Source organism: Culex pipiens, chromosome 1 (genome assembly GCF_016801865.2).
Source record: "Culex pipiens pallens isolate TS chromosome 1, TS_CPP_V2, whole genome shotgun sequence".
Taxonomy (NCBI): Eukaryota; Metazoa; Arthropoda; class Insecta; order Diptera; family Culicidae; genus Culex; species Culex pipiens.
Genome location: NC_068937.1, coordinates 128621875 through 128759445, shown reverse-complemented (window position 1 = coordinate 128759445; position 137571 = coordinate 128621875). Strand labels below are relative to the sequence as shown.

At 41.2% G+C, this 137571-nt stretch overlaps 23 protein-coding genes and 4 pseudogenes across 23 annotated transcripts; 16 read left to right on the top strand and 11 right to left on the bottom strand.

Annotated features, from left to right (window-relative positions):
• Positions 1–36903: 36903 nt before the first annotated feature.
• On the bottom strand, positions 36904–46489 carry LOC120423527 (zinc finger protein 354A). The gene is made up of 3 exons (XM_039587373.2): positions 44776–46489; positions 37346–37795; positions 36904–37276 (listed from the first exon to the last, which is right to left on the bottom strand). The coding sequence occupies exons 1-3, from the start codon at positions 46050–46052 to the stop codon at positions 37240–37242; spliced, it is 1764 nt and encodes a 587-aa protein (XP_039443307.1). The 5' UTR covers positions 46053–46489; the 3' UTR covers positions 36904–37239.
• LOC120423528 (protein trunk) lies at positions 38078–61515 on the top strand. Its single transcript, XM_039587375.2, has 2 exons — positions 38078–38368; positions 60322–61515. Exon 2 carries the CDS (start codon positions 60639–60641, stop codon positions 61380–61382), a length of 744 nt encoding a protein of 247 aa, XP_039443309.1. The 5' UTR covers positions 38078–38368; positions 60322–60638; the 3' UTR covers positions 61383–61515.
• A 3743-nt stretch (positions 61516–65258) lies between these two features.
• On the bottom strand, positions 65259–65878 carry LOC120423539 (uncharacterized). Its single transcript, XM_039587386.2, has 2 exons — positions 65750–65878; positions 65259–65696 (listed from the first exon to the last, which is right to left on the bottom strand). The coding sequence occupies exons 1-2, from the start codon at positions 65820–65822 to the stop codon at positions 65296–65298; spliced, it is 474 nt and encodes a 157-aa protein (XP_039443320.1). The 5' UTR covers positions 65823–65878; the 3' UTR covers positions 65259–65295.
• Positions 65879–66388: 510 nt separating this feature from the next.
• Positions 66389–69174, top strand: LOC120423549 (uncharacterized; annotated as a pseudogene).
• Positions 69175–69304: 130 nt separating this feature from the next.
• LOC120423547 (40S ribosomal protein S20-like) lies at positions 69305–70376 on the bottom strand (annotated as a pseudogene).
• A 131-nt stretch (positions 70377–70507) lies between these two features.
• LOC120423544 (uncharacterized) lies at positions 70508–71162 on the top strand. Its single transcript, XM_039587392.2, has 2 exons — positions 70508–70666; positions 70729–71162. The coding sequence occupies exons 1-2, from the start codon at positions 70600–70602 to the stop codon at positions 71112–71114; spliced, it is 453 nt and encodes a 150-aa protein (XP_039443326.1). The 5' UTR covers positions 70508–70599; the 3' UTR covers positions 71115–71162.
• A 36-nt stretch (positions 71163–71198) lies between these two features.
• LOC120423546 (uncharacterized) lies at positions 71199–71886 on the top strand. Its single transcript, XM_039587394.2, has 2 exons — positions 71199–71350; positions 71414–71886. Exons 1-2 carry the CDS (start codon positions 71287–71289, stop codon positions 71788–71790), a joined length of 441 nt encoding a protein of 146 aa, XP_039443328.1. The 5' UTR covers positions 71199–71286; the 3' UTR covers positions 71791–71886.
• Positions 71887–74466: 2580 nt separating this feature from the next.
• On the top strand, positions 74467–74957 carry LOC120423550 (NPC intracellular cholesterol transporter 2-like). Its single transcript, XM_039587395.2, has one exon. The coding sequence runs from the start codon at positions 74508–74510 to the stop codon at positions 74940–74942; it is 435 nt and encodes a 144-aa protein (XP_039443329.2). The 5' UTR covers positions 74467–74507; the 3' UTR covers positions 74943–74957.
• Positions 74958–79573: 4616 nt separating this feature from the next.
• LOC120423537 (NPC intracellular cholesterol transporter 2-like) lies at positions 79574–80216 on the top strand. Its single transcript, XM_039587383.2, has 2 exons — positions 79574–79730; positions 79789–80216. The coding sequence occupies exons 1-2, from the start codon at positions 79637–79639 to the stop codon at positions 80178–80180; spliced, it is 486 nt and encodes a 161-aa protein (XP_039443317.1). The 5' UTR covers positions 79574–79636; the 3' UTR covers positions 80181–80216.
• Positions 80217–80357: 141 nt separating this feature from the next.
• LOC120423538 (uncharacterized) lies at positions 80358–80896 on the top strand. Its single transcript, XM_039587385.2, has one exon. It carries the CDS (start codon positions 80368–80370, stop codon positions 80848–80850), a length of 483 nt encoding a protein of 160 aa, XP_039443319.1. The 5' UTR covers positions 80358–80367; the 3' UTR covers positions 80851–80896.
• A 4130-nt stretch (positions 80897–85026) lies between these two features.
• On the top strand, positions 85027–85647 carry LOC120423545 (mite group 2 allergen Lep d 2-like). Its single transcript, XM_039587393.2, has 2 exons — positions 85027–85183; positions 85244–85647. Exons 1-2 carry the CDS (start codon positions 85111–85113, stop codon positions 85621–85623), a joined length of 453 nt encoding a protein of 150 aa, XP_039443327.1. The 5' UTR covers positions 85027–85110; the 3' UTR covers positions 85624–85647.
• A 404-nt stretch (positions 85648–86051) lies between these two features.
• LOC120423543 (NPC intracellular cholesterol transporter 2-like) lies at positions 86052–86671 on the top strand. The gene is made up of 2 exons (XM_039587390.2): positions 86052–86206; positions 86269–86671. The coding sequence occupies exons 1-2, from the start codon at positions 86134–86136 to the stop codon at positions 86646–86648; spliced, it is 453 nt and encodes a 150-aa protein (XP_039443324.1). The 5' UTR covers positions 86052–86133; the 3' UTR covers positions 86649–86671.
• Positions 86672–87851: 1180 nt separating this feature from the next.
• Positions 87852–88512, bottom strand: LOC120423542 (uncharacterized). The gene is made up of 2 exons (XM_039587389.2): positions 88353–88512; positions 87852–88294 (listed from the first exon to the last, which is right to left on the bottom strand). The coding sequence occupies exons 1-2, from the start codon at positions 88420–88422 to the stop codon at positions 87909–87911; spliced, it is 456 nt and encodes a 151-aa protein (XP_039443323.1). The 5' UTR covers positions 88423–88512; the 3' UTR covers positions 87852–87908.
• Positions 88513–90754: 2242 nt separating this feature from the next.
• On the top strand, positions 90755–92239 carry LOC120423551 (40S ribosomal protein S8-like; annotated as a pseudogene).
• A 2553-nt stretch (positions 92240–94792) lies between these two features.
• Positions 94793–95467, bottom strand: LOC120423541 (mite group 2 allergen Gly d 2.02-like). The gene is made up of 2 exons (XM_039587388.1): positions 95308–95467; positions 94793–95238 (listed from the first exon to the last, which is right to left on the bottom strand). The coding sequence occupies exons 1-2, from the start codon at positions 95375–95377 to the stop codon at positions 94853–94855; spliced, it is 456 nt and encodes a 151-aa protein (XP_039443322.1). The 5' UTR covers positions 95378–95467; the 3' UTR covers positions 94793–94852.
• A 315-nt stretch (positions 95468–95782) lies between these two features.
• LOC120423540 (NPC intracellular cholesterol transporter 2 homolog a-like) lies at positions 95783–96419 on the bottom strand. Its single transcript, XM_039587387.2, has 2 exons — positions 96262–96419; positions 95783–96188 (listed from the first exon to the last, which is right to left on the bottom strand). Exons 1-2 carry the CDS (start codon positions 96335–96337, stop codon positions 95809–95811), a joined length of 456 nt encoding a protein of 151 aa, XP_039443321.1. The 5' UTR covers positions 96338–96419; the 3' UTR covers positions 95783–95808.
• Positions 96420–96608: 189 nt separating this feature from the next.
• LOC120423533 (NPC intracellular cholesterol transporter 2) lies at positions 96609–98189 on the bottom strand. Its single transcript, XM_039587380.2, has 4 exons — positions 97915–98189; positions 97400–97507; positions 97034–97203; positions 96609–96960 (listed from the first exon to the last, which is right to left on the bottom strand). Exons 1-4 carry the CDS (start codon positions 98078–98080, stop codon positions 96877–96879), a joined length of 528 nt encoding a protein of 175 aa, XP_039443314.1. The 5' UTR covers positions 98081–98189; the 3' UTR covers positions 96609–96876.
• Positions 98190–98339: 150 nt separating this feature from the next.
• On the top strand, positions 98340–99092 carry LOC120423532 (uncharacterized). The gene is made up of 2 exons (XM_039587379.1): positions 98340–98500; positions 98552–99092. The coding sequence occupies exons 1-2, from the start codon at positions 98435–98437 to the stop codon at positions 99032–99034; spliced, it is 549 nt and encodes a 182-aa protein (XP_039443313.1). The 5' UTR covers positions 98340–98434; the 3' UTR covers positions 99035–99092.
• A 614-nt stretch (positions 99093–99706) lies between these two features.
• On the bottom strand, positions 99707–100895 carry LOC120423529 (uncharacterized). The gene is made up of 2 exons (XM_039587376.2): positions 100428–100895; positions 99707–100365 (listed from the first exon to the last, which is right to left on the bottom strand). Exons 1-2 carry the CDS (start codon positions 100650–100652, stop codon positions 100021–100023), a joined length of 570 nt encoding a protein of 189 aa, XP_039443310.1. The 5' UTR covers positions 100653–100895; the 3' UTR covers positions 99707–100020.
• Positions 100896–101307: 412 nt separating this feature from the next.
• Positions 101308–102119, top strand: LOC120423531 (uncharacterized). The gene is made up of 2 exons (XM_039587378.2): positions 101308–101538; positions 101600–102119. The coding sequence occupies exons 1-2, from the start codon at positions 101332–101334 to the stop codon at positions 101942–101944; spliced, it is 552 nt and encodes a 183-aa protein (XP_039443312.1). The 5' UTR covers positions 101308–101331; the 3' UTR covers positions 101945–102119.
• Positions 102120–102260: 141 nt separating this feature from the next.
• On the bottom strand, positions 102261–103145 carry LOC120423530 (uncharacterized). The gene has a single exon (XM_039587377.1). It carries the CDS (start codon positions 102838–102840, stop codon positions 102283–102285), a length of 558 nt encoding a protein of 185 aa, XP_039443311.1. The 5' UTR covers positions 102841–103145; the 3' UTR covers positions 102261–102282.
• Positions 103146–104294: 1149 nt separating this feature from the next.
• On the top strand, positions 104295–107588 carry LOC120423535 (26S proteasome regulatory subunit 6A-A-like). The gene is made up of 2 exons (XM_039587381.2): positions 104295–104319; positions 107140–107588. The coding sequence occupies exons 1-2, from the start codon at positions 104295–104297 to the stop codon at positions 107586–107588; spliced, it is 474 nt and encodes a 157-aa protein (XP_039443315.2).
• Positions 107135–108731, bottom strand: LOC120423536 (uncharacterized; annotated as a pseudogene).
• Positions 108732–110649: 1918 nt separating this feature from the next.
• LOC120423591 (uncharacterized) lies at positions 110650–111783 on the top strand. Its single transcript, XM_039587452.2, has 2 exons — positions 110650–110922; positions 110981–111783. The coding sequence occupies exons 1-2, from the start codon at positions 110698–110700 to the stop codon at positions 111314–111316; spliced, it is 561 nt and encodes a 186-aa protein (XP_039443386.1). The 5' UTR covers positions 110650–110697; the 3' UTR covers positions 111317–111783.
• Positions 111784–112520: 737 nt separating this feature from the next.
• On the top strand, positions 112521–113549 carry LOC120423562 (uncharacterized). The gene is made up of 2 exons (XM_039587412.2): positions 112521–112804; positions 112858–113549. The coding sequence occupies exons 1-2, from the start codon at positions 112592–112594 to the stop codon at positions 113209–113211; spliced, it is 567 nt and encodes a 188-aa protein (XP_039443346.1). The 5' UTR covers positions 112521–112591; the 3' UTR covers positions 113212–113549.
• A 127-nt stretch (positions 113550–113676) lies between these two features.
• LOC120423590 (uncharacterized) lies at positions 113677–116334 on the top strand. The gene has a single exon (XM_039587451.2). The coding sequence runs from the start codon at positions 114946–114948 to the stop codon at positions 115492–115494; it is 549 nt and encodes a 182-aa protein (XP_039443385.1). The 5' UTR covers positions 113677–114945; the 3' UTR covers positions 115495–116334.
• Positions 116335–117413: 1079 nt separating this feature from the next.
• On the bottom strand, positions 117414–118832 carry LOC120423574 (uncharacterized). Its single transcript, XM_039587431.2, has 2 exons — positions 117868–118832; positions 117414–117809 (listed from the first exon to the last, which is right to left on the bottom strand). The coding sequence occupies exons 1-2, from the start codon at positions 118075–118077 to the stop codon at positions 117462–117464; spliced, it is 558 nt and encodes a 185-aa protein (XP_039443365.1). The 5' UTR covers positions 118078–118832; the 3' UTR covers positions 117414–117461.
• Positions 118833–137571: the final 18739 nt, after the last annotated feature.

The window sequence follows — 137571 nt, the reverse complement described above, 5'->3', positions numbered from 1 at the left end:
ATGTTTATTTTGCAGATCTTTTGAAGCAGTATCTTCTTTTCCGGTAACCATGGAATTCTGGCCATACCCCTCGAAAGTATTCCCAGGCGCAACTCTGCGATTTGGTCCGTCGGAATGACATTCATGGTCGAAGCTACCGTGGAGCGCGAGGCCACCGGAAATGTCACGAACATGGCCAACGGGTCGTCGACCTTTTTCTAGTGTGCCCCGGAGAAGTTCGAGTACGGATTACACAACTCGTTTCAGGTCATAGAGCTAGTGTCCGGCCTCGGTCCGAGCATCCACTCCGGGTTTTTTTGTGGCCACCCTCTCATCGTCCGACTAGTTTCGCTACAACCGTAAGTTAAATTCGGGTTAAAGAGATTTTAACGATGATTTTAAGAAACATTATTTCTTTATTTATCAGGGAAAAATTCAAATCACGGTGACAGTACCAACGAGGACAAAACGGCAACGACGGGGCCTAGACGGGGCCAATCTTGTATGCCATCACTCGTAACAAAGATGACCAGTTAGACCAGCTGTCAGGTCACTCCGTCGGAACGATCGCCCTGTGGCCAACTTCGATTCGTCAAGCGGAAGTCAAAACGGATGCCCAACTTCGACACGGAACACTACAAAATCGTGAATTTGAATTATTTACAAAATGTTATTAAAAGAAAAGTTCAATAAACCATTAAATTAGAATTGAAAATTGCATTATTTTGTTATTTTAAACAGAAAAAATAATCTGAAATAAGATTACATAAGTACTAGAAGGTTCCTATAAAAATCACTAAAACGTTCATGTAGAATTCATCAGCTGATACATTTAGCTTTCACGTGTGAAACACGTAAAATCAACGTGAAATGATCTGGCCAAGCATATTCCGCTTCCACTAGAACCACCTCGTAGAAGTTACGTGAAAAGTCTAGTGGAAAAATACCACATAGCTTTTCACGTAACTTCGACGTGAATATTTTTTTGAGTGCTGCTCACAGCTTACTTGATTGGTTCTTCTTCGCCACCCTTTCTCGTTATTGCAGGGTGACTACACAAATCCCCATTTTTGATATTTCGTTTTGACACTTTTTACTTTTGCTGTCCTTCTTGAGTGACAACGTACAAACGTAAAATAACAGTGCGGAAAAGTTCATTTTAGAGCTCAAAAATTAAACTTTTCCGCACTTTGTGTCAAAAAGATATCCTTTTTCAACCTCAGTTTGAAAACTTATGCCACGGAACATTCTACATTTTTCTATTTTTTTTTAATTTGTTTTTTAATGATTGGAAATCTTCAAAACTATTTATTGAAAATAACTAAAAGTTAATCGAAATACATCAAACTTTTGACACTTTTGTTAAAAGTTAGAAAGTGAACAAATATTCAAAAAAAAATCATCAAAACGAAAAGCACTCATAATTTTGATTCATAGAACTAACATAAACAATGAAGCCGTTAAAAAATAATGAAAAATTTGCTTCAAGGTAAATTTCAGAATAATTTAATGTAAAAAAAATAAATTTTAAAAATTTTGCAAGCGTAAAGTACACTGCAAAAAAAAACAAGAAAAAAAATAATAAAAACTTGAAATATCGGTATCAAACGACGCAAAGTTGTGTACAGATTACTTATTTAAATGCTTAAATTTACATTTAGCACACCCAAAGGAAAAATATATCTCAAAATATGCAACAGTGGATTTGCTGCAGAAAATGCCACATTTTTGCAGCAAGCCCGTTGATCATTTTTGCCCGCGTGTAAACATTTCAGCGATCTGCAGTTCTCACCAACACATATAACGCTGGCCCGTCCCCGAACAACACTCCAAAGAGAAGCATATGTTTGTGCTCTTTCACTCACTTTTCATCAAGCGTCCATGGTGCGGTGGTAGCGTGTCGGATCAATAACCAAGAAGTTAGTGGTTCAATCCTCGTTCTGTTAAGGTTTTTTTTTTTGTGAAATACAACCAAAAAGCCGTTTGTAATGTCGATAATTGTCGGTAACGGGCAAAAATGTCATACCCCTGTAACGCAAAATATGCATGAGGACAGTTTTCATGCAGATTCTGATATACTTTCATGCCGCCATGCATCACAATCATGCGACCGCCGGTTGGGTGTATGCAGGATTGCAAAAGCTCTAACAGGAACGCAAAAATTACAAAGTGTTAATTTAATTTAACTCACCAATAAAACTGTATTGAATTAAATGCTACGATTTACATAGTATTTGCATAAAATACGGTATTTTGTGATTTTTTTTAGTAATCAACTTAACAAATTCTAATAAAGTGAAAATTAGTTCTAAATTTCCCTTCATTTGATTCGTATATCACTAACATGGATTATTTGAAGCTTTTTTTTCTTCAAGAATATGATATTTTGTGATATATTTTTTTAAAAGAAATGTTTTGTCTTGAGTATAAGTATACTTTAAACTCAATTTTTTTTTTTTTAAACTCAAATGTTCCGAATATCTATTCATAAATTCACTTCGTTGGATATGACAAATTATCAAAATTTGCTTAAATTTGTTTTATTTTGATTAGGCACAAGATATAAAAATATATGTAATATTCTAAATGTAAATTTATTTTAAAAATACCTTTTTTGTGTTTCCAAGTCACCCCAATGCAAAATTTTATTTTAAGTTTTTTTATTCCCCCCCTCCAAATTGTTACCAAAAATAAGAAGGCAACTAACATTACATTCTAATAAAATAGGATACTTTTTGATTTTAATAAATTATTAATTTGAGATCACAGATCGGAAAAAAGACTTAACCACTTAGGATTTTTCTTCATCTTTTTTTTATTTTAAAATTTTTCGTCTGAGGCATAACTTTTTAAAAGCTTAAAGCATTTTGTGATATTCTTTGTTCCATTCCTAAACAATTTTAAATAAATAATTTTCTAGTGAAAGAAACCTGAAGTAGCAGGTTGAGTTCTAGAGACGAATTGAGTAGAATTGAGGTTTTGCAGCGCGACTGTGTTTCAAATGTAGGTGGCGCCAAAATGAGGTTACTTGCCAAAAATCGTATTCCTTTCTGCTGGATTGAAGAACAAAATCGCTTATTTCTCATTATATCCTGCATCAATCTTAATGAAACTGGTTGCAAAAGACGAGAAAATTTTTTTGCTTTGAAGTAATGAACATCATTTTTTGGGCGCGCAAAAATTTGTGAGCTTTTTCTTTAAAAAACATGTTTTGGAACACGATAAAATGAGTTTTCCGGTATATATCAACGAAATAAACATTTATATAGTTGATATCAGATGTGTTAACGTATATTCAACAATTTCTATTGATTTTTGACAGACTTTGTTGCCAAATAGTCCAAATAACTATCTTTTACTAAATTTACTATTTTCTCATAGAAAAATCAAACAAATATTGGAAAGTTATACATCAAATTGTTGGAAATAATTTTTCTCATCCGAATCCGGCATAAGTTTTATAAAACTGTTGATTTTGAAGGTAAAAACATATTTTTTCGAAAAATCATAGGTTTACGCTACTTGTTCATAGGTGGCGACATGTGTTTTTTAGCTTTGCTGCAAATTCTCTATTGATTTAATTAAAAAAATATATTTTTTTTTATTTGAAGAATGTTCTGAATAATGCTTTGAAAACATATTGTGAATTCCCGACCTTTTCTCGAAATTCGGCGGTCTTTTTATTTTCGACTTTTCCCAACTTGGGTGACCACCCTGTTATTATATTGTCAGTTTCTGTGGCGTGCGGTAGTTCCTTTCCACTCTTGCCAGCGACGATGATCAATTGCGACAACGAAGGAAAGGAAAGAAGCTTGTAGGTATTTGCTGGAATTTTAATGCGTTCCAGAATGGCTTGCAGAATTGTTGCAACATTGTTGCACAAAAGGAACATAGCAACCCTTTTCCAACAAGATTCAACGACATCAAGTGTGATCAAACATGTTGCACAATCGATAGATAACCAAGCATTTCTGTGGTTTGCAATACAAATTCCAGCAATTGTAACGTTTGAATCTAAGTAAGCTGTTTAGTGTAATCCGAGAACCCTACAACAGCTAATCCCTTCAGTTTCATCACCTGATTTGAATGTCACACACACACACACAGGAGCGCGCTCCCAACCTAACCTCCAACCGCCTCCAGGTTAAATAAGGTGGTAATTAAATTATTCGCGTTCCGCAATGTTATTGTTGTTCTTGTCGTTTGTTGCGTTTGTCAGATGCAGCCATGTGTGTGTCTGACAGTTCGACTTCGGTGGAGTGACTAATCTCCAACGTGCGCGGGCACAGTTACATCATGAATAATATAATTATCCGCAGCAGGCCAGGTTGTTTCTGGAACAATGTTTGCAACAAAGAAGAAGGTTGCGACACCGCGCGTCCCCATTTGAATGCGCTTTGCGATCCAAGATGGCGGATGTGCAACGCGAGCTCGACGCTTTTTACGGGATAAATTTAGCCATTACTGGCGTCGTTACGTCAGTGGCGATTGAGCAAACAAATAAACAAACGAAAATTTCGACGCTTGTTTGTTTTTGCCTAGAAGGTTGCACAATTCTTCAAACCCACCGCCTACCCTTCCGATTCGTTCTATTTCGTCATCAAAGATGGCGAACTTGTCCGTCTCCACTATTTTCAATAAAAGCGCGGCCATCTTGGAAAACAAAGCAACTCGACTTCCCATTTTATCGACCACCAAGTCGCTGGTCGTTTGCTTTGATCAGCTGACGGTTTGTGTGTTTTTTTTCCTCATTTTTCAAAACATTCAAATTCCGTCGCAAAAATGTTGCACGTTTGTCAAAACGTGCCTCCGCGCGTTCGCATTTTTGTTATTGTTTTTGTTTTTCCTAACCTCTTGAGACGACGGGGTGGGCGTGTGTGAGTGAGTCATGAAGAATGAAAATATTTTTTTATGGCTTACTTGATGTCACGTTCAATGATATCTTTTTCCTTCAACAAATTTAAATTAGTTTTGCTAACAAATTTTCCAAAATGTCAAACTTGCACCAAACAAACAAACACTTCCGTCCGCGACGGCGGACGGCACCAGAGTTTTCCAAAAGGTTCGGGTTGACTCTCCGGGCGCGCAGCGGATTCTTTTTTCCTCCTCAATGAATCCAACCAGAAAAAAAGCAACAACAACAATGAACTTGAACTTGGAAAATTTTCACGAACACGACGGCCACTCACCAAAGCAGTCACCGCGTTTGCTTGTGTTGGTGCGAGAGAGTGAGTGACCACACCATCGTAAACAGAGAGGGAGCCGTTAGATTGGGAAGAGGGGGGAAAGGGGGGCCGGCTTAGCCGGCGCCGGTAATGGGAACTCACTTACCTTTTTGGGGGGGTAGGAACTCACCAATACTGGCGAATCCTGGACTCGCGTGTGACACACTATTGCACAATGATTGATGATAATCAAAACACTCGCGCACACACACACACTTGATGACGATGATGACGCGATGGTACACCACATTGAAAGTTTTGTTTTTTGTTTTTATTTTCGGCAGGAAGTGGATCGAAAAATCAATATGTCAACCCATCCCACTGCACTTGCGAGTCTTCATTCCAGAATTTTTAGAATTAATTTTCACTTTTTTTGACAGCTACTGTCACTTGCGAAAAATATACTGCGCATTATCTTTGAGAAACGTCACTTTTTACTAAAATTAAAAAATTTCACCCCCAGCACACCTCTAGCATTCCAAGACCTTGCACCTTTTGTACGGCTCAATCCAGCTGTCAAACGCGAAAAACCACGATTTTTAAATTTTATTTTCCTAAAACGCAATAACTTGACTTCTGGACACTCGCGGGGGGCACTCACACCAACGCAGGATTATCCAACGGGAACCGATCACGCAGTAGGTTAGAATTTCCAATACAAAACGACCAAGGTGGTGTAGCACACGCAGGTGAGCTCAAAAATTTCCTCCACACTGGACACACCTTCACCGAATTTGTTTAAATTTTTAATTTTTTTTTTCTCTTCTCTCATTTTTGGAGGTTGATTTGCCTGAAGGGATGACCCTGGCCACTACGCGCTCCCTGGAAGAAAACAGGACCGTTCCGTTGGACTCTCCGACTGGTAATGACCCAGAGCATGGCAGTGGGTCGGCCAAGACCACGACACAACGACGTTGCGAAATATTCTTCCTGCGAATGTGTCTGTGTTTTCATGTGTTATTATTATTGTGGTTGTTGCAGGTTGTTGTTGGAATTCAATTTGCGAGTGTTCTCCAAGCTCTCCAAGTCCAAGTAGGCTCCGCCGTTTTCGGCTGTCAGAGCGAGATGGGCTGACGCGCGGTCTCACACACCATCACATGGAGGAGGATCAAGGTCAAGGGAGATGGAGCTCGCACACACTCACATGGTTCCAGAATGGGGAGCCAAAAGAGGGGGGGCTCGGATGACAGGTGCGGTGCGGGACCTGGAACAGTTGTGTAAGCATCCCACCACACACTCACACATCGCCAACTGCAGCAGGCATGTGTGTGACACATTTGGCCTGCTGCGATGGGAACACCTTTTTTCATTGTTTTCCTCCTGGTGCTATGCCCCCCCTCTCCCGCTCACTCTCTTGCTTCCAGCAATCGGGCAAAGCTATCGCGCTCTCTCTCCTGGAACCTGAAGGGATGCTTTCAGAAGAGAAGGGGGGCCATGGGGGCAGAGCCCCGCGAAAGGGAAAAGGGCGCAAGTTGGGGCCGGAAAAATCGATACCGGAATTATTATCTCTGCGAGGTGTGATGAAATAGCGCATTGCCAACATCATTCAACTAGATTCTTCTGTTTTGAGCAGACTTGAAAAATCGCAGTAGGCTTATTTTAAAGAAACATTGGCAACACTGTCAATAATTTCAGTTTTATTTAAATCTTCGAGAACAAAACTTCCAGTTCACAAATGCAACGATTGTCGATCGCTTTCCGGGAAATCGCGAATCGAACGATGTCCGACTGGGTGATGATGATGATGATCTAACAAACAAGTTCCTTCACCACACCAGCTGGTGCGGGATATTTAATTGCAAACTTTAATCCCATCCATGCAAACAAAATTCGCGCAAAGGGGTTAAGTGGCGAGGGGTGAGTCGAAGAACGAAAAACAACCTGTAATTAGATCTACCCGCATACACAGTCTTTGCCACACCTGTGGCGTAATGATCACCTTGCTCCTGGAGGTTGAACAGGATGTTCTAGTTTGGCGAATTTGCATTTTTTTTTAATTTCACTTGCAAAAAAAGCTTAAGAAAGTTGGCAGCACTGCCTTTAAGGGGAAATTTGGAAAATAATTTTGAAATCCCGTTCGTCCGGTCTATAACAAACCCGGACCGATTCGTCATGCGGCTGACACAATGGAAGTGTCCGCGGATCGCGCAGAGGGTCACACCAAAACTTCCCATCATTAGCGGGGACAGACGGGTATTAGTCGGCTCGTTACACCAGAAAATTACCGCAAAAATCCGGGACCGGTATCGTAGTGTTTGTAATAATCCATTTTGTCTCAATATTTATTTGATTTATATTGATTTATAGTTGAATAACTTGCTAAGTACTACGCCAATGGTCGCAATGCTTGCTTAGAGCGTATCCTAGACCTTACCGTGGAGATTTTCCCTTTTCCCTTTAAAAAAGTGGTGAAATTGAACAATGATCAGTTTTTTTTTAAATTTCAAAAAAATTCTTGCGGTGGCAGCACCGTTGCAATACATATTTCCGAAGAACTGAAAAACTTCAAGTAATTTTCATTTTTCAACATTTCAACTTTTCTAAAAAAATGTGTTCGAAATTTAATATTCTAGCCCAACAATTGAAAATGTCCTAAATCGGTGTTTGAAGGATACACTTAATTCTTATAATCGTATTTTTTCTGGAGAAGAGCAGAAAATTCCCCAAAGTTTCATTTTCTTATATTTAAAATCAAACCAATCGTTTCTGAGATAACGCAAATTGAAAAATTAGGGGGTTAGTTAGATCATACTGAGAAATACCCATATAAAAAAATTAATAGGCTGTACCTCAGAAAACAAACAGCTGTCCGATCAACAAGGTCCAAAGCTAAGAGGGGTGATTTTTCTTGATGGAGTTTTTACAAATAAATGAAACTATTGTTTAAAAAAAATTAAAATTGTAAATTAGATTTTTTAGATTAGATTTAGATTTTTTTTCTGCAACTGATTTTTTGAATTTTATTTGAGATTATTTTATTACTTTTTTTCCAAAATTACTTATTTTGATTAAATTAGATTTCCGGTACCATCATCTGGGGCGAATCGGGAAAACAGTCTGAATAGGGATAGCAGTTTTAAAAGCACATCGATAGCGGTGTGCTCTAATGTTCTAACTGAAAATTGGGCCAAAATGAGTTAATGATGCCATCTATTAGCTAATTAAATTCCCTACAAAACGCTTCTAACAGATCTGAAAAATTCGTTTCCTACGCGGAGATATCGCCTTGCAACCATTTGTACTAACTGACATTTTCGAACGCATCATGGATGTGCTCTCTTATTTTCCATCATGGCTTGACCTTTTGAAAACACGCAAATCCATAAAAATACGATTACACTATAATATTATGGTAAATTGCCAGGTGTCCTTACTAGTTTGAGCAATATTATGGAGCACTATTTTGGAAGGCAAATAGCACAAGTGTGCACATTTGGAAGCGAGAAGGAATTATCAGTTAGGTGTAGTGTGTTAAAATGGTTTAGTGGAGTAGTTTTTTTTTGTTTGGACGACCCATTGATTAGGATTAGTGTATTTAGGTTCTGTAGGTTAGTTTAAAATGTTGTTACGTAGTTTTCTTTGCATGGACGACCCCTGCAGTTGTACTAAGAGTGCACAACGACTTGAAGAATGTTTAAATTTGACTTTTAGGTTGGGCTAAGTGGGTAATGGGTTGGGGAAAAATGTTGTTACGTCGTTTTTTTTTGCATGGACGACCCCTTCAGTTGTGCTAGGAGTGCACAACGACTTGAAGAATGTTTCAAACTGGACTTTTGGGTTGGGCTAAGTGGGCAAAGGGTTGGGGAAAAATGTTGTTACGTCGTTTTTTTTTTTGCATGGACGACCCCTACAGTTGAGCTAAGCGTGCACAACGACATGAATAATGTTTCAAATTGGACTTTTGAGTTGGGCTAAGTGGGTAATGGGTTGGGGAAAAATGTTGTTACGTCGTTTTTTTTTGCATGGACGACCCCTTCAGTTGTGCTAGGAGTGCACAACGACTTGAAGAATGTTTCAAACTGGACTTTTGGGTTGGGCTAAGTGGGTAATGGGTTGGGGAAAAATGTTGTTACGTCGTTTTTTTTCATGGACGACCCCTTCAGTTGTGCTAAGAGTGCACAATGACTTGAAGAATGTTTCAAACTGGACTTTTGGGTTGGGCTAAGTGGGCATTGGGTTGGGGAAAATTATTGTTACGTCGTTTTTTTTTGCATGGACGACCCCTACAGTTGAGCTAAGCGTGCACAACGACATGAATAATGTTTCAAATTGGACTTTTGAGTTGGGCTAAGTGGGTAATGGGTTGGGGAAAAATGTTGTTACGTCGTTTTTTTTTGCATGGACGACCCCTTCAGTTGTGCTAGGAGTGCACAACGACTTGAAGAATGTTTCAAATTGGACTTTTGAGTTGGGTTCAGTGGGCATTGGGTTGGGGAAAAATGTTGTTACGTCGTTTTTTTTTCATGGACGACCCCTAACTGCCCATGATCGCATAAATGTCTCATATGCATTTTCATTGTTTTTGAGTTAATGATGCAGTTTGGTTCAAAATCGTTTGCTCTTTCAGAAAAGCCTATAACATCTAGTACTTTGTTCTAGAAATCAGGAGTAAATCCAGTTTTTTCACGAAAACTTAACACGTAGCCTTATGTGTGGGACAAACTTCAAATGCGTTTTTCTCAGCTTGCTGTTTTTGCATATGGGAAATTTATGCGAACATGGGCAGTACAGTTGTGCTAAGAGTGCACAACGACTTGAAGAATGTTTAAATTTGACTTTTAGGTTGGGCTAAGTGAGTAATGGGTTGGGGAGAAATGTTGTTACGTCGTTTTTTTTTTGCATGGACGACCCCTACAGTTGCGCTAAGCGTGCACAACGACATGAATAATGTTTCAAATTGGACTTTTGAGTTGGGCTACTATACAATATTATACCATTTTAACAGAATTTAGAGTCATAGAGACGCACCTGAGAAATGGTAAAATCCGTAAAAAAAATACTTTGACTCAACCTCACCCCCCAGACCCAGTGTCACCCCCACTAACGGTACGTAGTATTTTTTGCATAAACGAACCCTGCAGTTAAGCTGAGAGTGGATAACGACTTAAAGAATGTTTTCAATTTGGTCTTTTGGGTTGGAACCCACTTGTAAAATGTTGTTACGTAGCTGAAACTTTGCTTACATGTTTCCTGCACAATAAAGCTCATATAAAATCCCATACAAAGTACTTAAAAAGATTAAAAAAAACTCACGACCCACTTAGCCCAACCCAAAATCCAATTTAATATTCTTCAAGTCGTTGTGCACTCTTAGCTCAACAGAAGGGGTCATCCATGCAAAAAAAAAACAACGTAACAACAATTTTCCCCAACCCATTACCCACTTAGCCCAACCTAAAAGTCAAATTTTAACATTCTTCAAGTCGTTGTGCACTCCTAGCTCAACTGCAGGGGTCGTCCATGCAAAAAAAAGACGTAACAACATTTTTCCCCAACCCATTACCCACTTAGCCCAACCTAAAAGGCAAATTTTAACATTCTTCAAGTCGTTGTGCACTCCTAGCACAACTGCAGGGGTCGTCCATGCAAAAAAACGACGTAACAACATTTTCCCCCAACCCATTACCCACTGAACCCAACCCAAAAGTCAAATTTTAACATTCTTCAAGTCGTTGTGCACTCCTAGCTCAACTGCAGGGGTCGTCCATGCTAAAAACTATGCAACAACATTTTTCCCCAACCCATTACCCACTTAGCCCAACCTAAAAGGCAAATTTTAACATTCTTCAAGTCGTTGTGCACTCCTAGCTCAACCGCAGGGGTCGTCCATGCAAAAAAAAACGACGTAACAACATTTTTCCCCAACCATTACCATTACCATTACCCACTTAGCCCAACCTAAAAGGCCAATTTAATATTCTTCAAGTCGTTGTGCACTCCTAGCTCAACTGTAGGGGTCATCCATGCAAAAAAAACGACGTAACAACATTTTTCCCCAGCCCATTACCCACTTAGCCCAACCTAAAAGGCAAATTTTAACATTCTTCAAGTCGTTGTGCACTCCTAGCTCAACTGCAGGGGTCGTCCATGCAAAAAACGACGTAACAACATTTTTCCCCAACCCATTACCCACTTAGCCCAACCCAAAAGTCCAATTTAATATTCTTCAAGTCGTTGTGCACTCCTAGCTCAACTGCAGGGGTCATCCATGCAAAAAAAAACGACGTAACAACATTTTTCCCCAACCCATTACCCACTTAGCCCAACCCAAAAGTCCAATTTAATATTCTTCAAGTCGTTGTGCACTCCTAGCTCAACTGCAGGGGTCATCCATGCAAAAAAAACGACGTAACAACATTTTTCCCCAACCCATTACCCACTTAGCCCAACCCAAAAGTCCAATTTAATATTTTTCAAGTCGTTGTGCACTCTTAGCTCAACTGTAGGGGTCGTCCATGCAAAAAAAACGACGTAACAACATTTTTCCCCAACCCTTTGCCCACTTAGCCCAACCCAAAAGTCCAGTTTGAAACATTCTTCAAGTCGTTGTGCACTCCTAGCACAACTGAAGGGGTCGTCCATGCAAAAAAAAACGACGTAACAACATTTTTCCCCAACCCATTACCCACTTAGCCCAACCTAAAAGGCAAATTTTAACATTCTTCAAGTCGTTGTGCACTCTTAGCTCAACTGCAGGGGTCGTCCATGCAAAAAACTACGTAACAATATCTTTCATAGTTGATTTGCACACTTGGCACAACTGTATGGGTCGTCCATACTTTAAAATATTACGTATTTAATTTGTTTGAGGCACATTTGTTCTATTCAATACATTCATCGATTCCATTGCATGAGACACACTTGTTCCAACTGCAATTCACCATAAATCTAAATAACGGTTTGTGCCTTGGATACCATTCGTTTTTGAAAGGTCGTATGATGTAATTGAAATAGAATAAACAAGCTAAAAGTTTTTACAACATCATTTTCTTATGTTTTTAGGAATACATCAACCTAGTATTCGTCATAGTTGATGTATTATGGATGGTTTTACAATTATATTCATAAAAAATATAATTTCGCTAATTTTTTCATACAAAAAATTTGATTTAAATGCAAATTTTTCCAAAAGGTTAATTTTCCTACCAAATTCAAACTAAAATAAGTGTTTGAAAAAAGTTTTGATATAAAATGTTTTTCTTACGCTTAAATTAACCAACTCGTGAAAAAATAACATTGAAACAACTAATTTGAACTATTTTAACAATAAATTTACTTTGCACGCTTTTGTACCAAAGCCCTGTGCACGTTTGTGCTAACTCATACAAATTACCTCCCAAAACACACTTGTGCCAATTGCAAGCATGATTTTTTTTCGTATTTTCTCTGCCAAAATTTTTTAAGCATTTCAAAAGTTTTTATATTTCACAATGTCTTTAAGTAATGTCAGGTGCATACTTTAAAATTGTTAGAACAATTGTTTGTCGAATAGTTTTCCAGAAACAGTAATTCAAAGTTTAAAAATCGATTTTCTCGCAACTACCAAAATGTCAGTTAGTATAAGAGAGCACACCGCTATCGACATAAAGCTTGAATCTCTTATGTTTACAAATGACGATATCTCGGCAAGATTCGATCTGATTTTAAATCATAAAAAATGAAATCTAGGTCAAATTTTCCAACCTGTCTTACCCCTTTTTTACGCTCTATGGAAAAATGATTACGGGTTTCAAAATGTAAAGATCAAACTCGTTACTTCTAACCTATTTCCTCAAATGGAAAATTATTCCATTCTATCAAAAAAGTGTAAATAACTTTTATATTTTGGTTAGTTTTTTTCAATGATTTTTGAACAATTTTTTTTAGAAACTTGAAATTATGTATGAAAATATGTAGAAGTCTAATCATCTGCAAACAATCTGGAATGCATTTTTATGTGTGTGTGTGTGTGTGTGTGTGTGTGGTCCAATCCAATACCCGCTAACCGGTAGCGAAATTATGGGAAAGTATAATTTGTATCAGACTGTGTATATGCCGAATACTGATACAGCTTATCTCAGTCCCGGGTATTAGGTGGTGATAGCCCTCGCGCTGCTTCCAACGACCCGTTTCAGAATGACAGAGCTCCTTGCGGTCCAATTCCGAGGTCGCTGGGCATTGTTCGGCCCCGCCTAAACATAGAAGCAAGCATCTGAAGGAAACTCGATCTATATTTAGACTTCCAATCCCCTCAGGCAAATCAGGGATCAACGCGTATTTAATAATATAAGAAGAAAAGATAACATGTTTCAACACTACGGATCAATTCACTGCTAGAGTCTGATGGCCGACTGCTTAGCGTCCCAGACCACCACCAATCCAAAGGTGTGAGTTCGAATCCCACCTAATTCATTTTAGTTTTTATTCATATTCAAATTCCTGATTCCAAATTTCAAAGGTACCGACCAGGATTTGATCCCTGAACCTTCTGCTTGGGAGACAGAAGCCGTAACCATTAAGCCACGGAACCGGTTGAATGGGACGTGGTTCTCTGTATGGCTTTTTGCGAGATGAGAGCAGAGGACAACAATCATCTCAAAGTTTACACTTTACCCGGGCTAACGACCGGCAGTTCCAGTTCACGATGATTTCCCTTCATATGTTAAAAACCACTTATGATTTTGGCACATATTCCGTTTGTCAACGTTTCCTGTCATTACTGGCGGGAAAAATCTACGTGGAATCAGCTGTGCAGACCTCATGTGTGACAGGAATGCAGGTTGAGCGACTCCCACGGGCACAATCTGGAATGCATTTTTATGCACTTTTTAAAAAATTCATGAACATCATTTTCATAGTTTTGAAAAAAAATGTTTTATGTAATATAAGTAATATAGTCCAGACTCGATTTCCCGAAGGCTTTGGCAAAATTTCACTTCGGATAATTGAAACATCGGATAATCGAATCAATTTTTTTTCATTGGCCTTTTTTTGATCATCGAGCTTAAGTATGTCCTCCAAACTACTCTAAAGCGATGTAAGCGGATAATCGAGGCTTTAGGTACAGTTCAGACTCGATTATCCGAAGCCTCGATTATCCGAAGTTTCGATTATCCGAAGTTCGATTATCCGAATGTTTCTATGGGACTTCGGATAATCGAATATATTTTTTTGCGTTTTATTTCTTTCTCTTGTTTTAAACATCATTTTAGTCAAATTTGAATAGTTGATTGTCTTTTAAAAAATAAAATGCATTTTTTTTCCATATTTTGCTACCGCCATATTGGCCGCCACCTTGGATTTAAAAATTTTAAATCATATAAGCGTATTTATGTGTCAGACCTGGGTGCTGAAAAGACAGAATGCGTAACAGGATTTTCGAATGCTCCCTACTAATACATTTGCACTACAGCTGTAAACATAAATAAAGTAGAAGGCTATGTTCAAGCTCAAGCGTGACATATTTTTTGCTGCTCTAACGACTTGTTTAGAAATGTTTTGGATATGTTTTTTTTTTCACTGAAGTGCTTCTCGCTTTTCCTTCGTAGACTAAACGATGGTCGGCCAAAAGAGGCTTTTTTGTTTTCCACGTGACACAAAATTGCGTCAGAAGGGGGTGAACTCAAATCACTCAAAGTTCATTTTGTGAGTGACTTTAACATTTTGGCCTAGTTTGACAGCTACCTCGTTCCCAGGTTTTCTGTGGGAGAGAAAAGGAGGCGAATACTTTATGAAAATCATACCTGTCAAAATTCCTAGCCTCAAAATTTTGTCGCGAGTTGCTTTTCTCCTCTATAGGCGAAGACTGGATAGGCGATGAGTGAGTGGTTTCTGTTCATTGAACCGAAAATCAGGACCTTTGCTTGCCACTACTCGGTATAATTTTGCAAACAGTAAATTGGTTCCGCTTTGACAGTTCTAAATTGAGGCCGCTTTGCGAACCACTATTCTGCACCCAGGGTCAGACTTAAGCTCGACAATCAAAAATAAGGTAACGAAACAATTGTTTTTCTTTCGTGATTCGATTATCCGAAGTGAAATTTTTCCAAGGCTTTCGGATAATCGAGCCTGGACTGTAATGTACAAAGTTGCATGAATATGCATGTCCAACATAAAAAGAAAAAAAAAAGGGGTTTTCACATTTTTTCAACGAGTTTTGCGACCTTATAACGTCATGATTCGAAATCCGGACACTTAGTAGCATATCACTTTCGTTATAGCTGACAAAAGATAATGTAATAAGTTGGAAATGAAGAAATTTCATCAGGATATAGTATTAACAGTCAGTTTTATGAGAATGCATGCAAAATATGTCTTTTCTAACAATTTTTCATCAGAATTTGAAAATTAAAATGACTTGTTTTGCTTCGAATCCCGGACACTGATAAAAGCTGATTCGAAATCCGGACACTTTTGCTTCGAATTCCGGACACTCGTTTTAGCTAATGAATCGCACAAATTTGAACTGAAATGTTAGTGAATGGCATTCTTTAGGTCTCAAATAAGCTGTTAACATCAAAACAATCGATATTTTATATAAAAATTTGCTAGAATTTAAGGAAATCAAAACCATAAATTTTGCTTTGCCTTCCCGGTGCTTCGGACGCCTATGAAATATTTCACGTGAAATGTTTCGCATTTTCGGTTGTCTTATAATTTTATTTTATTTAATTGTTTTGACATTAACTACAGCGTTCAAACAAACTATAAATAAAAGTTGATTTTAAAATTCATCAAATAACACAGTTTTGACATTCATAATGCGAATATATCCAAATAATCGATAAAACAAGATGAAGTGTCCGGGTTTCGAAGCGTCCGGGAATTCGAATCATGACGTTACAGTCCAGACTCGATTATCCGAGGGACTTGGAAAAATTTCCCTTCGGATAATCGAATCACCGTTTTTTTTCTTTGGCCTATTTTTAATCGTTTAGCTTAAGTATGACCTTTAAAATACTCTATCTAAAGTGATTTAGAATTTTTAAATCCAATATGGCCATTTTGGTCGGTGTTGAAATACCGAAAAAATGCATTATTTAAGTTTATATGCCTTCAACTATTCGAATTTGACTAAAATGTGGTCGCAGAATTCGAATTGGATATTAGAGAAAAGAAAATTATAAAATATGAAAAAATATGATTTTGTTCATGATTCGATTATCCAACGTCCCATACAAACCTTTGGATAATGGAATTTAATCTGGATTTTTTTTATTTGGCAAAGAGAAAATTGTTGATAGAGATCCCTATTCTTAATCGAATGCTGATTTTTATTAGGAATGGTTGATTTTCAACTGTGGTTTATATTTTTATTGTAAGTTGTATAACTTGCCAAAAACACCAAGCTCGTAGGCATTTTACTGTTTTGTTGTTTCTTTTCGTGTGTGGAAAACCACAAATGCCGTCGAAAAATTATGATCACAAGCCCAGCAGTCGTCGAAACCCCCCCGAAAAGTACAGCAACGTTTTGCTTCGAGAGTTATCTTTTCAACTGGAGCCAAACCGCCCCTCTCCCCGCTTATCACCACTGCCCCCCTTCTCCCCACCCCAAAGCTCTTTCCATGGTGGTGTTGGTGGAAGTGAGCTCGCCGAGGAGACACGGAGTGGAGAAGGAAGGGGGATGGATGGGAGCGCGCAAAAAAAACGTGACATCCAAGTTGGCTGCGGTAAGAGAGAGGAGGGAGGCAGAGGAGCAGCAATGGGAGCAGAAGAGAATCGACGAGAGGCCGCTCAATAAAACAAGCAGCAGCCAAGTCGCCGCTTGCTACGCGATGTCAGTGTGTTAGTGTGTGTGCGCGCTGACACACAGAGGAGGAGGAAAATTCAAGTTCACTGTCAAGGTCGTAATCAGTACGCAAGCGCTGTGGCTCTGCATTGCAGGAACGGAGCGCGCGAACAGGGCGACCAACACATGAGCAAGTTGGGGAGCTCGGTTTTGTGTGAGTGTGTGTGTGTGTGTGTGTGTGCGAGGGGGATTTCTGTTTTTTTTTTTCTGTTCCTGATTGAGCCGAAATACACGCGATCGGGTGGATTTTGTTTAATTTTTTTGCGAGTTTCGTTTTTACTTGTTTTGTTTGGTTTACTTATGCATAATTTTTCGACCTTGTATGGATTTAATTTGATTTTGTTTTTATTTTTATTAAGCATTTTGTACACATTCAGGTTCGGGTACTGTCGTTGCAATTAGTTAGTCAATCCAAACATCAAAAAATGCTAATTTTTTGACTTGATGCACTCGACTAAATGTCATTCTAGTTTGAATCAGAAATTTTATTAGAAAGCAAAAAGAAATCCAAGAACCCCGATTTTAAATCAAAGTAATATTTTGAAAGCTCCTTCGCTGCCATATTGGGCGCAATCTTGGATTTAAAAATCAAATCATGAACAAAAAAAAATTGTTTTCGTTGTTTTTTTGTTATTTTCTTGTTTTTAACATCAACATCGAGTTCCTATTTTAGGCAAATTTTAATAGTTGATTGCCCATTTAAAAGTTTTTGTAGATTTTAATACCGCCATTTTGGCAGCCAGCCGGTTAATAACAAACATATGACCTCGAAAATGCTCTAATGTTGTCTAGAAATTTGGAATCCAAGATGGCGGCCAATATTACGGTGATGGAATATTGAAAAATAAATTTGGAAATGCAACAGCAAATCAATCACTCAATTGTGTCGTAGTTTATGTAAAAATAATAATATATAATAATATGAAATAAAAAAAAACTATTTAATTATCCGAACTTAGGGACTTTGGGTAATCGAGTCTAAGATTATTTGGGGATGACGAACTTAAATTTGATCTTTTGGATAATAGAAACTTTGAAAAATCGAGTCTAGACTGTACCACAAAAAGCCTTTTTGAAAAAAATGGGTGACAAAAATCGTTGATAATTTTGCTGGATCAACCTGGAGTGCTTTGCGCTCTTGGACAAAATTGAATAGCGTTAAATTTCAAATAAAAACCTTCCTCTTGACAAAAAAAAATCACAAGTAACACAAATTTTCGGGAAAAAAAAAGAAAATTTTGCATTTCTCCAAACATTTTTTCAAATATTCCCATACAATTGTAACCCTCAACAGCAACCATAACCGATTTGGCTCAAAATTTTCACAGAAGCTTAAAGTTGCCTAGGGAATTGAACCAGGGGATATGATTTTTCAAAATTTGCCATTTTCCTTGTCACCCTAATGTGCCCTTACCACGTGATTTATGAAATCAACAAAGGCAAATCAAAAGATTTCTCAAAAAAGTAAACTAATTTGCAAGATTCCGAACAATGTTTTTACAAAAAGAAATATTAGTTTTTCATTTTTTTTTTTTCAAATTATTCAACTCAAAAAAGATCAAACGCAAATCAATCACCTTCAAAATCCATCACTAAGCTAGAAACCAGCAGCCTACTACGATGAAATGCGTTTCCATTACTTTCAACTTACAGCTTTTATTAAGGAGAAATGCGTGTGGTTTCCGGAAGCCGACCACATTATGCGCACACACCCACACACCCAGCTCTGCCCAAATGGACGGTTTATCTGGAGCAACATTTGAAAAGGGCGCGTAAGCATTTCGATTGCTGCAACTATTTTGTAATTTCTCAACAATACTCACAGTGCTGTTATTTTACACTGCAAATTTTGCGAAAAGAATCACCCAAAGTTAAAAAAAAAGCAAAACAGTGCCTGCTGTCAAAAAAGCTTATCCGCCTTTTTCTCTTGTTTTGTTCCAGTTTCTCCCCTCCCAGTAAAGCTGGAACATTCCAAAGTCCGTTTCCTCCCCCTCGAAGCTGAAAAGCGCATCATCCACCCAGAATCCAGCCGCCAACGTGGCAACGTTGCAATTTTCCGCGGTGGAAAGCTCCAGGATGTTGTTACAACACACTCTCTGACGTAAGCAGTTACTGCCGCCCACGTCCAATGTAGCTCTCACAGTTGTATTGGTGCAAGGTTGATTCGATTTTGCATTGTATTGAAAAAAAATCGGAAAATTTTCCAATTTCCACAAAATTCTTTGTTAGCCCGACAAATAAGAGAAAAGTTTGGTTTGCCTCCTTTGAAGGCCATTCGGTGCCGGCACGAGAGCGCTGCATAACCCGAAGGGCCAGTTTGACAGCAAAGTTTTCCCTTGCGAAAAAAAGGGGGAGGTTTGTGGTGGTAGGGTCGGTGCAATGCCGGGAAAAATCGATTGAACTTGAGCTTGAAAATTTTCCATTTACCACACACAAACTCAAGCATTCGTGATATCCAAGATGGCCATGATTTTGGAGAGTGTCTCTGTGTGGGTTCATAAATTTGCCTTCGTCATGGTCACCAACACCAAGCACGAAGTGAGGAGAATGGGTTGCTGCGATTTGGTGGCGTGAGCGGAATACGAAATGATATGAGTTCCGGAAGGGAGCGCGGTGAGTGCCCCCGAGGGTTCTCATTCTCTCCGTGAGTCTCGATGTTGAGAGGTTGCGTGAACTTTGAACTATTCGGGCGAGTAATGGACGGGTTCGAAGGTGAAAGGATTTGCCAAGCAAAGTAAAAGAAAGTAAGGGAACTATTTAGTTTTTAACCATGAATAAGAAGAAAAACTAATTGAAAAAAATACATTCATTTGTAATAACAGTTTTGTACTACCAAAACTATAATTTGGGTACTAACATTGCTAAATATATAAATCCGAAAAATGTCCTAAGTTTTTTTAAATGTATTAACTTTTTTGTCATTTTAAATTAAAATTCGAATTCAGTGACACTAAATTCTTCGAATTTAAATTCTCATTTTTTTTTAAGCTCTTTAAATTCTTTAAGTTCTTTAAATTCTTTCAATTCTTGAAATTCTTCAAATTCTTTAAATTCTTTGAATTCTTTAAATTCTTTAAATTCTTTAAATTCTTTAAATTCTTTAAATTCTTTAAATTCTTTAAATTCTTTAAATTCTTTAAATTCTTTAAATTCTTTAAATTCTTTAAATTCTTTAAATTCTTTAAATTCTTTAAATTCTTTAAATTCTTTAAATTCTTTAAATTCTTCAAATTCTTTAAATTGTTTTAATTCTTTAAATTCTTTAAGTTATTTTAATTCTTTGCATTCTTTTAATTCTTTTAAATCTTTTAATTCTTTTAATTATTTTAATTCTTTTAATTCTTTTAATTCTTTTAATTCTTTTAATTCTTTTAATTCTTTTAATTCTTTTAATTCTTTTAATTCTTTTAATTCTTTTAATTCTTTTTATTCTTTTTATTCTTTTTATTCTTTAAATTCTTTAAATTCTTTAAATTATTTAAATTCTATAAATTTTTTAAATAACATAATTTAACAAATTGCGCTTGATTTTTTTTTTCGCATGATATGAAATAATTTATGTACAAAAGAACAAAACTTTTCTAGAAAACCCTCCGTTTTTTCATAAAATCAATTACATTTTAAAATAGAACTATCTTGTTTTTAAGGCACTTGTTTTTGAACAACATTTCAAACCATAAAGGCACATGATTTTAAACAATCCAAAATGCTTGTGGTTATTTTTGATTGGTTTTAGAAAAAAAAATGAATTCGTGTTCCATGGCCACAATTTTATATCGTCCCTACGTAGTAAATTTAGAGCAGGCCTGCCCAACGTCCGGCCCGCGGGCCGGATCCGGCCCGTGAAGCCATTTTATCCGGCCCTCGACGGCTTTTCAAAATAGTTCTATGACCGACCCTTAAGGCTGTTCATGAAATATTAAATAAATAAATTGATTGTCTGAAATAAACAAAATAAGCTTGAGATCAAATTTTAACATATTTATACAACATTCTTCATGTTTGAATTTAATTCTTATAATTTCTTTATTGATATTTTTAAACTGAAAACTTGTCCATTTCGTAAAATTGTGAAATTTATGAAAAAACTTGGATTGTTGTCTAAAAATGTACAAAAAGACACTAAATTTAAATATTTTTCAGTTTTAACTGTGTTTTTTTCAAATTGAAGTTGTTTTCTATTTTCTATTTTTTAAATAAATATGTAAGCAAAAACTAATGTATTTTCCAGAACAACTTTTCAGTTTGAGAAAAGCTTTAAAATGCAAATTATTCATACTGAATATTAAAAAATGTCTCGAAATGAGTCAAGCAACTAGGGAGCAAAAAACATATTTTTAATAAGCTTTGAATTTCGAAGAACAGCGAAAAAAAAATATTTAAGATGATTAAAAAAAAACACAAATTTAAAAAAGTAAAAAAAATCATTTATTTTTTTACTTTTTTTAAATTTGTGTTTTTTAAATCATTAATTTTTTTTTATTTGAACTAAGGTGCACAACAACGCGAAAAGTTTTTTTTTTGTAAAGGATATTCGAATCCAAATTTCGTTTGAATAAATTTTACCATGTCTCATTATGTTTTTTATATTGTAGTGTTGAGGAAATTAAACTAACAAAAATTGCAACGACCATAAAAATTAGAATGTTTTTTTTAATATTATATCAAGGTATTTCATTGTACTATACAATTTTAAACAAACAAAAATTGAAATAAGTCAAATAAAAACATTTTTTAAAGTTACCTTTGTTTTTCATTCTTTAAATCAAGATATATGAATCCTATTTGCAACACAATCATAAAAAAAGTTATTTTTTCAACTTTTATCAAATATTAGTTCCGGCCCGCCACTGTTTTAGAAAAATCAGATCTGGCGCGCAAGGCTAAAAGGTTGGGCACCCCCGATTTAGAGTATTTGCCTATAGGCAAATGGTTTAGTCACAGACAACTAGACGTAATTTATTAATATTTTTGCCAACAATCCAAACTCTCCAGAGCCGTCTGGTTGTGAACACGTGTGGTGAGTTTTCGAACATTCGAATTTAACGTTAAATTGCTGATTGATGATTTTTTTAAGAGATTTAGGTCTGTTTGCCTTATGGAATATCCCTAAATCTTCTCTCGTAAATTCATTTAAAAATAATGTTGATAATAAATATTAATTTTTTTTTGCCAAATTTATTTATTATTATTTTTAAGACATTCCTAATTGCTCATTTTCAACAAATAAAAAAATATATAAAGCTATAAATTTTATAGAAGTTACATTCTACAGAACATCTTGATAAACTCGAATGAACAACTAATCATATCATCAATCAACCGACCGCCTCGCACCAATCCATCACAAGTTTAATGAGTAACGACGCAGTTTGACATTCGCACAATAAAATAAAACTCCAGATTCGAACGCTCATCACCACAACACGCGAGCACGAGCACTTTGATGCGGTTTTCTGTGATCTAACCAATTCTGCGCTTGATTTAGTCCTACTTTGTCAAGTGTAATAATTTGCATCTTAGTCACAATTTTGCTTGACTCGTCCATAAATGCGAACTTTTTTATTCAATTCAGATTGAAAGGGGGGTGGGGGAATGGAATCATTAAAAATTAAAAAGAGACAAGCTGGGGCAGTGTTGGCAGCCAGAGGGGGATATTTTATTTAATGACTTAAATGATATAGTATATGCAAAACCCGGCTGATGACGACGAACGCGCTTACATAATCAGATTGCAGTCGTTTGTGTTTTTTTCAGCGTTGCAGTTCCGTAGAGGGTGATTTGCGGAAGCAAGGGATGCTCAAAATAAACTTTTTTAAATATACGTTTTTCAAGTATTGAAAAAAATATATGTTAGATAAAATTGGTTTTAAGGTCAAGGATACATATAATTCGGTATGAAAATCGTTCGAATATTTATATTTTCAAGCGTTTTCAACATAGTTAAAAAGTTAGCCTAACTCGTAAAACGATTGTAACTTACCAAAATCAATACCTAAATAATTATATTTCGCATTCTATCGATTCAGAATCGCATTTGCTCTCATATTTTCGCTCATCTAAGTGATAGCAACCCCTCTAACAAGCTGTAAATGCTGATGATGACCATATACGAGTGTAATGATAAATTGCAACCAACTGGGCTCGAGGGGGGCCACAACTATGGCTACAAGGTCAATTAGATTAATCAAATTACTGACGTGCTACCGCGTTCTTTTGTCAATACTCCCACCCACACACACACACAGTCAAGCTAAACGGAACAGTGACAGCTGCTTTACATTTCGCGTGTGATGCGACTAGAGTTTTAGTTCCAATCAGTCGTAATGCGACCATTTTGTGGATTAAACACACGACACTCGCCCGATTTGCAAAGTAATGATGATGATGATGAGTCATTTCCGTGCTTCGCTTGTTTTACTCCCTTTTTTAGTTGCACCCACTGTTCGATGACATTGTGGGTTGGAAATTGCACACACACGATTCACGGTTCAATTAGTTTGTAGCGTGATGATTAAGGGGAGGGGAAATATTTTCGAGAGTTGGGAAGGGGTTGGAATTTTCTCACGTCCCGTGAAAAGCGTGAAGGAATGTGAAAAATGTGGCGTTTGTGGCAAAGCAAAGAGGTTTACTTATTTTTTAAAGGTTTAAAAAAATATAAAAATTCAATCTCGTTTTATTTTTATTTACAACATTCACAAAAATTTAAAAAGAAAATTTTCTTTCAAGTAATAAATGTTCTTTAACTAGTTTAGAAAAAATAAAAATAAAAACCTTCAACTAATTTATATACAAATACAGTCCATACTCGATTATCCGAAGCCTCGATTATCCGAAGGATTATATGTAATTTTTTTGTTTTATTTCTTTTTCTAATATCAAATTTGAGTTCTGCAACCCCATTTTAGTCAAATTTGAATAGTTGATTGCCTATTAAAAATAAAATATATTTTTTCAATATTTCGCTAGCGCCATATTGGCCGCCATCTTAGATTTAAAAAAAATTAATCACTTTAGCGTAGTTAAGAAGTCATACTTAAGCTCGACAATCAAAAATAAGGCAACGAGAAAAAAAAAACATTTTTTTCGTGACTCGATTATCCGAAGTGGAAATTTTTCCGAGGCCTTCGGATGTATACCAAATTACTGAATAAAACAAATCTGCAAATAATTTCAACTAATTGACCCTTTTTTCGCCCACATTTTTCACATCACAATTCTAAAGCATTTCGTTATTATGGCAAAACCCCGGTCAGAAAACGCATTCCTGCACGCCAAGGCCGTCCGGTGAGGGATCATTCGAAAAAAACGTTACACTTTCAAAATAATAAAAATTTTACAATTATGTTTGCAACACATTTTGAAATACTCGTTCCGCTCATTATCAAACTGGACATTTACTAGAAAGAGTGAGATGAACTGTTTGTTTACATTCAAGGTTACGTTTTTTAGCTAGAGGTGGGCAAAACCGCTCTTTTTTAGGAGCCGCTCATTTTCGTTCGCTCATTAAAAAGAGCCGCTCTTTTGAACGGCTCTTTCGCTCTTTTTCAAAATTTGGATGCAAAGGTTTTTTTTTAAGAATCGTATGATTCTATAAGTCATTGGACTTTTATAAATTATTTGATAAAAAAAACTGAAAATGAGAAGGTGCCCTTGAAAACCATAGGTCTTAGCGGTTTCTATGTCAAGATTTCTACTCGAACCTAAACATTCGAGTAATTGAATGGCATCCAAACTTAAATCTGGGATGCTAGAAAAATTGCTATTAATTTTAAAATTTCGTTTATTTCTGCAAGAATTGAACTTATGCTGATATTTTATTTGGAGAAAATATTCTGTGAACTCCTTTCTACATTTTGATTTAATCGATAAAGTCTATAAACGCTAAAGTTTAATCGGACAAAAGGATTTATTCTGTAATCTGTAAACCATTCAGTAGATTTTTGGTAATATTTTACAAATTATGCATTATGCTCAAATTTGTATTTCCGGTAATACTTTAATGTACAATCAGGTGTACAGTAAAAAGTTTTTTCATGTTGTTTAAAAATTTATTTACTTTTTGGATTAATCTTTATAAGCATTGAAATATTTGAAATTGCATTTCCAATTATCAAAAACAAAGTTTTTGACAAAGTTTTTACTATTTATTTTTTTTTAATTGAAGAAATTATATTTATAACAAAAATCATGCCATCTTGAAACAGTTCTTTCAGAAGACCGGAGTTTAAAAAAGAACCGTGGTTCTTTTTTTGTGAGCCACGGTTCGCTCTCTCTTTTCAGTGAACCGGCTCTTTGAGCGGCTCGCTCTTTTTTTGCCCACCTCTATTTTTTACAGTTAGCAAAGAGTAAATAAATAAATAAATCCTAACCTCTTCACTTGTTTACTTTCTCTAAGAAATTACGTAATTTTTGAACGACCCCTCGGGTATTTGTTATGTAATTATGGTTTGTTTATCCCACCCGCAAAACCATCCAGTGCATTCCATTCACCACCGAATCGGACATGCACTCGAACTCGAAATTTTCATTTATTATGACTATTTTGCTCCCAACTTGATTATAAACATTCGATCAATAAACTTCTCTGTGCAGCCTGGTCGGTCTGTGTGTGTTGTGGCATTTACTGATGCCACATCAGCTAAAACGACTAACATACGAAGGTTTGTTTATACAGCTTGGGGTTGGGGAGAAACTCATGGCCTCCTGTTCGGGATCAACCCAAAGATAGGTAGGGTTAGATTTAGGTACATAGCCAACTTTGATTTTCCGGTGGAAACTTTTCGAATGTCTAATGAAAACAACTAAACTACTGGTACTTACCGATGTTCTGGAAGCTTCCTCCACCCTCACCGTCCCACGTTCGTTCGTCACTGGCCTGGAGAAAAAAAGAGCAGGATAAAGATTAGGAGCAAATTTTCCATTTCAGTCGCACTCACCCACGCTTCTGCTCCCAATCTAGTAGGCGGTAGTGTGACAAGACAACGGTGAAGACCTGATGAAAACAAACAAAAAAAAAACAGATCGATAATGAGAATTTCAATGAGCACTTTAGAGCCAACTTACGCCATGTTTTTGACAGCTTCCCGAGGGATCTGGCAAAATGTTGATGCGACATTGAATATTGTTCGATTCCGGAACTCATTCCGGCACGCGCACTTGTTCGGGGCACTCACGCTGGTTGCAACGCATTTTGGAGTTTTTCCACACCCTTACCAAAAATCATGATTTTTTGAGTTCCAAATCCCACTTTTCATACGAATTTTTCAGTTCAACCCATATAACCATTTTTATGGTTGTAGTACCTGAACTCAAAAAATCGTATGAAAAGTGGGATTTGGAACTCAAAAAATCATGATTTTTGGTAAGGGTGCATCAAACAAACTTTTTCAACCCTAACAAATTATAGTCAGTGATGACAGTTTCCCTCGGGCACTTTTTCAAACCCCAATCCACGACCAAACAACGACCTAAAAGACCAATTTCCGTGAGAAAAATAATGAGTGGCCCCGTCACCAACACGACGAAAATCGGGAATCGGTCACTCATCACCCCCACACTTGAAAGTGAGAGAGCGGGCGCGCGCTGAGTTCGGATTTGTTTATGTTTTGTAAAAGTGTGTCACAGAGAGTGAGAGAGAGTGCGCGCGAGTGCCCTGGAACTCACCACCATGACAAGGGCGCCCGCGCATGCCCCAAAATGTCTCCACCCGGCTTCCCGACCTTGGCCTACTGCCACTTCCTCCGCCGTGGCCGGTTCCCGGGGCTCGCGATGTTGTGAAATGTTTAACAAAGTTGGTCTTTGTTTGTTTTTTTTTTCTGTTTACATATAGATTTTTCGATAAATTTCAAAATATTTTCTATTTGAATTGATAAAAATAACAGTATTTTTGATATCTAGGTTGGCAATAATTTGCCTGAGAAAAATAAAAAATAAGCGGAAGGAAGGGACAAAAATTCGATTTTTCCAATTTCCAATGCCAACGTGATGATGATGAGAAAAACTTACTCATACACGCGCAAAAATCTTCCAAGAAACAAATCCATACACAAAACACACAATACACATATGAAAAGCTAAGTAGCGACAAATGCGCTGGAATTTTTCGCAGGATGCAATAGTAGTGGTGACCTTGGCCTTCTAGAATTTCAATCAAAACAATCAAACAATGATGAAAAATGATGTTTAGCTTCGAGGTGTGGGTTGCGGGGATGGCATATAGGTTTGTTTTTCTTTTCAAACTAGAATTCCAAGGGCAGATTACATCTACAGTCAACTGGATCAAAGAGTTCATGAGTTGGTTGGGATTTTTTTATTCAATTAGAACAACACTGGATTAAATTATAAGCTGAATTTACCACTGAGGACAACCACTGATAATACAACTAAACTTACGTTTGGCATTGAACTTGAAAAAAGTGTTATTTCTATATCGTGTTGGTACAAGACACGGAAGAAAAAAGAAAACAAATCCGGTTGTTTATTTTCAATCGATTTTCCCCTCTTTCCACCATCGGCTGCTCGTTTCTTCCCACCTCTCAAATATAGTCCCCTGTTTGGACCATCAAATTTACACTTTGACAGCCTGTCTCAACACAAAATTTGACAAGTTTGATTTTCGCCCAACAAATTTGTATACGTATTCCAGCTTTCTCCCCCTACATAACCATAGAAAATGTTACCGAAAGTAGCTATTACTTTCTCTATGTTTTAATACAACTACTGTGAGCCCAAAACAGAAACAACAACAAAAACAAGAAATTAAACTGACAGCCACGCAAAAAAAAAACAGGGCGAATAATAAATGTGCAGTTGGACTTGACATTGAAAAAGGAGTGGTTTGGGGTGTGGTGAAAATGACGGAGGCCTATTTTTGGCCGTTTTCCAACAAACTGGAAAAGCAACAAAAAAAATAAGAAGAAAACCAGATTGAGTCCGGTTCTGGTCGGTTCAACGAGTGTACTTTTTGTTGCATTGAAATTATCAGTTATCAAAATATTATGAAAACTGCCTTTCCATATAAAAATTTAGATGGGTTGGAGAGTTTCCAAAAAAACTTCAATAAGTAACTCGTCAAAGGGGCGTAAGCTTGGGTGTAAACAAACAGTCTACACTCAAAATCAGAAGTATCCCTCAAAAGGATACTTTTTATCCTTTTTTCAAGTTCACCCGGCGTCACCCTTTCAAAAGGGTATGTCAAAATCAGTACATTTCGATCCCTTCAAACCTTCAAAATATTTATAAGACAAATCATGTCAAAAAAAAATATGAGGGCGTATTGGAACTCACCAAAGTAAGCGAAGGGGTAAAAGAAACCGATGCTGAGTGACAGTTTGTTGGACTCAGTAAAGTGGGTCGTGAAAGTGAGCGATGCATGAAAATGTAAAAACGTAGAACAGTTAGCATGCTATAAAAGTAGCGTTCAGTGGATTCGCTATGGATAATCTTGCGAAATTGGCGAACCATAATAAAATGGTAGAGAAAAGAAGCTTTTTCTAAAGTTTATTTTATGGCATGAATGTGTTGGGTTTTGAGATGTGCATTTTTTTTTATTTCAATTTTTTTTGGTTGTTAAATTAAAAATTAAATTTCAAGCGAAACAAAAATTTGAGTGTAAACAAAACCATTAAAACTCAAAATGGGTGGTTTTTGTTCACTGTGTGTAATGAACGTTTCGGACAAAATGAACGCTAGATTCATGATTATAAGATAAATAGGGTTCCAAATGAGAAATGTGTCTTTAACATCATTATGAAACAATAATAATAAATCTGGAGTTTTTGTTTCTGGAGTTTTTTTGAAAAGGTCCAATAAACCAAATTTTCAGTTTTTGCTTTTTGGGTGTTTTTCAATACCCCTGACTCAAGGCGGTTTCAAAAACACCCAGAAAGCAAAAACTGGAAATTTGGTTTATTGGACCTTTTAAAAAAACTCCGCAAATGTTATCTTTATTGTCAATAACTTATTTTTAAATTCAATTTAATAAAGTTTTTATAAATATACACGACTGAACAATTTAAAAATCATTATCCAAAAAAAACAAGACCTTAGGAAAGTAAGGATTTCTGTAAATATCACCACAATTTGTGTCATGAAAACACTTACTTATTTAACTAATAATTTTAATTTGAAAGGTTAACAAGATTTTAATGATTTTCAACAGTTTTTCAGTTTTTGGTTCAGAAAAAATATCAATTGCGGCGAAATTGAACTGAAATTCGTTTTTTATCAAGTTCATCATGGAAAAGCATGTAAACATTAGGTGCTCGAATGCACCTAATGTTGGCATATTTCCATTACATATACAATGTGAATCTTTAATATTTATTACATTTTAAACAAAATGTGTGCTTTATTCAAAACAAAAATCGCAAAAACTATTTTTTTAAATGGTTTTACCATCAAACATTTGGTCTGTTGCTGATTTGTTCGTATTTTTTAAAGGGAAATATGATGTTTGGTGAGTTTCACGAGCTTTAGTCTTTTCAAAATAGCTTCATATCAAACGGTTACAGCAGTTTAATTTAAACTGTAAATATAGATGACTAGATTTCCAAATACATTGATGCACATCCAACATGATAAAATTTTATTCAATTGCAATTCTTCCATCGCCATAAATAATTAAATCAATCACAAAGCAAATACTGTCGGCGCAAAAATGATAAATCAGATCCTTTTTGTTTCATTCATTATTCCTAAGCTACATGTCACCATCGAACCAATTTCCTCAAAGCCTTCGAGTACAAATTGTCGTTCCTTCTCTTTGGACTTCAACTTCTTTCCTCTCTGTTACTCTACCCAACCCCGTTCCACACTTTCCCACTATATGCACTCCGGAACGTTGGCGCAAACAAAAAGGTGTAATTTTCCAACCTCCGACCTGACGAATTGTGAATGTGAATTTTCAAGTTATTGTCGAACTGTTTGATTAAATTAGTCTCCACCACTCTGCTCGCAGACGACGACAGTTTCGACGAGTCTTTTGATTAGTGTGACGGTTTGGTTTTTATGACGATGCAACATGCAATTTTTGCTGGGTAGAATTGCGGAACTGAGTTGGAGTTTATTAGGGAAAGGCAAAAAGAAAGAAAAAATGGTCCGGAAAATTAAATTATAATGAATCTTTGCTTAGGGAGATGGGGAAAGGAAAGGGCAAACTTTTTCCTCAGCCGTGGATCTTTTTATTAGTTTTTAATGGCGAAAGATGAGGGGAAAGTTGGTCAACTATTTGCTTTTTGAACTGCGACCTCACCTTGGACGATAATACTTGACTACAAGAGGAACAATTTTAATAGAGTTGTTTTAAGTATACGGTAATTGACTCGTCCTTTAATTGTTTTGACAGGTGCTGCAATTACTTGGGCTCGAGAAATTCGCAGTTGTCGGCTGCCCCGGAAAGGCTTCAATTTATAGACGTGGCTTCCGGCTTTGCGATAAAAGGACTCATATTCATTCGGTGAAATCATTGATCCTGTGGCCCATGGGAAAACTTGTTATTAAGACTGCTGCTGCTAATTAGAAACACCGATAATCGGTTTGTCTTAATCACTCAATTTGCTTTTTTGTAGGGCTTTTACAATCAAAAGAAAAACGTTATCTTAGGACAACTTTGTTAAGAACAAAGACATAAGTAGGCGTCGTTTTATCCTTGCAACAATTATTCAATTAGTGTTCTCAATTTGAATTAAAGCAAACACATTATTTGAAAAAAAAAACAAAAATCGTTACATAAAAACAACACCTATTACCAGAAGTGCATTACATCAGAACAAATCTCATATTTTATTCACACACAAAAAAAAAACAAGGATGCAGAAAAAACCAACAAACGCCACCTTCGATTTTGTCATTACCGAGCCTTCACCTCATGTCAAGTCAGCAATCAATGGCCTGCTCCTCCTCACAGGGACATTGTTTCATTGTGCATCATGTTGCATGGGAATTGGGCTGACAGTTGTCATTTGGCGACTCGTCATCGTGTTCCGCGCGGCGAAATTGGTTCTGATGGAACGAGCATGAATTAATAATTGTTCGAAAGTGGACGATGCGGCGGTTTTTTTTTTTGTTTTCTGCGTGAGCTGTTTTGATGGCTGCCGAAGGGCAGTTGAGGTTTTGTTATTTGTTTGGTTATGGACAGTTTAAAGCCGTTTGGTGGGAGAGGATAATGACACGTTACTATTTAATAACTTTATTTGTGAAAAGGTAGAGGCCATCAATTTTCCTTGGAATTTTTATGAAATATTTGTGAAACTTCCAAAAGTCCAAATAACATTTGACACAGCGAATTTATGGGTACTTTACCTGTGACCAAAATAAACATTTTCTTTTATTGGTTCGTCCATGCAGGTTTCTATACAATTTTTTAAGTTGATCACATTAAAAAGTATCAAACATTCTTGAAGACCTGTATTTTGTTTAATGTTTCTGTTCGATTTGTTAAACAGTCAAAACTGGAATACATATTCAAAGTCCTCGAAAAAGTTTCGTATTTTTTTTATAAATTTGATTGGAAGAAAAACATCTTTTAATAATTAGATTATCAAATGTTTACGGATAATCTAGTTTAAATTGTTTCAGATCTGTTGCAGGCAACAAAAAATCTTAAAACTAGTTATTTTTGAAATTCTGAAGCAAAATAAACTTAAACCCCGATGGTTTGACACCAACTGCTGTCAAACGAACGGGGTCACGTTTTAGTGTGACACCTCTTTACACGGAGTTCACACACACTACCAAACGTTTGTTTTGATATCCTGCGTGGGTGCCGTGTAACAAGTGACATTTCTGCACTTTTTAGTTTGATTTGGACCAACCAGCGGGGGAAAACTAAAACAAGTGTCAAACGAAAAAGTGACCATCTACCGGGGTTTGAGTGTATCAAAAAAACAAACAAAAATAATAATTCTACCTTTAAGGATTTTTTTTATTTAAAAAAGCTGTTTATTATTTTCAGATCAGTTACCAAAATAAATATTTCATACCGGTTTGTGTTCTGAAAACATATCTCTTACCTTTTGTAACGAAGCTTTTCTGCAAACACTTTTAACACAGAAGAAAAAATTAAGAGCCCCATTAAGTGAACACGGAATGAACTATTGAAGTTTTAGAAAGAGAAAAATGCTGTATTTTGAATCACTTGACAACCTCTCACAATTCACAATTCTTTACAAATTCAATTCCACGCACTTTGCTGAAGTATTTAAATTCAAAATGTAAGTCCCGAAATTCAACAATCTTTTTATAAATTTAAACAGAAATTTCGATGAAACAAATTCCAAACTTACGATACGCCAAATGAACTGACGGCTGAACCTGGATGAACGTTTGACAGTTCAGGGGTGGATTTACGATGATCATTCTGGTTTTGTGGTGTTTTCAAGCCAAACAAAGTAAAGGGGCGAAAGATGGAGTGATAACAAACAGCACATTTGGAGCCTGACATTTCAAAAGGGCACATAACTTTTGTAAGCAATAGTGTATCCCTTTCACTCAAATGACAATTCCGTAGTAACAGTTCAATAGGGCGAATCTGCGTTTGTAAACAAGCAGTCTATCCCCCTCTTACTTGACGTGAACTGTCACATGAGCGAAAGGGATAGACTGCTTGTTTACAAATGCAGATTCGCCCTTTTGAAATGTTACTACGGAGTTTACATAAGGTGTGAAAGGGACACACTCTTGGTTAAAAAAATTATGTGCCCTAATGAAATGGCAAGCACGATTTATTTGATGAACGTTGATGTTTATATAACAACGAGAAGGATTTACTGCAGGGGTGCACAAAGTTTTTGGAGGCCGGGCCAAATTTGAAGCTCAAATGAGCTTGCGGACCAAATTTACAAAAAAGGTTGTTAAAAAAAATAAATTACGTTGTTTTAATGTAAAAGATGACATTTCTGTTATTTAAAAAAAAATTCTTTTCAAAATAATAGAAACCACAAAATAACGAGTTTCTATGGGTATTGTTGACTTTGTTGTTTCTGGTATTTGAAAAAAAAAGTTCTTAGCTGAATATACTTGTGTTTTCAAAAAAAAAAAGTTTTGTTTTTATATTTCGAAAATGGTGGTGATATTACATGTTGAACAATTCTTCTATAATTTAAGTGTGGCTAATGAAAAATTGTTGAGATCCAGAATTTCAACATTTCAATGAAAAACAACTTTTAGAAAATGTTTTAAACTTCCGTATAGTTAACCTGCAATCATTATTTTCAACAAAAAAAGCGAAACAACATTTATTTATTTCATCGAAAATTCACTAAAATTCAAATTATTTTTAATAAACCCAAACATGCTCAAATGATTTTAAATGCAGAGGAATGCATATTTAATTAATTTCAGCTGAATGCACTTAAATTTTAATTTTTTAAAGGTTTTTTAAAATATATTTTTGCTCGCGGTTTTTCGAGTTAATTTTTTAATAATGGTGGAGGGGTGGGTTGGTCGACGAAAGCTTTGTAAAATATTTGCTGCAAACTTGATCCTCCGATTTCCACATTTTGTCTGCCTGAATCAGTTGATAGTCAATCAGATTCGTAATCTAACTGTAATGAGTTTGAATGCCTAAGAAAGTGCTATGTAAGTTTGAGGGTCAGTTCATAAAAGGGCAATATGACTTGCTAATTTATAAAGAAAACTTTTATTTTTGCAACTTTTACAGAATTCCACCTAAGTTTTTTTTATATTTCTAAAAATGTTTGATGGAAGTTTTGACTATATTTGCTAGTTTCACTCACATTGAAAAGTGTGAAATTGTTTTAATTATAAAATATTTTAAACAAATTATTTGTATCCTAAAGTGGGGATCAAAACATTGATAAATCATAAGTTTCTTTTTATTAACAAAAAAATAAAAATGATTAGCATATAAAAGCTTAAAATAAACCATAATTTTGAAAAAGTATAAAATCACTTTACGAGTGGTCAACGGGCCATTTTACATGATCATTCAAAATGGGTCCGCGGGCCACAAAATATCACCTCGCGGGCCACGTTTGGCCCGCGGGCCATACTTTGGGCACCCCTGATTTACTGTATGTTTACATTGGGGAGCGTTCTTTTATTACGTAACGCAAAAAATTGGATTATTAGACCCCCTCCCCCCTCTTAACAAAAATTCCATATAAATTTGAAAAAAAAAAATGTATGGAGCGTAACATGGCCTCAAACCCCCCCCCCCTCCCCCTTCCCCTCCTCACAACTGCGTTAGGTAACAAAAAAACGCTCCCTTGCGAGTGTGAGTGTGGGTTTGTTAATTAAAAGTGCATTTCGTAAACTGTTTGTTTACAACAACTTTTAGGTCATTTTGGAGTATGTTAGCAGAATATTTGAATATATAAAATTAGACAGGTTTCAAGAAAAAGCCATTTCTACACTGGAACTGTTCAATGGTAAGACCTATACTATAATTATATAATAATACAACCTTTACATTTTTGGCAGTTCTAATTTTGGAACTTGGTGGGAAACCACTAAGGCGTCATCCATAAAGTATGTCACGTTCTAGGGGGACAAGGGTCTGAGCAAGTGTGACATTGCATGTTATAAGTTTTAAGTTTAGGGGGCGGTGGAGATGGTAAATTTTGGCTGTTTTTGGCCTGACGCACTTTCTGGATAAAGCATAAAAAGTCAGAACAAAAGAGCCAAAAAATTATTTGTTAGTTAAGTTCATGAAGCATTCTTCTCACAAACAATATAACAATCTAGGTAACTCCGATACTCGATATGGGACCATCCATAAACCACGTGGACACTTTTTTTGAAATCTCAACCCTGTGGACAATTGTCCACACAAAAAACCTTTTTGTATGGAGCATGCACAGTCACCAAAACACCCCCCCCCCCCCTTCCTTAATTGTCCACGTGGTTTACGGATGGTCCCTACCACTACAGAAATATCGATTCAAAATCAATTCGCCAAAACTGCCACTCCCAGCCGGACGCTATCCAACTCCTCATCAAATAGCCGGACGCTTTTCACAGCCATTACTAAATATTTGATAGATTTCCCGGCGGTGACATTACCAAAACCATCGTCAACGAATGTCACATCAACCGCAGACAATACACAACTCACCGAAATCACGCCACATTCTTACCTGTGCGACTTACAAACTGGACATGAAAGGAGGGGTGGAAAAATTTGTTTGTTTTCCAATTTCCCTCCGGCGAAACCGGAAATTGGGCGACCCTTCGCTTTCTGGCTGTGTTTGTCCAGCGATTAGCCGCTACCTGTTGACGTGCTGGGAATTTTCTTTCAAGATTTTCAAGGGACGAAAGCAATCCCACCGAGGAAATAAAACAAGCCCGTAAACTGATTATATTGCTACTATAATGCGCTATCAAAAGGTCGTTTATTGATGTTATTTGATTCCTTCTCACTTCTTTTTACCGAGAGGGGGGTTCTACGGTTCACCCTATGTACATAGTCTGTCACGGAGATTCGATTTCGATTGAAACAAAAGGGGACTTACCAAATAGTCATACACTGAAATAAATATCATGATGAATGCTATTAGTTTCGCATATAGATTTTTGCAGAATGCCTTTGCATTTGATCGGTATATGCGCTGCACATGACATGTGTGAGCACTGCATATAAATGGGTTATACATTGAAATAAGCTAACGCATATAAAACGTATGTTCACGGCACATGAATGATATATGCAATGCTCACAGATTGAATGATAGGCACATATAGCATGTAAGTGCAGCACTCATGATTTTTAATAAGTTTTTAATTGATTTTTAAGTGCTTTTTATTTTTTACTATGTATGACTTCTAATGTTGAATAAATGTTTTGTTTTCTTTCTTAATTATTGAAACAAACAAAAAAAACTTATTTTTAATCTTTTATTAATCCACGATGGCAGAACTTGGAGCGCTTGCGGCAGTTTCTGGTACGGGAGCGGTTCCGTTTCTTTCTTGGAGGAGATCGTTTTGAGTAGCACCGAGAGAAGTCAACCGGCTGCCTCGTTGCTCTTTGTTTCCTGCACTCGCAGGACTCCGAACATTGCATGCCTTGAGTTTCGGAACAGCGAGCGTCCTTTACCTCACCGGTCGCGTGAAGTGGTCCATCAGATTCTCCAAACACATGGCCGAGATCACATCCAGCTCCAACAAAGTGCGACGCGTCTTCCAGAACTTTTTCGCATCGTGGTTGCCCGGCAGCGGCGGATACACCGAATCTATAAAAGGAAGAAACGATTGGTTTCACACCACACATACACACACATCTCTTCTACAAACCTGGTTCGGAACCATTCCGACGACGCTTTTCACCACCCGTTGACGGCCATCTGCATCTCCTGCACGATCTGCACCCGAGGTGTACGAACACGGCCACGCAGCTGCTATCAAAGTGGCAAACCCGGGACACCGTGCACGGACCAGGTCACACCCCGGATCATCGGTTACAGCCGGATCTCGTTTATCTTACCGATGTGGCCAAACAGGCTCTGAATCTGGTCGGGTTGGAGATCTAGAACACCTTCAAGCCGGAACTGTCTCGGTGCGCGAAATTGAGCGCAGACAAAATGAACCGCGGCTGTTGCTGCTGGCAGACACACTGACACACACGCGCACGCGATCATGTACACATTTTGGCACACATTCATAACTGTTGTGAACCTTGCATATACATTTCATGTGAAAAAGCATTCTGCAAAAATCTATAGTATCTCGCATATAAATGTTATATGTGGAGTGTACAAAGCATACTTGCTAAAATAATATTTTATATCGAGCAGAAGTAAAATTCGGTTATATGCCTACGCATATAAAATCTAAGAAGATTGCCTATAACACATATTTGTTAGGCATATGGGGATTAATAGATGCGTCATAGGTTTTATTACGCTAATTTAAAAATTGGATATGTGCAGTATACATATAGAATAAATCATGAGATTATTTTCCGTGTAACACGGTCCTACGGGAAATCTAGCGAACGATCACACTTACTTTCGAAATCTGAACCTTGGTAATTTGGTTACTTAAGATTCACTTTCCAAAAACTAACCATTTTTGCCTAACAATCACCAACTTTCTTCACTCCAGTCGCTCATACACAGTATTTTGATGAACATGCTCAAGAATGCGAGCTGCTGCCGTCGGTGGCACCACTGGCGGTGTCGTTTGACTCACTACAACCGGTTGTTGCGGTTCACTGGGACTGGTCGACGACGATGACGCCCCCGGAACGGGCTGTCCATGCGGCCAGACCGGTGCAGCGAGACGCGGCACTGGCCGCAACACGTTCTGTCAGGTCTTGTCCCGCCCAAACTGGAACGGTTGAAAGCTGTTGCAAGAAAAAAATATAAAATTAGAGTCGCTCAAATCAACCCCAGAAAATTCCCACCAAGCTAACCTTTTCAAGTAGTCCTCGTACTGGTGGTGCCGCACGTACTGGAACGCCGAAAGCCGTTCCCGCTGCTGCAGGTACAGCTCACTGAGCGACTGCCAGCGGCGCTTTTCCAGCTCCGAATATCCGGCCAAATCCTTCGTAAAGTGGCCACTGCCATAACTGGCAAACGGGAACAGTCCGTTCCGGACGAACGACGCCGACGGACCGTGGTGGACGTGACCGTTGGTGAGAGGACTGGCTTGGGACGAGTGGGATAGCGTCGTCGAGGGTTGACCGCAAAAGAGTGCTGCGGCCGCAGCGGCATTTTGGTGGACCAGTGTGGCCGCCGACAGCATGGCACTACCGGATGGTGCGCTGGAGGCGGAAGTGCCGTTGACGGAACGGGATGGCGACGTTGTTGAGGAGTCCAGCTGGGATTGATGGGATTGTAGGTGTTTCTTCAGGTAACTTTGCCTGGAATAGGGAATGGAGATAGGGATCAGCTTATGATAAACATTATTGTGCTCAGAATCTAGTTGAAGCATATTCAAAATTACTTTTAAGAATTATACACTGCAGTTGATAATTTTAAAGTTTCCAAGAATAAAGAAGAAACAAAATTTCTAATATTTAAATATAAGAATTCTTCACAATTATAACGTTTTTTATGGATGCTCCCTCGAGAAAATTTGAAATCTTGTAAACCAAGTACAACCCTGCTCTTATTCGATTCATTGACAGCTTCCTGTTTTGGTCGCGGGTCGTCGTCGGCTGTCGTCGGGAGTGCTCGGGAAGTGAAAATAATTTTAATATTTAATCTCATCGAAATATCCTTTTTTGTGACGAATGTGCTCGTAATTCGATACTGTTTGTTAAAAAGATCCTTGAATGTGTTTAGTACATATTTTGTGCAGTTTTCAAGGTGTCTTATCGAATGTTTTTGGTAGGGTAAAAGCTCCTACAATGAATTTCTTAAATTGCTTCTTGTGTTCTGGTGTTGAAAAAAATGTGAAAAGCAACCATGACACCAGATAAAAAAGTACCAAGGTAAGTGAAATATTTAACATCGTGACAGAAAGCAAATGCCTAGTTGAAAAAAAAACTGCCATCCTTTCTGTTATAATAGGGTCCTAAAATCCTTATGTAAATTTGTATGTACAACGGTATTGTACGATCGGTTCTTAACTGGATTCGGTCGTTGGAAACGACCGTCGGCTCAACGACCGTCGAAATAGGCGGCGGGTCAGATGCGGGCATAACAATGTCAAAACCTCTCCCCCCTCACTTTGTCTCACGATCCAGCTGCAGCTTTGTTGACAAACAAACAGAGGACGCGGTCGCATGATGGCGGCATCGAGCCAGATTTAGAGGTGATCATGTAATTAAAAATGAAAAAAAAAATCAAGAAAAATAATATTTTTCTGACTGAATTAAAAAAATTGCGAACATGATCAACTAATAATTTCTGATGTCGGAGATGACCCAAGTAACCACAAGCACTAAATTGAAGTATTAATTCAGTACTAAATCAGCACTGGAATGTTTTGAAGTAGTAAATAAGCTTTGCGAATGCTTCAAAGTCAGGCACGCTCTTATTGACTTTAATCCTTCTCCCATCATACCGTTCTAGTAAGCGTGCGGGCTAAGGCGCAGTTCCCCCGGTGTGCATCAGTTTCAATTTTGCATGAACTGGGTTCAATTCCCGCTGATTGAAGTGTTTTTTTTTTGTTTTTTTTTTGTACAAAACCGCAGCCTGTAATTAAGTCAAATTTTTCAAAACATATTCCCATAGCACAAAGGACATTTTCAAAGGTTCTCTGGTAAATTGAATTACTTTTCTCACAAGCAAAAAGCTGCTTTCCGGAAGTCTGATACACTTTGTGAAATTTTGCCAACCGTGGACCAAGCACTCCTCGGAAAAGCAGTTCCCGTTAGCCGTTAGCCAGTGCTTGTCCCTTTTAACCCGTAATTAATTGTACTGCACTTGACTGGCTGGCCACAATTTGCTGAGTGATAATCGATAATTTCCGTCCAACGAAATCACAACGGAAACTCGAAACAGCAGAAAGCAAGTCTTAATTAATGTTCGATGCATCAACCACATCGATTAAAACTTTCAAAACAAACACTCAATTCCGAATACATCAGTTGGCTGGCGCGCATCCTGGAGATCGACGAGAAAAATGTAAGAATAACATCAAAGTGTCACACTCACACATGAAACGCAACAGGAGAAAAAAAACAAAGGAGGCCCACCACCAAGTGTGAGTGGAGCAGCTGTTCTTTTTTTCCCAGCCTTGACGTCGATAAAGCAGTTTGTTTTTGTTCGAGCTTTCGGCGAAGCATTAAATCGGCATCACTGTGCGCCACTTGAAATATTTCTCAAGGGAAAAGTGCTGATTAAATGTTTTGAAGCATTATTTGCTGGTATTAAATGCCAATATAATGCTGATTTAATGCTGCTATTTAGTGCTTCGCGGTTACTTGGGGATAGCCAAAATCAAAATTTGAATCCATAATTTTTCTATTAATTGAAATTTTCACATCAATTGGGAACCCCTAGGTCTATCCACGACCGTCTCCACACTGAAAGAAAGGCCCATAGTAATATCACATGTTTTACACATGAATCTGCCCCATACCACTTTGCATGTGAATGTCATGTGTAAATCACATAGATAATTTTCATCGCGCTGCATGTTAAAACCAAATGAAATTCACGTTAGTTTCATGTGTCGTTTCACGTGATATTCATAAGAAATGCTTATGAAAATGAAATGGATTTCACATTTAAACCAAATGTTTTTCATTTGCTTTTCAAGTGAAGATTTTAGGTAACCTTTTTTTATTTTTATTTATTCATGTTTTGAAAAAAAAAAATGCATTGTGCTATTCATTAGTTTTCCATTTATTTCTTAATATATATTACACTGTAAGTCTTCTTCGAGAATACACATACACTTCACTTTTTCATTCACACTTCACAAAAAAATTGCTCTCCGCAAGAGCAGCAAACCGTGCTCCTGCGTCACACACCGGGACTCTCACGGGTCTCCTTGGACATTTCCGGATCCTCGTTGACCATCATAATCATGCCTCGATGGGGGTCAGTCATCATCCCCAGAAAAAATCTTAGGCAGGTACTTCAAAATTTTTGAGGCAGCGATGGCGAGAAGCAGGTGATTCCCTGGAAATACGATTAAAAAAATGGTTAGGCATAAATTTTTGTCCAAAGAAATATTTAGAAAATACTTACCATAGTTTTAGAAATAATCCTGCCACAATTTCGCGAAAACACCCTCTTTTCTGGCGAATAATCAAATTTAAACGCGGGAGCTCTGACTCAGATTTAATGTGAGTGGCCATCTTCACTTAGACTATTTTTTCATTTCGAACTTCAAAATCAAAACATTCGATAGTAACGTGAAATTCACTTGAAACCTGAAGGAAAAGTCAATTGGGGTGAATCGAAGTGCAATTCACGTGAATCTGGGATGAAAATCCCATGGAAAAAGAGTGGATCAAGATGGGTGTAGCTGACGCGGTTTTCACGTGCATTTATAATGAAAGTCATGTCTAAATCAAAGGAAAAGCATGTTAATTCATTGTGTTAGTTTTTGGATTAGCTCACGTGAAAAAGCATGTGAACTTGCTGTGTTGGGTTTTTTCAGTGCAATGACCGTGAGAAGATACCTAAAAATCCAACAACCAGCTAAATCCACAATAGAAAACACGATTCAAAACCATTTCTGATCACTTTTTTTCATTTTAATGGAACTTTTCCCTTTAATCAAGTATTTTTAAATTGCAATAAATTAACAGGCAATCAATCACTCAAATTTTACTTATTGGCTTGCTCAACTTGACTCAACATTTGGGTGGCAAGAAAAATTAAAAATTTTGGCAAATCTCAAGAGATACCTCCTGGCTCGGCTGGATTCTTTCTTTAATAAGTAACTGTGCCAGTTTAGAGCCAAATCGATTTAAGTTAAAGGGTCGCTTTTTATCATTTATATGGGAAAAATCGCAAAAACAGCAGGTGACGCATGTCTCGCCCAAAATTGTCCAAGTGTGAGATTCTTATAGGAAATTCAATTTCCTACAAATTTGTCCAAGGGTGCAAGATGATCCGAGTTGATCCTGATGAGTTATTAGCAATGCGATGAAAAGAAATCGGCATATATACTTGAAATAGTTTCAATAGAGGTATTTAGAAAGTGTGCAAGAAAGTATTTTTGACTGAAAATATCACCAAAAATCAGGATCAACTCAGATCGTTTTGCACCCTTTGGCAAAGTTGTAGGGAATTGAATTTCTTAAAAGAATCTCACACTTGGACAATTTTGAACGAGACCCGCGCCACCTGGCGGAAAAATACAGAAACGATTATTTTTCTGCATACATTTTTGCGATTTTCCCATGAGACTTAAACGGTAAATAACGACCCTTATGCCTTAACTGATTTGGCTCAAAATTGGCACAGATACCGTAAAACGAGGTGACTTTGATAGCCGGGGTGACTTTGATAGGTTTGCGATTTTTTCGCAAAATGAAGAGTACAATTAAAATACGTAAGGAATGGTTTAGAAACATACTGACCATGGTAGAGAAGTGTTCAAAGTATCTCAAGAAGAACTTTTCATAAAATTTTAACAAGTGTAAATAGTTAGTTAGCTATAGTTAAGAAAATGTTGATGAAAGTCATTATTTTAAACTTCTCAAAGTGTCATGATTTTTTTTAATCGGAAAACGGAATGCATTTTCAGATTCTTTGGACAATATTCCACTAGGAGAAGGTTAAATAAATTTGTAAATAATAAATAATATGTGTTTTTGAAACACCTTTCAAAAAAATCTCCAAATTTATAAGAAAATAAAATAAAAATAAATAAATTTCATCTAAAATGTGAAAACTTGTGATTCGTGTTTCAAATTCTGTAAAAAATGCAAAATAAATCGATAATTTTATAAAAAAAAACCAGTTTTAACAAATTTTACGCGAAATTTCGACTTTTTAACAATTTTACCTTAAATTTATTTGTATTTTGCTTAAAAGCTTATACACTTAGTTAACTAAATACAAACATTGTTTTTTTTTTCTTAAAAACTATATCAGCTGCTTTAGTGATGGTACATTTAGGGTACAAATAAAGTTTGAATATCTTAAATATGATTTTAACAAGAAAAACTATGACTATCAAAGTCACCCCGGAATTAAAACTAAGAATTTTTAACTTAACTATTTTTCTAAACATTCTAAACTTTTATTCCGAAATAGTGCATGGACTTTGTGTAGTCTACCCCAGTACATGTTTTAAAAATAACAATCTTGAGAAAAACCTTACCTGTTGGAAAATATGCTGAAAACAAATTGAAATCCTATCAAAGTCACCCCGGTTTACGGTACTTATTTTTGCATAAGGAATCGAGTCAGAGGGGATCCCTGATGTCAATTTTTTTTTATTGTCACCCTACTCAACATTTATGTTAGGTATGAAAATAATACAAGTATTAATGCAGTTATGAATTGTTTTTTTCTTGGAGTATCGTAAACCGGAGTGACATTCGTAGGTCAAAGATTTTTTTTATAAAATAAAAAATACGAATTTATGAATTCTTAATGAAAAACACGAATACATAATGGTATGAAATCGTACTAAGATGGCAAAGAAGTGTTGAAAGTATCCTAAGAGTAAGTATTCGACAAATTTTAAAACAAGATAAATGATAAAAGTAAGTAAGGCCGTTGAAAGTATTTTACTTCGCGATTCGTTTGGACAATTTTACACGGATTCGTTGGACAATTTTACACTAAATCCAGCTAAATCAGTTTCTAGGTGTCATTCAAAAATATCTTTAGATAAGGCATTTTCACACGAACAATTTTCATAGTAAATTTGAAAAATGTTCCAATAACGCTACAAAATTGATGTTGGTGACAACAAAAATTTATTTTGCCATTTTTTATTGAGCTTGAACAACTTTGAACTTTTCATCAGCAGTATTTAAATAAACTTAGTAAAACAAACATCTAATTGTATTTTTCCAATTCAATTTTCTTTAACGTGTTGTTGAGTTTAAAAAAGTGAAACTTCAAAAACTGCTCGATCATCAATTTTTATTCGTCTGGTAATCTGACCATAACAATCACCTTTTTATGAAAGTAAAAGCGGTGTGGTTTTGCCGTGGGGAATGGATTACTACATCGCTACCACAAAAAAAAATAAAGCTAATTTTCACATTTCTATCCAGATTGAAAAAAATTCTGAACAAAAAGTATCACAAAATGTCTTAAACATCATCATTACAGTTAAGCTACTGTCAAAAATTGGCAAAGCATCAGTAAATTTATGGAAATATTTTGTTTCTGAAGTTTAACGTCTTTTTCCGATATATTGTTTAAAAAATTTAAATTGAAGAAACCTTAATTTGAAAAAAATACATCAAAAAAATAATAATGAACGTAACGTAATTGGGTCATTCTCCGCCAAATCACACAGCGTGGAACTTTGGCTTAAAGGGTAACTTTTGTCTCTTTTGATATCTCGTGATAGAAGGGCGGTACGACCCCTTCCATTTTTAAGCTGTTTGTTTGCTTTTTCAGCCTCCTGCGATCAAAATTTGTTTTACGTAAATTTTCCCATAAAATCTGCAGATGCTCCGGAATCGGTCCCAGAGTGGCCAAAGTGGGATTTTTTTAGCATATAAACCTTCCTTGTGCTTATACGAACCCAACGCAACAAAGAGCACCTCGATCCGACGCTTCGTATTAAACTGATTCGCGTTCGAACAAAACCGTCGATTTTTTTATATATATAGATTTAATGTACTTTTCGAATCTACATCAACCCAGAAGAATCATTTTTTCATTTAAAACAAAAAAATCATTTGAAAATTTCGTGTTTTTCTAATTTTGCAGGGTTGAAAAATATATAAATATAAGGGGTGTGCTTATAATCATCACAAGTTAAGGATCCATTACACTACCGCAAACAAACAAACAGTTGCGGCAAACTTGCAAACATGACAAAATGAATGCAGGTTGACGTTTGTACAAACAAATCCAGACAAACAAACAAAGCAGGCAAGCTGGCAAACTGTCAAAAAGTGCCAGTTTGTTTGTTTGTAGTGTAATAGCTCCTTTATCGCGATTCACGTTGTTTTGCCATTATTTTTTGTAGCATACTCTCCAAAACTCTCTTCAAAAATCTCCAAATTTGGATCCATCAATTCGGCGAAGGATTGCTTTAAACTGTCAAAGCACGTTTTCCAACTGATGTTTATATTTATACTTCCAGTTCATTGTTCGACGCAATACACTTTGGAGAATATTCCGTTCTCGTCTATGCCATTCTTCAAGTTTTACCCAAATAGGTCGAAAGTATCCAAAGTTTTACAAGAATCTTCTAATTCCAATCCTTTTTCACTTCTACGATTCTTTGTTAACTTCTCACCTTCGAAAGCTCTTCCCACACTGGCCACAGCCGTAACTTTCCTCCTGCCGCTCCACAACCACTTCCGTCGGCACCGAATCCTGTCGTTCCATCTGTTGTTTTTGCTGCTGCCTCTCTCCGTCCGCTTCCGTATCCACAATCTCGATGCACTCATCATCCTGGCTCTTCCGGCTTCCCTCACTAACTTTCCCTCCCTTTCTTCCTCCCCCTTCACCACCAACTCCCCTCGGCTTGTGCCAGCGCTTGTGCGAGGCTAGGTTCGCCGGACAGTTGAACACCTTATCACATTCCGAACATCGGTACTCGATGTGCACGATCCGGGAACATCGGTGCTGGGCCAATCCGAACGCATCGTCGTACAGGGCTCGGCACAGCTGACAGAGGTACGATCCGATCTTGTTGTCGATCTTGGACAGGAGTTCCTTCGCTTCGTCGGTGATTTCGACCACGTTGAAAGCCGGGTCGATGTCTCCTTTGCGCACGACGAGCTCTTCGCCGTCGGCAAGTTTGCGAATAAGGGTTCCGGACACTGGGCTGGTGTTGTCTTCATCGACCAGCTGCTTGCGGGTCTTGATCCGTCGGCGTTCGGCCTTCGGGCGAGGTTGTTTGTTGGAAGGACGCGGACGATCGTATCCGACGAAGCTGCGTTCGAAGAGCTGGGCGAATCCTTCGATGGCTTGCAGGTGAAGTTTCTCGTTCTCAAAGTACCGCTGACCATCTACTAGTACGGCAGCTTCGTTCTCCTTGTCTTCGCTGTCAACGATGTTGATCGACTGCTGGCTGTCGTCGTCGTCGTCGTCTTCCTCTTCTCGATCTTCCAGGGATTCGACGTCCACGTTGGAATCCTCCTCCTGGCCGGTGATATCGATGAACTCTTCCGCTTGCGGTTCCGTTGGAGGTTCGCGGAACGCCTTGAACGGTGGTAGCCGTGCCGAATCGTCAAAGTATCGGAAGTGCTGTCCGGTGTTAGCAAAGTACTTCTTGTTGTCGATGCAGACCGGAGTGTCGGAGAACTGACCGCTGCGGACATCTTCGCCGGAGGTGGTCGCGGACACTTTGGTACGCTTTCGCGGGGGCGACGGCGTCGTCGGTGGAGTCATCGGGACATCGCCCGGTTGTCGCAGCGACAGATCCAGTGGAATCTGGACCAGGTTTCGCTGTTGTGGGTAGAAGAACTGCTGGAAATAGCTCGATTCCGAAGCGGCTACTCCCGTTTCCTGGTGTTCCTGAACTGTGGCACCACTGTAAGCTAGCATCCTCTGACCACCAACTTCCATCTTACAAAACTTGCATGACACACACACACAAAACTTCCCTCGTAGCTTATCCGGAAGAAGACGTTCGACGTTGACCGCGGTTCAGCTGCAACTGAACTGAACTGTTGAGCTTCCGCCAGTCGAATCCGTGTCCTGACCCCCTTGTGTTGATGTCTCCAGCCAATGGTCCTTCAGCCGCGGACTGCGCATGTCCGTCACCGCCTACCGGAATGCTCTCCACCGTGCCAAGAGAGGAAGCAACAGGTGCCGCGGATGCATCGGATCGGAGGTCCTCTGCTTTGCCAAAACTCCCAAAAATAGCTCTCTGGCACGTGCATGCCGCCACGTGGTCACGCCCTCTTTTGCATTGTTTAACGGGGCGCGCGACGACGATTCTGGTTTATTCATCGAAGTAGCCGTCGTCGTCGTCGCAAATTGTCACACAAAATCTGTAGCTGCAGCTATGTGTTGTTTTGTTATGTTGGGTGTGGGAAGACCGCAGCATCCCGATGATGATGATGATGGTGGTGGTCGTGGTGGTGGTAGCAGGCCATGGTTTGCTGAGCTGGACAGAAATGTTATGTGCTTCAGCCCCATCCATCGTCAGGTTGCTGGGATTGGATCCGCTGAGCAACGCTGCCGGAAATGTTTTTATTCATTCTGCGTTTATGTGAGTGTGTGTATGAGGTTATGTGTGAGCGACTGCGTGGAGCAATTTGGGAGGGCTTCCGGAATGCCTTGTGTGGGGTCTTTTTTCCCAACCACTTGACACCTGAGCGCGTGAGTGTGGATTTGAGGTTTTTTTTGCACACACACACACTTCTTTTTCTGTTTGCTTTTAGTAAATTCGATTCAGTAATAAATTCAATTCTTAGTAACAATTTATTTAATTTTCTTCCTAATGGTCTGGAAAAGATTTGAATAGCCGGGGACTAAAACATCATTGAAACTAGTATTGACAATCTACCAATACAATTTAATATTTTCGATCTATCGAATACGTTTAGGTCATTGCAAAAAAAAACAATTATTTTATTTCTTGACTTTTTTTGACTCTATCACCTATCTGTTTTGAATTGTTTTAAATTTAAACTTTTTAACGATTAAATTTGTTATACTTTTTTAAAGGTTTTGCCTTCCTCACCTCAAAGAGGAAAGGCTATAAAATCACTCGAAAAATGAACTTCTTTATAGGACCTCGTAGACCCACCTTCACGTATACCTATCGACATCGAATCAAATTCTGAACAAATGTCTGTGCGTCTGTAAGATTATCCCCGGACTGGCTGAACCGATTTGGACCGTTTAAGTCTAATTCGATCCGTCTTGGGGTCCCACAAGACCCTAGCTAATATTATGAAGTTTAGAAAAGTACTTCAAAAGTTATGCTAAAAAAACGATATTACCTAAACTTCGGAAGATTGAAAAAGGGTGGTTTTTTTTTTGTGAGAAACCCCGTCTTGCTATATATCATATCGTATATCGGTATTTGAAAGACCTTTCCAACGCGTTAAAAAGATTCAAGATCTGACAACCCCATCAAAAGTTATGAGCACTTAAGTGTTATTTATAAACTTTTTTGAGGTCGGATCTCAAATATTTTGATGAAAAAGCTGTCCGGATCTATCATACAACCCATCGTTAGATAGGTTATCAAAAGATCTTTCCAACGAGCTCAAAAGATTGAAGACCTGATAACCCTATCAAAAGTTATAAGTACTTAAGTGTTTTTAATACACTTTTTTGAGGCTTTATGAATACGAGGAAGGCAGCAACCACCTAAAGGTGGATTAAGTAACGTTTTTTAATTCACTTTTATTTATTTTATTTATTTATTTTTTTTGCTTTTTAAAGTGTTAGAGATATTTAGACTTTTTCGTCTTTTTTTGTCAATTTTTAATTTTTTGCTATTTTTATTTTTTATGTTTGACATTTGTGTCATTTCTATCATAGTATAATTTCATAATAATTTTTAAATTATGGTCGTTTTCCTCATTTTTGCCTTTTTTACATTTTTGTAATTTTGGCCATTTGGGTCCATTTGATCGTTCTGTTCGTTTTGGTCGTTTTAGTTGTTTTAGTAATTTTAGTTATTTTGGTCATTTTTGTCATTTTTGGAATTTCGGTCATTTTAGTCATTTTGGACATTTTAGTCGTTTTGATCGTTCTGTTCGTTTTGGTCATTTTGATAATTTTTATTCGTTTTGATCGTTCTGTTTGTTTTGGTCGTTTTGGTCATTTTGGTCAATTTAGTCATTTTAGTTATTTTTGTAATTTTTGGAATTTTGGTCATTATGATCGATCTAGTAATTTTGGTCGCTTTGGTTGTTTTGGTCGTTTTGATCGTTTTGTTCGTTTTGGTCATTTTGGTCATTTCAGACATTTTTGGAATTTATGTTTTAATCGTATTAGTTGTTTTAGTCATTTTGGTCATGTTGGTCGTTTTTGGTAATTTTGGTCGTTTTGATCGTTTTGATCGTTCTGTTCGTTTTGGTTATTTTGGTCGTTTTTATCATTTTGGTCATTTTTGGAATTTCGGTCATTTTAGTCATTTTGGACATTTTAGTCGTTTTGATCGTTCTGTTCGTTTTGGTCATTTTGGCATTTGAGTCATTTTGGTCATTTTGGTAATTTTGGTCATTTTGTTCGTTTTGGTCGTTTTGGCCATTTTGGTCGTTTTGATCGTTCTGTTCGTTTTGGTCAAGTTGATCATTTTGGTCATTTTGATTATTTTGGTAGTTTTGGTCATTTTGGTCATTTTAGTCATTTTTGGAATTTATGTCATTTTGGTCGTTTTGGTTGTTTTGGTTATTTTGGTCGTTTTAGTCGTCTTGGTTGTTTTAGTCATTTTGGTCATGTTGGTTGTTTTTGGTAATGTTGGCCACTTTGGTCGTTTTGATCGTTCTGTTCGTTTTGGTCAATTTGGTCATTTTGGTTATTTTGGTCATTTGGATCGTTGTGGTCATTTTAGTCATTTTGATCTGTTCTGTTCGTTTTGGTTATTTTGGTCATTTTGGAAATTTTGTTCATTTTGGAAATTCTGGACATTTTGGTATTTTGCTCCATTTGGTCATTTTTGAATGTTTGGTAATTTTGGCATTTTTTTTTTGTAATTTTGGCCATTTTGGTAATTTTGCTCATGTTGGGAATTTTGGATATTTTTGTCGTTTTAGGCAGATACAAATATTTTTAGAAGTTTTTGCCACTCACAAAAAATCAGGGGGCAATTTTGTTCAAAGGACTTAAAAAATACATTGAAACTTAAGTGCAATCAGCTGAAATTAATTTAAATTGCATTCCCTTGCGTTAAGGATCATTTTAAGCATGTTTAGATTTATTCAAACATTTTTAGATTTTTTGAAAATTTTCGATGTTCAGTAACGCAAAAAATCGCTAAAAATTTTCATTCATTTCATTCATTTTATTAGGTTGCTTCAAAAATTACATTGGTGCAGATGTTATCCTGAGCTGAGATATGGACTACCTTTCAACAGCTGATTTGTTCGAAATGGTCAGAAAGCGCGAAGAGAGCGAATTGGACAAAGAAGGAGAAAAATGCAAAAATAAACTTCGAAGTAGCTAATTTTTTTTTTGTTGAGCCTTATGACCACTGCGACCAATTAGAGGAATATTGTGGTGTGACTCTAGTAGCTAATAGATGTGGGGTAGTTTGAGGAATGGACGCTAAAATTTTTGTTTTCGCCATATTTTACATTTTTTTAAACTAATGATTACAATACAACTGAACTTGTGTGAAATACATTTTAGAACACTTTTTTCATTCAAATGTTGAAACTTTTGCTTGTTATTATGAGATTTTTTGCTTTTTAAGTTTAAAAGTCAAATTCGATGCTCTAAACATCAGTATTTTCAAAAACCGAACACGAGAGTCGATTCTTCAGACAATTTTACATAAAAGTTTCCATATAGACCATTGTCCTAAGTCCAATCCTTGTGAAGTTAAAGCGGCTTTAAAAATAAAATTGTTGAAAAAATAGGTTTTTTGATGGTTTTTGGCAATTTCTATATGACAGACTTGATTTTTCAGTCTCGAAAATATTTTTACCGGAAAGCTCGTCCAATTTCCCATAAGTTTGTTTTTGACCACATTTCAATTGGATGTATGGGCTTACAGATATAAGCTAATTACATTGCTCATAAGGCCGATGCAAATATTTAAAAAAGTTTTTGTCCCTCGGCCCTGGCCGAAGTCAGGGGGGGGGGCATAGTCTTCACATTAAAATGAAAAAAGTGTTTTAAAATGCATTTTACACTAGTTCAGTTGTTTTGCAATCATTAGTTTTCAAAAAATCTAAGATCTGACAAACACAAAAATTGTATCGAAAAAAAAAGATTTTGCATCGAAAATTTTCAAAAAATCTTAAGAATTTTTAATAAACCCAAACATGCTAAAAATGATTTTTAACGCAGAAGAATGTATTTTAATTTGATTTCAGCTGGTTGCACTTGAATTTTCATTGAAATTTTGAAGTTTATTGTAAAAATATTTTTTTTTGCCCCCTGATTTTTCGGCCTAATTTTGAATGGGGGGGGTGACAAAAACTTTTAAAAATATTTGTACCAGCCTAATTGAAAACATAATATTTTTTCAGTGTAGTATAGTAACCTGGATAGTAAATTAGCTTATATCTGTAAGCGGTTCAAAAACACTCAAAAGGCAAATACTGGAAATTTGGTTTATTGGACCTTTTCAAAAAAAAACTCCAGACTTTTAAGTAGGATTTATTAGTATATTTAATCAACTCAAAAAGCGAAACAGTTTCGAAAAGTATTATTTTTCAGTACAAGTGCTGAAATGTTCAACTTTTTAAATCATTGCTGAAACCCCGATGGTTTGACATCCTCTTTACACAGAGCACACAATTACTACTAAACGTTTGGTTTGAAAGTAAGTGTGAGTCCCGTGTAAGATGTGAAAATAGTAGTTTTTGCAATTCCACTATGAAACTGTCAACTTTTCCTGCCCTTCTGGAGAAACGAAACGGCCTACTTTTCCCTACCAAAAATAACAGAATGGAAAATTAATACCTTTCAATAACAGTACTGAAAAGTTCTACTTTTCAGCACTGAAATGGGTGCTGAAAAGTTGAACTTTTCAGCACTAGTATCGAAAAGTAACATTTTTCAATATTGTTTTGTTTTGAACGATGAATTTACTAAACACATGAATGTTTGACATAAAATTCCATCAAATTAGCGTTTTTAGGAATTGCAAAAAGTGTTGTTAGCAACTCGTTGCAAAACTTGATTTTTTCAGCACTCGTCGTATTTATCCAACTCGGGATTTTCCCTTGTTATTTACCCATGCTGGGGATCGAAGCAATCTGTGCCCGTGGTCGGACGCGTTTTTGATTGCTGTCATTTTTTAACCTTTCTAATTGTCTTGTCTAAAAGTTTTGCAAAATCCGGAGATCTCGTTCCTATTTCCGCTTCAAGAAATTGGTGGAAGTGACAAGCAGAATTCACGACTCGGAAGAGTTGCTCCACCGGAAGGAGATGTCAGCAGCAACAAGAAAGATAGGAGCTTGTTAACCTCACGAAGTGGCCACCAGCTTAAGCGTTCCTGTGGTTCCACGTCTTTCAAGAATTGTCGAAGCAGATGTGGGTGGCGTTCATCATCCAGCCACTTTAAAGTTGTGGGTCGCTTGCAGTCATTCGTGCGGTACCAGGACTGCTGCCGGAGGTTCTGCTGATCAAGGCAGGAATTCAAGATTTGTGAAGTTTCAAGTTTCATATTGCGAGGCGATCGAAATTGAGTTGTATCCAAGATTCTTCGTATTTGGTGAGAGCTTTCCATTTTTATTTTCAATTGACACTTTCATTCACTCTAACATCCATACACTTCAGTAAAGACAAACCACGCCAATATTACTATATACGCGGTAGGGTGTTCCTTTGGTCGTTCGCTGTGAGTTGTGGATTGCCTGCTTCTCTAATGAAGGTTCGACTAGGGGGGCATGCTTATTAATTTCTCGTCGCTCCATACCCTCAGTGACGTGATGGGAGCAAGGGCGTCTATACAAAGTGTCCCTACACCCGCTACAAATTTCCGGTGCTAGGGTAGGGCAAAGGGGTTTCTTTTTAATCTTTGCGCCGGTATTTGTAGCACTAAAATTCGTGCAAAAAAACTTATGCACGTGGGTGTACAGATTACGGAGTAAAAGATGATCGAATTGTTCACCTAGCGCTCACATGTGTTCCAGGACCAAGTTGCCTGCGGGTATGGGGATCATACATACATACATATACATACTCGTCGTATTTATCCAACTCGGTAAACCTCGTTGGATAAATGTACAACTCGTGCTGAAAAAATCCTCTTTTTGCAACTTGTTGCATAAACTACTATTATGCAACAAGTTGCAAAAAGAGGATTTTTTCAGCACGAGTCGTACATTTATCCAACGAGGTTCACCGAGTTGGATAAATACGACGAGTGTTGAAAAAATCAAGTTTTGCAACGAGTTCCATACAACATTTTTTGCAATTTCGAAAAACACCCATGGAGTGAAATTTAAAGTCGAATTTTCATATATTGACATTTACTATATTGGGGGGCCAGTTCAGAAATTCGATCCAAAGCGTCACTTTTAAGCGTTAAAAAAGGGGACATTTTGAACGCTTATATCTTTTTTCCCTGTGAATCAATCCAGATGGTTGGACCACCAATCGAAAGAGGAAGACTTCAGCTATTGTTTAACTACATGGATAGTCTGACTAAACATAGTTAAAGCACTTAAAACATGCAATCAAAATGAGTAATTTTTCAGTACAAATCGGACAGATGACCAATCAGAGCGAGCGTATGCATTCGAGACCGCGCCCCTTTTGTGCCGTTCTCCGGCTGTGCCGCTATTTAAGCAGAAAATTTCGCAAAAGCAAGTCACTTTGGAACGAGCACTCGAACTGTGCACGTCGGGCCGGCGCGGAGCAGCAGCAGCAGCGGCCAATAGAAGAAGAGGACCAGCAACCAGAAGGAAGAACCACCGGCAGCAGAAGGAGGAAATTCGAGCGAAGCGGACGGCGTGGAAGTCGCTATGATGCGGCGGTTCTCATGAAAAATGGCCAATTCGACAGTGGTGGCCAAAACCAGGAGTGGCCGGTGGCCTCAAAGAAGGTTCCCCCGGGGTCTGGGGGGACATTTACAGAAACATACGAGTTGTGGCAATATGGGTATCAAAATTCATGGTTTTTGATACTGAACATAATAATGGCCATTTTGACAGTAGTGGCCACAACCTGGAGTGGCCGGTGCCCTCAAAGAAGGTTCCCCCGGGGCCTGGGGGGACATTTACAGAAACATACGAGTTGTGGCAATATGGGTATCAAAATTCATGGTTTTTTATACTGAACATAATAATGGCCATTTCGACAGTAGTGGCCACAACCTGGAGTGGCCGGTGCCCTCAAAGAAGGTTCCCCCGGGGCCTGGGGGGACATTTACAGAAACATACGAGTTGTGGCAATATGGGTATCAAAATTCATGGTTTTTGATACTGAACATAATAATGGCCATTTTGACAGTAGTGGCCAAAACCTGGAGTGGCCGGTGCCCTCAAAGAAGGTTCCCCTGGGGCCTGGGGGGACATTTACAGAAACATACGAGTTGTGGCAATATGGGTATCAAAATTCATGGTTTTTGATACTGAACATAATAATGGCCATTTTGACAGTAGTGGCCACAACCTGGAGTGGCCGGTGCCCTCAAAGAAGGTTCCCCCGGGGCCTGGGGGGACATTTACAGAAACATACGAGTTGTGGCAATATGGGTATCAAAATTCATGGTTTTTTATACTGAACATAATAATGGCCATTTCGACAGTAGTGGCCACAACCTGGAGTGGCCGGTGCCCTCAAAGAAGGTTCCCCCGGGGCCTGGGGGGACATTTACAGAAACATACGAGTTGTGGCAATATGGGTATCAAAATTCATGGTTTTTGATACTGAACATAATAATGGCCATTTCGACAGTAGTGGCCACAACCTGGAGTGGCCGGTGCCCTCAAAGAAGGTTCCCCCGGCGCCTGGGGGGACATTTACAGAAACATACGAGTTGTGGCAATATGGGTATCAAAATTCATGGTTTTTGATACTGAACATAATAATGGCCATTTTGACAGTAGTGGCCACAACCTGGAGTGGCCGGTGCCCTCAAAGAAGGTTCCCCTGGGGCCTGGGGGGACATTTACAGAAACATACGAGTTGTGGCAATATGGGTATCAAAATTCATGGTTTTTTATACTGAACATAATAATCGCCATTTTGACAGTAGTGGCCACAACCTGGAGTGGCCGGTGCCCTCAAAGAAGGTTCCCCTGGGGCCTGGGGGGACATTTACAGAAACATACGAGTTGTGGCAATATGGGTATCAAAATTCATGGTTTTTGATACTGAACATAATAATGGCCATTTTGACAGTAGTGGCCACAACCTGGAGTGGCCGGTGCCCTCAAAGAAGGTTCCCCCGGGGCCTGGGGGGACATTTACAGAAACATACGAGTTGTGGCAATATGGGTATCAAAATTCATGGTTTTTGATACTGAACATAATAATGGCCATTTTGACAGTAGTGGCCACAACCTGGAGTGGCCGGTGCCCTCAAAGAAGGTTCCCCCGGGGCCTGGGGGGACATTTACAGAAACATACGAGTTGTGGCAATATGGGTATCAAAATTCATGGTTTTTTATACTGAACATAATAATGGCCATTTCGACAGTAGTGGCCACAACCTGGAGTGGCCGGTGCCCTCAAAGAAGGTTCCCCCGGGGCCTGGGGGGACATTTACAGAAACATACGAGTTGTGGCAATATGGGTATCAAAATTCATGGTTTTTGATACTGAACATAATAATGGCCATTTTGACAGTAGTGGCCACAACCTGGAGTGGCCGGTGCCCTCAAAGAAGGTTCCCCCGGGGCCTGGGGGACATTTACAGAAACATACGAGTTGTGGCAATGTGGGTATCAAAATTCATGGTTTTTTATACTGAACATAATAATGGCCATTTCGACAGTAGTGGCCACAACCTGGAGTGGCCGGTGCCCTCAAAGAAGGTTCCCCCGGGGCCTGGGGGGACATTTACAGAAACATACGAGTTGTGGCAATATGGGTATCAAAATTCATGGTTTTTGATACTGAACATAATAATGGCCATTTCGACAGTAGTGGCCACAACCTGGAGTGGCCGGTGCCCTCAAAGAAGGTTCCCCCGGCGCCTGGGGGGACATTTACAGAAACATACGAGTTGTGGCAATATGGGTATCAAAATTCATGGTTTTTGATACTGAACATAATAATGGCCATTTTGACAGTAGTGGCCACAACCTGGAGTGGCCGGTGCCCTCAAAGAAGGTTCCCCTGGGGCCTGGGGGGACATTTACAGAAACATACGAGTTGTGGCAATATGGGTATCAAAATTCATGGTTTTTTATACTGAACATAATAATCGCCATTTTGACAGTAGTGGCCACAACCTGGAGTGGCCGGTGCCCTCAAAGAAGGTTCCCCTGGGGCCCGGAGGACTTTTTACAGAACCATACGAGTTGTGGCATATTGGTATCAAAATTCATGGTTTTTGATACTGTACATGAAAATTGACATTCCGACAATAGTGGCCACAACCTTGAGTGACCGGTGATCTCAAAGCAGGTTTCCCCGGGGCCCGGAGGGTCTTTAACAGAACCATACGAGTTGTGGCAATATGCACGGAGAAAAAAGAGTTCTTAAAATCGTGAACAAGCGTTCATGAAAATGGGAACCTCGAACAAAGTGTTCAAATTCCATGGTACGATTTTGAAAAACGTACCATGAAATTTGAACACTTTGTTCGTGGTTCTCATTTTCATGAACGCTTGTTCACGATTTTGGGAATTTTTTTTTCTCCGTGTGGATATCAAAATTCATGGTTTTTGATACTGAACATGAAAATTGACATTTCGACCGTAGTGGCCACAACCTGGAGTTGCCGGGGCCCTCATAGAAGGTTCACCTTGGGAGAACATTTATGACAATTTTGCCGACAAATCTATGAAACAAAATAAAATAATCTTATTTCAGATTTCACTAGCAATCCAAAAACACATTCAAATTGTTTGGTCCTATGTCTTTCGGTTATGTCTCTGACATACCATCTTGAACTTTTTTATCAATAAATCGTTTAAATCAAAAAAATGTTGAAATGTGTTACTTTTCGAAACAAGTGCTGAAAAGTTCAACTTTTCAGCACCCATTTCAGTGCTGAAAAACAGAACTTTTCAGCATTTATTTTGAAAAGTGTTGCTATTTGATTCTGTTATTTTTGGTACAGAAAAGTAGGCTATTTCGTCGATCAAGAATGATAGGAAAAGTAAGTAGTTTCACGACGGAATTGCAAAAATATTATTTTTGGTGATGATAAGTAGGCCATTTCGACACTACAGAGTGACAGGTAAAGTATTATTTTAAGCCTTAATTTTCTTTTTAAATTTTTGTTTTTGAATGGATTAATCAAAAAAAATTATCCTCAAATTGACAAAATTATGCAAAACCAACGCTGTACTATTTACTTATTTTCAGCCATTGTTAAAGAAATGTCTACCAAAGGACGAAAGTAGCACAAAAACGTTTCTTTCGGGAGTAACGTAATCAAAATCCCATCGCACACGCTATTTGGCGAAAAATGTGCGATTTGCACGGTGAAAACTTGTTACCCTTGGCTGGGAAAATCCATATTTTTGAAAAGATTTTTGTTAAATTTTATTTATTTATTTTTTTAGAAGCATACATTTTCTAAACATTTTTTTAAATTAATTCTTGATCATAATTTGGCATGGTGAGCATGACCTAAAATCACATTACATGCAAAAATAGGGAGGACATTTTTCGCACACCGACCGTATGCCGTAATAAAGCCATTCTTCGGGGGTAAATTTGCCATGTCGCTGGAAAAAGTTGGGTGTGGGGAAATTCCAGGAAAGAAGAGCTAGGCACCTAGGAAGGAAGTGCGGTAATCGATAATGCATTTTCCCGAAGCGGATTATTGTTATTCTATATGCGAAATTCCCGATTTTGGCTTAGAAGCGCTCACCAAATAATAAAGGAAAAATGCTTGGTGACAGTGTCGTGAAGACTTTGATCTAGATTCTTGTAGTGTTGGGCTTAGGGGGAAGGGTAGTAGGCCACGAAGAATGGAAATTTACTTTTCGCACAAAATGTGCAAGTAAGATGGAACGCATTATACGCGTATCTCAGTGGGCTCTGGAAAATGATGGATTGTTTGAAGTTTTAGTGATTCTGTTTCTTAAATAAGTTTTTTTTTCTGTTTTTTTTGTCTTTTCTTACTAAATTTCAGCTATTTCCGTCCTTCGTTCCACAACACCCAAAAAGCCCAGAATTTTGCGTATAAGAAGATTATCTTATTATTGTTATTATTATACGCGGAAGGATCCTGAGCCGGAGTAAGATTTCCCCCCAAAATTCAGCACAAGAGGACTAGAATGGAAATGTGCGCAGATACAGTCGTTTAGCCGTCGTTTTGCAGCAGGGAAAGTTCGAGGGGGACGACACCCTTCAAACACCAAAAGCGAAACATAATTTATTCACCTTCTCCGCACAGAGACGAGCGGCAGCTTATGAACTGGTCGAATGATCGAAAAGAGATTACACTCCGATTACAGAGCAGGGTTCTTGCTGGTGGCGGTGGCCACTTTGGGGTCACACTAATTCTGAGCCCTTGGAGGAAGCCTCGCCGGAGCTCATTTGCCGGGCTGTTGCGTACCAGCGCTGGCTCCCATGACTAATTCGTAATCGGGTTTTGTGGCGGGATTTCTGGAGGGTGTTTTTCTGGGTAATTAACTGGTGGGATTTGGTTTGGCCACTTGAGAAGTTCATTATCAGCTGTTATCAAATTACTAACTTGTTGAAATGAGGGGGAGTCAGCTTTTTACTGTATTTATATTAATTTGCATAAATTATCCTACATAATTTGTTTATTAAAAATAGTGGTAAAATCTTTCAATCAGTCATAACAAAAAAAACCATGTTTAATTGTTAAATCATGATTATTGTTTTTATTTTAAGCATTGAAGAATCTAATCTGAATAAAATTACTGAAATAAATTAAAGACTTTAAAAATGAGTAAATTCTATTCCTGAATTGTAAACAAACTAAATCTAAGACCATTCAAGCATCCTCACCCATTTTGCAAAACAAAAACGTCCCAAATGACTCCACAAAACCCCAATAAAAGGACATCAAAATGACCATCGCCCGTCTCTGATTGTCGCCGCATGGTTGCCATCCTAGAGTCTTCAAATCAGTCCAATGTCTGATTGCACTCGAGTGTGCCACTTTTAACAATGTGGTCAACCCCATCTCAGCAGGCGTTTCCAGTCCAGCCCGTCACGAAAAAAAAGCAACTGCTCGTCCTTTGCTCATTACCGCCACAGCAGGCGACATCCTAGAGATAGTCCACTGACACAGAATTCGTTAGCAGCTTACTTGGACCATGTCACCGGACAGCAATTATTTTAAGGTTAAAATTTTCTGTTCGCAACAGCAAACTTCTCCGCGAGAGCTAATTGAACTCTTATTAGCAACTGTTATTGGGAGCGCGACTTTGCAACTAACTAATTTAAATGCTTCCCTTCATCAACGGACAATTAATAACGCCACGTGGACCGACAGGAATGTTTGCCAGTTTTCCACGTGGCGCGCGCGTCAATTAACGTTCTTACCTTGATTGACCCCGGTCCCGGCTCTGGTCCGCCGACGTAGAACAGCAATTTATACCAGGAATTTCAATAAACTTCTTGACGTGCCTCGCCATCCGAGGGGGTGGGGGAAGAACGACCGACACGTGGTAATGTGGTCACCACCCCTCGTGATGACAAATTCCGCATAAGCTGGGTGGATGACTCTATCAAATCATAGCGGACACAACATGTTTGGCATTCTTTGATTCGGTACCGGAACAATCTCGGGGAATGTGGAAAAGTGAAGATGTCACTTCGTGCAGGGTTGCCAGATTTCGTTTATTTTGGTATGTTTTTTATCGAATCAAGCTGGCAACCCGGCTTGCTACGTAAACACTTCCAGAAAGAAATCTCCTTGACTTGTGTCACCGCCGTCATGGCCTACCACGCGAGACTTGAGGAAAACCCTCTAAACGTCGGACATGACGTAAGAGGATTACGGCGGAGGACCTTCACACAAATCTTTTTCTTGGCGACAACAATAAAGCATAGCATTCTTTGTCATCTCACACCCGTCGGACTTTATTTCCCGGATTGCATTCGGTTTCCGGCGGCCAAATAGTATAGGTTAGGTTGAGCGCCGAGGGGTGAGAAAATTGCAATGTGTCGAATGTGCGTGGTGACGTGAAGTGGATTTCTCGGCCGATACTGTTATTGCAATGTGCGCAATTTGCGTCAATTTTGTGGATGACTCTTGGAGGATATTATGGTCTTTGTGGCGCGGATCTCCTAATTGAAGCAGGGATCAAGCTGTCAAAGGAAGGAAAGGCTAATTTACTTTTCCAAGAAGCCTGCTTGGTTTTGTATGGACACGCGCCGCTCAGGTAGAATAGATATATGTAGTTTTAAATCGTGCAGGTTGGTATTTATCGAATATAAGTTCGGAGTCATTGCCATAGCAAAAAAAAAACTGCATTTTGACAGCTACCAGTGTCGTTTAATCAGCACGTATAAAAGGAACCTTTGTTTTTGATTTCTTAAAATAAAGAAGTGAAATATCAATTTGATTTAAGGCCATAGGGAGTTTTCCTTTTGAATTTTTATTTTTGACCCGCTTCCCCGAACTTTTGTCCTGTCGACCTATTATACATTAGACCAATTGTTCACTTTCGATGTTTTGTCCAATCGACCTATTTTACCATGGGCCATTTATTAAAATTTAAATGTATTTTCTCGATTTTGTAAACAATTTTTGAAACATTTTCAGCTAAATCGAAAAAATGTTGACGTTTACAACATCTACAAAATAATGTTTTCGAATTTGCTTATCGGAGAGCGTTGGTAAATTATAAGAGATGACATAACCAAACTTATCGGCATCCTCAATAAACGTCAAACCAGGGCAAACCAGAACCAGTAGGAGACTCAACAAAAATGTATTTCACGTACTCATTTTCAAATGAAAGTTTTGCCAACCTGTCAAACCAACGGCGTTTCACTGTAAACTTATATTCCCGAAAGTGTTTCCCACAGATACACCCGAAATAGGTAAAATGTAAGCTTCCCACCAATAAACCAAACTCTATTGTCCTCGTAGAGAACCGTCGAAGATCCCGCAACGCACAAAAGCCTACTACACAACTACCGGGCAATCCCTTTTTACAGCCGCCGGGTAGCCATGGAAACGGCAAACTGCTAATCGATCCCGCCTACTGTTTGTTTACATGCCGATCTTCACACTTTGCCAGCATAGCCTGCTTTTTGCAGACGAGCAGGCAGGTTCACAAGATCGCGTGTCCTTTCGGCATGGTCTATGGCCTGGTACACACAGGTACAGAGCTACGATTAAAGAAAGCCGTTACCGGCGATTGCTTCGGGATCAGTGCGTTGACGGACGTTGAGCGGTGAAGAACTATGAGTTGCGGGATCGTCGTTTTGGTGGTGCTGTTGTTTACCTTTGCACCGCTGTCCGAGGAGCGAGTCATGAGCCAACTGAAGAAGAGCTGTACGGAGCTGCCTGCTCCGGTGCTGTCGGACATTCTGGGGCCGGCCTTCAACTCGCGCTACATGAGCATCGACAAGCCGCCGGTGCTGGATGAGGAGGCCATTCGTGGGGAGGGCACGGGGAAGCGGGGCGGTCCTCGCGGCCTATACCCGTCGTTCTACGTGGAAGAAGATCATCTGATGGAGCTGGGGGATGATCCAGCATGGGCGGTTCATCACGTCAGCGATACGGCGAATCCAGTGCTGAAACCTCCGCGTTTAAAACGAAGGGAAACGGCGTTCAATGCCCTGTTGAACGACATGAGCCACGAGAGCAGATCTTCGCGGGCGTACCGAGGCCGGGGACAAGCGGCGTCCAACGCCAGGCCTTGGGAGTGTGAGGGCAAGATCCGGTGGATCGATCTGGGGTTGGAGTACTTCCCGCGGTTCCTGCGGACGGTGGAGTGCGCCAAGACGCGCTGCTGGTACGGACACTACCACTGCCGGCCACGATCGTTCACGGTGAAGATTCTGCGAAGGAGGTCCGGGGAGTGTGTTCCGGGTGGAGCGGATCAACCCAACGTTGGGTCGGAAGGTCTTCCCGGGGAATTGCGAGAGCTGTGGGTTTGGGAAGAACGAGCGGTCAACTTTTGCTGCGATTGTACCGCGCACTGAAGTTGGTGAAGTTGTTGTTGTTATTGCTTGTATTGCATTTTGTAAATAGTGTGTCAACTCCTCCTGTGAAAATCTCTCTAGTGTAAGCAAATAAACCTTACTTTTAAACTTGACAAAACAAACCATGTGTCGAAACTCTTCAGAAAAAAAGAAAGCAAGTCCCTCCAACTCAATTTTGACAACCCTTCGATCTAGTAGCCCTCGAATAAAAATCAATTTCCCATCCATCGTCGGCTTTTGCGTCCCCTTTGCACCTACCTCACGATTTGCATAAATATTGAAACAATTTTCGTTTCGCAAACATTTTCCTCCTCTCTCAAGTGGCAATGCATATTTATAAGGCCAATTTGGTTGTTATTTTTTGTCACCATGTCGCACTCGCTCGTGTAATGACTTAATAACAATAATCGACGCCAGATTGATTGGAGTGCGAGCTCTCGAGCGCGCAAAAGGGTGTGAAAATTATGCATAGAAATTAGCCACTTGAGCCCACTGTGGAATTTTTTGCAGTTGAAGTGTTGCCCGGAAGGGGTGAACCGCCATTATGGCACGCGCGGGCACCTGTCAAACTATTATGGCGACGTATGCGTCATTATTAGTCACAGTAGGTTGAGCTCGTCACCGAGAAGAAGAACAAGATTGTGCCATTGTCCAGCCGGATTAAAGTCCTGTGTGTGTGAGAGTGCTCGTCTAATCCTCAATAATGGGCATTGTGCGAGTGCCGCTGTTAGGTGGATTCCCACTTTGAACCTTCCGTCATCGGACCAAAATATAATCCCCCGTGCTACCCACCCTGTTTTCTCAAAGAATAAAGCCCTCCTCCAGGACAAAAGATTTTCTTTTCGTATTTCTCCTTACCTCAAAATTGACACAAAAAGTTCAGCTCGTGCGACCTGATTAATTCCGCGCGCGGTTTTCCCACGCCCACTGGGATGACAGTAACGGCGCTGCATTTGACAGTTGCGCTGCACCTTAACGACCTCATTAACGGCGCAACGGAACGAAACGTCAAGTCACGGCCAATTGCGATGATCGCGCGGTGGTGCCTCGGCGTGAAAATTTCAATAAAGATTCCTATCAAAAGACGTGTTGTTTAAAGTCACGTCGCGGGGTTTGGGGTGAACTCGGTAGGGGACCCTTTTAGAGAATCCCTCTCGTGTTTTTAGACTAAATCAGTGTAATGGCAACAAACATGACGTGCAGGGATTTAGCAAATAAGGGGGAAAGCCACTGAAATTGAATACCGGCAAATGGTTTTGGTAGAGGGGTGAGGTTTTCCGAAACGGCTAATTTGGTGCTGGAATAAATATCAAATTATGAGTGGCCTAATGAGTTTACGGAAGGGTGCAGTCAAGATTGTCAAGGGTTAATGGGAAGAAGCAACAGATTTTTTGACTGGCAACACTGGCCACACACTTTAACGATAAACGTCAAAATCAACGTTCTATTTTTATAGCAGTCGCTATTGTGGCATAAACGACAACTCTTTAAAGAAAAATTGCTCAACAAATGTGCTCCAGTCGCACAAAAATTCCTCATGTGAAAAGTATCTTCAAAAGAATTCCATTCTCATCCCATCAACTTTTCCGAGAACGGTCCTAAAAACCTGTTGCTCGACTGTCATGTGTGTTACGTCAAACATCCTTCATCATCGTCATCATGAAAATGTTTCATCGCAGTCAGCCGTGAAGTTATTACCACGTCGCAATTTAATTTTCTGGCTTCTGGCCCCTTGTGACGAGGGGTAATTAGTGAGCAATTCTGTGCTCTTCCCGGGCCTGGGGGTCGTGCGACCGTCGGCGTTGCCATGGCCAACTTTGACGGGTGGCCAATTTTGACAGCGCAAGTGGAAAACAATGCGGCCGTTAATTGATATTAAACATTTTTCGATGCGTTCTGAACGGTTGCAAATTACGGGCATTGTTTGGTTGGATAAGGGGAAGTTTATTTTTCCGGGAATTTGAGTCTAATTTTCAAATATTGCTTGAGCGAGCTTGTCATCGCGGCAGTGTTGCCAGCTGTGATTAACTTCGATTTCCAGAAGATTAAATTTATCCGGTTCATTTGAAGTCGGTGAAAGCTGCGGGGAAATTGGCGCCGGTAATGTCATTTGCCGCAAGTGCACCTCTTTTTGATGGAATTATAGCTCATGTGAGATCTCGGCAAAACCCCGGGAAGAAAGATTTCTCTTTCTATATTTTTCATTCTTTTGTGAAAAATTGCGTCTGCCTTTCATCTTGCCGCCGCCGTTGCCTGCTTCGTTCAGTCGAAGAGTCGGATAATCCGATCAGTGTTCCCATTTTTAAAGGATCAATTCCCCGTTCCCAGTTCGCTCTTTTTCCAAGGCTACTGCGATTTCAAGAGAGGTGGAGGTGCACAGACATGTGACTGATGAAATTTCGATCCTAATATGGCGAAATTTTATTTAGGAAGTTTGACACTTTCCCCACTTTCAATCCGTCTAAGAGGAGGAGGAGGAGGAGAAGAAAATCGATGCGTCACTTGTTCTCACAACAAGTGCAAAATCCTCGCGCGAAAGAGGCTTACCGTTTGCTGTTGCGCCTGCATGGTATGCAACGCGCACTGCATCACTGCTGTCAACGCTCAGGGATTAAAAACAATGCACTTTTTGACGTTTGTCTGGTGTGGTAACGTAATCCGCGCGCGACGTGCGACATCGCAATTGTGTTCGACCAAGAATTAGTGACACTTTTGCGGTTGCGGGTTGAAAGGAACGATGCTCCGCAAAGTTTGCAAATTGTGGTGACCGCGGTAATCTTTTGGCCAACTGTGCACTTGATGCAGGTGACAATTGATAAAATGGATTATTGAGGTGAGCCCATTGTGTGGAACGGCTTTGTCTTAAGCTGCGGTTTTATTTTTATTGTTTTAAATTGATTTATTATTTGCAGCTATCACTTTTTGATATACACTCCAATTTAAAATCGCTCATGTTTCGTCAAAAACTCAGAAATGTGTAATTAGTTACCGTCTGATTTGAGTAAATGTAACTCAGATCTAGATGAGTTTCAGTCAATTTTCGTTGCATTCTGAACTAAATTCACTCAAATCTGACAGATTTCCCATTAACTAATTTCTGAGTAAATTCGGTTTTTACGAAAATTGATTGATTTTGAACTTGCACGTAGAAAAACTTCAAGTTAAATAAAACAAATTCTCCACTGCTGTTATCCCAACCGAAAACATTTTAACGTATCAATTACATACCAAATTAGCTCCCAACTAAATCGCATAATCCGCCCCCCCCCCCCCCCCCCCCCCGAATCCTTCCGCACAACCATCCCGCCGGAAGGTCCATTATCGTGTCCGATTACAGTTTGAAAAACCGCACCCGCAAAGTCCCGCGTGGGTTAAAAACTTTCAACTTTGCGCTAATTCCGACGCAGCCAGCTGGCGGCAGCACTGTCGTCACCCCTTCTGAAACGTCAAATTTAGTGCACGCAATGCCTGCTTGGATTTCCAAGGAAATTCGCAATCAAAATAGTGTCGCTCGATTACGCGAAGGTGATTTTAATTAGGCAAAAAGGCAATAATAGGTAAGTATAGTACCGTTCCTGAGAAATGCTTCCGGCAACTCAGCAGAAATGTGAGGTTAGGGTAATGACTGTAATCGAGAGCATTCCACAAACACACGTGGTTTATTAGCACACCCCTGCAACTGACAGCTAACGAAACTCCGTCGGCGACGGCGTCGCCAACTGGGATGAACACACTCAACTTGAATTCCAACCTCACTTTCCCAGTCTCTGTTAAGACTTTTTCCATTAAAGTATTTGCGATTTCGTATGCATAATGGATGACGGATTTGTGGTCCGGTCGTCGTCGTCATCGTTCCGAGGAAAATCAAAGACCAACTTCTGCGAGTGCAAAAACGGAAAACAATTTTACTTTTTCAAACGACGGTCGCCTGCGACCGGTAGCAAAACACCGACTGGCCCTGGTCGTCGGTCAGCATCAGCTCCATGTCGACGGTGACGCCGGCGAAGGGCGCGGACACCTCCGTCACCAGGTTGTACTTGATGCGTTGGCCGACGGTAGTCAACGGGCAGGTCACCCCGCCCATCAGATCCTGGCAGGCGTCTTGCTGGGCTTCCGGCAGGCTCCACGGGATCCGGAAGTCACCGAGGAACATCTCGAGCGTGGCGCGAAGGCTGGTCGTGGGACGCTGCAGCACGAAATCGATCTCGCTGTCCACGGTGGACCCGATGGGGACGACGCACGGTTCCTGGGGTGTTGATGGGGGACATCCGACGACGCGTACCTCGGCCGGAAGTGGACCTGAGTTGCGGATGCCTGAGAGGGTACGTTGAGATTTTTGAAGAACTTACAGGCTTTGAGTCACTTACAAGGAGCTGGATTCAGTCCTAGCACCAGAGCTGGTGCCAAAGTGGCCAGCAAGAGAAAGTTCCGCGCGACCATGCTGATAAACAGTGCAAGACTGACATGGGACCAGATTTCGGTTATCGATTCACCCTATAAAGGAGTCGGGTCTTATCGGTCTTATCTGGTCACCTGAGCTTATCTTGCTTGCAGCTGTTGTGGTCAGTCGGTGGGGTTAACGGTTTTTTTTTCAAATTCTTTTGTTTTGGTACTGATTAAACAAATGTAACAAATGTTGATACTGTGTGTTTGACAGTCGGTGAACACCTTACCTTCAGCATTGTTTACTTTGATTCAAGGCAATTGATGCTGAAGGTGTGAAAACGTTAATCGCAGGGTTGGAATTGCAACTGCAAGGTGTATTTTGCGTAGTCCATTTGACGTAAATTGGCAAATCACCTTCTGATTTGTGCGTAATGAATTCTAGAAAAACCCAAGCTTCGGCACGGGGTAATGACTCGACTAAACGACCAAATCATTGATATTTAGTGTTACGCACGAGGGGTAGCTCACTTCGCGTTAGAACAACAAAACGCACAAAAAGTAGCTCGAAATTTGAGAACGCTTCACAAGGCGACGATTTTTTCACAACGCCACGAGAAGGCATGAAAAGGCAAGCTAACGCGCGTTAGCGCTCGTAGGGCGGCTTGTTTCTGCTCGAACGAAAAGCTACAAGAAATCGATCTTGCAACCCTGCCAAAACAGATCGAGCAGTTTTTCCTCAAGTTTGGCAACTCGGTGTTTTGTTTTGATTTTTTTCTAGCAGTTTGATTGTCAAAATAAAAAGCAACAAGAAACTCGGTGATTTTGGCGTGTTTCTGTATACGGACGCTGAGGAAGTGCCGCCGGCGCCGGCCGCCGATGAGTCCAAGGTGCTGGACGACAGCATCGAGTGTTCGCTGCCCAGCTCGGACAGAATGACCGACCGGTTAAAGCAGCGGTTGGATTTGATCTCGAACGGAAGCAGCACACCAAACGCGGCCGATCCAGAAGCAGTTCGAAATCAGCTCGGAGAGCGTGAGCAAGATTACGCGACCCTCGGTAGACAACAGCCACCAGGAGGACGAGAAGGAGCACGGCGCCATCGTGGCGGACAATTCAACGGCCGGCTGTTGCAGCGAAGGAGCCGGAGCTCAAGAAGGATGCTCCCGAAACAAGCAAGGAATCTGTTGCCTCGTCGGTGAAAGAAGAAAGCAGTCTGAAATCGTCGGAGGTCGATTCGTGTACAGGTTTGTTGCACCGGGTGGGAGATTGGATTGCAGGGAAGTGTTATTTAATGAATATTATTCTCTCGCAGAGGAGACCAACCTGTACGCCAGCAACGCCCAAATTCAACGGAATCTCCTCCACGTCAGGATCCGAGCTAGACGATAAATCTGCCGTGCAGACGCCAGCAAATGTGACGACCACTGCAGCCTCGACCACAACGACAACCACCGCCGCCAACAAGCTTGACCTCACCCAGGCACTGACTTCCGAGGATGCGCTGTACGAGGTCAGCGTATGGTTCGACGGAACGGAGTTGCAGTTCTTGTCGGTGGAGAAGGTGATCGAGAACAAGCTGGCAGCGCCCGGTTTGGCCGGGTCCACCCAAGATCTGACAGGAATTGACTCGTCAAAGCAGTCCTCCAACGGTAGCGTGGGAAGTCTTGGCCCGTTCCAGCTGCCTTCGGCGAGACCGGCCGCCGATTCACACTCAAGCGCAACGGACAGTTCGGGGACAATCTCCAGCCAGTCGAAGGCACCACTATTCAAGGTTAAGCACACCGTCCGAGGGGCCAAGTTGATGATCGAGGAATTCACCAAGATCAAGCGGGCGCTCAGCAAGGATGATGAGCTATCGGACGCGGAACTGGACCAAAGCAGTTCCAACGCGAAGACGCCCAAAACAACCACCGAAATGTGGTCCAGGAAAGAAGCGACCCCGCACCGAGTCCGAAGTCGAAGCAAGCCTCCTCGAAGAGCGCCAAGAAGCAGAAACCGGACACACCCGTACCTGCCGAGCCGGAACCGCAAGTGAACCAGGACGATTGGTTGTGCTGTATGGCGCGGTGGTCCGACCCAAAGTACAATGCAGGCAAGGTCACAAGGGAGACAACAAGTTCATGATGCTGTTCGAGGACGGTGCCTCGAAGGCCCTCTCCAAGGACGTCATCGTGATCGGCGACAAGGACACGCTCCCGATCGTCGGCCACGCCGTACACGCGTTCACCGGAGGCGACACCTACGAGGCCGGTTTCGTCGACGAGGTCAAGCGGAACGAAACCATCAACGAAGTATTGTACGTGGTCCGGATCGGTAAGGGCACCGTCGAGGTGACCGCCTCCGGCCTGTATCTGAACGAGGAGCAGGCCAAGTAGTCAACTGGGCATGCAAGGCCGCCGAAGGAGGCGCGGACGATCCGATGACAAACGCGACAAACACGACGATCCTACAGACGAAGCGTCCGCCGCGGGTGGTGGCGAAAAGGGTTCGCGGTCGATGCGGAGAAACCCAGCAAAAAAATCCAGGTTCGGGATATCCCACGCTAAGCCAACCGCACGGACCTCCGACCACGTCGATCTCGACCAGTGCCTCGATATCGTCCAATAAAAACCAACGGAGCGCCGACCTACACACCGACTCCAGGACAAACCTCTTCTCCAAGTCCAACAGCTAATGCTCCGATCTCCATCGCTGCCCACATTCTTCCAATCATGTCGACCGGATATGCCGTAGGTTCAAGCGCCCCCGGTGCTCCTCCGCCAAACGATGTTTATTTTGGTATCTGTTTTTTTTTTCAACCGTTTCCAGCTCGTTCTCCCGGCAGTGGTTTTTGTGCTTTCTAGCCAGCCCGTGTTTCGGCAACTCGTCTGCGTTCCGGAAGGTCATCCTCCCAGCAGTGGCCCGCGTTCCGAAGAGTCGTCCTCCTGGCAGTTTTTTGTGCGCGTCCCAGCAGCAGCCCGCGTTTCCGCAACTCGACCGTGTTCAGGAGGGCCGTCCTCTCTCTACGGCGGACTTCCGGTAGAATTCTGGTTGCGTGGCCTGTTACCACCGCGGCACCTTCAGCTTGCACGAAAGCACAAGAACCTTCAGGGTGCTGAGATGCAGGTACCTGCGTAGAATTTGGATTGCGGTCGTCGACCTTCGATGATTTGATGACCGCCAGACTAGGAGAGCATCACAGATTGCCACCAGGATACATATTTTAGTCCAGGTTGAAGCGGAGCCGTTGAAGAACGTGCATAACGTGTGCCAGTATTGTCTGGCAGTTTGAGCCAAGAAAGCAGCTGAACGAAAAAAAGGTTGGAGCTGAGTAAATATTCGAAAAGGTTCATTAACTACAAGGCGCAGAGTACGGGAACCTGATCTGCACTGAACGACTCAACTCAACTCAGATCCGCATATGACATCAGTTTCAAAAAGTACATCAACGAACTCGACACGGCGATATTTTAATAGGATTTAATAGGGTTTACAAAAAAAACGATACTAATAATACTAATAATTGTATGGAAAAACCTCTTACACTTTTCTGCACGTTTTTATTCAGAAAAATTAGAAAATAAAGTCATGCAATATAAAATCATCGACATGCAACACTTTTCTTTCTATGCACGTGGTGGACTCACATGGGGAAGTTGAATAGCAATGCCGATGAAGTAATCTAATCTGAAGATGTGACCGGCCTTTTGAGCGATTTGTACTTTGTGGGTTTCACTGAAGGAATTCATTTTGTGTTTTGTTTTGTGAAAGTTTTTAATACAAAAAGTTTATTTGCGTGTTGGTGTTTGCAAACGCCCAGCCGGAGCAGCAAAGGCCTCAAATATCCGCGTTGGACCTTTTACGCTCTCTACCGCCGGCCATCGCCGGAAATCTGCTTCACATTCCGGATTGTGGTGGAACTATCCAGCTTAAGGATCGGCGATGGTGACCTTGACCTCTACACTTGGCTTGATGTTGATCGAGGTTATCTGCTTGACGATCTCGGACGGCGAGTGCAGATCGATGATACGCTTGTGCAGGCGCATCTGGTAGCGATCTTTTTGGAACCATCACCGCAGGTCAGCGCACACCTTCTCCAGGCTGCGGACATTGCGCAAGGTCAGCGTGACGCGGTTCTGGTGAAGGGTCGCGGCCTTTTCGATGTCCTTTCTAGTGGCGACCATTTTGCACGATTTTCATGGACGGTCATCTTCTTCCGCCCAGTTGCCGACAGTAAAAATCAAGCGTGATCACCTAGAATTGACCATGATTTCTCCCCTGCCACTGACTAGCTTATTATCAGATGCTCCTCCGGCTTGGCCACCGGTAGCCGCGTAATACCATTTACTCCGCGGCACAGGTTCCTTTGGCCAACAAATGTGAACGTGAAAAAATGAAAAGATCAAAACAAACTGCTCGACTGATTTGACAACGAGATCTGTCATTTGCTCTTGACATTTCTCGTTGTCAAAAAAATCGAGCAGTCTGAGGTGCGAACGCAAGAAAAGGCAACAGAAAAGGCGAGCTAAGGCGCGTTAAAGCAAAAAAGGTCAGATAGGGTTGGATAAGGTGAAATAAAGAGGAGCGAACGCCGAATTTTTTTTAAAAAGGAATGTCAACGCTCGACCAAGGCAGAAGTGAACCACCCCTCGGTTACGCATGTACAATTATTGTCGACCAATTCAGATAACCCATTTAATGTCGTCACCGGTATAAATCACTGATAAACCGAATCGGCTGTTCGCCAGAGTCTAAACCAACAAGACTTGACCGTCCGCAATACATTCCGATCCCAGTACCGACCATTGCCCCTAGCAGTCAAGACACGCGGGCAGTTTAACACAAATCCACGATGTTCAAATCCACAATTCTGGCCATCCTGCTGCCGGCAGCCGTTTTTGGGTTAGCCGTTCGACCATGTAAGTTCAATAAGTGATCCGCAGGAACTCCTCCAACCATGGTTCCATTGGTCTGTCTCCAGGTGAAAACAACGCCCCGGTCCCGCAGGAAGTTCGCGTCCTCGACTGCGTCCAGGAACCGTGCGTGATCCCGATGGGCGGCATGGTCGACATGGATCTGGACTTTATTGCCGACCGGGCCTCGGCCACCGTCGAGGCCACCCTGGATATCTTCCTCGGAAACTTCCGCGTGCCCTACGACCTTCCGGTGGAACAGCGCAACGCGTGCAACTTCTTCAAGGGACGAGGCTGCCCGATCCAGGCCGGTGAGTTCATCAACTACCACCTGAGCACTCCGGCCTCGGCTCCGTTTGCCGACGTGACCGTAGATCTGCGACTTCAGCTGACAGCCGCCGATGGAGCGCCGCTGTTCTGCTTCCGCTCGTCGGCTACCATTGTTCCAGCTTAAACGTACTTAATTGCTCAATAAAAAAAATGCTGTAACTACCTGTCAAAACCAGACTTCTTATCCTTCACGACCCGCGGTGTTATCTAATCTAAATTGGGGGAAATCACCAGGCTACAAAACATCACCTGGTAGTTGCGAATTCGTTCAGTCCGTCACCGCTACCGCTTACACCATGGTGAAATTATTAATCCTGCTAGCCGTCCTCGGTGCGGCAACCGCCCTGGAAGTTCACCGCTGTAAGTAAACACCCAAAACATAACCTCAAACCCAAGTAACCACACCGTCCCAACCCCACACAGGTGGCGATGACTACCCCCATCCCACCCTGGTCACCGTGCCCGGCTGCAACGTGATGCCGTGCGAGGTTCCCAACCTGACCGACTTCAACTTCTCGGTCCGCTTCGCCCCTCCGATGGCCACCAACACGCTGACGGTGGAGGCTTCCGCTCGGCTTGGTGACTTCAACGTGCCGTACGAGACGCCGGAGCATCTGCGTGACGGGTGTGCCAACATTGACGCAAGCTGTCCGCTTGCAGCCGGGCAGGAGGTAACGTTGACCGGAACTGCCCCGGTGGAGGCACCGTTGACGCGCGTCACCGTCCGGATGCGGTTCGAGATCACCGGTGATGGCGGCGCGAAGGCGACCTGCTTTGCGGCAGATGTCAGGCTGATTTAGAGGGGCGTGAATGTTTAAACATTTGGCAGGTTGGACCAATTGTGGCCTTACCCCCCAAAGGAAAAAAATAAATAAACATTTCATAAAAAAAAAAAACTTTGGTATAAATCTGGAGCAACACGAAAAAAGGGCGGATAAGCATTTTGACAGCTTGAACTATTTTGCAAATTCCGAGAAAACAGGAAACTTTTTCGCAAAACTCGAAATATTAAACAATATTGAACCTTGCACGGAAACTTGGATTTAGCCCGCACTTTTCTCTAGCACTTTTGACAACAAGAGTTTGAAAAACTAGGCAACCAGCGGTTGTTTATTTACATTTCCAGTCGCATTTTCCACCAAACTAGACTTCCGCACTTCAAAATTGCGATTGACAGCTGAAAAACAAGCGGGTAACCTCGGCTCGCTTTGATCATTTTTTAGGAAATTTGAAATTTTCCAAGCCAGTTTGACAAGTCGCAATAGTGCGATCGATAGCAATAAATTAGTGCGAAGTCCAAGTTAGTGGGCCTTCTCAGCAACTTTATAACACTGCGAGTTTTGTCAAATAGTTACTTGTTGGCTCTGAATTTGCCAAATAGTTCTGGCTGTCAAAATGCTTATGCGCCCTCTTCAAATGTTGCTCCAGAAATAAACATTATTTCACCGTGGGACCCACCCAGACACCTTTAAGATTGATTTCTTTTTGACAGTTCACGATTTAGAGTGAGCGTTACCTGAATGTTGTTTGACCATGAATATGCCTTGATCATAAGCAGTTCAATGTAAATCATCGTTGAGATAATCTAACATGTCACTCGCAACTTTGAAATAGAGCAAGTTAGTGAGTGTTTGCAGCTTGTGGAAAAAAAATGATGATGATGATGATGATGATGATGATGATGCACTGTTTCGCTGAAACAGACCTTAGAAATCAAGTCCCATGTAAAAACTAACTAAACAAAATTTGTATCATAAATAAAAAAGTCTTAACAAATCAAAAGCCCTGCTTATTATTATGAGGTATAAGTGAGGTCCAATCCAATACCCGCTAGCCAGCAGCAAATCAGAGAGAAGGAATTATGGGAAAGTTTAGTTTGCATCAGATTTGCAGCCCCCGCCAAATTTAGTTTATGAATGGAATTTGCCATTTTGTTAGGTTGAAGTTTAAATGGTTTTGTTTATGAATTTAATTTGGGGTCATTACAAAATCGCCTTAAGGTATGCACCCATGTAATCGATCAAGATGTGTTAAATTATAGGAAAAATAATTAACCCTCATTTGGTAATATGTGTTTAAATTTTAGCATGCAGCAATAAAAAAAATTACACAGAATAGTTTTTGACTACTTTTTTGAGTTTTCATATCGAACAATGAAACAAAGAACTGTCATTCGATAAATCAGCGGTGGCCCCAGGGAACGAGCTATCTAAGAAGATACTTTCTGTCAAGTATGGATGCGAAACCATATTTTTAAAATAAGTGTTTGTTAAATATTTTGTAAACATAAAAAAAAACAAAATACAAAAAAGACTAAATCAAAAAAACATACACAAATACTTGAACACAAAAATACGAAAAATATGAAAATACCAAAATTTTAAAATGCAATTAAACAAAAATACGATACTAAAAAAATACAATAACACAAAAATAAAAATAAATAGTACAATACACTCAACCCCCGGTGGTTGGTCACTTCTTCGTTTGACACTTTTTTAGTTTGTACCCCGTTGGTTGCTCAAAGTCAAACTAAAAAGTGACGAACTGTCATTTTTTACACGGTGCTCACGCACACTATCAAAGCCAACGTTTGGTAGTGTGTGTGTGTGTGTGTGTGTGTGAACTCCGTGTAAAAGGGGCGTCAAACTAAAAAGTGACCTCGTTCTTTTGACAACAGTTGGTGTCGAACCATCGGAGTTTGAGTGTAATACAAAAATACAATAAAGTAATAATACAATAATACAATAATACAATAATACAATAATACAATAATACAATAATACAATAATACAATAATACAATAATACAATAATACAATTATACAATAATACAATAATACAATAATACAATAATACAATAATACAATAACAAAAAACTCCAGGGGATTCTATATTGACAATTTGAAAAATAATCATTATTTTTTAGTCTGATTTTCAAACTGATCATCATTGAACCCAAAGCGTTGATAGCTTAATTTAAAAAAAAAAATGCTTAAAATAATTTTCACTGAGAAATATTAAAAAAAAAACTTTATCTTATCAGACCCCCTGTAATGACGCTGTTACGTGTGTTCTGTTTTCCCAAAACAAACAAAAGATGCCCTGATCGCGCCGTTCGTTCTCCGATTGCAATCATACAACACATGCTGGCTGATAACTTTTTGGCGACTTTTGCAAAATTGCAACCGATTGACCGATAACGGTCCGATTGTACCTGTCGAGTTGCTAACCTTGACGGGTTGCATCTTGATATGGCCCAAAATAGACATCGGCCCCAAAATGGCGTCGTTCTGTAAGTTTGGTCCCTTGAACTATTAAACTACAAATTGAGTCGCAATGGATTTCAAGAATATCTGTCGGGGGGTCAATCGTGTCAAGCAGGGACCACTTGGGGATTATCTAATCTGCACTCTCAGCCGGATGCAAGGGGACCACCCCCCACGGTAGGTTATATAAGGCCCCTGACCACGGTCACCGCGCTCAGTTTCCAGGTAACCTCGGAACAAACCCCCAACATGCTAAAGTTCTTCCTGATCGCTGCGCTCGTGCCGGCGCTGGCTCTGGCCCAGACGACTCCGGTCCGTCAGTGTGGCAACGGAGCGCCCCTGCCGGCCTCGGTCATCATCAACGACTGTACGGCAATGCCCTGCACGCTTGTGGATGGTGCCCCCGTGGTAGCGTTCGCCGAAGGAATCACCAGTCCGGTCGCGACGGCCAGCTTAAACTCGTTCATAACGGTGCGGCTGGCCGGTCTGCAGATTCCGTTCCCGCTGCCACCGGAGCTGGCGGACGCCTGTGTGGCGGGAACTCCTCCGGGGACCTGCCCGGTTGCGGCTGGAGATAGCTTTGACTACACGCTGGACTTTGCTGGTCAATCGCTGGGAATGACCGGCGTTACGGTGCAGATTGAGGTTGGACTAACCGGTTTTTTTTTTTTTTTTTTTTTTTAATTTATATTTATTCAAATTTCTTTTCCATGTACATTCATTCAGTTAAAATATTATTGAGTGTCCAATCACAAACGATGACTTTTCACCTCAATTTTAAATACTAGCAACTTTCATTTATTCATGAAATATTGTAGCTTTCGCTATTCAGTGATTTCAAATGTAGGAGGTCCTACATGTACAAAAGGGAAAAGGGATACCTTAAAACTAACTTATAAACTATATAAAGAGCGGATCAATGCAGCTGAAGACTGCAATGATTTTTGTCGAAATGCATCAATTATCTTATTGGACATAACATCCAAAGTGTCAACTTCGGCTAATTGATGAAGTTCACTGGTGCTGAACCAGGGAGGAAGTTTCAGAATCATTTTCAGAATTTTGTTCTGAATCCTCTGAAGTTTTTTCTTCCTGGTTAAGCAACAGCTTGTCCAGATCGGCACAGCATAAAGCATGGCAGGTCTGAAAATTTGTTTATAAATTAACAGTTTATTCTTGAGACAAAGTCTAGAATTCCTGTTTATAAGTGGATACAAACATTTAATATATTTGTTACATTTAACCTGGATACTTTCAATGTGATCCTTGTAAGTAAGGTTTTTGTCAAAACCAAGTCCAAGATATTTCACTTGATCCTCCCACTTTAAATTTACCTCATTCATCTTTATAATGTGATGACTTTTTGGTTTAAGAAAATCAGCCCTTGGTTTGTGAGGGAAAATAATAAGTTGAGTTTTTGCAGCATTTGGAGTAATTTTCCATTCTTTCAAATAAGAATTGAAAATATCCAAGCTTTTTTGTAATCTTCTTGTGATGACACGAAGGCTTCTGCCTTTGGCGGAGATGCTTGTGTCATCAGCAAAAAGTGATTTCTGACATCCTGGGGGCAAATCAGGCAAGTCAGAAGTAAAAATATTGTATAAAATTGGACCCAAAATGCTTCCTTGAGGGACGCCAGCACGTACAGGTAGTTGATCAGATTTGCTATTCTGATAACATACCTGCAGAGTACGATCCGTCAAATAATTTTGAATAATTTTCACGATATAAATCGGAAAATTAAACCTTTTCAATTTCGCAATCAAACCTTTATGCCAAACACTGTCAAATGCTTTTTCTATGTCTAGAAGAGCAGCGCCAGTAGAATAGCCCTCAGATTTGTTGCTTCGAATTAAATTTGAAACTCTCAACAACTGATGAGTAGTTGAATGCCCAAGGCGAAATCCAAACTGCTCATCAGCGAAAATTGAATTTTCATTAATGTGCGTCATCATTCTATTAAGAATTATTCTTTCGAATAATTTACTAATAGATGAAAGCAAACTAATGGGCCGATAGCTTGAGGCTTCAGCAGGATTTTTATCCGGTTTCAAAATCGGAATTACTTTGGCATTTTTCCAACTACTGGGAAAATATGCCAAATCAAAACATTTGTTGAAAATTTTGACCAAGCAACTTAAAGTTGCTTCTGGTAATTTTTTAATTAAAATGTAAAAAATGCCATCCTCACCAGGGGCTTTCATATTTTTAAATTTTTTGATAATAGATTTTATTTCATTCAGATCCGTATTAAAAACTTCATCTGATGAAAATTCTTGTTCAACAATATTCTGAAATTCTATTGAAATTTGATTTTCAATAGGACTCAAAACATTCAAGTTGAAATTATGAGCACTCTCAAACTGCTGAGCAAGTTTTTGAGCTTTTTCCCCATTAGTTAATAGAATATTATCACCATCTTTTAAAGAAGGGATGGGTTTTTGAGGTTTCTTAAGAACCTTTGAAAGTTTCCAAAAAGGTTTGGAATAAGGTTTAATTTGTTCGACATCTCTTGCGAACTTTTCATTTCGCAGGAGAGTGAATCTGTGGTCAATAACCTTTTGCAAATCTTTTTGAATTCGCTTCAGTGCAGGATCACGAGAACGTTGATACTGTCTTCGGCGAACATTTTTCAGACGAATCAGAAGCTGAAGATCGTCATCAATAATGGGAGAATCAAATTTGACTTGGACTTCAGGAATAGCAATATTCCTAGCATCCAAAATTGCATTAGTTAAAGATTCCAAGGCTGAATCAATATCAGCTTTGGTTTCTAAAACAAAATCATGATTTAAATTATTCTCAATATGATGCTGATACCTGTCCCAATTAGCTTTGTGGTAATTAAACACAGAACTATTGGGTCTGGTAACTGCTTCATGAGAAAGTGAAAAAGTTACTGGAAGATGATCAGAATCAAAATCAGCATGAGTCACTAAAGGACCACAATACTGACTTTGATTTGTCAACACCAAATCAATTGTTGATGGATTTCTAACAGAAGAAAAGCAAGTTGGCCCATTCGGGTATAAAACCGAATAAAGACCAGAAGTGCAATCTCTGAACAGAATTTTACCATTGGAATTTACTTTAGAATTATTCCAAGATTGGTGTTTGGCATTAAAATCACCGATGATCAAAAATCGAGATCTATGCCGAGTAAGTTTATTCAAATCCCCTTTGAAATAATTTTTATTTTCCCCAGTGCATTGGAATGGCAAATATGCAGCTGCAATCATAATTTTCCCAAAAGAAGATTCAAGTTCAATGCCCAAACTTTCAATAACTTTTAACTTAAAGTCACGTAACGTGCTATAAGTCATACTACGGTGGATAACTATTGCAACTCCACCGCCATTTCGATTCATTCGGTTATTAGTTATAACTTTATAATCTGGATCACTTTTCAAATAAGTGCCAGTTTTTAAAAATGTTTCGGTTATAACAGCAACATGCACGTTATGAACTCGTAAAAAGTTGAAAAATTCATTTTCTTTCGCTTTTAAAGAGCGAGCATTAAAATTCATAATATTGATGGAATTACTTAGATCCATGATTAAACTTCAGGGTAAGAACAACATCATTCGCAAATTTTAATCCAATCTGGATTGCTTCCATCATGGATGTAGCATTACTCATTGTTTGAATCAAACCAAACAGTGAGTTTTGCAAAAAAGTCATTTTTTCAAACGTAACATCGCCGAGATCAGAAGATCCCAAAGCGTTGCCAGCAGAAAAATTTTCAAATGAGATTTGAGGTACCTGCCCAATTTCAGAAAGATTGGTAGAGGATTTAAAATTCGTGGATGAACCCGAACCCGAAACGACGTTAGCATAAGAAATGCCATTGTTGTTACCTAACTTTTCCACGGTAGGGGTATTTCTAGCATTGTTCGAGTGAGACAGCACGAACGTTTGATTTAAAGATGCAGGTACAACCTGACTTTGAGAAAATTTCGGTTTGGATTTCGGCTGATGCTTAGCACGAGAATCCAAAACCTTTTTTCTGATGGGGCAATCCCAGAAATTTGATTTGTGATTTCCACCACAATTTGCACATTTAAATTGGGTGACTTCTTTCACGGGACAATTGTCCTTGTCGTGAGAAGAATCCCCGCAAACCATGCATTTTGGAACCATGGCGCAATGATCAGTACCGTGACCGAATGCCTGGCAACGCCGGCACTGGGTCAGATTCTGGCCATTACCGCCATGTTTCTTAAAATGCTCCCACTTTACCCGTACATGGAACAAAAACTGTACTTTGTCCAAAAGTTTCAAATTGTTGATTTCATTTCTGTTGAAATGAATCAGATAAAATTGTGAAGTCAAACCAAAGCGAGAAATATTCCCGTTTGATTTTTTCTTCATTGGTATTACTTGGGATGGGGCAAAGCCAAGCAACACCTTAAGTTCGTTTTTGATCTCATCCACCGACAAGTCGTTGGAGAGACCTTTCAAGACCGCCTTGAATGGCCGAGCATTCTTGGTCTCATACGTGTAGAAATTGTGTTTGTGGTTTTTCAAATAACCAACAAAAGTTTGGTGATCTTGTAAAGATTCCGTCAACAAGCGACATTCTCCTCTTCGACCAAGCTGGAACGAAACCTTCAAATTGCAAGTTTCCTTGCAATTCTTCAGTTGCGTTCGAAAGCTGGCCAAATCGGAGACGGAAGTCACTACAATTGGCGGAGCCTTTACTCGTTTCTCGACGGCAGAAGGCTCAGTACGAGGAGAAGGTTCCTTGTCATCAGTTTCGGATAAAACACCGAAACTGTTTGTCAATGGAATTGGAGGATTGACCTCACATTCAGAATCAGAATCAGACCTCAGAAGAGGCTGTTTTCTTTTTCTGTTTCCGTTAGCCGGTTTAGCGTTCAAACGCTTCACCGACGTAACGACCAAATCTTCAGAAGATTTGCGTTTACCTTTGTTTTGACGCATTTTGCAAGCAAAGTTCTCTTAAAAAGATGGCTTCGTTTGTAAAATACAACAAAATTTCAGGCGGGGTTAGTCTTGAAAAGACTGTTTAGAATTTTGGAAAATAACTCAGGTAGTCTTTAAAAAGACTGTGAATTTTGTTTTGAAATAACTCTGAGCTTAGGTAGTAAAAAATACCGCAGCTCTAGTGTCCGTTCACCACGAAGGTTCGCAAGACACTGATTGGACTAACCGGTGATGGTGGCTCTCAGGTGACCTGCGTGCTGTTCGACGCATTTATTGCTTCGAACTGAAGTGCTTGGTGGCTAAAAATAAAGCTTGTTTTGTAGCCCAAGTGCTGTTGTAATGACTTAACGATGACTGATGACCTGTTGGTTGGATTATCTAATCGAATGGGTGGCGTTTTTGGCCTATAAAAGGACCCCCAGCTGTTGACCATGGCATTAGTTTTCTTCTTCAAGATGTTCAAGTTCTTCCTGATTGCTGCCTTCGTGCCGGCTCTGGTTTTGGCTCAGACTCCGGTTCGCCAGTGTGAGTAGAAATCAAGTTAAGACCCTAAGCGCCCCTCGTAAACGCCCTTCGCCTATAGGTGCCAACGGAGCTGGTCTGCCGGCCTATGTACAGATCAACGATTGTACCGCCCTGCCCTGTGACCTCGTCCATGGCGCCCCGTTGGTGGCCGAAGCTCGTGGAATTGTCAGCCCGGTCGACACCCCGACCATGACGGCCTACATCGTGATCCGGTTGGCCGGTCTGCAGATTCCCTTCCCGATGCCCGATGGTCTCGAGGATGTTTGCGCCCAAGGTACCGCCCCCGGAACCTGCCCCGTTTCCGCCGGACAATCCTTCGACTACACGCTGAGCTTCCAGGATGAGGTGCTGACTCTGTCCGGAGTTACCGTCCAGGCCGAGGTCGGAATCACTGCGGCCGATGGATCCGTCATTGGTTGTCTGGAGTTTGACGCCCGTCTCCTTTCGTAGAGCAGTGATTGATCAATAAACCCTTTTTCCAAGAAACCAACCCCTGTTTGAGTTACGAGGTATCCGAATGTCCCAAAAAAAAAAACAGAACTAGCTTATCTAATCACTTGATAACGTCAGCCCCAACTGATAAGGACCCCACGCATCGCTATAAAACCCAATTGGTGCACCCGAACAGACCCAGTTGATGTCCCGTACAGCCCTCAAGATGTTCAAGTTCCTGCTGATCGCCGCCTTCGTGCCTGCCCTGGTTCTGGCCCAGACCCCGGTTCGCCAGTGCGGAAACGGAGCCCCGCTGCCGGCGTCGACGGACGTTGACGGTTGTACCTCGCTGCCCTGTGACATCCAGAACGGAGCCCCGATCAGTGCCATCGCCCGTGGAATCACCAGCCCGATCGCCACCAACACCCTGTCCACGTACATCATTGTCCGGTTGGCCGGTCTGCAGGTGCCGTTCCCGATGCCCGATGGTTTGGAGAATGCTTGCGCCGTTGGAACCGCCCCCGGAACGTGCCCCGTGTCGGCCGGACAGACCTTCGACTACGAGCTGAACCACGGCGGACAGGCCCTGTCGCTGACCGGAGTGACCGTCCAGGTTGAGGTTGGTCTGCGCGGAGACGGAAACGCCATGGTTGGATGTCTGGAGTTCGATGCCCGCATCGTTGGTTAAGCATTTTGTGACTGAGTAATAAAGTAAGGAGTTGTGTTTTTTGGAAGTTTGATTGTTTTGAAAAGTCGGTCAAATGTTTTGAAGAAGATCCATTACACGGAGAGACTTATTTGACTTAAAACGCGTAAACTAATAACCGAGGTGTAGGGGTAAGCGTGGTTGCCTCTCACCCAGTCGGCCTGGGTTTGATCCCAGAAGGTCCCGGTGGCAAATTTTGAGACGAGATTTGTCTGATCACGCCTTCCGTCGGACAGGAAAGTAAATGTTGGTCCTGGTCTAACCTAGTGGTTAGGTCGTTAGCTCAGTCCAGGTGTAGGAGTCGTCTCCCTGGGTCCTGTCTCGGTGGAGTCGCTGGTAGGCAGTTGGACTCAACAAAGGTCGTCAGTTCGAATCGCGGGGTGGATGGAAGCTAAGGTGCAAAAAGAGGTTTGCAATTGCCTCAACAATCAAGCCTTCGGACACCTAGTTTCGAGTAGGAATCTCGTAATCGAGAACGCCAAGGCAATGCTGTAGAGCGAATAATTAGATTTTGAATAAACTTTTTGGTGAAATCAACTAACATTTTAGTTAGGACGAAAGTAAACCCATCGATTGTTGGATGTGGTTGGTCTTCAATAATTAATAGACATGTAATTGTTTTGATAGCCCTCGCTAAGTTATTAAAGAAACTATGTTTAATTTCCCTACTTTGTGTAACCAAAACATATACTGCGTTTCATCTCTCCAAATCCTTATAAATTTGGCTGAAACTTGAAACTTGGAGAGGCGAAATGTCACTCTCAGGGTTCCAATCGAACTGTCAAATCGGGGTTCCAATCGAGCAACAAGGTCATGTAAGAACAAGGTCGGAATCAATTTAAAATCATTTTGGCAAAAAATGAGACTTATAACAATCAAAAGTATTGTAAAACTGTTGTTGATAATAATCTGATAGTTTTTGTTATGTTTGTGCCTGTTCGGTACAAGAAAAGTGCCAGCACCAAAGAAAAACTACAAGTTTTTCAACCTTAAATTTGAATGACTTTGAGTGTTTGAAATTTCTCCCAGAACATTTAATTTCCCTATGTCCCTATGGTCCCTAGTTTGTCCGATTGAATCCTCTAACATTCAAGTAAAATTTACCCATTTGGAATCATTTAGCCATACCACTTAGAATGTAAATGAAATGTAATTATTACAGTTATCCCACATATTCGGAACACCCACAAATTCGAAACACTTTTATGATAATTTGTCAATAGCATGCAAAAAGTAGCTTTTCTGTCGACCTTACTATTTTTAGAACCTTAATTTGGACATTATCTTGCTATTTCACTAGTAAAATTATAACTTTTTGAACAAAAACTTCATTCCAAGACTATTTTGTCCAGAGCAGCAAAACACTGCCTCCAAATGGTCTGTTTCATGATTGTGGGATGTTATTGTGCCTCCCACAATTGTGGAACACCTGAATTTAACTGATATTTTCACACAAAAAAGTTATCAAACCATGTATAAAACATCACTAAGCTTGAGTTTCATTGGTTTCAGTGTGAGAAGTCATTATTTGGTAATAAATATGTACTCCTGGAGGGATCCAAAGTTTGTTTACATTCGTAAGAAAAAAGTGTTCCGAATTTGTGGATTTCAAGAGTCGAAGTAATTCTTCAAAAACTTCATATGAAAGTTAAAATTTGCAGATTTTCGATACAGCATTCGAAAGATCGCAAGAAAAGCTTTCAAATGAAGGTAAAAGCGAATCATTAAGTTCAATTATCGATTTGCTATGATTTTTTGAACATTGGCCGATCTGGAAACCGTTCCGAATATGTGGGATGACTGTATAAGAATGTTTAATAAAGATATATTTAATTTCAATTTTTTTAACCATTGGGAATCGGTGAAAATTAGACCCTGATTGCTAATTTGCCTATCAAATACAAATAACAGCTAAAAATTCTTGTCAGAAATAATGAAGTTTGAGAGTTTAGAGTTTTTTTAGAACAATTTTAAAAGCATTTGGAGTATTGTATTAGGTATTTAAATTATCTTAAGTATTTTAAATATTCTAAGAATTTTGAATATTTCAGGTCCTAAATTTGTTTAAGCATTTTGCAATGAAAATTTTATTTGAGGATTTAAGAAAATTGTCATATACTCTGCTTACAAAATTTTAAAATTTTAGCCCGGGTAATTTTATATTTATTTCTTTTGCCCTTGAAAATTTCAGCGATGACCTATACATGTTAAGGTACCAAAAATTGCGTATTTCAATTACGAAATTATCTATTCTATCGATACAAAGACCCCCAAAACGGCGTTATACCCAATCCAGAATATAAGTTTAGATAAGTTTTATATAGAATTTCCAGAGTTATATAAATTTTTACACTAAGTATTTAGTAAACTTTATATTCAATCCAAATTATGTTTTAATCAGTCAAGGATGCCTATTTGGAGTTGGGAGACTGGATTTCTGGCGATTTGTCAACAAATGACATTATTTATGATAATCTTTCGAAAGGTGTACAAACTTTTTTTGCACCTTTTTTGATTTCTGTAGTAGTATTTGTTATATAACTTTTTATGAAAATCATCTTTTCATGAGCTTTTTATAGCAAAATGTTCGGCATGAGTTTCTGAACAAAACGTAGTACTAGGTTTCTGTCAAACTTTAAATTGTTTACATGTTTCACCACAAAATGTGCATAGTGCCCAAGAGGTGTAAATACTTTTTTTTTTACATACTGTATGTTGTTAAAGTATTTGAGAAATTTCAAGAGAAATTTGGTATTTCTGTGTTTTGGTATTTTGGTATTTAAGAATTTCGGTATTTTGGTATTTCGTTATTTTGGTTTTTTGGTATTATAGTATTTTGGTATTTTGCTATATTTTTTGTATTTTGGTATTTAGTATTATAGTATTTTGGTGTTTTGGTATTTTAGAATTTTGGTATTTTGGTATTTTGTTATTTTGGTATGTTGGTATTTTGGTATTTTGATATTTTGGTATTTTGGAATTTTGGTATCATAGTATTTTGGTATTTTGTTTTTTTTTGTATTTTGGTATTTTAGTATTATGGTTTTTTGGTATTTTGGTGTTTTGGTATTTTAGTATTTTAGAATTTTGGTATTTCGATATTTTGGTATTTTGGTATTTTGGTATTTCGGTATTTTGGTATTTTGGTATTTTGGTGTTTTGATATTGTGGTATTTTAGAATTTTGGTATTTTAGAAATTTGGTATTTTGGTATTTTGGTATTTTGGTATTTTGGTATTTTGTTGTTTTGATATTTTGGTATTTTTGTATTTTAGAATTTTGGTATTTTGGTATTTCTGTATTTTGGTATTTTGGTATTTTGGTATTTTGGTATGTTGGTATTTTGGTATTTTGATATTTTGGTATTTTGATATTTGGGTATTTTGGTATATTGTATTTTTGATGTCTTGTATTTTTTTTATTCTTGTTATTTTAATGTCATAAATTAATTTATTGGCAACTTTCCCAATAATTTCTCTTTTTGAATTTTTAAGTTTTGGATGATATATTTAAATTCAATTTCATAGTGATGCATATCTCAGCTTATGTGATGCAGTGAAAATGCTAAAATTCAGTTCTGCTAAGACTCTATCGAATAATTTTATCCGATAAAACCCAATTTTTCACTGCAATCAATTGACGACGTTACCAGGGCATAAATGGAAACTTTATGCATTTGTGAACTTTGCGCTTGCATTGCTGATACATAAAATCTGCGCATATAATCTCATTATAAATCTTTTGATTAGGAGTAAGTCTCGTTTGTTTGACAGGTTAAGCACTCAGATGTGAGAAGGGGTCATACAAATTTCAGCATTTTTGTATGACCCAATCTCACCCGCTAATGACGGTATTTAAACAACTAATTTTGCAAAACTTTTGATAGAAAATTGCTTGCTCATTTCTTATTGAGCTATTCATCACTCGAGTTCAGTTGAAAACGCTTTTAATAATCAATAATAAATTTTATAATCAATAAACTTGAAATTGTAAATATTGCTGTAAATTTTTCCCAGTCTTATCCAGTAACAGGTTAAAACCACCTCTCTGAAAAGTGATTGTTGATTGAAGTCTGACAATTTTTTATCGGACAGATGCCAACAAAAACTGATATCAGAAATGATTTTCGGACAGTAGCGATATCAGAGGCTAAAAACTTTTATCTGTTTCCTGGCAGCAAAGTAAAACAACACCAAAAGATACAATCAGTCTTCTGCACAATTTCCTACAGTTCAGTTCAAAATGCTAAAATTTATTCTCGCCGCCGTCCTAATCCCGGTGCTGTCCGTAACCAGCTCAACGCCCTTCCGAAGCTGTAAGTTTCACCACTTGTACTAAAAATGTAGAACACTCTAGTTCCAAACTCTCCCGCTAGGTCCCGGTAGCGCCCCTGTTCCGCAGGACTTCAACATCCAGGGTTGTACCGCGCTGCCCTGCACCCTATACCGTGGCCAACCGCTGACGGCCGAAGCCCGCGGCATTGTCAGCCAAGTGTCGACAAACTCCGTCGAGGCGTACATCAACGTGTTTTTGCAGGAAATCGACCTCGAGTACCCGATCACGCCGGAGTTTGTCGATGCTTGCGCGCGCGGGATCCGGTCCTGCCCGCTGGTCGCCGGTCAACGGTTCGACTATGTGTTCGAGAAGACCAGCCTGGACATTCAGCTGAACGGGATCGCCGTGCTGATCCGGGTCGGGCTGCGCTATCAGGCCATGCCGGTGGCGTGTGTCGAGTTTGATGCTATAATCTTCTAGGGAGAGATAATAAATCTATTTACTTTACCTGAAACTGTTTTTTATTTGACAAAATTGGCAACACTGTTTGACGTTTCGACCCGGAGCCATTATGGTGCAATTGGCGTGCCATAAAAACGGAAACGACCAACATTTGTTTACAATCAGCAACTGCGTTGCGGGGGTCGTAAACTTGAACTTTGTATCTGCGTCACCTGGAGTTGTGATACCACGGGGGAAAACCTCATGGTTCAAAACGGAGTGATTTTATTTTGATTCGCTGAAATCGCTGACGGTTTAAGACCGTTGTACTGAACGCGAACTAAAATGTGTTGTAACTATAGCTAATCTCGATGGTGCCATAAACCATGACGTTAACTAGAAATTGCCCTTTTCTAGATTTCGATAGTCTAATCTTTATAAATTTCGTGACTTAGGTTGTTGTTTAAAACCGTATCTTATCAGTTTGCGTTGGTCTATTTAAGGTCCAAACTCGCTCCAACCGCCTACAGCTTGTTTCGCGAAGCCAACATGTTCAAAATTGTCCTCGTAGCCGCCCTAGTGCCGGTTCTGGCCTTGGCCAGTCCGACTCCGTTCCGACCATGTAAGCTAACCTAAAAAACCTTTAAAGTGGCTTAAATAATCCAAAAACATACCAACTCAAAGGCCCCAACGGAGCCCCGGTCCCGTCCTCGTTCAACATCGACGGTTGCACCGCCCTGCCCTGCCAGCTAGTCCGTGACCAGCCCCTGGTGGCCGAAGCCCGCGGAATCGTCAGCCCCGTGTCTACCAACAACGTCGAGGCGTTCATCAACGTCTTCCTGGCCGGACTGGATCTGGGCTTCCCGATGCCGCCGGAGCTGGCCGATGCCTGCGTGGCCGGAGTTCAGTCGTGTCCGCTGGTCGCGGGTCAACCGTTCGATTACATCTTCAACGACCCGGCGCTGGAGGTGCCCCTCGGCGGCGTGACCGTGATGATCCGGGTGGGACTGCGCGACGGGGCCACCCAGATCGGGTGCGTCGAGTTTGACGGAACTATTGTGTAAATAAAGTTTTTGTTTAAAGCTTATTTGTCGTGTTTTATCGTGTTTAGTTTTAACAACTGACAGCTTGACTGACAGATTAAAATTGCCGTAAGTTAGTTGTCTTTATTAACGAGCCTTTCGCTGGTTCGCGAAACGAGGTAACACGAACTGTCAATTCTTGCAAGATATTGAGAACTTCGGTTTATTATTGTTTTTTATTAGTTTGACTACCTTAATCATAATTGACATTGGATTGTCATGTCATGTTATTCAATCCAGGTTTTTAAGCGAAGATAGCGTTCGAATTGTGAACGCCCGAATTGTCAAAATCGCGCAGTAGCACCAAAATTAGAAAAAAAAAAGTATGGCTGTCATGCCATGGCACACTTTTTTCGTAATGTTGGTACCACTGCGTGATTTTGACATTTCGGGCGTCCACCATTCGAACGCCATCTTCGCTTAAAAATCTGGATAGTGAAGTCAGAAGTCAGAAGTCGAGAAAATGCCATTAAAGTAAATAAACATGTGATAATCCATCGTAAGACTGATAATTCACATCGATAATTTCGAGCACTAAAACGATTACTTAAGAGAGTGATGCTAACCTTAGCATTTCAAACTAGCTCGTGCACGAAATTGAAAACGTGCTCAGATGCTTAATATATCCAACTAGAGATGATTGGTCAGCCTATTTAAGTCGTTCTCGCTAGCTCAATGGATATTAGTAAGTATCAGGATAATTTCAAATCATCATGCTCAAGTTTATTCTCGTCGCCGTTCTAGTTCCGGTCCTGTATTTGCCAATCCTTCATATCAACGTGAAGGTTCGCTTCGGACTCCAAGACGGAACGACCCAGATCGGGTGCGTCGAGTTTGACGGGATCGTTCTCTGATGCAATGAATCATTTTGACGTGTGATTAAACGTAGTGGGCCTGGCCAATCTTATTGTTTGCTGTTGACATAGGGGAACTATACCCTTTTTCAGCCTATTTCTATTATCGGCCTATCAGCACTTTGATCATGAATTACAGCTTTCACAAAGTGTTTTTGACTGTTCCAAAGAAATAAATAGCTCAAATTAAAGTGAGCAAGCAACTCTCCATTGTTAATATATCTGAAAATGTTGATTTAATAGCGGAAAACGGCATAAGAGATGAGAATTGGTCGAACGGCTTAGAGTGATTAAAATGGGTAGATTTCTCCTATTAGATAAAAAAAACGACTTATTCACAAAATCTCAAAAATCACTTTATTTTACCACAAATCAGTCAAACCGCTCCTTACTGGATGATAGCGTTGAAGCGCAGACAGGCCAGCGCGGAACCACCGTCCCCGGCGAGGCTAACCTCAATCTCAACCTGTACTCCGCGGGCCGGAGCGTCCAGCGACAGATCGTTGAGGGTGTAGGTGAACGCGTTTCCGGCCACGATCGGGCAGCCCCCGACGAGTCCAACCTGGCAAGCGTCACGCAGGGGGTCCGGAATCTGGAATCCGGTGTCCAGACCAGCCAGGCGGGCCACAATGTTGGCGGTGGCCGTGGCCGATCCGACCGGGCTCACGATGCCGGAAGCCGTGGCCGTCAGCGGGGCACCAGCGGTCAGGGTGCACACACTTCCGGCGCAATCGTTCACGGTGAGCGTCGCGGGAGTGGGAGCGCCGTTCGGGCCTGCCATAAAGTAAGGTTAGTCAAGACACAAACGGCGGGTTTGTTGGGGGGAACTTACAGGCAGAGAAGTTTACGGCGGCCAGAGCCATCGCTGGCACCAGGGCGGCTACGAGCAGGAACTTGAACATCTCGGCTTCTTTGGAAGGCTACTGCGATCTGCTTGGAGAAATTCACAAATGCCGGTCGTATCGCAGCAAGCCATGTTTTATAGCCGACATTTGTCGCGAAAAAGCCGGTAAAATCATAAAAAAAACAAAACACAAAAAATGTCGATTGCAAATCTAAACATTTTTTTTTTCTTTGTTGATAGCATTGTGTTTTGGTTTATCAACAAATTGATCGTACCCACACGCTCGCTAAATTGATAACACCAACAGAAGTTGGGGTGGCATGTTGTTGCTGATTGAGGGGAGGTGTTTAGGGCTCCCTATTGATTGCCTAGTTCGAAGAAATGTTCGTGAATATTCCACAATCAGTATTACCTACTGATATGTCAAATGCAGCCATAATGCCCACTGCCAGTGGCGTCAAAAAGATGAGCTAAATTAGTTTATGTTTTAATAAACAAACCCTTATCATTGAACGTTACCCGACTTTTAAGTGCTTTGACAGCTGTCATGGCTATTAGTGTGGTCCAAATCTGGGCTTTCTCGGGGCTTCCCCCTGAAATCAAAGATTGACCCATCACTAGGCTTAATTCCGAATTTGAGCTCATCCTGACCACGGGAACCCCTCCCTCTAATTGCTTGATTTTTGTATGGGAATAATCCTCAAAATGTATGGAGAAAAGCAACTGTTTCAGCTTTTACCTGTGGAGGTCGCAATAGTCGTCCGATCTTTATCAATTCTCAGATGTAGGACCTTCATTAAAATTAGAACAACTTTCCCGAAGACACCATATTCGTCTATTCGTCTAATCATAATATCTACATTTTTCAGTTCTGTGTGCAAATGTTTAGAAAATCCAATTATAACAGATTCTTTTTTTGATATCGAATCATTCAAAAGGGTACACACAAAAAAGGATACAATGTCTACTCGTCGTCTGCCCTTTTAAATAGGGTACTTCACAATTGAGTTCTAAAGCTCTATGTCAATTTTTATGTACAGCGGTAAAAAAACACAATTAAAAACCATTTCTGATCACTTTTTTTTTTCATTTTAATGCAAAACAAATTTTTTACAAGACAACATTTTTTCGATGGATCAACTATGGTCCCCTTGGAACGAGCTGTCAAGTAAGAGCTTTTCTGTCAAGAAGGACCGCGAGGTTAATTTTTAAAAATTGATTTAAACATTTATTTTAAACTCTTTGTGCTCGTACAAAGGGTTATTTTACTCAGAAAAATAAGCTTTATCGCTGTAAACAATAATACATATCAGCAATCTAAGCTTCATTTTAGGACCCAATTGGGTTTCCAAAATTAAGTTTGGATTTCTCATATTATTGTTCACTAACGATAGAGCTTATTTTCTGAGCACAATGACCCTTCGTACATCCAAAAAGAGTTTAGAATGGATTTTTAAATCAATTTTGAAAAATTAACTTCGCGGCTCTTCTTGACAGACAAGGTCTTACATGACAGCTCATTCCAAGGGGACCAATGTTTAGCCATCGTCGTTGTCTTGTCAATATAATTTTTAAGCTTTAAAATCAAAAATGATCAGTGATCAGATATGGTTTTCAAGCGTGTTTATTTATTAGATATACCATTCTCAAGATACCAATTTTTAAATATATAGATAGTTTCAAGTTTTGGAAAGCTCTTCACAAATGTGCACACCTCAAACTACAGCAGAAAAAAACTGTCTAAGACACACACCCGAAAGCATTGCTGCATATCGATGATAGCTTTTATCCTAGACACTCACCATAGTAGGCGAGCGGGGTGGAGAGGGGGTGTGAATTTTGATGTGTGCATATTTTCGGGGTGTGCGTCGAATTAGGTGCAAAATTTTGCAATATCAAAATTGTAATGTAAAATCTTATAAAGCAAAATTACTTATTTTTCCTATATAAAATGCATAAACCGACGACACGACAAGCCACTCGGCTCCAAAAAGTGGGTACCAAATCGGCTTACCCCTCCAGTTCCTCGGGAACTGGAAATGCCAAACTGGAAACGTCAAACAATTTTTTAAAAAAATCTTGAATTTGGCTGCACTGGCTTGGTGACGGCGAGAAATGTCATTTTTGAAAAATAAACAACAGCCTTCTTCGGCGACCGGTTGCTGATCTGGGAGGAGCGTGACTTCCCGCGGCTTTTCGTCTGTGGCAGGGCCACGTCCGGTACCGTTGGCCAACCTACGATAGTGTACCCACCACGATACACGACGACGATACACGCTGCTGTTGATACGACGCCGCGTAGTGGGGCAGTGGGCGGATTTATTTCCGACCCTAGGCGGAACGAGTGTAGGATAAGCAACGTCGATATTGACGGGTTTCCATCGTTGGCCATGCTAGAGTACGGGAATTTCCGAGGTGAGCACAAGTTCAACTGTGAAATTTGTTGATCGACTGGTCGGGGAGGAATCGATAGAATTTAGTAAAACTTTTTATTAATATATTTTTTTTCCACTTGTGGAATCAGCGTCCGGTTAGGACGGCGAGAAGATTTGTGCTGATCCACCGTTGGATGTGGCTCTGCAGGAGAAGATCCCCCATCCGGAGTACGACGAACTGGATGAGCAGAAAAAACATCCCGCACTGGTCGTCAAAGTTCACCCGCTGGTGTTACAGCAAACCGTGCCCAGGGCACGACCGTAGAGGATAAGCTCGATTCTGACAAGATTACAACATCCAGAAACAGTGGCGATCTTGTTCCGAACAAGAACCTGCAGTGAAGCGATCGTTGTTGACACCTCTACTTAATCCTTCACCTTTCAACACATCAAGATTGTATCAGCCGCGATAGCTATCACAAGTAGCGGACAACCGGTGGCAAGAAGGCCGCCATCCGCTAGAAGAGGAAGTACCAGCTGGGACGCCCGGCCGCCATCATCAAGATTAGTGCCAGCTGTGTCCACTTTGTGCGAACCCGAGGTGAAAACAGGAAGTTACGTGCGCTCTGCCTGGACGACGGCAATGTTCGATGTGGCCCTGTTCCGCCAGTGGTACGAGAACTACTACCTGCCGTCGCTGGGCAAGAAGCGTGACCTGAAGACAAGCAAGGTGAATGTGTTGGCCAAGAAGCGCAGCAAGATCTGCTCAAGAAGTACGCCAAGATGGATCCCGCCCTGGAGAAGCAGTTCAACGCGGGTCGTCTTCGTTTCCCGACCTGGACAGAGTGGCCCTGTAAATGTATACCTGCTGGAGGGTAAGGAGCGGCGCAGTAATGAGTGGTTCAAATGTCAGAACTGCGGACATGTATTTGGATTAGGGGGTGAAAAACTTAAATATAAAAAAATATAACCATTTCAATGATAATAAATTAAAAGTTGGGTAATTCCTTCATATTTTTATGCAATAATAAAGGTACATGAATTAATAATGTAAATAAAACATCTTTAAATCAATTGCAAATATTCTTCTCCACAATCCCCTCCAACACGAGCAGTTTACGACCTGCCCGTCACGTTGGTCCTCCTCACGATCGGCACTAATCGAATACTCCGCCACATTCTCCATCGCCCGTACAAACAGGTGGCTGTCCAGGTTTGGAACCGCCTTGTAGATGTTTCATTTTCCTGGTAGCTTTGCGGCATGTGCCGCAACCTAGTGAAAGAGGCTCTCGGCACTCTTGTAGAAATTCGTCGCAAACCGAAGTTCTCCCACCGACAACCTTTTTCTCGGCCGAACGTTCCGACTCCTCGTCCAGACTGTACCAGCAGGTACCGTATCCGGTCCACCTCCACCTGGTGCGTAAATTTCATTTCATTTCATTCTTGTTTGTACTGGCTTTTCCTCCATGTAGACAAGTTGGTACCGGCACCATGTCCAACTGGATCTCCTCGCCATCCTAGTCGGGCTGATTTTCTTCTTCCAGTGCGGAAAAGCGGTCGTCGTTGGTTTTCATTTCACAGCACCACCACGGCCCTCACAAAAGTTGTGCACGATGTGTACAGCAACCTAGACGAAAACCGCTGCACAGTGATGGTCCTTGTTGACTTTTCGCTGGCGTTTAATTGCGTGAACCATCAGATTCTACGGAAGAAGCTCAACACCGAGTTCAAGTTCACCAGGTCTGCTTGTGACCTCATCACATCTTTCCTCAGTGGACGGTCCCAGATCGTTCGCTTTGGGAATTCAATGTCAGCAGCGTTGGACGTACCGGACGGAACGCCACAAGGATCTTGCCTCAGTGCGTTACTGTTCAGCCTATACATAAACAGTTTGCCAAGGAACCTGAAGTGCGAGTGGCAGCTGTACGCCGACGATCTGCAGGTTTATCTCTCTGGCCCCATCGCTGAGGTAGACCGAATCGTGCGCGACGTCAACGAGGATCTGGCGGCGATCGCCGATTGGGCCAGAGTCAACCAGCTTTTTCCGAACCCCAAAAAGACCCAGGCCATCGTGTTCAACAAAACCGGAACTGTAACACCCCAGGAGAACATCGTCTTCTGCGACTCGATCATCCCGCTTAGCAGCCAAGTGATAAACCTTGGGCTGCACATGGACTGCAATCTGACCTGGAAGGCACAAGTTAACGACGTCGTCAGGAAAGTTTATCACACGTTGAGAACCTTCCGAAGGTTCGGATCTGTGCTCTCCCTGCAGACACGACGTAAACTTGTACAAGCTGTTATTGTCCCATTCTTCACCTATTGCGACACCGTTTACTTTCCCGGATTGTCCGCCGCCCTACGCGAACAGCTGCACCGTGGCTTCAAGTCGGCACTGCGGTTTGTGCACAACCTCCGACGGCGGGACACAACAGTTGCACTGCGTAATTCAATCATGGGACACGATCTACCAGACAATTACCAACTTCGAGTATGCTGCTTCATGAAAAAGGCGTTCGAGGGCACCCTGCCTGACTACATTATGCAGCATCTCCAGCGTGGACGGCAAGAGCGCACCGCCGGTTTCATCATCCCACGCCACACGACATCCAGCGGCAAGAGCGTCCTGGTGCACGGGGCATCTTGCTGGAACAGCCTACCAATGGCAATCAAACGAGAAGCTCGTTTCAACCCATTTAAGCGAGCAGTCATCACACACATGCAGAACTAGATCCAGATTAGATTAGATTTTAGTTTTTTTTTCTCACCCGTTCAGAGAATTGACAATTTCTTTGGCTCCAAATGTACAATCTCCTTAATCCCTTCCTTGCCCTGATACAAAGTGTAAACTAACAGGATATCGTTACCAAATAAATTACAATTACAATTACAATTACAGTCCAAATTCCCGGCACTATTGGCGCTACCGAACTTTGCCTTGGCCGACGCCAGCGGATGGGACGCTTTGGTCGTGGTAGTCGATTTGGCCTTGGCCGGCCGGGCTGGAGGCGTTTCTTCGGCGATAGTTTCGCCATCTTGAAGAAATTGACCAGCTTTGGCTGCTCCAGCATCTCCCGGGTCTTCTCGTTAACGGTGACTGCTCCGATACGCTTGATGGGCCGCATCGCCCTCGTAACCCGCCGTGTCTCCGGCGTTGCGGCCATCTTTTCCGTCGTTCTGAAGTCTGTGGAGCGGATGGCCGCGGCAACACCTCTTCTTGGAACCGTCTTCTTGGAAGTGCTAAGCTTCCCTTCTTCAGCTGACAGTGAATTACTTTCGCAAACCAGCACTTCTCTCGCTTTCGGGGGTTTCTTTTCTTTAAACTACTGATCGGGCATTTTACTCGGCCAATATGAGCTAACAAAAGAGGAAGACAGAGAATAAGCAGGAAGCTCCCGAACCGAAGGAGTAGGAACATATCGAAGAATTTTCATAACCTGTCCCGAACCATCGCCGAAGAGGAAGTGAAGGCCAAAATTTTGCAAAACTTAGGCGCAGGAATCGTTCGAAGTGCAAGAAATCTGGAGTGCACTGCCTCTTCTCCAGAGCGGCTTTCTATTTATCCAAGCCGGAAGCAGAAGCGGCGGTCGCTGGCCTTTTTTCATTCTTTTCGGCCGGTTGACCCGAGGACTTTTCAGGCGGTTTCTCCGAAGGAAAAAAAAACCAGGAACGTAAACGAAAAACATAAAAACAATCAAAACACAAAACAGCTGTTTCCATCGATTGTAAATATTTATCAACAAGCAGTGCTGCGAGAAACATTTATTTCGACGAAAACCGAGGGGTCCATCAAAGTTACCGTGACTTTGCTGAATCACGGGGATTTCACGGAATTCACGGAGGAACCACTTTTTGATTGGGATTTTCCACCGAGTGTCTTGTCGTGTCGTCGCATAAACCAAGTCCATCCTAATTTAAAAAATAAATTTGTGGCAAGTATGGGAGCGTTATTTTGTTACGTAACGAAGTAGGGTAGGGGGAGAGGACCCCCCAGGCTTTGTCGGGGAAATGTCAAAGTTTTATAGTAACTCAACTAAAAGACAACAAAAAAGATTTCAATGCCATAAAACAGTTTTATTACGTCGCCCAAAACAATGGAGAAGCATAAACCATTTACTGGATACGGGCGCGGAAGCGCAGGCATCCCAGGTTGGAGCCACCATCGCCGGTCAGACCGACCTCGATCTCGACCTCGATGTCACGGGCCGGGGCGTCCAGGGACGGATCGTTCAGGGTGTAGGTGAACGGCGTTCCGGCGACAACGGGGCAGCCTCCCTCGATTCCAACCTGGCAAGCGTTAACCAGCGCCGGCGGGATCTCGAATCCGACGTCCAGACCGGCAACGCGGGCAACGATGTGGGCGGTGGCGGTGGCAGATCCGACGGGGCTCACGATTCCGGTGGCGGTGGCGGTCAGGGGCTGGCCGGCCTGCAGGATGCACACATCACCCGAGCACTGGTTCACGGTCAGCGACGCGGGAGTCGGGGCTCCGTTGGGGCCTGTCAATGGAGCAATGGGCGGTTTGGTTAGTCAAGACACCAACCACTGTGGTGATAGGGGAAACTTACAGCCAGTGAAGGCAACGTTGGCCAGGGCCATCGCTGGCACCAGGGCGGCTACGAGCAGGAACTTGAACATCTTGGCTGAGGTGTGGACGTGACTTGCGGCGAATTCCGAGAGTGACTGTGAGGGTTCGAACCCCCTGGTCGGTACTTTTATAGCATCGATAGTGCACCAATTTTGGGGGTCGTTTGATAATGTTCGGGTGTTATCAGGGCTGATAAGGCGCTCTCGTGTACACGGGGTTGCATGCAGATATATTGCGGGAGAATCCAATCTTTACAAGCGTGGCAACTGCTAACAAATTGCAGAATCCAAACGCTTCCGCTAATTTTATCAGCTTGAAGTGTAATCGGTTGTTTTTCGCATTCAAACTAGTTTAAAGGTGCGAAACTTTCCCTCGAACGGAAACGCCATAATTTACATAAAAGTCAATTTGCCATAATGGCCGCCTGGAACTGTCAAGAATAACAAAACCCAAAATTCCTTCAAACAAACTTTATTTTCACTCAAACAACCTTCGCCTCAACGCTGAAACAGCTCACAACCTGTCCGTCCTGGTCGACCAGTTGAAGCTGGACGTCGACGCCAATCGGCGGGTAGGACTTCTCCACGGGCAGCCGCAGCTCGTACCGGGCCTCTTCCTGCTCCGAAAGGGGACAGCGCGAATCTTCGAGCCACTCGCAGGCGTCCTGACGATCGGCCGGCAGTTCGAACGGAACGGTGATGCCCAGGGCCGTGGCCAGCACAACCGGTCGCAGCTTGCTCACCTCGGACAGGGCCGTAAAGTCCACGTGGGCTACGGCATCCTGGCCGCGAACCAGCTGGCAGGGCACCTTGGTGCAACCCTCGATGTCCACCCCAGATGGGAGGGCGCCACCGGATTTACCTGAAATTTGACACAAATTCCGGTGTCAAACTGTCGTTTTCTATCATTTTGACAGCTGCAGATGGCTACTTACACTGCTGAACGGAAACCACGTCGGTCAGGACCAGCGCTGGAACCAGTGCCACCAGAACCACCAGAATTGCGTTCATTTTGCTTCGGGATCTACTATCGGACTAAATCGACGAAGGGAAGATATTTCTTAAATAGTTCGTTTCGATAACTGCTGGGAAACTAAACGTCGTTATCACGATTTTATAGTGGATGTTGCAAGCCGTTATCACTGTCCGGCATTGTAGACATTTCTCCGCGGCCACTTGAGCCGGTGAATTGCTGCGAACAGGTGTTCAGAAAAGCTTGATGGGATAGGTTCTTGAGTGGAAAGTTAGTTTTTATTGCTAAGATTAAGTACTATTACTGAAGCAGTTTTAAGTGGATTTTTTTATTTCAAATAAATTTAAAATAATTTTCAACAAGTATGATCAAAAAATAACTTATAAAACAACAATTTCATAAATAACTTAATAATGCTCGTTTATTAAACAATCATTTAAAATAAACGCCATAAGTCCAAAGCCAGCGGTGCCAGTCTGTCCGTTTCAAAGTCTCATAGTTCCCAGTTTCACAACTAGAGTTCGCCATAATCTCAAAAGCGCGCGCTTGCGCGGCGCTTTATCCCCTTTCGCCTTTATCAACGAATCGTAATCGGAATTTTATAGCAGAGCAACGCTTCGTTGCTAGCGTTTTTGAGCTTCCACTGAAGCGTTCCCCGCAACTGTCGCGTGAAAAGAGAGAAGAGAATGGTTGCTATAAAACTTGCTTACGTTGCCATAATGGAGCGCGCTTACCGCTGGCAGTTGAGGATTCACGTAAATGGACGCCGAAAACAGTAGGCCGAGCGTTCCTTGCAGCGGACAAATCGTTCCTTCACACTTGGTGGGCGTTATGGTTGCTTTGGTCTGGACCGCATTTATGATAAAGTAGGCTTCGTGCTCCATGGACGATCCGGTGCTGGCGCCTGTCAAAATAAGAGCATCCTAGTAACCGTTGACGTCGAGTTTATTTACGTTGCACTTTCGATTCGCAAAGCGTCGTAAATTAGTTTGCCATGACGGGCGCAATCTTTCGCTTTTATAACAGAAGAGCGGCAAACTACTTGACGACAGAGATTGTTTTGTTTTTGTTTACAGTCGTGTCATAACGTAAGGGCTTACCATTGGCGGTAAACTCGGCGTTGACGGTAACGTGCGTTCCTCGGACCATGGTGCATGGCGTGCTCGAGCAGCTGGAGAGCTCGATAGACAAGACGTCGTAGGTTGATCCTGAGGAGGGAGGTGGTCATTATTGCGTTAGCGGGATGAACTGTTTGTTTACATTTAGAAATGTCAACATCTACGATTTAGTCGAAGCAACATAACCTAGCAAAGTTCGACAGGTGGCTTGTTTCTGTTGAGGACAAAGGTCACGAGGCACCGCTGCTCGAACCAGTCATCACTGGAAGCGTTATTTATACCAATCGGTAAACAAATCTTCCCGGCGTCGACAGCCGATCAATCACTTGACCAATTCTGCAATCAGAGCGCCTATCTATTTCTGGAAGTGTGGACTTTGAGCACATCGGAATGTTTGAAAGGCCAATTAAGAAGGCACCTGTCATCGTGGTCAGGCGATGCCGAAAAAAGGCCCGACCTCCAGTACAAACTCTCCATACAAACTCAGAGCAACGTACCGCAATCCTCAAACGCCACGCCGGTCCGGGCCATGTACAGCTGCCTGAGCAGCGGCCATCGCTGCCAAGGGGTTGGCAATCCCACGCCGAAAGTTCCCCTGGTCTGCAGTAACCCGGTCAACGCGACGACGATCAGGACAATCCCGGTCGTTGGCCACTGGTGCATGTCGTGTACTCTCAGACAAAGCCCACTTGAAACTTGGTTGATGACACTCTGTGTACGCTGTGTGTACTCTCCGATTGGCACTCTTCTTCAAACTGACTGACTCGTAATGACCGGGTCTTCGACGGACTGTACACGGGGAGAGAGCGTATACGCTCGAAGTCACGCGAAACTCTCGCGATACATGTGGCAAGATAACAGGGGAGGGACTCTGCGTGAGCGGAAACCGAGCCAATATCTACATGGATCGCGATGAACTAGCTGCGACGCTGGAGCATTTCCGGTCCCGGAAAAGGGCTATAAAGTTGGAAGTTCCGCGAGCAATGATTCCAATCGGAAGTGGGAGTAGTTTTCATCATGTTTAAGCTAATACTTTCAGTGGTAGTCCTGGCGGTCGTGGTTGCAGCTCAAGAGGAGGAAGAGGTAGTTCAAAGCGAGTCAACAGAGCGGAACTTAACCAATTGAATCCCACAGATCAACTACGACTTCATCTTCGAGAAGATGGAGACCGTCGAGGGTTCGGAGCAGTACTGCGAGTACAACTACACCATGGAGAAGCTGTCCGAGTACAACTTCAAGCTATCCGGCAACTTCTTCACCCCGAAGGAGCTGAACAACGACTTTGGCATCGTGTTCACGCTCAGCCGTGCCGAGGTCGGTTCCGAGGAGTTCGAGGAGATGATGCACATCAGCAAACCCCTGTGCGAGTACATGAAGACGATCTACCGGATGTACTTTTACGAGAGCGTCAAGGACATTAGCAACTTCCCGCACTTTGACGAGTGTCCGCTGCCGGGCCAGAAGGAGTACTGGATCAAGGAGTACCTGTTCGAGGGCGAGGGCTACAAGGCGTTCACCCGTGATGGTCATTTCAAGATTGAGTTCTATCTGACCAAGGACGGTGCGAACGTGGCCGGTGCCGTCACCACGATGACCGTGAAGCCCGTGGAGAAGTGAGGTTCAATTCAAGTGTAGATGGTTCGTTTGGAGGCAATAAAGAGTTGCATGGTTTAGATATGTTGGGTTGTGTTTGGGGTTTGGGCGGACCCTGCAATACTGTTTAAAGGGGTTAGTTTAATCAATGTCCCCGCTTTTTCGAATTTCAGGGAACAGTCTGAAATGAATTAAAAGAAAAATCTAAATAAAAGATACAAGTGGAAAATAGGTTTAATCAGACAAAGTTAAAATTAGTTTATTTTATAAAATTTATTTTTTAAGCACGTCAATAAAAGACTTTCTAGGCCCAGTAAAAAATATATTTAAACCTAAAAATGCTCGTGTCCTGATGCAAACAAAGATCGAGCTCCAGCTGTCACAGTATCGCGAAATATGTTGGCTGACATATCGGGCGGTCAGTAAAAATAACCAGCTAAAAGTCGCATGACAAAAAAACTGCTGGAAAGAGATAGCAGATCTGATGCAAACAAACCCGCAGCTGCCATGTAAACTTTGAATGTGCTTGTAAATGTCTGACTAGAAAGGCTTATTGAGATATTTTGCTATGTTTTGACCTTAAAAGTGTTAGACAATCAGTCAATAATGATAATATTGTTTTATCATTCCAATGTGTATACATATTTTGAAATAGAAATTAAGTTTGTTCAAACACTTATTAATTTTATCATTCTACCCAAAAGTATTCCTTTTATTTATTTTAGCATTTGTTTAAAGGATTGTCATACACGACCAGAACAGTATTGATCTTTTATTTTGTCCTGTATAAAGTTGATTTTTTGATTTGGTTCATCTGACAGTTTGCGAGCCAAAGTTCCCTGTCAAAATTTAGGCAGCAGCATTCAAGATATATGGATAAGACGTCTAAGACGAAAAAAAAAAATCTAGAATGAAAATTGTCAACGCGACATCTCGAAGACATCACATACAAGGTCACTCAAGGTTAAGATAACATAAACCAGAACTCGCCAGCTGTCAATACTAGGAAATCATAATAAACCCTTGGTAAGACGGGCGTAAATTCGGAACACACCCTGCAGTTCACCCTTCCGCCAGGACTCCAGTGTCATGCGCCAGTAGCCGGCCGGAACAACTGGTGGAACAAAGCCAGCGTCCGGCACTATGTCCCGAAACCAGTACGCACCCTTGGAAATTGGACAGAATCTCTTGGTTCCCTCCGGGATACGAGGCAGATTCGTGTTTTCGATGAACACGTACTGGTACTGCTGGTACTCTTCGACCATTACTTGGCAGATGTTCTTCTGACCAATCTTCATCGGATACTCGTTCCACTGGTTGTTCCCGAGACGACTGTAGGCGACCTTAACATTTGCCTAAGAAGTTTGAAAAAACGGAATCTTTGAAATTTTGTTCCACCCATGAAGTTTTGACTCACTTCGTAAGAATCGTCCAGATCCAGCAACAGGATACCTGTCCCGTTCATGGTGAAGGTGGTGCGGTTAAACTTCCGGACGCGGACCATGGTCGAATTCACCAAGTGTTCGCCGCCGATCTGCTCGATTCGTTCCAACTGGATAGTCATAACAGCATCCGAACTAGTCGGTATGTTCAGGAAGATGATTAACAGCAAGGTTATCGTGAGCACTGTTGGCTTGCCCATCGTCACTTGTTTATTGAGGCTTGGTCATATCTAGCTTACGGGTTTATATACCGATCAGTTACAAATATCGATGAAACGAATGGCACATTTTCGGTGCGTTTCTGTCATTAATCGGTGTTCGCTTTGTAAGCGAATGGTCCTGGGTTCGATTCCCATCTGCTCTCAACGAGAAAGTGTAGGAAATATAAATCTTGAAACTCTGAACAAAAAAAAATCGAGTCGGGGTTCGAGCCCCGAAGTTCTAAACAACGTTTGAATCCGATTTATACAAACGTTCTTCAGGGCGGGGCTTGTCGATAAAAGCTGAGGTACTTGCGCTCGGCTGGGGTCACTGAAGCTCGGCAGAGCTTACACCTTCCAAATGCCTATGCGAGTTATTTGCATGTATAGAATGTTGATCTAAAAATCCGTTTGGTTGGTTGCCACACACACACACACATACACGCACACACACACCGCATACTACCTCATGTTGATGGATCTTGGTTGGTGAGATTGACATAAACTGACAATAACTTTGCAGTCAAAATTTGTTATTGAGATTACCAATAGCCTAACTGAACGGATGGTTACACAAGCTACCGGAAATGTTACATGTTTAGTATCGCCCATATAATCTGTAGAAGATCGGTATAAAAACCAACGAGGTATAGATACTACCGTGCTCCATTGTGCGACCATGGATACATCCAAGCTAACTTTCCTCCTGATCTACTTCCTGCACTGTTCTTCGGCGGAAATCGCCGTCCAGCTCGAACGTTTTGAGCAGATAGGTGGCGAACATCTGTTGGAAACGTCGGCATTGCGCGTCCGTAAGTACAACCGAACCACGTTCACGGCGAACGGAACGTTCCTTCTGCTCCAGGACATTGACGAAACATATGAAGTGAGCATCCTTTGCCTTGTCCTGAAACAAAATATTCAAGAATACTTTTGGAAACCCGCAGGCAACCCTGAAAACGGCGTACAGTCGGCTCGGCAACAACCAGTTTAACGAGTACCCGATGAAGATTCCCCAGAAGACGCTTTGCCAAGTCATCGTCGATGAGTACCAGCAGTACCAGTACGTCTTTCAAGGCCGTTCGAACCTGCCGATCTTCCCAAGTGGTACCAAGCGGTTCTGTCCCTTTCCAAAGGGAGAGTACTGGATACGGGATCTGTTGCCAGATGCAAGCTGGGTGCCCCCGGTTGTTCCGGCAGGTTACTGGCGCTTTACAGTGGAGTGTTGGCGAAAGAAAGAATTGCAGGCATCTTTGCGAATATTTCTTCGCATTACAAAAGGGTTTATTTAGAACAATAATTGAAACATCGTAAAGAATATTAAATTCGATAAATATATCTGGCGTAACGTTCTTTGATCGAGACAAAATGGTTTTGTTCGAACGCGAATCAGTTGAACACGGAACGTCGGATCGTGGTGCTCTTTGTTGCGTTGGGTTCGTATAAGTCCAAGGAAGGTTCTTCTAGTTACAACTTTGGCCACTCTGGAACGGATTCCGGAAAATCTGCAGATTGTATGGGAAAAGTTACGTAAAATCAAATTATGATCACAGGAGGCTGAATAAGCAAAATAGTTAAAAACGTCAACAAACGAAAAAAGGCAGAACGAAGTTTGTCGGGTAAGGCTTGTTTATTCAAACATATTCCGCGACAGATGGAAATATCCAGCCAGTCGAATGATCAGCTTTCCCTCCTTGTCGTAAACGTCCCCAGTGAACCGCCAATAGCCCTCCGGAACGACCGGCAGAACCCAGTCCGTACCGGGTGCAAACTCCTTCACCCAGTACAGACCCTTTTTGAACGGACACACGCGCTCCTCCCCGACCCGCGGCAAATTCGTGTACTCGACAAAGTGATGCTGGTACTCCTTGTACGGCCCGTTCAGGATCTCACAAGCTCCCGAACGGGCGATCTTCATCGGGTACTCGTTCCACTGGTTGTTGCCCAGCCGGCTGTGCGCCATCGTGATCGTGAACATGTAGTCGTCGTCAAAGTCCTGGAACGCTTCCCCTTCACCGTCGAAGATCCACGTGGTGCGGTTGAACTTCCTCACCCGGATCCCAGTCGTGTTGACGTACTCGAAGCCGAGCGTTTGCTCGAACCGTTCCGGACGCACCTCGTGCGTTACGGCGAGGACCTCAGCGCAGAGGACGGCGGCAAGGATTATCACGAGGCGGTTGCAGGTCATTCCTGACGTACTGTTCAAAGTCCTGCAATTTATGCGCTTTTAAAGAAGCCTGATTGCATCTTCAACAACCCAGTTCGGACGTGTTACCTGGGCTGTTGATGGAAACATTATAGGACGTGGGTTCCGAGTTAATCGCCACTTTGCACGCAACGTTAGTGTGATTCTTCACAGAGATACCTTTTGAACACCACATGTGTTCTACACGCGCAACTAATAGCTGGATCGTGCAATTCATCTTAAAAACTACTTTCCCAATTTATATAAAAAAGATGCGACTATTAATTTTGACTGCTGGCACATAGTTACTTATTCCACCCTCCCCGATCCCCGGCTTTGATTCTAACTACTGAAATAAAGGAAAATCATAGTTGAGAAAGGGTCAATGCGGATGGAGAGCAAATAGAGCTCTGTGTCCTTCCAAAAGTTAAACACTTTAAATACTTTAAATACTTTAACAACCAAAAATACTATTAATACGTTCAACACTTTCAATACTTCAAATACTCTGAATACTTTAAATACTTGAAATACTTAAAAAAAAACATTTAATTAATATTTAATAGTAATAAAATTAATATTTAATACTTTGAAAACTTTATTTGAAATAAATACTTTAAAAATTAAATTATTTTAAAAACTTTAAATACTTTAAAATCTTTTAATACATTACACTACATTACATTAGTTTCAATACTTTAAAAACTTTAAATACTTCAAATACTTTAAATAGCAGGCCAAGGGTGAAATGATACCTTTTCGGTTGACACCCGGTGAGGAACATCCTGGAAGGAGCGGAACTACATCCGTAGTGCTGTTAGTTGATCCTGGTCAAAACAGTTGCTCTGGTTCCTTGCAAGTTACCCATTTTCTTACCTCCACGTTGGCTTGGTTTCGTCATCATGATGACAACACGTGACCTTGCTGGTGGCCTGTGGAAACGAACTCGTAAACCTTTGACCAGCGAGGGTCAGAGTCGAGACGGCCAAAAGAAAGGGATGCGCAATGTGGGAAGGGAAGATTGTAGACGGTATTGTTTTGATTCACAGCATGTTGAGTTAACTGTTGTGGATGTACCTGATACATCGCAATACGGGGTTTCTCTTCTTTCCACTTTCAGCTACTATCTATCTTCTATTTCTTTATTATGTATTACTGATTTTCTAATTTGGCTTCTGTTTACTATCCACCATTTATTTTGATTGCATGATCCTTTGTTTCTCTTATTTTCATATACTAATGCATCTTTTTGTTTTTGTTTGTTTTCATTTTCATGTCGTGTCTGGGCCTACGGTTGGAGAACGATTGCACCACGACAACCACTTCGGAGTGATATTATCACACTGGAGACAACAGCAACAACATCAGAAACCCTGATGTCACTCAGGTTCCCGCAAGTAACTGTATCATTATTTTAAAGTGTTTATATTTTACTAACATCCCTTTCTTTGCAGAGCATGGACTACATTATAAAGCGGCAAAGTGGGAAAGGGAAGTAATTTGTGATTGTAGAAGGTATTGTTTTGATTCACAGCATGTTGAACGAACTGTTGTGGATGTACCTAGAACATCGCAACTCGGAGTATCTCTTCTTATTATCTCCAACTACTTTAGTTCTGTTTCACTTATCTTTCAAGTCTCCTCTACTCAATTTGCCAGTTTTAACTGCTATGTGTTTTCCCTAACAAAAACTGATCTCCTTAATATGCGAACGAGGTTAATTCTCGGGTTAATTCCTGTTCATATTTGATGTATTCTTTATTCATTGTCTAATTTATTAATTAATTAAAATATTATTTTAATCGGCTCTTAAAGTTGTCATTAATGCTATCTAAGCTTATATGATATTATTTATCCTTTATCACAAAGCTTTTTTCATAAATTATTGCCTATATTTTTAATCTACTTCATACAGCTTTTACTCTTCTTTCCTTCAACATACAATTATTCTTTCAGTAGCGAACTTTATGTAGTATGCTTTTTCCTTTATTGTCTATTGTTTTAATCTACGCCCTTTTCTTCAAACAAGTAAGGTTTGAGTCCTTACTCAATATATTGAATGATCAAAGTCACACACATAACATTATTGTACTTTTGATAAATTTTTGAATAACATGCTTAGGTTCAAAACATTGTAACAAAACACCGCGACAGAAGAAATAGCAACAAATTAACACGACTCAACATTAGGCAAGATTTCAGGAGAAAACAATACACAGTAAAATAACAATTAGTTTTTGAATTCAAACTAAAAATTAAACAGTTTTTTGCTTTACTGAAAATTGATAGGCACACTTTAAATGGTTAGGCGCTTATACTTACATCAAACCCTACGTAATGTACCACCCCCGGCCGAGTTAAAATGCGTAACCGGAAAAGAAGGTGTGCATGCCTGGCACGAACACTCAAAGCGTGTTCTAGCGTGTTGCTCGTACTGACTCAGAGCAAGGGTAAGATGTAGGTGTAAGGGCAGTGCGTGTTCGTCGGGAACCTGGTGCATAAGATCGGTCAAGGCCCGTTCTTACACTGAAAATTGCGAATTGCGAATTGCGAATTCAAATACTTTAAATAATTTAAATACTTTGAATACTTGAAATATTCAAAATACTTTAAATACTTTGAAAACTCCATTTGAATATTTGAAATACTTGAAATACATTAAAAAAATTAAAAACTTTGAAAACTATTAATACTTTGAAAACTTTAAATACTTTAAAAACTTTAAATACTTTAGAGCTTTGAATACTTTAAAAACTTTAAATACTTTAAAAAACTTTAAATACTTTAAAAACTTTAAATACTTAAAAAACTTTAAAAACTTCAAATACTTCAAATACTTTAAATACTTTAAATACTTTAAATACTTTAATTATTTAAATACTTTAAATGCTTTAAATACTTTAAATACTTTAAATACTTAAAATACTTTAAATACTTTAAATACTTTAAATACTTAAAGCACTAAATACTTGAAATACATTAAAAACTTTAAATACTTCAAATGCTTTAAATACTTTAATTTCTTTAAATACTTGAAATGCTATAAAAACTTTAAATACAATGAATAATTTGAATACTTTGGTATTAAATTTGGATACATATTTTTACTTTGAATACTCAGAATACTTGAATTTCTTTGAATACTTTCAATTCTCCATGGAAATACTTTAAAATAGTCACATTTAGAGGGTAATGCTTCCCAAAATAGACACAAAAGGGCGGACCTTTCAGTGTTCTATCAATTTGACTCATTATTCATACCATCAGATCACATTGGGTAGAATGAAACCAACACAGACCAACATTGGTTGAGCCAGTGCCGAGATAATCCAGTCACTTCTTCAAATCTGCCCATAATTAAAGATACGGCTATAAGGCTTTCTAGGCCCAGTGAAAAAAATACAATTGAGCCCAAAAATGAGGAATTCCTCGTCACAGTTTCCTGATGCAAACAACCCACTGAGAATTTTAGCTCGAGCCTCGAGTCGATCTGGCTCGAGATCGAGCCTGAATCGAGTCGAGGCTCCAGCCAAAATTCGAAATATGTTGGCTGACATATCGGGCGTTCAGTCATACAAACCCAACTAGAAGTCGCCTGACAAAAAAACTTTTGCTAGAAAGTGATAGGAGATCTGATGCAAACAATCTCCCAGCAGCCATGTAAACATACTTTGAATGTGTTGGTAAATTTCAAAAGCTTAATCAAGTTTAGAGTTATCTACGTGCGCATGTATTGCGTGTACGTACACTAAAATTCTAGAGCAACATTTAAAAGGGGCTGGACGACATTGCTCTTACGGCCTTTCATCCCATTTAAACGCGTGCTTCAAATGTTGCTCCAGATATATCGAGACATTAAAAGTGAGAGTGTGTGCGTGCAACATGGAGTTAAACTTTTCGAAGTGCCATGGGAACCTTCACAGCAACTGCACAGAAAGTTTAACTCCATGTTGTACACACTCTCACTTTTAATTTCTCGATAGGTGTTGTTTTGCCCCGTGACGTGACCGTACCTGTCAGAATTACTAACCCTAAATGTTTCTTTTTTTCTATTAGGGGTTTCACCATATTAGGTTATACGCCGTGACGTCATTTGACAGCTCGTGTGCACTGTTTACATGGTCTTTACCGATTTTCGACGATTTCAACCGAACAAAATCGACGATCTCATCGAACTGTGCTAAGTCCACGAGGTGGTCACTCCAAATATATTGCATTTATTTCATAAGTTGATCCGTATGTGCATCCATATTCACGTGTATACACGATTCCTCTATGAATTTTATTTCAGTGTTTTTACAGCTGTCATTGCATACGCGCGCACTGCTGATTGTTTACAAACAAAAAAAAATCCCTTCAATTTTGCTGCCGACCGTGCGGTGGTGGTGTTGGACTACCAGCGGAAGGGCAAGCGCCCCGTCATCAAGACTACGACACGACAAACGTACTTTTTGCTCGTGATTGGCCTGGTTGTTCCGGAGAAGCTCAAGCCGGGCGATGAGAGTGAACAAGGACTCGTTCGTCGTACTTCATCCTGGACACTTCCGGCCGAGGTGGACGAACGGCCCACCGAGCACTACTCGGACATTGGCGGGTTGGACAAGCAAATCCTGGAACTAATTGAGGCCGTCGTGGTGGTGCAGATGTTCATCGGAGACAGTTTCAAGCTCGTCCGGGACGCGTTTGCACTAGCCAAGGAAAAGTCGCCGGCGATTACTTCCTGCACGCGATTACGCTGCAAACGCATCTAACTGTTTCATATGCATGTTTTAAATTTATTTGACCTAATTTGGTCACCTGGAGTTAAATGAGAGACGAACATTAAAGTTTCTTGGATTTTCTTTTTATTTGTGGTTTCAGCTGTATTTTTTTATATTGTTAAATATGATGAAAAAAAAACAATAATCATGGCGTACAGTTGTTATTTGCCAAATTTGTCATTTGTCTGACCATGTGCAGAAGCACCTTGAAGATGCGCGCGGGATCCTTCTGCTGGAGGATTTTGTAAATATCCACATTATTAGCCTTCACCTTCGCTAGAACTCCATCCTCCGCTCCGTTCAAACATTTAGACTTGTAACCTTCGTAACCTCGTGGTCACTTCCAATCCACGGCAGCGACCGTGCCGTGACCTTCCGCTTTTCCCCACGCTATACTCCCCGTTATCCGCCATCGAACTGTCCGACTCAAAACCCTCACCCCCTTCCCCATTCTCGCTGCCAATGCTGTACGAATCCGACGAATCCGTCACGTCCTCCAGCTTCACCGGCACTGCTGTCGGCGAAAATTCCGCCCGAAATTCAGCCAACTCTTCAACACCGCCCACCTTGCTGCCCACACAATCCCCTCAAATCTTCGTCACCATGTCCCAGCTGTTGATCTCAACCCCTAAACAATCCCGCACCGTTTGCACCTCATCCGCCACGCTTCCGCTGCCGCCCGGAAACAACTCGACCAACGCCACCCGCCATCCGCCTTCAAGCAGAACCGGCACACGTCCTCGTCTTCCTTGTCCTCCAGCCCGTTCTCGACGTAACTGTTGCTGTGCAGGTCTCGCGTCCGAAAGGCGTGCTGCGCGTCGACGCGTTCGGCACAGCCGGCGCAAATCCGCACCGGTGAAATCTGCGAAGGCGGAACGATTAGAAATGAAGCAAAAGATCGGAGGATTTCTCACCCCAAGTCCGAGGCAGTCGATGGTCTTGTCGGCAATTTCTGGGTCGGAGCGCAGATCCGCACTGGGCTTCTTGTACAGATTGCTGGTGGATTGCGGGGAAGGTTGTTGCGAGGATCGGTTCCGCAAGTAGTGAAAAAAAATACCTCAAGCTCGAAAAATATTGGAGCGGTGACAGTTTGTTAACGAAGGAAACAAACAAGTGACAGTGCTTAACTGTCATTATCCACACTGAACAAAATGTTGTGCCGAATATCGTGCAGGTGAATATTGCGCAATTCTCACTAACTTGGACTTCGCACTAAATTATTGCTATCGATCGCACTATTGCGACTTGTCAAACTGGCTTGGGAAATTTTAATTTTCTCAAAAAATGATCAAAGCGAGCCGATGTTGCTCACCAATCAATCGCAATTTTAAAGTGCGTTTGTCCAGTTTGGTGGAAACTGCGACTGGAAATGTAAATAAACAACTGCTGGTTGCCTAGTTTTTGGAAATTTTGTTGTCAAAAGTGCGAGAGAAAAGTGCGGACCAAATCCAAAATACAGTGCAAGGATCAATAATATCATAGATTATTAATCAAGTAGATGTCCCACTTGGAAATTGCTCCATATACCCAGTTGGCGACACCCCTTTAGCGCTCTGCGCGCCACCGTAGTCAAATTACAGGTACTAAATTGCCAAACAAAATCGTAGCACTCTTGAACTTTTCAACCAAAAGTTTCATAACATCAACAAGTGTCACTTATTTTGTTTTGCTTGTTGGTTCGTTAAACTGTTTCCATGATAACCACGGTGGTGGTGGCTGTTGTTTGTGAGATTTCGAGAAGCGAAAATTTCGACACTGCCGAGAACCGATGGTCCACAAATGGTAAGAACAACAGCAGAACCGATTTCAGTTTGTTCAAATTAACTTTGTTATTTTTTTATCTTTTCAGCTTGAAAAAAAAAACGCAGTACCGTCAGCAAATGTAGAACCATAGTCGGTGAGCAGCAACTGGTTGCGCCGATCGATGGGATTCGGATCGTTTAAATCTTGTTATTCGATATGAACGACCGGAAGTTAACAGCGAAAATGGCGATTGCATGGTTGAAAAGGCCACTTCAGCGGTTACCACCCCCTCTGCCTGTAGCAGACCAGCCCCGTTCCCCCGTTCAAGATATGTACCGTGAAAAAACAAGATTTATAATAAATAAGATATTTTATTCCCAAGAGTTTTATATTGCAAAATAAAAATTAAAACTTATTGCGCAGCATACATACATCGCTATCGCTTTGCTATCGGTTCGGTGCATGATGTCAAGATGCGTAATTTTACGAGATCAGAGGCAAAAGATGGACGTTTCCGGTCGCAGTCTTAAATTTGTCCGGAAGTATGACAGCATCGATTGCCATCCAGACTTCTGCTTCATTATATAGCTATAGCTTCCGGTTCAAAGTCGCACCGCTTTCACCATCATCGTGTTTTCCGGCGAAGCTGAGAAATTTAAAACAAGCTTTTTGATGAAGGATTATGTTTGTTTTAACTTTTTTTCTCACCTTCCTTTTTGAAGAGCACAAAACTTCCGTTCTATTGACCGGAACATTCTAACACCGACATAATCTGCACCACCAACTTTCGATGGAACTAGGCCAGCTGCTCGATGCGGCAAAAACGGCGCAACCAGCAAATTTATAAATCATTCACGAAGGATGCTAAACTAAAAGAGAACGCAAAATGCACGGTACGTCTTTGTTTTGACATTTCTTGGAAACAGCAGTTGCTAGTCGAGAGTTGCTTGGATATACCCGCTGAGCATTGAACTAAAACTGGGGAGGATTTTACTTTCAAACGTTCCCAAAGGGTAGGTTAGTACCTGTGAATTGCCACCAGGTGTAATTTTGGCGTGGCGGTAGTGTCGCCAGCCCCAACAGCGGAGTGGCGTATCTATATATATTTAGTCTATGATAATATTTACCTATATTTACGATATTTACGGAATATTTACGGAAGTAAATCCAATGCGCTACGGATCAACCTTGTGCCCATCCCCGTGGCTAAGTCCGTGTAAACAGTGTACCACGTGAAGCATGTAGATCTTCAGTTCCTAATTTGTTTTAAATTTTCATTAAACACGCAAGAAATGCACAAATGACGGGTATAAAATCCTCGAGCAAGATATGACCTTGCTCTAATCTGTACGTGACCATGGACATATCAACTATATTAACCCTGCTTACGTTTGCAACCGCCCTCCTGTTCTGTCCAACCCGGACCGATGCGGCCATCGCGGTCCAGCTGGAACGGCTCGAGCAGATTGGCGGTGCCCATCTAGCAGAAACATCCGCGATCCGTGTTCGGAAGTTTAACCGCACCACGTTTACATTGAATGGGACATTCGTCGTGTACCAAGATCTTGACGAAACCTACGAGGTGAGTGCCGGCTGTCCGATCTTTAGGGACCTTAGTAACTGGAAATGTCGTTTGATAGGCAAGTCTTAAGGTAGCGTACAGTCGACTCGGAAATAACCAGTGGAACGAGTATCCAATGAAGATAGGCCAGAAGTCGGTGTGTCGAGCTATGGTCGAGGAGTACCAGCAGTACCAGCACGTCTTCGTCAACAGCACGAACCTGCCGTGGGTTGCGGAAGGGACTCGCAGTTTCTGCCCGTTTCCGAAGGGAGCGTACTGGATTCACGACTTGGCTCCGGATGCAAGCTGGGTGCCTCCGGTTGTTCCGGCGGGCTATTGGCGCATGACGCTGGATTCATGGCGTAACGGTGAACTGCAGGGGGTGTTCCGGGTGTACCTTCGGCTTACTAAATAAATTCACTTACTTTTTTTTCATAGCTTATTTTTATTAGGTCCTTTTAGGTGCCGCGACCAGGTTAGGACCGAGGATCAAAAGTACAAAAAATAATAAATAATAAAATAATAAACCATAACTGAATTGGGTACTAAAGCCCTATGTAATTTTTTTGTACAACGGTAAAAACACGATTAAAAACCATTTCTGATCACTTTTTTTTTTCATTTTAATGCGAAAAAAAAAATTACAAGACAACATTTTTTCGATGGATCAACTATGGTCCCCTTGGAACGAGCTGTCAAGTAGGAGCTTTTCTGTCAAGAATGACCGCGAGGATAATTTTTCAAAATTGATTTAAAAATCCATTTTAAACTCATTGTGGTCGTACAAAGGGTCATTGTACTCAGAAAAATAAGCTTTATCGCTGTAAACAATAATATCAGCAATCTAAGCTTCATTTTAGGACCCAATTAGATGATCATTTTCTCGTGCCATGTGTCAGCAAGTGTGCGATCACGTCAATCTGTTCCTCGGGTGTCTTGCACTTGTAGGGGAAATATACCCATTTTAATCACTCTAAGCCGATCGACCAGTTCTCATCACTTTTGCCGTTTTCCGCTATTAAATCAACATTTTCAGATGTATCAGCAATGGAGAGTTGCTTGCTCACTTTTATTTGAGCTATTTATTACTTTGGAACAGTCAAAAACACTTTATGAAAGCTGTAATTCATGATCAAAGTGCTGATAAGCCGATAATAGAAATAGGCTGAGAAAGGGTATAGTTCCCCTAATTCGCTTACTTTTTGACGAACAAGATTTTTTTCAAGTGTAGAATCCTTGAACGCTCCAACCACCCACATTTAGTATTTTTGGCCACGATAATCAATATCCGCTATGGCTCGTGCAGGACACAATGGTAAAAGTGGGATGCAAACGCCCCTATAAAAATAGATTGCAGTAGGCCATGCCATGTCAAGGCCGTATATCATAGGTACTCGCGATCTTGCTTTGCATTAGTGTGAGTGCATGACTCCGTGCCACTAAAACCAAAACAATAACAAACGAACAATGGACCGTGCCAGGAAAACCAAAACATAAACAATGAAAGTTTCAGTGGAGTGAGAGAGTCAGAGATAACGATTTTGACAACCGCACTACTACACACTCAATCGCGAGTACCTTAGGTAGAAAGCCATGATGCCATGTAACCGCCAATCTAACATCTCGCGACAAGCTGTCATAAAACCGAAAACAAGCCAACTGTGATCAGTCTGTTTGCGCCAGGCAAACCATGCTGTTTCCGTGGGTCATCATCGGCATCTGGCTAGCTCGGCCTACTCCGATCAGCTCGTTCGTCATCGAGGTTCAGATGGACCGTATCGAACAAATCGGCGGTGCGCACCTTCTCGATCTTTCCGGCATACGCGTCCGGAAGTACAATCGAACTCTGTCCGTGATCAACGGAACGTACTCCATCGTGCGGGATTTGGACGAGTCGTTGGCGGTATTACAATTTCCATCATAATGTTCGGTTCCTAATTTTAAAAATTCCAACAGTTCACCGTAACAGTGGCCCGGAGTGCCCTCGGGAACAATCAGTTCAACGAGTACCCAATGAAGATCCCTCGTAAGGACGGTTGTCGGATCTTCCTGGAGGATTACACCGAGTATCAGCACGTTTGGGCCAACACAACCAACTTGCCCCAGGTGGACAAGGAGGCGCCGCCAGCGTTGTGTGCCCTTCCCAAGGGGGACTACTGGGTGAAGGACTTTGCACCGGATGCGTCCTGGGTGCCGCCGGTAGTTCCGGAAGGGTTCTGGCGCATGACCTGGCACATGTACAGCGTGGTGACGGACGAGCTCGAGGGACAGGTGCGGTTGTTCATTCGCGTCAAGAAAGATATTATCTGAAGGAGGGTCGTGTGACCGAAGATAGGTCAAATTAAGTATATTTGCTGCGTATAATAAGATTGATTGTTTTGTTATAGTTTTCTTTTTTGATTGTAAAATCTGCATCAGTTAAATTACCAAACAAAATTTTCAACATTCTCGGTTTGAGAAGCATTTTTTGACCAAGCAATTAATTTAATAACAACATCGCGGTAATTTTCGTTATCTTCTAAATCTGAAAAATGTATCTTTTTGAATAAAACAACACGCAGAAAAATATTTTGTAGAATCAGCCTGTACGAGGTTTGATTCAACAAATTTTTTGTTGAATATAATCAACGCCGATTTTGCGTTGAAACCTTGATTTTAAATTCCTCAAAAATCTTTTGTTGTTTTGAAAAAGTTGCTTTGACGTTTAGCGTTGATTCAACAAAAATCTTGATTTTCAAATCAACAAAACGTTTTGTTGATTCAAATATGCCTTATTTTTCTGCGTGAAAAATCACTAATAAAATCTTCATTTTGCCACGTGCAAAACAAACTAATTTTAACCACAGCATGTCATGTTCCGCTCAATCTGTCATCTCATCAAATCTGGTATAAAATGGTCGCTCCAACTAGTGCAATGTCCACTGTGTGCCTATTTTGTTTTGCAAAGGAAAGTTATGTCACAGACAAACAGACGTGACTCTCCATACAAATTATTTTTGAAATCCATCGTCCTTCATCAAATCACCAAATCACGGCGACGCCAGCGCTGCCTGGTGAGCTGATGCCGAAGCGCAGCCCAAACATACCAATACAAACCCATTACTGTCATGTGCCACGTCAGTGTATGCGTGAGACAATCAAGCCTAAACGATTGTAAACATCAACAGCTGATCGAAATAATTTTGTTGTTGCTACTCGACGAAAAGAATAAAAATCAACACCGAAGGCCGAAGATGACGGCGGGTTGGTTCCGTTTCAAATAGCAGAACCTTATGAGTCAAATCATGGGGCAGCCAAATCACTGGTCCTACCAGTTGCTACCAAGTTCTGTCGAAGATTTCTCCTCCACCGAAACCTCGAATCATTACACCTAACACCATCATCAACAAGATGCCCCTGGTCACGAAAACATCAGTAGTGGTCGCCGAAATAGATAAATCTAATCTAAACCTACCGGAAATAATCCCCACGATGGGCGTTTTGGAAATTTCCACGGGGAACGTTCCAAAAAACGCTGCCACAAAATTTACATCGAAACAGAACCACAAAAACTGAACTGGAAAAAGATTGAGTGGCGGAACATCGCCAATAGGCCAAAAGCAATCTGAGCAGCAGTCCACGAAGGGCAAGCAGGTTGCTCCGAAGGAGTAACTCCACCACAGGATCCGGCTTCCTCCGCAGTAGCCAGCGCCTCAGCAGCAACCTCGACATCGGCAGGCAGTTGAGCAGGCCTACCGAGTTAATAGTGGGGAAAGAGGCTATGGCCAAGACTGCCCCAATTTTGTCCTGGAAAGCCTGGATTGTGATTCACGGTTAGAATTCCATAAATATTTGTGCTCTCATTTGCTGCTTCGCACGTGCTCACGCTCAACTTAAAAACAAAAACACGCTTCACACACACACTGAGATAGACGGGCGAGCTGTCACGACAGCAGCGCCATCGGCGCCGGGTGAGTGGATGCCGAAACAAAATTGCATTTGAAATAACCGTTTTTGGAGGACGATGGTTCGGCACTCGAGTGTCCCGTCTGTTTGTCTGTGGTTATGTGGTACATCCTCGTGGTAATTTATCTTGCTCGAATAACCGCGGCACTAATCGAAGTCGAGCTGGAACGCATCGAGCAAATCGGCGCCGAACATCTGATGGACCTTTCCGGCATGCGCGTACGGAAGTACAACCGGACCGTGTCCGTACTGGACGGGACATACTCAATCCTGAAGGATCTGGACGATTCGTTTGAAGTCACCCTTACCGTGGCCCGTAGTGCCCTCGGGAACAATCAGTTCAACGAGTACCCGTTCAAGGTTCCCCGTAAGAAGGGCTGCCAGATCATCCGGGACGAGTACGCCGAGTATCAGCATATTTGGCTCAACTACACCAATCTGCCGCAGGTCGTCAAGGGAGAAGAGCCGTTTTGTCCGCTTCCGAAGGGGAGCTACTATTTGAAAAACTTCCCGTCGGATCCGTCCTGGGTTCCGCCGGTAGTTCCCGACGGCTACTGGCGAATGACGTGGGAAGTCTACAGCGTGGTATCGGGGGAGCTTCAGGGACAGGTGCGATTGTTTCTTCGCATCAAGAAGGAATTGCTTTGAGGAAAACTTTATTAATTATTAAACATATGATACAAATTTAAAATGGTTTCATTTTAAATTACAATTTAAAAAGGAATTTCTCCATTAAAATAAACTAATAGTTGCTATAGGTATAGGTCCTGAGGTAAAACTGATGATGTTGACTCCATTTTTACCCCGCCAATGACAATTCTGAATGAAACAAAGGATTTTGGATTTTTCAAGAAATCTGTTACCGCAATGAACTGTCACTTTTTACACGAGACTCACAAATGCTATCAAACAAAACATTCGGTAGTAAGTGTGAGCTCTGTGTATAGAGGGTGTCAAACCAAAAAGTGACCCCGTTCGTTTGACAACAGTTGGTGTCAAACCATCGGGTTTTCAGTGTACTTCTTTGTTAGATTGATTATCTCATTTGACTATCACACGTGTAAATTACTGGCTGCGTGTTTCGAAAATCTACCATCAATTTGTGACTGGTATTAAACAAGCTTGCAGCCTACTTATATCAATCCGTCATCCAATCGCAAACCATGGTACCGTAAACCGGGGTGGCATTGATAGGCTTTCAATTGGGTCCTGAAATGAAGTTTAAATTTGTGATATTATTGCTCATAACGATAAAGCTTATTTTTCTGAGTACAATGATCCTTTGAACAACCACAAAGGATTTAAAATGGATTTTTAATTGAATTTTAAAAAATTGACTTCATGGTCCTTCTTGACAGAAAAGGTCCTACTTGACAGCTCGTTCCAAGGGGACCATAGTTTATCAATCGAAAAAATGTTGTCTTGTCAATGTTTTTTTTGCATTAAATTAAAAAAAAAAGTGATTAGAAATGGTTTTTAATCGTGTTTTTTACCGTTGTACATGAAATTTACATAGGACTTTAGTACCCAATTTAGGGCACATAACTTTTTTAGGCAGTGCGTGGCTGAATGGTTACGCTGTCCGTTTTGTAAGCGGATGATTCTGGGTTCGATTCCCATCGGTCCCGGCCTTGGTTGTTAGGCCGTCAAGTCATTCCAGGTGTAGGAGTCGTCTCCATGCCATAAGTACAAACAACACACCAAACCAAGCCTACTCCGGTGGAATCGCTGGCGGCGGTTGGACTCGCAATCCAAAGGTCGTCAGTTCAAACACTGGGGTGAAAGGTTCCTAGGAGTAGAAAGAGGTTTGGGTACTCTCCCCATTCAAGCCTTCGGACTCCTAGGTTCGAGCAGAAACTTGCAATAGAGACCACAAAAGACCCGGGGGTCGTTATAATGTGGATGGTTTGATTTTGATTTTTGAACTTTTTTAGGCAAGAGTGTGTCCCTTTCACACCTTATGTTAACTTTCATTTGAGTGAAAGGGATAAACTTTTGTTTACAAAAGTTATGTGCCCTTTTGAAATGTTAGGCTCCATTTATATTTTAAAACAAAACGTGCTTGTTATTGTTTACATTGCGTGCTCTCGTTTTCGTTTATTCAAGGTCAAACAACACGAACCTGCCGTACGTTCCGGACGGCACCAAGAGGTTCTGTCCAGTTCCGAAGGGAACGTACTGGTTTCGGGACATAGCCCCGGACGCAAGCTGGGTGCCCCAGTTTGTTACGGCTGGGTACTGGCGCATGACCGTGGTAGCTTGGCGGCACGGTGAACTGCAGGGTACGTTCCGGCTGTTCTACCGGTTCAAGGAGGGATTGTTGTAAGTCACTGTGAACACTGAATGACGTATGTTTGCGGAGGGTGCTGAAAAGTTTGGTTATGCCACTGTTTGCAAATGACAAAATGAGGGGGTGGGGTTTTTTTGAAATACGAACTCTAGACAAGGATAGTGGACACTGGAAGTTTTTCTTGAAACTGCTTTCTAAAACGCGAGTCGGAGAATAGTATTTTCGCGATAGCAAACTCCTGATCAACTTAATTAGATTTGAAATATACTCGAAGTGATTAACACCTAGATTTTAAGTTTATTTTAGTTCCACCTAACCTTCAAGCTTACGTTAAACTCTTCTTAACTCGGAAGAAGCCCCGCAACTGTCCTTCAAGCTCTCCACTTGAGGTGTAGATCTCCAACGTCATCCGCCAGTACCCTTCCGGAACCACCGGTGGCACCCAGGACGCATCCGGTGCAAAGTTCTTCACCCAATATTCCCCCTTTGGAAGTGGACAAAATGCCCGCTCACCCTTTACAACCAGCGGTAGATTGGTATAATTTGCCCAAACGTGCTGGTACTCTGCGTACTCTTCCTGGAAGATCTGGCAACCCTTCTTACGGGGAACCTTCATCGGGTACTCGTTGAACTGATTGTTGCCGAGGGCGCTACGGGCGACGGTTACGCTAAACTACGAAAAATTTGAATTCATTAAGATAATAACTTCCGGACGTCTAAACACCCCGTACTTCAAACGAATCGTCCAAATCCTTCAGGATGGAGAACGTCCCATCCAGCACGGATACGGTCCGGTTGTACTTCCGGACGCGCGTTCCGGAAGAGTCCACCAGGTGGCTGCCACCGATTTGCTCCAGCCGTTCTAGCTCGATCTGGATGCTGACCGAGCCGGTCGGAGTAGGCCGGAAGAGCCAGACGACGACCAACGGGAACAGCAGCATGATAAACACGATTTCGCTGCTTGACTGTTCACAGTGTGCGATGAGCCTGAGCGATGGACTATTTATACCAGTCGCGGTAAGATGACAGATTGGTGCTTACATGGTTGGGAGTTGTTGCAGGTCGTGATGATCTTGGGAAATTGCTAGTTATTTCCGTCGGAAGTCAATGCTTTCCATGTTGTCCTGTGTCAAGTTATGTAATTAATTTCTAAAAGCAATTTAGTTGGTATGAAAGAAGATAGAAATAATTTTAATTTTCAGTGTAGTCATAGGTGCCGTATTTGGATTTAAAACCCTCTTGCTAACAACAAATTTTACGAAGCGATTTGACAAAAGTTTTATTTTTGGTACAAGTATGTCTTAAAAAATAACCCGTCTTGCGTCGTTAGTTTTTCAAGTTTAATCAAATGAAAATCTAAATTTTCCATTCTGAAATCTCTTTTTTTCATAGCGTCAGATTACGAATACCTCTATCAAAACAAAAACAGCGCAGTACTTTTCCACTCCCCTTCCACTTTCTCTTCTACTGCGTCGCAACTCTCTCAATCAAAACAACCCCAAAATTTACACGCATACACACTCTCATGCCATCCATATTTTCTTTTTCTTTTTTGTTTAGAATTCTAGCAAGAATCAAAGCTACGCAAGCTACATTTACTATTACTACAAACTCGTGACGCAATCTGCGCGTGTGTATTTGTGTTTACTTGATTTGTTTATTTACTTGGGCTTTTGTTTGATTCGCGATACTCTTTCGTAGCTCTCTCTCTCTCTATCTCTTCTTTTGTGTCTGTTCAAATTTAAATTCGACCACCTCCGTGAATCGAGCCCCCAGCCCCCTCCGATTTGACCAAAGCGCCCCTAGCGGAAAATTTTGGAACTACTGCTGTGTTAGGGTGGTTCATTGTGCTGAAACGAAAACGTCATTTGACGTATGCTTACACGTTTGGTTTACGTTGTGTGCAAAAACAACACATACTAAAGTATTTCCGACAAGTTTCTCTTCTTTGGCGGTAAAAGTTAGGCTGAATTGCCACAAATTCCGGAAAAAAACGAAGTGGATGCCGTGGGACACTTTCGAGGAAAATCCTTCCGGTTGAAAAGCTTTGCTTGGAGCGGAACGATTTTTCTACTTCGTGTCCAACTTTTCATCGAACCTGGTCCAGCTGGAGTATGGTAACTATCATTCAAGGTGGATACGACAAGTCGAACGATTGCCGGAATTGTGCCGTAGGGGTAGGTTTGCCATGCTACAAAATTGATGCTGTTTATTGCTCACGATGCTCTGCTCTGCTTGGAGGAACAGCAACAGAAGCGATTTTCAGTGGATTCGATTCTGATGCCATGACCATACGGTTGCGGAACGAAGCCATTTAACCTTTAACATGTACGAGTTTATTTCAACGAATTCGCTGCATCACAAAAAAATCTCTGTTTATGAATTTCTTCGATAACCCACGAAAATGGCGTAAAACTTATGCGCTACAGGTCCAGGGCTCTCTATAAAACACATTCACCAAAATTAGGCAGCTCGTTCAGGATGCTTTGAACTACGTCTGGCCCAAAAAAGAGCATCCTGGATAGGGTTATGAGTTATGGGACTTAGAGTAAAAATCATGAGATTTTTGAAAATTCGACAAAGTCTCAGTTAGTTTTTAGAAAAAGTAGTTCAAGGACCTAAAAAACACATTCACCAAAATTTGACAGCTCATTTTACATGCTTTGAACAAGGTCTGGCCAGAATATGAGCATCCTGGATAGGGTCTGGCATGAGTTATGGGACTTTGAGTGGAAATGATGAGATTTTTGAAAATTCGACAAAGTTCCAGATGGTTTTTGGAAAAAGTTGTTCGGGGACCTAAAAAACACATTCACCAAAATTTGACATGGCATAAGTTATGGGACCTTGAGTGAAAATCATGAGATTTTTGAAAATTCGGCAAAGTCCCAGATGGTTTTTGGAAAAAGTTGTTCGGGGACCTAAAAAACACATTCACCAAAATTTGACAGCTCATTCAGCATGCTTTGAACAAGGTCTGGCCAAATTATGAGCATCCTGGATAGGGTCTGGCATGAGTTATAGGACTTTGAGTGAAAATCATGAGATTTTTGAAAATTCGGCAAAGTCCCAGATGGTTTTTGGAAAAAGTTGTTCGGGGACCTAAAAAACACATTCACCAAAATTTGACAGCTCATTCAGCATGCTTTGAACAAGGTCTGGCCAAATTATGAGCATCCTGGATAGGGTCTGGCATGAGTTATAGGACTTTGAGTGAAAATCATGAGATTTTTGAAAATTCGGCAAAGTCCCAGATGGTTTTTGGAAAAAGTTGTTCGGGGACCTAAAAAACACATTCACCAAAATTTGACAGCTCATTTTACATGCTTTGAACAAGGTCTGGCCAGAATATGAGCATCCTGGATAGGGTCTGGCATGAGTTATGGGACTTTGAGTGGAAATGATGAGATTTTTGAAAATTCGACAAAGTTCCAGATGGTTTTTGGAAAAAGTTGTTCGGGGACCTAAAAAACACATTCACCAAAATTTGACAGCTCATTCAGCATGCTTTGAACAAGGTCTGGCCAAATTATGAGCATCCTGGATAGGGTCTGGCATGAGTTATAGGACTTTGAGTGAAAATCATGAGATTTTTGAAAATTCGGCAAAGTCCCAGATGGTTTTTGGAAAAAGTTGTTCGGGGACCTAAAAAACACATTCACCAAAATTTGACAGCTCATTCTGCATGCTTTGAACAAGATCTGGCCAAATTATGAGCATCCTGGATAGGGTCTGGCATGAGTTATGGGACCTTGAGTGAAAATCATGAGATTTTTGAAAATTCGACAAAGTCCCAGATGGTTTTTGGAAAAAGTTGTTCGGGGACCTAAAAAACACATTCACCAAAATTTGACAGCTCATTCAGCATGCTTTGAACAAGGTCTGGCCAAAATATGAGCATCCTGGATAGGGTCTGGCATGAGTTATGGGACCTTGAGTGAAAATCATGAGATTTTTGAAAATTCGGCAAAGTCCCAGATGGTTTTTGGAAAAAGTTGTTCGGGGACCTAAAAAACACATTCACCAAAATTTGACAGCTCATTCAGCATGCTTTGAACAAGGTCTGGCCAAATTATGAGCATCCTGGATAGGGTCTGGCATGAGTTATGGGACCTTGAGTGAAAATCATGAGATTTTTTGAAAATTCGGCAAAGTCCTAGATGGTTTTTGGAAAAAGTTGTTCGGGGACCTAAAAAACACATTCACCAAAATTTGACAGCTCATTCTGCATGCTTTGAACAAGGTCTGGCCAAATTATGAGCATCCTGGATAGGGTCTGGCATGAGTTATGGGACCTTGAGTGAAAATCATGAGATTTTTGAAAATTCGGGTCTGGCATGAGTTATGGGACCTTGAGTGAAAATCATGAGATTTTTGAAAATTCGACAAAGTCCCAGATGGTTTTTGGAAAAAGTTGTTCGGGGACCTAAAAAACACATTCACCAAAATTTGACAGCTCATTCAGCATGCTTTGAACAAGGTCTGGCCAAAATATGAGCATCCTGGATAGGGTCTGGCATGAGTTATGGGACCTTGAGTGAAAATCATGAGATTTTTGAAAATTCGGCAAAGTCCCAGATGGTTTTTGGAAAAAGTTGTTCGGGGACCTAAAAAACACATTCACCAAAATTTGACAGCTCATTCAGCATGCTTTGAACAAGGTCTGGCCAAAATATGAGCATCCTGGATAGGGTCTGGCATGAGTTATGGAACCTTACGTGAAAATCGTGAGATTTTTGAAAATTCGACAAAGTCCCAGATGGTTTTTGGAAAAAGTTGTTCGGGGACCTAAAAAACACATTCACCAAAATTTGACAGCTCATTCAGCATGCTTTGAACAAGGTCTGGCCAAATTATGAGCATCCTGGATAGGGTCTGGCATGAGTTATGGGACCTTGAGTGAAAATCATGAGATTTTTGAAAATTCGGCAAAGTCCCAGATGGTTTTTGGAAAAAGTTGTTCGGGGACCTTAAAAACACATTCACCAAAATTTGACAGCTCATTCAGCATGCTTTGAACAAGGTCTGGCCAAATTATGAGCATCCTGGATAGGGTCTGGCATAAGTTATGGGACCTTGAGTGAAAATCATGAGATTTTTTGAAAATTCGGCAAAGTCCTAGATGGTTTTTGGAAAAAGTTGTTCGGGGACCTAAAAAACACATTCACCAAAATTTGACAGCTCATTCAGCATGCTTTGAACAAGGTCTGGCCAAATTATGAGCATCCTGGATAGGGTCTGGCATGAGTTATGGGACCTTGAGTGAAAATCATGAGATTTTTGAAAATTCGACAAAGTCCCAGATGGTTTTTGGAAAAAGTTGTTCGGGGACCTAAAAAACACATTCACCAAAATTTGACAGCTCATTCAGCATGCTTTGAACAAGGTCTGGCCAAAATATGAGCATCCTGGATAGGGTCTGGCATGAGTTATGGGACCTTGAGTGAAAATCATGAGATTTTTGAAAATTCGGCAAAGTCCCAGATGGTTTTTGGAAAAAGTTGTTCGGGGACCTAAAAAACACATTCACCAAAATTTGACAGCTCATTCAGCATGCTTTGAACAAGGTCTGGCCAAAATATGAGCATCCTGGATAGGGTCTGGCATGAGTTATGGAACCTTACGTGAAAATCGTGAGATTTTTGAAAATTCGACAAAGTCCCAGATGGTTTTTGGAAAAAGTTGTTCGGGGACCTAAAAAACACATTGACCAAAATTTGACAGCTCATTCAGCATGCTTTGAACAAGGTCTGGCCAAATTATGAGCATCCTGGATAGGGTCTGGCATGAGTTATGGGACCTTGAGTGAAAATCATGAGATTTTTGAAAATTCGGCAAAGTCCCAGATGGTTTTTGGAAAAAGTTGTTCGGGGACCTTAAAAACACATTCACCAAAATTTGACAGCTCATTCAGCATGCTTTGAACAAGGTCTGGCCAAATTATGAGCATCCTGGATAGGGTCTGGCATGAGTTATGGGACCTTGAGTGAAAATCATGAGATTTTTGAAAATTCGACAAAGTCCCAGATGGTTTTTGGAAAAAGTTGTTCGGGGACCTAAAAAACACATTCACCAAAATTTGACAGCTCATTCAGCATGCTTTGAACAAGGTCTGGCCAAAATATGAGCATCCTGGATAGGGTCTGGCATGAGTTATGGGACCTTGAGTGAAAATCATGAGATTTTTGAAAATTCGGCAAAGTCCCAGATGGTTTTTGGAAAAAGTTGTTCGGGGACCTAAAAAACACATTCACCAAAATTTGACAGCTCATTCAGCATGCTTTGAACAAGGTCTGGCCAAAATATGAGCATCCTGGATAGGGTCTGGCATGAGTTATGGAACCTTACGTGAAAATCGTGAGATTTTTGAAAATTCGACAAAGTCCCAGATGGTTTTTGGAAAAAGTTGTTCGGGGACCTAAAAAACACATTCACCAAAATTTGACAGCTCATTCAGCATGCTTTGAACAAGGTCTGGCCAAATTATGAGCATCCTGGATAGGGTCTGGCATGAGTTATGGGACCTTGAGTGAAAATCATGAGATTTTTGAAAATTCGGCAAAGTCCCAGATGGTTTTTGGAAAAAGTTGTTCGGGGACCTTAAAAACACATTCACCAAAATTTGACAGCTCATTCAGCATGCTTTGAACAAGGTCTGGCCAAATTATGAGCACCCTGGATAGGGTCTGGCATGAGTTATAGGACTTTGAGTGGAAATGATGAGATTTTTGAAAATTCGACAAAGTCCCAGATGGTTTTTGGAAAAAGTTGTTCGGGGACCTAAAAAACACATTCACCAAAATTTGACAGCTCATTCAGCATGCTTTGAACAAGGTCTGGCCAAATTATGAGCATCCTGGATAGGGTCTGGCATGAGTTATGGGACCTTGAGTGAAAATCATGAGATTTTTGAAAATTCGACAAAGTCCCAGATGGTTTTTGGAAAAAGTTGTTCGGGGACCTAAAAAACACATTCACCAAAATTTGACAGCTCATTCAGCATGCTTTGAACAAGGTCTGGCCAAAATATGAGCATCCTGGATAGGGTCTGGCATGAGTTATGGGACCTTGAGTGAAAATCATGAGATTTTTGAAAATTCGGCAAAGTCCCAGATGGTTTTTGGAAAAAGTTGTTCGGGGACCTAAAAAACACATTCACCAAAATTTGACAGCTCATTCAGCATGCTTTGAACAAGGTCTGGCCAAATTATGAGCATCCTGGATAGGGTCTGGCATGAGTTATGGGACCTTGAGTGAAAATCATGAGATTTTTGAAAATTCGGCAAAGTCCCAGATGGTTTTTGGAAAAAGTTGTTCGGGGACCTAAAAAACACATTCACCAAAATTTGACAGCTCATTCTGCATGCTTTGAACAAGGTCTGGCCAAATTATGAGCATCCTGGATATGGTCTGGCATGAGTTATGGGACCTTGAGTGAAAATCATGAGATTTTTGAAAATTCGACAAAGTCCCAGATGGTTTTTGGAAAAAGTTGTTCGGGGACCTAAAAAACACATTCACCAAAATTTGACAGCTCATTCAGCATGCTTTGAACAAGGTCTGGCCAAAATATGAGCATCCTGGATAGGGTCTGGCATGAGTTATGGGACCTTGAGTGAAAATCATGAGATTTTTGAAAATTCGACAAAGTCACAAATGGTTTTTGGAAAAAGTTGTTCGGGGACCTAAAAAACACATTCACCAAAATTTGACAGCTCATTCAGCATGCTTTGAATAAGGTCTGGCCAAAATATGAGCATCCTGGATAGGGTCTGGCATGAGTTATGGGACCTTGAGTGAAAATCATGAGATTTTTGAAAATTCGGCAAAGTCCCAGATGGTTTTTGGAAAAAGTTGTTCGGGGACCTAAAAAACACATTCACCAAAATTTGACAGCTCATTCAGCATGCTTTGAACAAGGTCTGGCCAAATTATGAGCATCCTGGATAGGGTCTGGCATGAGTTATGGGACCTTGAGTGAAAATCATGAGATTTTTGAAAATTCGGCAAAGTCCCAGATAGTTTTTGGAAAAAGTTGTTCGGGGACCTAAAAAACACATTCACCAAAATTTGACAGCTCATTCAGCATGCTTTGAACAAGGTCTGGCCAAAATATGAGCATCCTGGATAGGGTCTGGCATGAGTTATGGGACCTTGAGTGAAAATCATGAGATTTTTGAAAATTCGACAAAGTCCCAGATGGTTTTTGGAAAAAGTTGTTCGGGGACCTAAAAAACACATTCACCAAAATTTGACAGCTCATTCAGCATGCTTTGAACAAGGTCTGGCCAAATTATGAGCATCCTGGATAGGGTCTGGCATGAGTTATGGGACCTTGAGTGAAAATCATGAGATTTTTGAAAATTCGGCAAAGTCCCAGATGGTTTTTGGAAAAAGTTGTTCGGGGACCTAAAAAACACATTCACCAAAATTTGACAGCTCATTCAGCATGCTTTGAACAACGTCTGGCCAAATTATGAGCATCCTGGATAGGGTCTGGCATGAGTTATGGGACCTTGAGTGAAAATCATGAGATTTTTGAAAATTCGACAAAGTCCCAGATGGTTTTTGGAAAAAGTTGTTCGGGGACCTAAAAAACACATTCACCAAAATTTGACAGCTTATTCAGCATGCTTTGAACAAGGTCTGGCCAAAATATGAGCATCCTGGATAGGGTCTGGCATGAGTTATGGGACCTTGAGTGAAAATCATGAGATTTTTGAAAATTCGACAAAGTCCCAGATGGTTTTTGGAAAAAGTTGTTCGGGAACCTAAAAAACACATTCACCAAAATTTGACAGCTCATTCAGCATGCTTTGAACAAGGTCTGGCCAAATTATGAGCATCCTGGATAGGGTCTGGCATGAGTTATGGGACCTTGAGTGAAAATCATGAGATTTTTGAAAATTCGACAAAGTCCCAGATGGTTTTTGGAAAAAGTTGTTCGGGGACCTAAAAAACACATTCACCAAAATTTGACAGCTCATTCAGCATGCTTTGAACAAGGTCTGGCCAAATTATGAGCATCCTGGATAGGGTCTGGCATGAGTTATGGGACCTTGAGTGAAAATCATGAGATTTTTGAAAATTCGACAAAGTCCCAGATGGTTTTTGGAAAAAGTTGTTCGGGGACCTAAAAAACACATTCACCAAAATTTGACAGCTCATTCAGCATGCTTTGAACAAGGTCTGGCCAAATTATGAGCATCCTGGATAGGGTCTGGCATGAGTTATGGGACCTTGAGTGAAAATCATGAGATTTTTGAAAATTCGACAAAGTCCCAGATGGTTTTTGGAAAAAGTTGTTCGGGGACCTAAAAAACACATTCACCAAAATTTGACAGCTCATTCAGCATGCTTTGAACAAGGTCTGGCCAAAATATGAGCATCCTGGATAGGGTCTGGCATGAGTTATGGGACCTTGAGTGAAAATCATGAGATTTTTGAAAATTCGACAAAGTCCCAGATGGTTTTTGGAAAAAGTTGTTCGGGGACCTAAAAAACACATTCACCAAAATTTGACAGCTCATTCAGCATGCTTTGAACAAGGTCTGGGCAAAATATGAGCATCCTGGATAGGGTCTGGCATGAGTTATGGGACCTTGAGTGAAAATCATGAGATTTTTGAAAATTCGACAAAGTCCCAGATGGTTTTTGGAAAAAGTTGTTCGGGGACCTAAAAAACACATTCACCAAAATTTGACAGCTCATTCAGCATGCTTTGAACAAGGTCTGGCCAAATTATGAGCATCCTGGATAGGGTCTGGCATGAGTTATGGGACCTTGAGTGAAAATCATGAGATTTTTGAAAATTCGACAAAGTCCCAGATGGTTTTTGGAAAAAGTTGTTCGGGGACCTAAAAAACACATTCACCAAAATTTGACAGCTCATTCAGCATGCTTTGAACAAGGTCTGGCCAAAATATGAGCATCCTGGATAGGGTCTGGCATGAGTTATGGGACCTTGAGTGAAAATCATGAGATTTTTGAAAATTCGGCAAAGTCCCAGATGGTTTTTGGAAAAAGTTGTTCGGGAACCTAAAAAACACATTCACCAAAATTTGACAGCTCATTCAGCATGCTTTGAACAAGGTCTGGCCAAATTATGAGCATCCTGGATAGGGTCTGGCATGAGTTATGGGACCTTGAGTGAAAATCATGAGATTTTTGAAAATTCGACAAAGTCCCAGATGGTTTTTGGAAAAAGTTGTTCGGGGACCTAAAAAACACATTCACCAAAATTTGACAGCTCATTCAGCATGCTTTGAACAAGGTCTGGCCAAATTATGAGCATCCTGGATAGGGTCTGGCATGAGTTATGGGACCTTGAGTGAAAATCATGAGATTTTTGAAAATTCGGCAAAGTCCCAGATGGTTTTTGGAAAAAGTTGTTCGGGGACCTAAAAAACACATTCACCAAAATTTGACAGCTCATTCTGCATGCTTTGAACAAGGTCTGGCCAAATTATGAGCATCCTGGATAGGGTCTGGCATGAGTTATGGGACCTTGAGTGAAAATCATGAGATTTTTGAAAATTCGACAAAGTCCCAGATGGTTTTTGGAAAAAGTTGTTCGGGGACCTAAAAAACACATTCACCAAAATTTGACAGCTCATTCAGCATGCTTTGAACAAGGTCTGGGCAAAATATGAGCATCCTGGATAGGGTCTGGCATGAGTTATGGGACCTTGAGTGAAAATCATGAGATTTTTGAAAATTCGACAAAGTCACAGATGGTTTTTGGAAAAAGTTGTTCGGGGACCTAAAAAACACATTCACCAAAATTTGACAGCTCATTCAGCATGCTTTGAATAAGGTCTGGCCAAAATATGAGCATCCTGGATAGGGTCTGGCATGAGTTATGGGACCTTGAGTGAAAATCATGAGATTTTTGAAAATTCGACAAAGTCCCAGATGGTTTTTGGAAAAAGTTGTTCGGGGACCTAAAAAACACATTCACCAAAATTTGACAGCTCATTCAGCATGCTTTGAACAAGGTCTGGCCAAATTATGAGCATCCTGGATAGGGTCTGGCATGAGTTATGGGACCTTGAGTGAAAATCATGAGATTTTTGAAAATTCGGCAAAGTCCCAGATGGTTTTTGGAAAAAGTTGTTCGGGGACCTAAAAAACACATTCACCAAAATTTGACAGCTCATTCAGCATGCTTTGAACAACGTCTGGCCAAATTATGAGCATCCTGGATAGGGTCTGGCATGAGTTATGGGACCTTGAGTGAAAATCATGAGATTTTTGAAAATTCGACAAAGTCCCAGATGGTTTTTGGAAAAAGTTGTTCGGGGACCTAAAAAACACATTCACCAAAATTTGACAGCTTATTCAGCATGCTTTGAACAAGGTCTGGCCAAAATATGAGCATCCTGGATAGGGTCTGGCATGAGTTATGGGACCTTGAGTGAAAATCATGAGATTTTTTGAAAATTCGGCAAAGTCCTAGATGGTTTTTGGAAAAAGTTGTTCGAGGACCTAAAAAACACATTCACCAAAATTTGACAGCTCATTCAGCATGCTTTGAACAAGGTCTGGCCAAATTATGAGCATCCTGGATAGGGTCTGGCATGAGTTATGGGACCTTGAGTGAAAATCATGAGATTTTTGAAAATTCGACAAAGTCCCAGATGGTTTTTGGAAAAAGTTGTTCGGGGACCTAAAAAACACATTCACCAAAATTTGACAGCTCATTCAGCATGCTTTGAACAAGGTCTGGCCAAATTATGAGCATCCTGGATAGGGTCTGGCATGAGTTATGGGACCTTGAGTGAAAATCATGAGATTTTTGAAAATTCGACAAAGTCCCAGATGGTTTTTGGAAAAAGTTGTTCGGGGACCTAAAAAACACATTCACCAAAATTTGACAGCTCATTCAGCATGCTTTGAACAAGGTCTGGCCAAAATATGAGCATCCTGGATAGGGTCTGGCATGAGTTATGGGACCTTGAGTGAAAATCATGAGATTTTTGAAAATTCGACAAAGTCCCAGATGGTTTTTGGAAAAAGTTGTTCGGGGACCTAAAAAACACATTCACCAAAATTTGACAGCTCATTCAGCATGCTTTGAACAAGGTCTGGGCAAAATATGAGCATCCTGGATAGGGTCTGGCATGAGTTATGGGACCTTGAGTGAAAATCATGAGATTTTTGAAAATTCGACAAAGTCCCAGATGGTTTTTGGAAAAAGTTGTTCGGGGACCTAAAAAACACATTCACCAAAATTTGACAGCTCATTCAGCATGCTTTGAACAAGGTCTGGCCAAATTATGAGCATCCTGGATAGGGTCTGGCATGAGTTATGGGACCTTGAGTGAAAATCATGAGATTTTTGAAAATTCGACAAAGTCCCAGATGGTTTTTGGAAAAAGTTGTTCGGGGACCTAAAAAACACATTCACCAAAATTTGACAGCTCATTCAGCATGCTTTGAACAAGGTCTGGCCAAATTATGAGCATCCTGGATAGGGTCTGGCATGAGTTATGGGACCTTGAGTGAAAATCATGAGATTTTTGAAAATTCGACAAAGTCCCAGATGGTTTTTGGAAAAAGTTGTTCGGGGACCTAAAAAACACATTCACCAAAATTTGACAGCTCATTCAGCATGCTTTGAACAAGGTCTGGCCAAAATATGAGCATCCTGGATAGGGTCTGGCATGAGTTATGGGACCTTGAGTGAAAATCATGAGATTTTTGAAAATTCGGCAAAGTCCCAGATGGTTTTTGGAAAAAGTTGTTCGGGGACCTAAAAAACACATTCACCAAAATTTGACAGCTCATTCTGCATGCTTTGAACAAGGTCTGGCCAAATTATGAGCATCCTGGATAGGGTCTGGCATGAGTTATGGAACCTTACGTGAAAATCGTGAGATTTTTGAAAATTCGACAAAGTCCAGATGGTTTTTGGAAAAAGTTTTTCGGGGACCTAAAAAACACATTCACCAAAATTTGACAGCTCATTCAGCATTCAGCAATTATGAGCACCCTGGATAGGGTCTGGCATGAGTTATAGGACTTTGAGTGGAAATGATGAGATTTTTGAAAATTCGACGAAGTCCCAGATGGTTTTTGGAAAAAGTTGTTCCGGGACCTAAAAAACACATTCACCAAAATTTGACAGCTCATTCAGCATGCTTTGAACAAGGTCTGGCCAAATTATGAGCACCCTGGATAGGGTCTGGCATGAGTTATAGGACTTTGAGTGGAAATGATGAGATTTTTGAAAATTCGACAAAGTCCCAGATGGTTTTTGGAAAAAGTTGTTCGGGGACCTAAAAAACACATCCACCAAAATTTGACAGCTCATTCAGCATGCTTTGAACAAGGTCTGGGCAAAATATGAGCATCCTGGATAGGGTCTGGCATGAGTTATGGGACCTTGAGTGAAAATCATGAGATTTTTGAAAATTCGACAAAGTCACAGATGGTTTTTGGAAAAAGTTGTTCGGGAACCTAAAAAACACATTCACCAAAATTTGACAGCTCATTCAGCATGCTTTGAATAAGGTCTGGCCAAAATATGAGCATCCTGGATAGGGTCTGGCATGAGTTATGGGACCTTGAGTGAAAATCATGAGATTTTTGAAAATTCGACAAAGTCCCAGATGGTTTTTGGAAAAAGTTGTTCGGGGACCTAAAAAACACATTCACCAAAATTTGACAGCTCATTCAGCATGCTTTGAACAAGATCTGGCCAAATTATGAGCACCCTGGATAGGGTCTGGCATGAGTTATAGGACTTTGAGTGGAAATGATGAGATTTTTGAAAATTCGGCAAAGTCCCATAAAGTTTTTGGAAAAAAGTTGTTCGGGGACCTAAAATTCACATCTAATCAAATTTAACCCTTGCGCAGCCAGTCTTTCGAGGGCATCCTGGAAAATGCTTTAGGTTGATTACCGCCTAGCATCCTCTTGTCATTATTAGCAATTGTAGTGCCCCAATGCAATAAATTGCTTTGAAACGTTAAAGCGGCCAGGCCAACTGCGTAAAGTTAACCGTAAAGATGTGTGGGATCCCGGGTGAACAACTCTGTGCAGAGAGAGAGAGAGAGAGAACGAGAGACGACATCTGGTGACGTCTATCGTTCTGCCGTTTTCCGCCATTCGTGACGACGCGCTCGATAGAGTCACAAGTTCGATTAACTCGAATATCAAATAAATCTCGTTAGATTATCAATCCTCCGGCTTTTCCCCCACAGTGGTGACCCGCGACGTTCGAAAGTTTACCGGTTCCGACGGAAAACCTGCGAAAAAAACGTTTTTTTACGCAAAAAACAAAGGGGGACATAACCTCGAAATGTCTAACCCTCCGACAGCCAACCAAGAAGGGAACGCAAGCAACATGCAAGCTTTCGCGGCCGTCCGTGTCAAGCTTCTAGATTTCTGGAAAACGGACCCGGAGATGTGGTTTGCGCAAGCGGAGGCGCAATTTACTTTGGCCAACATCACACACGACGACACAAAGTACTCCCACATCGTGGCCAAAGTCGATCAAACCGTGATTTGCCACATCGCCGACCTGGTCCATCGCCCCCCGCTTGAGAACAAGTACAACGCAGTGAAGGAGAGACTGATTGGCCGTTTTGCTTTGTCCCCTCAAGCCAGACTGGAAGGACTGCTTGGAACGCACGACCTTGGAGATTTGCGTCCCTCCCACCTTCTCGCAAAGATGCAGGAACTCTCGTCGGGATTGGGAGTTGAGTCAGCGCTGTTGCGGATGCTCTTTCTGCAGAAACTGCCAACGAACGTCAGAGGAATCCTCTCGATTTGCAACGAGCCGCTAGCGAACATTGCGTTGATGGCAGACAAAATGATCGAAACTATGTCAGCAACCGTGGCATCCGTGAGCAAGCCGGAAGGGCTTCCGACCTCCGAAACCGACGATCTCAAGGCACAGGTTGCAGCTCTCACAGCTGAGGTCAAGCGGATGAGGATCCAGCCCTCGCGTTCCCGCACTCGATCACTGTCCCGAGCTCGGGACGACGCTCGTTCTCCGTCCAGAAATCGAGATGACGTGTGTTGGTATCATCGCAAATACGGAAACAACGCTCGACAGTGCCATGAACCGTGCACGTTTTCTACAAAAAACTAGAATTCGGCCCATCTCAAACGGCGGAGGTGGGTGGAGCTTCAACAAGTCGTCGTCTTGTCGTCTACTATAGATCATCCAAAACAAGATTCCTGATCGATTCAGGGTCCGACGTGTCCCTGATTCCCGCGAGCAGAAGTGACCGGACCGGAGGCGAGATACCTTTTCACCTGCACGCTGCAAACGGCTCAAGCATCAAGGCGTACTCCAAGAAATTCCTGTGCATGGATCTGGGACTGAGGCGGAAATTTGTGTGGAGCTTCCTGGTTGCGGATGTCGGCATGGCGATCCTCGGCGCTGACTTTCTGGCGCACTACGGGCTGATCATCGATCTCAAGCACCAGCGCCTGATCGACAACACGACGAAGCTGCATTCGCTTGGTGGAATGATGGCGGCAACGGTCCGCAGTGTCACGTTCGTCGACGAACAGAACCCGTTTCGGGACCTGCTGCACGAATTCCAAGAAATTACTGTCCCCTTCTCACTCCGGTGTCAACCAACCCACGATGTAACTCACCACATCGTAACGAAAGGCCCTCCTGCTGCGTGCAAGGTGCGAAGACTGCATCCCGATAAAGCGAAGGCCGCGAAGGAAGAATTCCAGTTGATGATGGACCTGGGCATCTGCAGACCGTCGAGTAGCAGCTGGGCAAGTCCACTGCATTGTGTTCCGAAGAAAAATGGTCAGTGGCGGTTCGTCGGGGACTACCGGCAGCTCAACAAAATCACAGCACCCGACCGGTACCCGGTGCCTCACATCCACGACCTGCTCAACACGCTGACCGGTAAGTCGATATTCACGACACTCGACCTGGAACGAGCTTATCATCAAATACCGGTAGAAGAGTCGGACATCCCAAAAACAGCAGTGATAACACCGTTTGGCCTTTTTGAATTCACTCGCATGCAATTTGGGTTGATGAATGCCAGCCAAACGTTTCAACGCTTCATGGACCGTTTGTTTGCAGATCTTGACTTCGTCGTGAAGTTCATTGACGACATCTGCATCGCATCCACGTCCATGGAAGAGCATCGCCGCCACGTTCGCATTGTGCTAGAACGGTTGCACGCCAACGGCCTGGTGATCAACGTCGCCAAAAGCCAGTTCGCTAAGACAGAAGTGAATTTCCTCGGCTATGTGGTAAGCGAAACTGGAATTCGTCCGCTCCCGGAACGGGTCAAGGCTGTGCGAGACTTCCCAACGCCGTCAACGGTTCGTGAACTGAGAAGGTTTCTGGCGTTAGTGAATGTCTACAAGAGGTTCATTCCACACGCCTCCGACATTCAGGCAGACCTTCGAAAGCTGATCCCCGGGAACCGGAAGAATGACACGCGGAAAGTGCAGTGGACCGAGGAATCGGTCTTCATCTGCGCTCTTGACGTACCCGGATTCGAGGAAGCTACTAGGGCTGATGATCGACGCGTCCAATACTGCTGCTGGAGCTGTTTTGCAGCAATTTGACGGCAAGTCCTGGGAACCACTTGGATTCTACTCCGAGAAGTTTAACGACGCACATAAGAAGTACTCCACTTTCGGCAGAGAACTGACAGCAATGAAAATGGCCGTTCAGTACTTCCGCCATTTCCTGGAGGGGAGGAGTTTCACCATCTTCACGGACCACCGGCCTCTCACGCACGCGATTACTACAACATCCAGTAGCCGTCTTCCTCACGAAGAGCGATACTTGAGGTTCGTTGCCGAGTTCACCACGGACATCCGACACATCAGCGGCGTTGACAACGTTGTGGCTGATGCACTTTCTCGCGTCGACGCTGTCCAGAGCACCATCGACTTCGAGCAGCTGGCGAAGGACCAAGAGAACGACGTCGAGTTGGAGAATCTGGTGAAGTCACCCACAAGCTCGTTGAAGCTTGTACAGAAGCATTTCTCGCACTGTCGCAAACCGGTCTACTGCGACATCTCGATCCCGAACATCCAGCGCCCTTACGCCCCGAAGAAGCAGCGGCAGTCGGTTCTAGAGAAATTCCACGGCTTGGCACACCCTGGTGTGCGGGCTTCTCGAAAGCTTATCTCGCAACGGTATGTGTGGCCATCGATGAACAAAGATATTGCAAACTTCGTCAAGTCGTGCGTGAACTGTCAACGGTCGAAAATCTCACGGCACACTGTCTCGCCCCTCGGCAATTTTGAATTGCCAAAATCACGTTTCCGTCACGTTCACATTGACTTGGTTGGTCCGCTACCAACGTCCAAAGGCTGCCGGTATCTGTTGACAGTCATCGATCGTTTCTCACGTTGGCCGGAAGCCATACCACTGTCCGATATGACAGCAAAGACGGTGGCGGAAGCGTTCTGCGGAACTTGGGTATCGAGATTTGGAGCACCGGAAACCATTACGAGCGATCAAGGAAGGCAGTTCGAGTCCGAGTTGTTCGCCGAACTCAACCACATGCTGGGAACAACTCACATTCGAACAACGGCGTATAACCCAGAAGCAAATGGGATGGTGGAGCGGTTTCACCGAACGCTGAAGGCGGCGATAATGTGCACTGACCCGACAAACTGGTACGACCGATTGCCGCACATTCTCCTTGGCTTGCGAGCAGCTTATCGCGACGACCTGAACTGTAGTGCTGCCGAGTTAGTGTTCGGGCAATCTTTGCGGCTGCCGGGCGAATTCTTCGACGATGCACTTCCGGCGGTCAGTCGAACGGAGTTCGCGAACAAGCTGCACCAAGTGTTTGAGGACGTTAAGAAACCAGCAGCTTCGAACCACGGTAAACGCAGTGTGTTCATCAGTGGCGACCTTAAGAAGTGCTCGCATGTCTTCGTGCGCATCGATTCCGTCAAGCGATCACTGCAGCATCCGTACGACGGTCCCTACGAGGTACTGGAGAGGGGAGACAAGAGCTTCAATGTGCTGGTAGCAGGAAAACAACAATGTATTTCCATCGATCGACTGAAACCGGCGTTCATCTGCAATCCTGAGGTCAACGCGCACCCCCAAGATGATCCAGCAACGAAAGTTACACCTTCTGGACACAGTGCGATTCTTGGTGTAACTGGGGGGAGGCTGTGGGATCCCGGGTGAACAACTCTGTGCAGAGAGAGAGAGAGAGAGAGAGAGAGAGAGAGAGAGAACGAGAGACGACATCTGGTGACGTCTATCGTTCTGCCGTTTTCCGCCATTCGTGACGACGCGCTCGAAAGAGTCACAAGTTCGATTAACTCGAAGATCAAATAAATCTCGTTAGATTATTAATCCTCCGGCTTTTATTATTCGCCTCATTCGTTCCCCCACAGATGATTCGCTGAATTGGATTGAGTTTGAACACGAATGTTCAAACAGCATTACAGTTCTGAATCTACAAGAGAGGAAGAAACGTGGGGATCCCCCGCTCACGTTCCTGTTTGTTTACGCAATTAATCGTTGGGAGCCACCATGCTGAGAAGTTTTGGTGCTCCGGGACCCTCGGGGATGGGACATTTCCACTCAAAGTCCCATAACTCATGTCAGACTCTATCCAGGATGCTCATATTTTGCCCAGACCTTGTTCAAAGCATGCTGAATGAGCTGTCAAATTTTGGTGAATGTGTTTTTTAGGTCCCCGAACAACTTTTTCCAAAAACCATCTGGGACTTTGTCGAATTTTCAAAAATCTCATGATTTTCACTCAAGGTCCCATAACTCATGCCAGACCCTATCCAGGATGCTCATATTTTGCCCAGACCTTGTTCAAAGCATGCTGAATGAGCTGTCAAATTTTGGTGAATGTGTTTTTTAGGTCCCCGAACAACTTTTTCCAAAAACCATCTGGGACTTTGTCGAATTCTCAAAAATCTCATGATTTTCACTCAAGGTCCCATAACTCATGCCAGACCCTATCCAGGATGCTCATAATTTGGCCAGACCTTGTTCAAAGCATGCAGAATGAGCTGTCAAATTTTGGTGAATGTGTTTTTTAGGTCCCCGGAATCTATGACATTTCCCCGAAACCCATATTACCGAAGGGACATTTCCCCGAATGCCACTTCCCCGAAAAGACACTTCCCCTAATAGTCATTTCCCCGAATTCCATTTACCCGAATTTCCCATTTCCCCTAATCGTCCACATCCCCGAATGCCATTTTCCCGAATGGGCCACAATCCCGAATGCCACTTACCCGATTAGTCATATCCCTGAATAGTCATTTCCCTGAATGCCATTTCCCCGAACGCGGTCAATCGGAAATGCCCGGTGCCTCGGAGCGCGCGCGCTCCTGGGCACCGGGCATTTCCGCTTGACCGCGTTCGGGGAAATAGCATTTTGAAAGAAAAAAAAATGATGACAATTTTTATCACATCAAGCTACATATTTAAAGGTTCGTAATGGCCTTGAATGATCAACTTTCTTTTTGGCTTCATTCAGAACAAACGTAGCATTTTAGGGGGGATTCAATACAAATTCCAATACAATGAATATTGTTACAGACTTTTTTTATACATTTATTCTCAAAACAAATACTTTTTTTCTTATAGACATGATAATAATAATGCAATACAAGTTTTGTTATTTTTTATGATTCAAAAAACATACCGTGCGATTTTCGTAGTATAGAACCCCGTACACACTCATCATTTTATTTACATTGCTGGTTTGGGATTTGGCGAAAAGATAACCAACAAAAACTTTAAATAAAATTTGTACCAGCCTTATGTACCTTTTTGTTCGATTTTTGGGTTCTTGAACAAAATTCGAAAAAAGACAAATTTCCTTGCAAATTTTTCAAATACAACATCTAATTATGCGGCTGTATACAAATGTTAATTGAACAAAAAAAAATCTAGTACAGTCCAGACATGAATATCCGAAGGCTTCGGAAAAATTTCACTTCGGATAATCAAAACTTCGGATAATCGAATCACGAATTTTTTTTATGATGCCTATTTTTTTATTGTCGAGCGTATGTCCCCTAAACTACGTTAAAGTGATTTAGAACTTTTAAATCCAAGGCCAATATGGCGGTGTTGAAATATTGAAAAAATGCATTTTATTATTTAATAGACAATTTGAAAAAATGCATTTTATTATTTAATCAAATTTGACTAAAATGAGGTTGCAGTACTCAAAAAAAACAAAAAAAAATTTGTTCGTGATTCGATTATTCGAAGTCCCATACAAACCTTCGGATAATCAAACTTCGGATAATCGAAACTTCGGATAATCGAGGCTTCAGATAATCGAGTCTGGACTGTAATTGGATCCTAAAATAAAGCTTAAATTTGTGATATTATTGTTCACAACGATATGGCTTATTTTTCTAAGTACAATGACCCTTTGAATGACCACAAAGGATTTAAAATGGATTTTTAATTCAATTTTTAAAAATTCACT

Bases quoted from the DNA above. Each gene is read 5' to 3' on its own strand.
- LOC120423528 (XM_039587375.2), top strand. From the start codon at position 60,639: ATGAGTTGCGGGATCGTCGTTTTGGTGGTGCTGTTGTTTACCTTTGCA.
- LOC120423544 (XM_039587392.2), top strand. From the start codon at position 70,600: ATGTTCAAATCCACAATTCTGGCCATCCTGCTGCCGGCAGCCGTTTTT. The intron at 70,667-70,728 runs GTAAGTTCAATA...GTCTGTCTCCAG, and splicing joins TGGGTTAGCCGTTCGACCAT to GTGAAAACAACGCCCCGGTC.
- LOC120423540 (XM_039587387.2), bottom strand. From the start codon at position 96,337: ATGAACGCAATTCTGGTGGTTCTGGTGGCACTGGTTCCAGCGCTGGTC. The intron at 96,189-96,261 runs GTAAGTAGCCAT...GTCAAATTTCAG, and splicing joins CGTGGTTTCCGTTCAGCAGT to GTAAATCCGGTGGCGCCCTC.
- LOC120423590 (XM_039587451.2), top strand. From the start codon at position 114,946: ATGTGGTACATCCTCGTGGTAATTTATCTTGCTCGAATAACCGCGGCA.
- LOC120423591 (XM_039587452.2), top strand. From the start codon at position 110,698: ATGGACATATCAACTATATTAACCCTGCTTACGTTTGCAACCGCCCTC. The intron at 110,923-110,980 runs GTGAGTGCCGGC...GTCGTTTGATAG, and splicing joins ATCTTGACGAAACCTACGAG to GCAAGTCTTAAGGTAGCGTA.
- LOC120423531 (XM_039587378.2), top strand. From the start codon at position 101,332: ATGGATACATCCAAGCTAACTTTCCTCCTGATCTACTTCCTGCACTGT. The intron at 101,539-101,599 runs GTGAGCATCCTT...GGAAACCCGCAG, and splicing joins ACATTGACGAAACATATGAA to GCAACCCTGAAAACGGCGTA.
- LOC120423532 (XM_039587379.1), top strand. From the start codon at position 98,435: ATGTTTAAGCTAATACTTTCAGTGGTAGTCCTGGCGGTCGTGGTTGCA. The intron at 98,501-98,551 runs GTAGTTCAAAGC...TGAATCCCACAG, and splicing joins CAGCTCAAGAGGAGGAAGAG to ATCAACTACGACTTCATCTT.
- LOC120423530 (XM_039587377.1), bottom strand. From the start codon at position 102,840: ATGACCTGCAACCGCCTCGTGATAATCCTTGCCGCCGTCCTCTGCGCT.
- LOC120423538 (XM_039587385.2), top strand. From the start codon at position 80,368: ATGTCCCGTACAGCCCTCAAGATGTTCAAGTTCCTGCTGATCGCCGCC.
- LOC120423550 (XM_039587395.2), top strand. From the start codon at position 74,508: ATGCTAAAGTTCTTCCTGATCGCTGCGCTCGTGCCGGCGCTGGCTCTG.
- LOC120423533 (XM_039587380.2), bottom strand. From the start codon at position 98,080: ATGCACCAGTGGCCAACGACCGGGATTGTCCTGATCGTCGTCGCGTTG. The intron at 97,508-97,914 runs GTACGTTGCTCT...CTCCCTCCTCAG, and splicing joins CGTGGCGTTTGAGGATTGCG to GATCAACCTACGACGTCTTG. The intron at 97,204-97,399 runs GTAAGCCCTTAC...TTATTTTGACAG, and splicing joins CGCCGAGTTTACCGCCAATG to GCGCCAGCACCGGATCGTCC.
- LOC120423546 (XM_039587394.2), top strand. From the start codon at position 71,287: ATGGTGAAATTATTAATCCTGCTAGCCGTCCTCGGTGCGGCAACCGCC. The intron at 71,351-71,413 runs GTAAGTAAACAC...AACCCCACACAG, and splicing joins CGCCCTGGAAGTTCACCGCT to GTGGCGATGACTACCCCCAT.
- LOC120423574 (XM_039587431.2), bottom strand. From the start codon at position 118,077: ATGCTGCTGTTCCCGTTGGTCGTCGTCTGGCTCTTCCGGCCTACTCCG. The intron at 117,810-117,867 runs GTACGGGGTGTT...AATTTTTCGTAG, and splicing joins ATTTGGACGATTCGTTTGAA to TTTAGCGTAACCGTCGCCCG.
- LOC120423543 (XM_039587390.2), top strand. From the start codon at position 86,134: ATGTTCAAAATTGTCCTCGTAGCCGCCCTAGTGCCGGTTCTGGCCTTG. The intron at 86,207-86,268 runs GTAAGCTAACCT...ACCAACTCAAAG, and splicing joins TCCGACTCCGTTCCGACCAT to GCCCCAACGGAGCCCCGGTC.
- LOC120423527 (XM_039587373.2), bottom strand. From the start codon at position 46,052: ATGGAAGTTGGTGGTCAGAGGATGCTAGCTTACAGTGGTGCCACAGTT. The intron at 37,796-44,775 runs GTGAGAAGTTAA...TCCCTATTCCAG, and splicing joins TGTGGGAAGAGCTTTCGAAG to GCAAAGTTACCTGAAGAAAC. The intron at 37,277-37,345 runs GTTAGCTTGGTG...TTCTTGCAACAG, and splicing joins TACGAGGACTACTTGAAAAG to CTTTCAACCGTTCCAGTTTG.
- LOC120423535 (XM_039587381.2), top strand. From the start codon at position 104,295: ATGGACTACATTATAAAGCGGCAAA. The intron at 104,320-107,139 runs GTGGGAAAGGGA...GTGTTTTTACAG, and splicing joins CTACATTATAAAGCGGCAAA to CTGTCATTGCATACGCGCGC.
- LOC120423537 (XM_039587383.2), top strand. From the start codon at position 79,637: ATGGCATTAGTTTTCTTCTTCAAGATGTTCAAGTTCTTCCTGATTGCT. The intron at 79,731-79,788 runs GTGAGTAGAAAT...CTTCGCCTATAG, and splicing joins TCAGACTCCGGTTCGCCAGT to GTGCCAACGGAGCTGGTCTG.
- LOC120423529 (XM_039587376.2), bottom strand. From the start codon at position 100,652: ATGGGCAAGCCAACAGTGCTCACGATAACCTTGCTGTTAATCATCTTC. The intron at 100,366-100,427 runs GTGAGTCAAAAC...CAAACTTCTTAG, and splicing joins ATCTGGACGATTCTTACGAA to GCAAATGTTAAGGTCGCCTA.
- LOC120423542 (XM_039587389.2), bottom strand. From the start codon at position 88,422: ATGTTCAAGTTCCTGCTCGTAGCCGCCCTGGTGCCAGCGATGGCTCTG. The intron at 88,295-88,352 runs GTAAGTTCCCCC...ACTTTATGGCAG, and splicing joins CGCCGTAAACTTCTCTGCCT to GCCCGAACGGCGCTCCCACT.
- LOC120423539 (XM_039587386.2), bottom strand. From the start codon at position 65,822: ATGGTCGCGCGGAACTTTCTCTTGCTGGCCACTTTGGCACCAGCTCTG. The intron at 65,697-65,749 runs GTAAGTGACTCA...GTACCCTCTCAG, and splicing joins AGGACTGAATCCAGCTCCTT to GCATCCGCAACTCAGGTCCA.
- LOC120423545 (XM_039587393.2), top strand. From the start codon at position 85,111: ATGCTAAAATTTATTCTCGCCGCCGTCCTAATCCCGGTGCTGTCCGTA. The intron at 85,184-85,243 runs GTAAGTTTCACC...CTCTCCCGCTAG, and splicing joins CTCAACGCCCTTCCGAAGCT to GTCCCGGTAGCGCCCCTGTT.
- LOC120423562 (XM_039587412.2), top strand. From the start codon at position 112,592: ATGCTGTTTCCGTGGGTCATCATCGGCATCTGGCTAGCTCGGCCTACT. The intron at 112,805-112,857 runs GTATTACAATTT...AAATTCCAACAG, and splicing joins ATTTGGACGAGTCGTTGGCG to TTCACCGTAACAGTGGCCCG.
- LOC120423541 (XM_039587388.1), bottom strand. From the start codon at position 95,377: ATGTTCAAGTTCCTGCTCGTAGCCGCCCTGGTGCCAGCGATGGCCCTG. The intron at 95,239-95,307 runs GTAAGTTTCCCC...CTCCATTGACAG, and splicing joins CAACGTTGCCTTCACTGGCT to GCCCCAACGGAGCCCCGACT.